Source organism: Vanellus vanellus (genome assembly GCF_965231255.1).
Source record: "Vanellus vanellus genome assembly, chromosome: 4".
NCBI classification, from domain to species: Eukaryota; Metazoa; Chordata; class Aves; order Charadriiformes; family Charadriidae; genus Vanellus; species Vanellus vanellus.
The window spans coordinates 5,400,548-5,522,443 of NC_138909.1; the positions used below are offsets into that span (position 1 = coordinate 5,400,548).

Here is a 121,896-nt window from a genome sequence, read left to right on the forward strand (position 1 = left end):
ATTTAAAACTTCCGCCTTACTCTGTTCCGTTCCCCTTCCTTCCTGTCTTCAGCGGTGAGGATACCAAGTCTGGCTGTGTCCTGCAGGGTCTCGGAGGATTCCTCATTCCTCAGAGTCAAATCTTGCATCTGTCTTGGTGTTTCCATCCACTCCTCCTTACAGCTGTGCTCTGTAGCCCCGGGAGGCACCTGCAATTAGCAGCTAAGGATCAAATGACAGAGATCTTGTTAAAGAAAATACTGGTTTCTGAGCTGGCTCCAGATTTTCTGCTCTATGGAATGGCATTAGGAACTGCGTCCTTGCTGCAAATGTTTCAAGCGCTCCTGCTGCTTCCTTTAGCAGCCCTTGGGTTGCAACCCTTCTGTAACACCTCAGTCAAACAATTCTGTCTATTCAGCCCTTTCTTGCCATGAGCTTAGATCACTAAATTTTTCCTGCTCCAGGCATGATTCTCAGGTTCAGGTGACTGGTCAGGAGCAGAGGCTGGTAAAGAAAGAAACTTCTAAATCACGCTGCTGGGAACTACCTCCCAATAGGACTTTGGTGGTTTCTGTCAGAAGAATAGAGGTATTTTAAGGCGTAGTGCTAAAAGGAGCAAAGAAACATTGTGCTTGTCGGTTGTGTGGTGCTTGACTTTGTGTCATTCAAAGAAGTGATTCCTTGTACTTTTGTCAGCAAGAGCTCTGCTTTGCAGGCTCACGTCTCTTTTCTGTGTAAACCAGGTCTGAGCTCTGTGTGAGGTACGCCAGCCAGGTCTGTGGTTATTGAAGATAAATAGGCGTATGTACGGCTTTTCTACAGAATGCAGTAAACATTAATTGTAGCCACTAAAATTACGAGTTTCTTGGCATTCAGGCAGCTGAATTGGAAATGCAAAATCCTTTGTGTGCGTAATGAAAAATCATTTGTCTGGAAACTTCTCTCTGGTTTTACTCAGGATGGAGCTCCTTCTTTGTCACCTGACTTCTTACCATATTAAATATCTCTTTTCTGCTGTCTAAACTGATATTTTTGAAGCTAATGTGGCAAGGCTCGGACATCTCTACTTAAAAATGTTCTTGGAGTTCTTCTAAAGGTACTTTCAGATTGTCATTCGGTCGTTATGCGTTCTTTAACTTTTCAGATACATGCCCCTAGAAACTGAGAAGCTGAGATTGTGCTGCTTTTGTCTAACACTGATTAATGAGTTTATATGCCTGGGTGAAAGGCAAGTCTCCTGTCTAAAAGCTATGTACAAGTCTTTGTGCAGCAGCAGGTAAGGTTCAAGGCTGCGTGGAATGCCACCCAGAACAGAAAGAGTTAACACACTAGTATTTGTGAGTCAGGGTGAAAGGAGTAGAACATATTCAGAAAGCAGGCTTATCTGGTGAGATGCAGGTTTAAAGGGAATCTTATTTATGAATGAGACAGCTTACGTACGCTTATTCTTGGTGCTTAATTTTGCTGTTTTGATAAACGGGATGCCATGTAGTTTCTCTCTTTCCCCTTATCTCATTTTCCTACTCATTTAGTTTTACTTTCTGCTCATCATGGTACTGGGAGGATCAATCTTTGGGATTTTATTAAAGTTGTAGAAGTCACACGGGTGCTGTTAAGTACATCATATTTTTAACTTTTTTTGAAAACCGGGAGTGAAAGGCCGCCTTATTTACAATGTAGGATGTCTTGTCAAGTGGTTAAGTGGCCCGAGTACATGACATGTTGTTTGGTTTTCGCTGTTGTTTGGTTTGTCATTGCTGGGTTTTTTTACAACTCATTTTTTTTTCCCCTTTATTAATGTGTACTTAATCTTTTCTGTACTTCAATGTCATTTGGCTCAGAAGCTGACCATATTTCTTCTATTATCTGCTCCCTGAAGGTTGTCAGCCATTCTAGGACATTTCTAACAAAAACCCAGTAAACCTCATCAAGTACATAACCTGGAATAGAGCTTGAGATGATGTCATTTGTAGAACCACTGAATGGTGAGAGTTGGAAGGGACCTTGAAGCCCAACCCCCCTGCCACGAGCAGGGACACCTTCCACTAGACCAGGTTGCTCAAAGCCCCATCCAGCCTGGCCTTGAACACCTCCAGGGGTGGGGCATCCACAGCTTCTCTGGACAACCTGTTCCAGTGTCTCACCACCCTCAGAGTGAAAAATGTATTCCTAATACCTAACCTAAATCTCCCCTCTTTCAGTTTGAACCCATTACCGTCTGTCCTATCGCTACACTCCCTGATCAAGGGTCCCTCTCCAGCTCTCCTGTAGGCCCCCTTTAGGTACTAGAAGGGGCTGTAAGGTCTCCCTGGAGCCGTCTCTTCTCCAGGCTGAACAACTCTGAGTCTCTCAGCTTGTCCTCATAGCAGAGGTGTTCCAGCCCTCTGATCATTTTCCTGGCCCTCATCTGGACTCACTACAGCAGGTCTGTCCTTATGCTGGGGGCCCCAGAGCTGGACACAGTACTGCAGGTGGGGTCTCACAAGAGCGGAGCGGAGGGGCAGAATCACCTCCCTCGATCTGGTGGCCATGCTGCTGGTGATGCAGCCCAGGATGCGATTGGCTTTCTGGGCTGTGAGCGCAGATTGTCAGCTCATGTTGAGCTTTTCATCCACTAACACCCCCAAGTCCTCCTCTGAGCTGCTCTCAATCCATTCTCCACCCAGCCTTGTTATCATGATCTTTCAAGAAAAAAATTTATTCTCTCTGCCATTCTGTACAGAAAAGTTCATATTTGAGATTGGTTATACTTCCAGACTTTCTTGGTATTTGCTTTTTAAGACCTACTTTATTTTTTTAAAAAATGAGGATGGAAGGATTAAGCACTTAGTTGGGAAATGACCATGTTAACAGCAAACACATAGCTTATCCTAGTCCCATTTACAAATGGGAATGGATGTGTACTACATCGTGAAGTTACAAGAGCCTGTTCTACATCTTCATACCCTTAATAATTTCCAAAATCTGCTGTCAAGCTTCCTTTATAACTTATGTTACTTAATTATTTTATGCTTGTCACATTGTTCAGTTGTTTTCCTAGAAACTTTTGACAGCAAATGTACTGTTGGCTTGAAAAATTACTGCTTTCCATAGGTACAAGTTAAAGCATAAGTATATCCTTAGGTGATCTGCTTCTTAAGTTAGCTTTTGATTTATTGTTCTCTTTTCTCAAATTTAAGAGCTGGAATATTTTATGCTCTTTTTAATACAAAGAAATACAAAGTGCTTCCAACAATTTGCAAAACAGTACACAGTCCAGTAAAATGCTATTTGTTTACTTCTAATGTTGCAGGAAAAAGTGTAGTTTTGTTTTAAAAATACTCATTTAATACATGTATTATAGAGTATGTCAGTATGTATGTATACAACAGTTAAAATGTGCATGTTTTGTTAAGAACTTCTTGGTTCTTCAAAAATTAATATAAGGCACAATTAATTTAATCATGTAGACTGATGTTCCCCTAGCTTCTTGGGGGTGGAAGGAGGAAGGTTATAAGTTTTCTTCAACGTTTAGGTTGTCAGCAATTGTCTATTTGGAGTTAACTTTTATCTTTGGGTCAAACATTTTCGCATTTTCGGAAAAACGGTAAGTTCTTTGGCACCGTATTTTGTTTGTCAGTGCCTCCTGTATGTACCATCTTTTCCTTGATCCTCTGGGGTAAGGAGCCTGTGAGATGTAGAGACATTCAAATGCACGTGGCAACTAGTGGGAGCAGGAAGAAATAATGCTACAAATGCAAAATCTTAAAAAGAAACTATCAAAGTTTTCAGCGGTTTGTTTCCAAACCTCTGTTTGGCTGTGATTTCTTTGCTTGTTAAAGTGTGATTAAACTTCACAATTGCCTCAATTAAATCTCTGATTTTCTTTTCTTCTAGAGTATACCTTCTGTAAAGCTCTGTGGAAGATAGATGTGTGTGCTGCAATGGTGACATAAATATTTCAGAGGACTGGAACAAGTTGTTGAGAATCTGTGTTTGTTTTTAATGCTGCTGTCGAGAACAATCTAAGGCAAGTAAACAACATGAGTTTTATCATGAAACTTCACAGACATTTTCAAAGAACAGTTATTTTGCTGGCCACTTTTTGTATGGTGAGCATAGTTATTTCTGCGTACTACTTGTATAATGGCTACAAACAGGAAAATGAACTTTCTGAAATCTCTTCGGAAGTGGAATGTGGTGATCTTCAACTGTTGCCATACAAGCTGATGGAGATGAAGACCATGAAGCCTATTGATCCCCTGAGGACAGATCTTGTAGTGCTGGTGTTTGTGGAAAGTCAGTACTCAACATTAGGCCAAGATATAATAACCATTTTAGAATCTAGCAGATTTCAGTTTCACATTGAGATTGCACCTGGGAAAGGTGACCTCCCAGTGCTTATAGACAAAAATAAAGGCAAATATGCTCTCATAGTGTATGAAAATATTCTGAAGTATGTGAATATGGACTCTTGGAACAGAGGCCTTCTAGATAAGTACTGTATAGAATATGGTGTAGGTGTTATTGGATTCCACAAAGGCAATGAGAACAGCTTGCAGAGCTTTCAGTTGAAGGGCTTTCCTTTCCATGTCCACAGCAATCTGGGTGTTAAGGACTGTTGCATTAACCCTCATTCCCCACTGCTCCATGTGACTAAATCTTCTAAGCTTGAGAAAGGTCCCTTGCTTGGAAATGACTGGGCGGTTTTCCAGATTAATCATACAGCTTATCAACCAGTGATATTTGCAAAAGTAAAGACACCAGAAAACCTTTCACCACCTGCTGCTAAAAGTGCTCTCCATGCCACAGTAATTCATGACCTGGGGCTCCACGATGGGATTCAACGAGTCCTTTTCGGCAATAACTTGAATTTTTGGCTGCACAAGCTGATTTTCATAGATGCCATCTCTTTCCTGTCTGGAAAGAAGCTCAGACTGTCCTTGGATAGGTACATTCTGGTTGACATAGACGACATCTTCGTTGGGAAGGAGGGAACAAGAATGAACACCAACGATGTACAGGTAAAGTATGTGCACAAACTAATGGTCGTTACAGCAAAGTGCCATTTTTTTGATCTTAAAGTGAACAGTTATTAATAATAGTTGGAACTCTCGGAGGATGCGGATCAGTAAGGAGCAACGCAGACTGTTTGGGTCTTGAGAGAGAAGCCAAACTGTCTGGCTTTGAGTAGTCACTGGTTCCAGCTGTAGCAGTTCCTTCAGCCTCCAGGCTGGCGGAGAGACTGTGCAATGTCACTTGTACCTGTACTAGAAAACAATGTAAGATAAGAGGACTCACCGGTTACTATCACTTGTTTTCTCTCAAGTGACGCGCAAGTCCCTACTGAGCTGAGTTCTATGAATGGGTTTGTGGACACCTCTGAATTCCGTTCCCCTTACTATATGTGGAAGATAGTCTCCCAAAAGGAAATTAAAGACAACTAGTTCCTAAATAACTGATAAAGAAAAGGTAGTGTTTCCACACACACCGCACCCCACCCAACACGCACAATTCTAAGCGTAATTGCAGTGTTTGACTCTCTGGTCTGATGATAGCTTCTATCTAAGCACATGCTTCCGTGGCATTTGAGAACAGCACAGGATTTCAGGGCTGGACCCAAGAGCTATTCACATGTAATGTGCATGTTGCTCGGCTTACAAGCAGGAGGTAAATGTGGTGAGCAAAAGTAAATGTCAACATAAATGTTGAAGAATAGACTGGATTATTAGTTGTTTGAAATAGGTGTCCGATGTCAGGAGTTGATTGCAACACTTCACCTTTCTTACCTCGGTTTTATGGCTCTTGCTTGCAAGCAAGGTTTGTGTTAATACTGGTCTTCAAGGCTTGTTCTGTCACTAAATAACTTGGCAATTTCCATTTTAACATTTTAAGTTGTACGTTGCCGAAGGTCATTTTTAACTTTCTCTTGTGCTGTTCAAGTGAGGTGATAGTTACGGGTCAGTAGGAGTAGCATCTTAACATTATTTCTTGCTGTATACCTCGCTTGCTTTTTGTGAAGAGTCATTACAAAGTGGGTAGCCAGAGATCATCTTGCAAAACTGCTGCTTGATCTAGATGCTAAAAATCTGTAAGATGCTGATTGTTGCCCTGTTTGTGCTAAAAATAAGCGAATGTTTTGTCAGAACTTTCATAATGGAAAGAGGAACTGGGAAAAGGAAAGGCAACGACTGCACTGCGTGCAATTGATGGTTGTTTTTGTTCCATTTTTCACTAGGTTTTGGGGTTTTTTTCAGTGTTAATGTATTTGTCAAGCTGCAGTAACCCTGCATATATTGCATCCTTAAACAAAAGGTTTGAACTTGTAGTTCACTTCAATTTGCTTTAAAATTGTAACATACACTCTTTTCCAAAACTTTCTCTGCACGTGCAATTATAAACAAGTTATACCTCCTAGATAACTAGATGTTTTCCTTATGCAAACAAATTGCGTGGGAGAGAGCTGGAATATAGGTGAAACTCAATAAATGGAGTTTCTGTGTAGAACATGATGGCAGCATTTGAGTTAGGTGGGTGAGCATGCTTTGAGAATCTCCTAAGTGCAAACTCAAATTGCGGGAAAGAAATAAGGTCTGACCCACATCACTGGTGAAGCTCCTGTTGTTGTGCAAAAGCAGCACTTTCTGGTAACAAAATGTCTAAAATAAAGCCTGAATAAATCTCGCTGTATTTTGCAGTAGCAGTTGGAAACAGTATGTTTTATGTTCTTTCTCTTTCTGAGTGGCACCTCAGGATTGTCATTTTAGGATAAGTTAGGATGATTAATTGCCAGAATCACTTACCAGAAACAGGAGGCTATTGAGACAAATTTGATTAAAGCAGATACAGAAGGATAAGCTGTATTGTTTTGGGAGAATAGTTTGCAATATGTCAGAATGTAATCTTCCCAAAATAAAACTGTCAAATTAAATAGAAATAATATCAAAGTGGAAATAACTTTTAAGTAGGATAATTTCATTTATACGGAACTGTGTTCTGAAACACTGAAATCTGAAGAAGTGTTCCCTTCTGGTTCTTCATCTACTTAAAGTTAAAATGTTCTATTAAACGTGTTGTTAGTGCTGTCAGATGCAATGCATCTTCATTACTATTAATATAAAAGGAGTTATCCTCTGTGGCACAATGACATGGGGAAGGAATGAAGTGAAATCAATTTGTGGCCGGTTGAAAATCTGTTATTGTTAAGTATATTCGTGGATAAATGACATCCTATTAAACAGGAGTGTTTTACTGAGTTCTGCTGCATTGACTGTGACAGAGAATGCACAACTGCAAGTGTGAAAATAGGCTGCTAAATGTAGACTTTGTATCATTTCAGTACTCAAGATTAACTCACTTCTACTAAGCTTATGTTTTAAATACTAGCAATATAGAATTGGTTATAAGGCTTTTTTGTGTTTTAATTTTGTTTGACATGTCTCCTGTTTAATATTTTCTGGATATACTCACGTCTGATAGGACTGTGAGCTTGCTGAGAGTAAGGGGAATGTTTCTACGTGTGCTCTGTTAATGCAAAGTAATCTAAAACACTTCAGAAAGCTCCCAACATCCAGAGAACCTCTAGGGTCGGCTCTGCCCATTCCTCTGGATAGGACAGAGTTCAGAAACTGGAGGGTTAATGCAGAACTGATAGCAAAAATAATCTCATTAAGGATTCATTGTCTAGGGTCTTCTGAGAAAAAGGCTTCTCTCTGCTGAGTGTATGGAGAACCTAGATTTGCTTTAGAAGGACAGATTCTGAGTCCTCGCTCAGTTAGCTGAGCAAGTTGAAAGCTATGTCTGTACTGTTCTTTCTTTGTAAGGCTTAAAATAGAGGGCTGTTGTAGCAAAAGATATCCTATAGGATTGCAGAAGTACAGAGTAGTCGTTACATTGCAATTCATAGAATTGCAGAGTGGCTGAGGCTGGAAGGCACCTCTGGAGGTCATCTGATCCAGCCTCCTGTGTCCAGACGCCTTTTGACTATCTCCAAGATCCTGATTGCATGCAAGATCAGGGATTCAAGGGAGTTTCTTCTTGAGATACATAAAGAGGACTTCAAAGTGGCCAGAATAGTTAATACTTAGACATTAGGCTAAACTGCCCTCTACTTTAAAGTTTGTGAATTGGAGTTGAGTGCTTAGGACAATTGCTCTCATAAGGTTAAGTGGTAATTTTTTATCAGTGTTATTGATTGATCTCGGAAGAGGTCACATCAAAAGCAAACCCTCTAAATGAGTGTCATCTGTACCTCTAAAGAAGAGGCGAAGTGGCGGTACTTGAGCTTGAGTATCTATAGTGTCAGGGACACAAGTGTGAAGAGCCCTTCTGAAAATCTTTTGACATAGTTTATCAACCTAAATCCTGTAAACCTAATACATGGTTTGTTTTATTAAGCAACAGATAAACTTCATCTAGTTTCACCACAACTTCTTCAATTACAGAAAAAAAGATGCGAACAACTCGAAACTGTACTTAAGATTTTCAGGCTACCCGATTGTTACAGATTTGCCTGTCACTGTATAAAATCTGGACTGATAGAACATAGTTCTTCAACATAACATACTGAGTAGCTGTCACTGTGCATCAACAATGACCATCCGTCTTCATGTTTATTTACTTTATTTTCCTCTGGAATAATAGAAATAATGGAAGAGAAAATTTTGATAGTCTAATTGCTTCCCACTTTGAAAATAAGCTTGGTAATGTCATCTCAACGTTCATTTTACAGTAACTTTTTTTCTCTCCTAATGTCTGTCAGGCAGGAGAGACCATTATGCTGTGACAATGTTAGATTTTATTTTCCTTCTGTCTTTTAGAAGACTAAGAGCCTGCACAGTGCAAATAATTCATTTAAATGGACATACAGAGAAAATCTATCTCGATATCCATAGAGTAAGTTTATCTTAATAGACCATGATTGTCCTGGCTGACAGTCTCCTAATTTAATATCTTTTTTTTTTGTTACTGTTACACTTTGTGAAATTTTTATGACTATAAAGCATTGAGATGTCTCCAAGGGAAAAGCAGCTGATAATAGGGGGAAAACGAAAAGTGATTTTTTTTTTTTTTTTTTCCTATTGACAGTTTGTGCAGTGCTGATGGTCTAAGCAGTAAGTTGGTCTACCTTTTCCTTCATTTCCCCAATACACGCACTTTCTGTATTACCTTGAGAGTTGATCACATTTTCAAAATGCAAAATTAGAACACCGTGAAATTATTTTTTTCCAAATAATTAGCTGTGTGATCTCCACTTGACTGTCTTGTCCTTCGTGTGCTTTTCAAGAGACATTTTGAATTGAAGGCGGGATGGGGATCTCTTAGCTTTCTTCATGTAAGCCTAATCTTTTTCTACACTTGTAATTATTATTTTATAGTTGCCAAGGAAAAAGCTTCATATTAACCATATCCATTATTGGGAGGGGGATGAGATGTCTTTTCTTTCTTGTTCTATTTTGTGAGCCATTAGACAACGGGTCTGTTAGTATATGTGCATTGAAACGGGCAGTACAAGCTTGCGTCTGCAATCTTTTGGCATTAGAGTCATTGAAGAATTGGAAAACAAGAGTTGTCCTCTTTGTGTATCATCTGTGCCAAACAGCATTCTGATAACGGAGAGGGTTTAGCCAGAAAGAATAAATTTGTAGCATTTTAGTCTCCATCACTTGCACAGTGTGTCATCTGGCCCAGATTTTGAGATTTATAATGTAGACATCTGTATTGGAGGTAGTCCTCTGACTTTCCATAGTACACAACAGAAAAATAGCTAATCTTTAGGTAGGCACTGGTTAAGTGAATTGCACCTTAAAAGTCTGGATTTGTTTCTGTTGTTCATAAAATGATCCTGGACTGACTGAGATCAAATATAAACATTTGCATTTGGTCAGATCAGTCTTCTTCTGTGTTCCAAAGCCAGTGCTGTCACTTTTTTGTTGTTTCGTTAGTGCATCGGTGGCCTAATCTTTTGTTTAATAGTTTAATATAACATAATTTTGTCTAATAACAGATTTCTCCCCTAACAGCTAATTGTTTATTCACTATTACAAATTCATCCACATTCATCAGCATAGCTTACATTACTACAGTTGTTTAAAACCCATTAAGTTTCTTTTCACCCTGTGTAGATTATGTGGAAAGAAATAAGAACTTCCAGTGGTAAAGCAAACCACTTGGGTATAAATTTAAAAAATACAGTGATACATCTTTTCATTTACTCTTGCATAAGAATGGTCTAAATGTTTGCCTTAGAAGAAAGGCTTAGATATATTTGGTGTTAAGGCAGAATGGCTAAAAGATGCAGAAAGCTTGAACTGTCAAGACACAGGATGGTTCCTGTTACAGGAGGAAGTCTAATTCTGTAAGTTAATTGCTGCTTTATCTATAGGTTCATGTAGAAGGTTATCAGTAAAGAAACGATAGATGTGTCATCAAATGTTTCAGTTGCAGAACCGCTAGAGATACTCGCGTCTCTTTGGTTGCACTGAACTGTAAATCTTTCCTTTGGGGAGATTGAAAAAAATCTTGTTAATCACCTTTTTAAATGACATAAGGAATTAAGTATTAAGAACTTTTCTTCTGCTAAATCATTTTACATTCCCAATCCATTAGCCATAGTGCCTTTATGCTGTTGTTCAATGTGCTTACTGTGTGCGTACATATATTCTTTCTTAATTTGACCTGAAGCTCCTACGGTATTTTATATTGACTTGGCTGAAATAATAAGTAAAAGGTCATTCTGTCCTTAAAAAGAGTCAAAGAAAGGGAATATTATCAACTGTGGTGTGTCTGTAGCTGTCTGATGCCCTTCGAAGACTGATATAACTTCTTGAGTGTGTTGTTTCAGGTGCAGTAGTGTGGAATATTATGTACTGTGAGGCACTAGAGAATTAGAATTAGATCTTAGAACTAAAATATACCTTTAAAACAAGTTACAAACATTGTTTTATATATTTCACGGGCTGCTACCAGCATATAGAATGCTTTAGCAGTCTGTCATCCTAATATTTAACTTCCCAAAGCAATTTGGTTTATGTACCAACTTCTGTGAATTTTAATCTAGTAAGATTGGCATAACTGCTGCTCAGTAGAGCCCAGCTTTTGTTTTTAAAAGAAGCTGGATAAAACTCCTTGGCCAGAGAAGGGTGGCCGCAGAGGGGTGATGGGGACACAGCAGAGTTGGCTCTGTCTCGGCTATGACACTTCTGGGACTGCCAAGGCAACACTGGGAATTCCGCCCATGCTTCCTCCTCCTGTTCTGCACCTACCTAGAGCTAGATACAACCAAAGCCCATGGAATAAGCTTGGCGCCAAGATTAGTTTCACAGCTTATCCAGGAAGACAAAAACCTTGAGGGGTAACTCGCTGTCTAATAATAGCCAAGTTCCTCGTCGTATCTCAGTGGACTGCCAGGCAAACGGAGAGGAGGCTGCCTTTTTTGTGTGTTCAAATGCCCTGGTCTGTGCTTCATACCCGCATACAGTACCTATATGTGTAAAAAAACATGTAGGTATTATACGTGGGAAGGACCAAGGTTCAGACATGTTTGCCCAAACGCTGCCTGCCTCGCTGGAGCTGTGGGGTGAGCATGGCCTTCCGGAGGAAATCTGTAAAGAGAGCATATATGTCAAATAGCAGCGCTGGTGTACTCCTCTGCAACTACACAAGAAGCCATACTTGTGCCAAAATGGTAACTACATTTACCGTTCTTACTAGTTGGCTCAACTATCCACATCGTTCATCTATACAATATTTCTTGGGCACAGCAGCTGTAAAAAGATGCTGTGTATCTAAGCCATCTTGTTCTACATTGAAAACGTGAAAGAAAGTGACACTGATTGACCAGTGGATGTTCTTTCTAGCATAGAGTCGATTCCTGTGAACAGTTTTAAGTGTGAGGATGCGTATCGTGCCAGTGCTGTGTCTGTTATGAGGAAACCAGATTTCACTCTTTGTTCCTGTTAGTTCAGTGTTTTTCTGCATTTGCTGGAATTCATGGCTTGTCTTGTTTGGTTTGTCAAACAAACTGTTTGGTTTGTCAAACAAACTTCTGGCTGACACGCCAGAAGGCTGTGCCGCCATACAGAGAGACCTGGGCAGGCTGGAGAGTTGGGCAGAGAGAAACCTTATGAAATTCAACAAGGGCAAGTGTAGGGTACTGCATCTGGGGAGGAAGAACCCCATACATCAGTACAGGTTGGGGGCTGACCTCCTGGAGGGCAGCTCTGTGGAAAGGGACCTGGGAGTCCTGGTGGACGACAGGATGATGGTGAGCCAGCAATGTGCCCTGGTGGCCAAGAAGGCAAATGGCATCCTGGGGTGCATCAAGAAGAGTGTGGCCAGCAGGTCGAGGGAGGTTATCCTTCCCCTCTGCTCTGCCCTGGTGAGGCCACATCTGGAGTATTGTGTCCAGTTCTGGGCTCCCTGGTTCAAGAAAGACAGGGATCTGCTGGAGAGGGTCCAGCAAAGGGCTACAAAGATGATTAGAGGATTAGAACATCTCTCTTATGAGGAAAGGCTGAGGGACTTGGGTCTTTTTAGTCTAGAGAAAAGAAGACTGAGGAGGGATCTTATTGATGCTTATAAATGCTTAAAGGGAGGGTGCCGGGGGATGGGAACAGTCTTTTTTCAATGGTGCCCGGTGATAGGACAAGAGGTAACGGGCACAAACTTGAACATAGGAAGTTCCATCTTAACATGAGGAGGATCTTCTTTCCTTTGAGGGTGGCAGAGCAGTGGCACAGGCTGCCCCGAGAGGTTGTGGAATCTCCCACTCCGGAGACATTCCAAACCCGCCTGGACGCCATCCTGTGCAACTGCTGTAGGTGCCCCTGCTCAGGCAGGGGGGTTGGACTAGATGATCTCCAGAAGTCCCTTCCAACTCTGACCATTCTGTGATTTTCATGGATGAGATGGAAATGCATGTGATTCTGTAGACTTTGAGTACTGTCAACATAACCTAAGCTCAGCTCTGTTTGGGTTAATCCATCTGGCCGTGAAAGCAAAATCTGCCATTCCAAAATTTATGAAGTAAGTGAAATGTGTGTCAAGACCTACTGAAACTTTAGTGCGCACTGTAAGATGTTCAAATCTACTGGATAATTTGTCTCCACTGAAGAAGTTTTTTCAAAGTTTCAAGATCAGTATTTTAAAAGCCGCCTGTTGTTGTTCAGAGCAAAAGCAAGAAGGAAGTTGACAGAAGGCGCTTGCTGGGCGGAGGTGTTGCAGAGTTAATGCACCCGACCTGGTAATTATGCTTACAAAACACAGTAAAAGAAAAGCAGTCGCTTGCCAATGTGTATCTAATCCCACATCGCATAAAAATGCCCTGTATGTTTCCAGTTCTAGTTCCTTTTTCTGTGTAAACTTCAACACTTGTACAAGGTAGAAGCGTTACTTTCTATCTAAAAATTATGTTTGACAGACCATAAAAAAATTATGACCAATTTAAAAAAATATTTACTGTTTAGGAGATTCCTTCTAATACTTTACAGCCCTGGAGATGGGTTAGTATTGCTCCATAAAATGTAGTTTCATATCTGGAATAAATCATAAATGAAATACCATTTTATATTGCAAAAATTATACTGCAGTACATTTGAAAATACAAATAGTGGAGAGGACAAATAAAAAGCTGGTGACTGCGCAGTAGGGCTCCACAGAATTGTTCAACCCAAGTCAGTAAATTCATGTGACAGAGGCTGTGCCCTGCAGTACAGAGGTAAAGGGTTAGGGCTGGGAACACCAGTTGCATTTTTGTGGAGCTAATAAAGCCACGCAGCTCTACATCAAGCTCCCATTCACTTGCCCTTTCAGTGTTAGCACTCCTGGGAATAACCCAAGTGTCTCTGCTCCCATTCTAAAGTGAACTTGGACTGAAGATAACTCAGAGTTGCCTTTGATAGAACTCTAATGGAACTGGAAAAGAGGCTGAAAAATAATTTTGCATTTATATAAAAGGTGGGGCTTTTTATGGTGCAAAACGTTTCTCTTATCCCTTGTCCTTTCTCACTGCCTTCGTTAAAGGTAATAGAAACGTTGAAAATTATAATCCTGAAAATACCCTAAACCCAAGATGAATACTAAAATACATCTGAGTTTGTAAAGTAAGTTGGTTTGAAATTTAAGCTGACTGTAAGAAGTATCATTTTACATCAGGAAAGTACTTCATCTTACTGAGTGAGGAGGCTTCTAGAATATTGTGCTCAGTTCTGCACCACTTAATCAGAAATATGTAGAGTGCTTAGAGACACCCGAATAACCAGGAAATGTCTGAGTAAAAAATGAAAAAATAAAGGCTTAAGAATTCTGTAAGTAATGATGACCAAAGCAGAAAGCAATAGGCTGCAGATGTCTGCAGGGTATAAGCAGTGAGGATGGATAAAAATATTTAATGTAAGGTTATTTTAATGTAAATTATTAATGTAAGGTTATTAAAGAGGTATTTAAGTGTAGGCTGAATAGCCAATAAAAGTGGCAGAACAGAGGCTAATATCTAAAAGGAAGTAAAAGGATTATGCAAGTCTTTAAAAATTAGATTTGGCAAAAGGGTATGAAATATGCTATTGGAAGGAATTTAATATTGGCAGGGAATTTGTACTAAGATGTATTCTCAATCTCTTACAGTATAATCAAATGCAGAGCTCAGTTTGGATTCCTGTGTGTCGGTCTGAGTCTGCGAGTGTAGGATTTGGCCAGCTGGGATATTTATCTATGTAGATGTAGTTTCTGTAATCTTGTTTTTAGAAAAGCAAACACTCATGCAAAAACGGGAAAGGTGTGTTTTAACACTTCTAACAAATCATCCCCCCCGTGTTTGTCTTACTAATGTCCCGTATTTCACTAAAGTCTTGGGGTTTTCTCTCCTGAATTATATATATCCCTTAGACAGGTGCTATGTAGGAGTCGATGAAACTGTCCGAATTTTTATTAACCTGAAGTTCTTGTCATATCTTTTCTGTGTTGACTACATACAATCATAAGAAATACAGCTTAAGAAAAAAATCGTATCTGTTACTTTATGGAAGCTTGTCTTGCTTGCTTGTTCTTTTTCTCTCATGTCTTTGATACTGGTGCTGATGTAGCAAGGGAATTGCATTCAGCAACTTTAGAACTACTCATAAAGAGAAGAAGAGAAAAAAAATAAATTGTGACCCTGAGCTGGTGAGCAAGCTGAAGGCTGAATTCCCAACTGTTTCTGACATGGACCTTGCAGGCAGAAAGTGAAAATGAAAATCTTTTTGGTCAAAGATTATTTTTTTCTGTCAATAAAGGTGGAGCATAGAGAAAAAAAGCTTTTGGTATGCCTCAGCTCACCCCAAACATAGGGACAAAAGCAATCAGATACGTATTAAGAGAAGCACAGGAATCTTTTGGCATCTATTGGGAAAAAGAACCACAACCAACTAAGAAACATTTGTGAATGGATTGTGTCACTGGTGTGTTGCCCAGCCCGTGGAGCAGTCAGTCAGTCGGTTTATTTAACGGGCCAGTGATGTGGTAACTCTGCTGTGCTTTACTAAACAGGGAGAGCGACCAGCTCTATTGTGGTTTTAACATAAATTAGAGGGTTTGAGTCTTCATTTATTTGCACCTTATTTGTTCTCTAAGTATGTAAAACTAAGCCTTAACACAAATATTGTGCTTGTCTAGAAGCTTTAGTCTTACTAGGGGAGAAAAAAAGTATAAACAAAGTGAACAAACCCCAAAGTGTTTCTCTTTGATTGGTAGCAACATTTTAGACGTAGCTTGTAGTGTCCAGTATTTCTGTCAAGCTACCTAAATAGCAGTTTGTTATACCTTGGTCTGTGGGCGTGAGTTTTCCTGTGATCACATAACAGATATTTATTGTAATTGTAGCCACTGTTACTCAGTGATCTCTTTCTAAATACTGGAAAAAATATTGTAAAAATTTAAATGCTTTGAATTTTGTGTGCCCTGGAAAAACAGATAAATGCCACCCACTATTGAGCTGTGGTCATCTACATAGATGTAGACATAACTCGGAAATCTTGTTTATTTAAAATTCTGCTGAGCAGGAAGCACGGGCTTAGAGGGACGGTGAGTCTAGTTTATCCAGGCTTGGGCATTGAGGTCCAGAGAATACTGGCATCGAAGAAAAAAGAAAGACTGAAGGTTTTTTCGGAAGGCCATATTCACAGACTGTTGCAGTTTGAAGTATACAACAGTGACACTGCATTTTTACTTTCTTTTCCGAAAGAAATCAGGTATTTTTAATGTCCCCATTTGCCTCTGTCAGTCCAGCAGTCATACTGAAAGAGGGTAGATTTAGATTGGACATAAGGAAGGGATTTTTTTATGATGGGGGTGGTGAGACACTGGAACAGGTTGCCGGAGAAGCTGTGGATTCCCCATCATTGGAAGTGTCAAAGCCAGGTTGGACGAGGCTTTGAGCAACCTATCTCGTGAAAGGTGTTCCTGCTTGTGACAGGGGGTTGGACTAGATGATCTTGAAGATCTCTTCCAACCCCAACCGTTCTGTGATTCTATGATCAATCTAATGACGTTTGAACCTACTGGCCAGTTTCAGTCCAATGAGACAGATATGGGCAGTTCTCAAAGTTAAATTCCTGCTGGCGTCCTGGAGTTCAGCGTGGGGTAAGACGTACACAAAGCAGAGGTTTCAGAGTGAGCTCTGCATTTATCCATCGCTTTGACCTGCCCCCACATGCTCTTTCTTAGAGCTAGCGATAGCATGTACTGTCCCTTCTTCGTCTAGACAGGGGGTGTGGGGCAGAGTGGCAATGGAGGGAGGGGAGGTGCTTCGGAGACCTGATGGGGAGGGTAGGTCCCAGGCAGCAGTGTGAAAGGGAGAGCAGGCACTGTTTGCTCCCACAATTTGGGAAACATCTATAGGAAACTAGGTTCCTATTCGATTTCTTGGTATGTATGCAGGCCGTGGGTGTAAAATTAAACCTGAAATCTAAACTGCATCTCTGAAAGCCTTGGCATTTTGGATAGAGTAATGTAGCCACTGAAAAACTGCTCAGAGTGGAGCAGATGTAGTGACCCTGCTGCAGCTTCCTGTGCGTTCAGGTAAGGCCACTGTCGCCTCTGTGGCTGAGAGATTAGGCCTAGAAATTCCTACAGTGTTGAACCTTCTAGATATCTTCAGCATTTGATGGCTGTGGAGAGCCACATGTTGCCAACAGCAGAGTAAATGGGCCCTAAGAGGTGTGTGGTGGGTAAGGGAGCACAGGCTTTGCCGCAGGAGAAGCTCGTGACCAGCCCGTGCAGCGGAGGTCTGCCTTGCTTGGAGCGTAGCCCTTGTCCTCCAGCCAAACTCTGCCTGCTGTGCCTGTTGGCTGTAGTGAAAGCTAAAGCTGGAGCTGGCCTCTGAGGAAGCATTAAATAAGAAGCAAACGTGCTGTTGATGATGAATGTTGGCCTAGGAGCTTGGATAATAATCTCTGTTCTCTCTGAGCTGGATGACTCTAAAATAGATGCACCATTAGACTGAATAGCCATGCCATTTTTTTAACTTCTGTGACAAAATATTCTGCATCCTACCAAACAAGATCTGAGTTTGTGAGGCCTAATGTTTACTGGTAGCTAGGCAAGTGTCTACGTGCATCAGTGAACAACTCCCACAATTTACCCGCTGCCGATGGGATGCAGTGGAGACAAGCCAGACTAAGCGGGCACAGCACTGTGGCCCAAAAGTGAACTGGAACAGGATCTGAACTACTCTGTCACCCTGAGAGGTGGCCTGTCAGGCTCGGAGCTGAGGCAGCCGGTGCGTGACTTTGCAGTACAGCTACCCGAGCGCGTGCCGTGTGGCTAACAAATCTCAGTTTCCCACTGTACTGGCTCATCAACAATCACCAGATCGCATGAACTTAACTGAATAAATATGAAGAGATTTTTAAATGCATTTTAGAGTCCCTTTGGTTTCACGTTGAGTTCTGTTATACTCTGAGAACTTACCTCTTCATACCTGGAGTTTCATAAGCAGATAAAGTGTTCGGCAAAAATGCAAAAACCAACAAGTTTTCTATTGTATCCTGTGTGACCAAAATCCAGGGAAAAATATCATCTGCATCAGTAGGGTGATTATTAGTTCTTTTTCAATTGGCCTGGGGTGGTTTTGACCTTTAATTAAAAGAAATGCAGAATTTTATTTCTGTTAACCGCAGAATAATGAGATCATTTAGCTGCTTAGTAATAGTAACCTCTTTCACCAAAGTACAGTTTAATTAAGAGCTAATAATACAGAATTTCATATAGAATCCTGAAAACAGCATGCTAATTACTTTACTTTATTAAATAGTATGGGCATCAAGTATTTAAAACCTTCAACTTATCTTGCCATAATTAGCTTATTCTCATTAGCTGCTATCTCAGCCTCCAAAAAGAGGGAAGCTGGTGAAGGAAGTTAGAAGTATTTCTTATATCGCTTGATTGTACAAATTATTTACCTAGATGAAAGAGCCTAATTACTTGAAAATAAATTGGACCGTCATCAAGATCATTATTGTACATGATGTAAAAAAACCTCCAAAGGAAGACACAGGAACATTAAAAGTGTGTTGTGATGAAAAAACTTTTGATTGAAATCATTTGAGACATTTTTCAAAGTGGCTACCTATATTTTTAGTATCTTTCAGTGGACCTCAAACTCAGATACCTAGTGACAGCATGTGTGCACATAAAACAAAGTTGTGGCACCTGGATTTTTTGAAAATCAGGTCCAGTGTGTCTTATACACTACAAAACCAAGATGCACATAGCTGGACTTTAGCCTAGTATCTCTTATTGACACTTTGAAGATAAGCCGGGTTACCCAATTAATGGTGGTTATTGAATTTATTGGGAAGACTCACACTGACTTCTTCAACTGCCCAATATGGGCCTTTATATTACAGGAAGTCAGGTAAGATACTCAGGCGAATGGATCTGGCAAACAGTCCAAATTAACGCGAGCAGTCAATGGGAGCTTTGCCAGTCCTGCACATTAAAGAGTCGGGCTCCAAGGCATCCCTGTTTAAAAATTTAAAACCATGATTGCTGCAGGTAGAATCTAGCTGTCAGTAAACTACAATATTTTTTAAGTAACTGAAACCAGGTGCTTTGTTTTGTCTCCAAGGAATTTTTGCACGCATTTTCTGTTTTAAATTCTACCATGTTACATGGCCCTTTGTAAATAGGCATCCCACTGGCACGTGGTACTTTTGAACTGTTACATCTTTTGAAGGACTTAGTAGACTTATCAAAATCCATGTTTTTAATTGAAAGAATAATTTGTTTATTGAAGCTACTGTATCTTATAAACAGGCGTCGTCCCTGTCTCCCCCCCCCCCCCCCCCCTTTTTCATTTTGTTGTACAAAGTAGCAGGAATGGTTGTCTTCAGCTCACATGGAATCTGATGTTATATAAACTTGAACATAGGTATTGTCAGCAGTTTGGCTTTTCCATCCCTGTTTCATCAGTCTTTCTGGTTTTGCTGGATCGTGTCCTCTTGGACTCCTTGCTTCCACCAAGCTGTAAAGCAGTGTCCTTTCCCCATTTGCAGAGTTTAGGGTCTATTTATAATTTATGGTCTTTGCCAGCCTAATACTTTGCTGAAAAAGCTGAATATCTTCTTCATTTTCTTCTCTTGCCCTCTCTGTAGTGTCAGCTCTGTTAAGAGTGTGCACAAAGAAAATTTAAGCATTCTTCTCCTTTTGTCTGAAGGATATTCAAAATATTTTTTCAGATACACACCGTATACCCAAATCAATTATTCTTTCTCCTGCAGAGATTAAATGTTTATGGTAATGGGTGTCAAAATGCTAATCTTGGAAATCCAGAAAGAATAGACATTGAATTTTAATGATGTTCCAAAATACATAATTTATCATGAGGGAAATATTCTTCCTCAGAAGCAAAATAGTCTGTCTAATAAAATAATGATTCCCAGCCATTTGGGATGGACCTTCTGATTGAGGCTGTCTTCTGTTTCTTCTTGTCATGCTGCCTCTCGCTCCCTCCAAACACCCCAAATTCTTGCCCGCTGCCTTCCCATCCCCGATTGCTGCCACAGTTTCGTGAACACCTGCCATCACGATCTCGGCGCCTCTTGCGTTCGGGCCCCTACCACGCTGCGCTGCTGCTGCTGCAGCATTTCTTGTGGCTCCCTGCTGCTCCCTGTCCCTCATCTCTCCCTTCCCTGGGCAGTGGGTCCCCTCTCCTCCCTTTTCTGCCATCAACCTCAGCAGTGCCAGGACAAAGCTGGGACAGATAATGGGGCACAGGTGGTTCGCCTGGCCTCTCTTCTGTGCCACGTATTACCTCGAATGGTGGGCGCTTTGCCAGTGCCTCTTAAGTTTAGGGACTGGTATATAAAACATGATAAAGCAAATCTCAAAATATATCTGGGAAATTTCGAATACTGATTGTTGAACTCTGAAGAGAACCATGGTGCTCTAAAAATCATTCTTGTATGCATCGTAAATGCAAACTCCAGTCATGTATATGTTACGCTCCTCAATTCTCTCTTCCATTTCCTCCCCAAACCCTTTTCTTTTGCTTTCCATTTTTCCCCCCCTTATAAGCAAGTGAATTTGCAGTGTGGATAGAAACTTTAGAAAAGGTCAGGTTCTGCAGAAAGGAAAGTTTGAGGGCGGCAGGTGGTGCACGTATACCTGCGCAGGCAGCTTCAGTTGCAGGACTTTTCTCAGAGCACGGATGTGCTCAGGAAAGGCAAAATGATGTCACAAAAAAGTGCAAAGTAAAAAGGACATCACATCAGTTACAGCTCATTAAACCCCTATATTAAGAACTCCGCTCAGAAGTTAAAATGGCTTTAGTTCTGCTTCTTCCCTCTCTTGCAGGGATTAAACTAAAGAAGAAATATGGTACAGAAAATTAAAGCTACTTCTGCATAAGAGCAGAATAAAGGCCCCGTAAAGGGGCTTCGTGTGCTTAACTCGTGTGCTTTCACATTACACTATTAATTTTTTCTAACTTTTCAGAAGGTCCTTGCCTTTATTAAAGAGCCAGCATGGCATTACAAGTTTTCCTCAAAAGCAAAGTAATTCCTAATTTAACGGCTCCTTTGATAGTATTGTTAGACGGAAAAGTAAAGCAAGCGTTGAGAGATGAGATCTGCTTCCCAAAAAAAGGGGGAGGAGATAGGCTTTTTGGAAAATTATGAAGCTGACCTTTGTTGCTTTTGTTACTGACATGAAAGTGTGCACTGATTTGCAGTTTAAGATATTAATGCTGCAGCATTGTGAGGCTATGTCTGTCTGCTTGCCAAGTTAGTTAAAATCCATGTGATTACAAGTAAAAATAACAGCTTTTTGAACTGTTTTGCTTTTCAAGTGGCTAACTTCTTTAGCAGCTTTTGAGTAGGAAAATAGTCAAATATGTTGGTACAACTACAGAAAGAAGTCATAGTTCCTCTTGGTGAAGCAGAGTTCAGCAAAGCATTCTTGATGTATTTGTTTGATCAGCCAAGATGTTTGGGTCTGAATATTTTTGTTGATGCTGAAGAAATTACTACTGTCTGTTTACCAAAAACAAGTTGACACTTGTGACTTCTCCGTGACAGACTATAAAGTGAAATCATGTAAAGAGGTATTTGAGGACAGGAAGCAGGATGCTTTCCTGCCTAGGGTTATGGAAGCAAGTTTGGCGATAGAGTTTGGCTTTACTGCTGATTTACATGAGCAAGAGCTTTGACAGCCCACGTCATCTGTCTGTGCCTCTGTTTGTCCTGTCTGTAAGATGAGAAAAATAAAACTGTTTCCTTTGTAAACAAAGTTGATATTTCTGAATGAAAAGTGATAAGAAGAGCTAAACATTATGGTTGTCAAGAAAGAAAAAGGTTATCTATACAAAGCCATGAATTTTCATACATTTCCATTGCATGAATATTTCAAGTAAAGAGTAATTCTTGTGGTTCCCTCTGTTCCGTTTGGGATCATAGAGTCCATTTTCTCCTAAATTGTCAGTCAGCTGAGATCCCATTGGCAATTACAGCAGCCTACATCTGCTGATATGTTTTATCATAAATGAAGTAGAAATAAATGGGATGATGATGATTAATCATCTGAGAATCTGGCTTTATTTACAACATACATGATTTCTTATATTCCTTTTATTGTACTGTAATCTTCTCAGATGCGAGGATTGAAAGAACTCTGTTGTTTTGCTGGTGGGATAACTTCTTTCTTCTATTCCTCGGATTGTAATAGGGCCTTTTTCTGAGATTATTTTGGACCGTTGGTTAAGAAGGGGGTCTTTCATCATATATTGAATTCTCACATTTGGTTTCTGGCACGAGGAATTTCCTCAACCTAGCGTATAAGCTTAGGAAAACTTGAAAAGAAAGTACTCCATTGTAGCTATGTACATGAAAGGGATTATGCAGCTAGCAATTTATTTCTTACAGTACCAGTGGAAGTATAACATACGCGCTAAATAATTATTTATAAACATGTGAGGCTTTACTAAACAGTTTTTCAAATATAATCTTTAGTACTACTGTATTTATATAACATCTCATACAGATACTCAGAGGGACTGTTCATAAAGCAATCATAAAATGTACAGAAAATATCACCGGCTTACCTTCAGCATATAAAACAGCACTTAGAAATGAAATTTCAGGCTTTTCCTCCCCCTTCTTTTCTCTTTTTCTGTCTTTCTGATAGAAACTCACAGTAATAGGCCCTGCCATCTGCTGCTATATATTTTTCATGAGTTTTAACATTTTGTTTTTAGAACCTGAAAGATGAGTAAAATGTCAAGTCACCCAGAAAATAATCATAGGCACGACAGCTCAAATGTTATCTCAGCTTGTCTGTACAAGCAGTGGTTCACAGCAGGTCTGTGCCCTCCCTCTGCAGACGGAGCAGGTACACCGTTGGCGTTAGCCGATACCTTTTCAAACACCACCGCAAGGCTTTAGGAGATCTCCTCTTGATTTTAATGAGAGTAATGTGGACCAAAAAACCAACGGCATCCCTTTCCAAATTTGTTCTATGGAAGGTGAACTTCAGATTTCCTTTAGAGTTTCGTGTTATTTATTTGAAGTGTCTTACCGTGACTGCTGGCCTAAATAAAATGGAGCCACCAGGCAGTCATTGAGGTGAGAAGGTGGTAACTACACTAGCAAAATTAATTCCCAGCGAAGAAGTAAACTCTATGTTGCTTTCATAGAAATGTCACAGGCTTTTTGGTACCCTTTTCCCTCCTCCCCTTTGAAAGCCTGGGTTTGCCACTCTCCTGCCAGCCCTGTAGCTGCGGTGTACCGGGGAGGTGCGGCAAAGATCTTCTTCCAGGTCGTGTTCCTCTGGTGTTTCCAGACGCTCTTTGTTTTTCCCATTCTGTTTTCCATCATGCTGGGACTAGACTGGAGCTGCCAAGCTGAGAAGGTGTTGGAAAGGTACCGGATAAGACCTTTAACTCAAAAAATGCTCAGAGTTGTTAACTTAATTTGGAGGGAAAGAACTGTGCAGCGCATTCGTGCCACCTTGCTGTCAAGCTGCACTCAGGATCTCTTTCATTCGACAATGCGTACTGTTAATGTAAGAAGTGCGTAGCCATATCATTTGCCTCCTACATTTTTAACAGTGCAAAGATAAAATTATTTTATTGAATAGGTTCCCAGCAGCTTAAGGATGGTTTTCATAATAAACCCTCTGCAGATTTGCTACCTTTCATTAGAATAAGAAGTCTCCTCGGTGATCTTTACACTCTCAGACTGTGCAAAAGCCCTCGTTACAGTGTTGCAAGATTTTTCTCTTAATATTCCACTTCAGAAGTCTCGAGCTTGTTTTCAATTATATCTATTCTGTGCTTCATTTTACTCGTTCCTTTAGAAAGTCCCTTGTTCGCAAGACATTTTTCAGGCTTACCAGTGAAAGATGATGATCTTTACCTTACTAGTATTCTTCTTTGAAACTGCCTGTGCTGTTGTTGCTGGAGCTACACTGCTGAAGAAGACGGCGGGAGAGGCAAGTTAATTCCACATCTGAGAGGACCTTATGAAATAGGAGGCAGAAAAGTGATGGTTCTTTCACAGATGTAGTTTTGTGGTTAATATATATTTAATAAATATACCTAGGCATAATATTCTGGTACAATGAAATGGTGAACAAGGCAAGTGCTGCGGATGGCTCAGAATTAAAACCACTCATGTTTTGTCAGCCACGTGAGCAAAACTCAAATTTGTAACCCCCAGGAGAGGGACGAGTGACTCTGTGTCCTACTGCTGCAGATCAGCTCCCTTGAGCACCAGCTTTCCTGAGCCAGCTGGAGCTACAAGCTTCGTGAGCTCCCTGAGGCCTGGATGCAGGATAGCAGAGGGCTGGAGAGCGGCTGTGTCGTGGTTCGGGCTAGGCTGGCCACTAAAACCAGGTCGAGACGCACGTTGGGCTAGTAAAATTGCTGAAAAGAACGTTGGTTCTGTTTTACCTCAAACCAGGACAGGCTGTGTTCCCACTTTGCGCGGTGCTGCCATCTCCCAATGGGGCCAGGTGAAAATGCTCAGCTCTGGAAAGGAAGCGTTGGGAAGGGCGAGCACAGATCAGGGACAGATGCACCAGCTGTGGCGTGTGGCCACCTCTTACTGGGAACGGGAGCTCTGCTGGGCCTGCTGCCTTGGGCCTCTCATGAGGTTGGTGCACAGGGGAGCCCCCGCTATTGTTAACCTTTGCCTGATTTTGTCACGGTGATGTTGTAGGTATGACAGTGTAAGGAAACAGGCTTTGACAGAGTTTGCGGATGGAGATTGTACTTTTATTGGAACCGATATAGATGAGCCCTAGAAAAGACCCAAAGAAGAGCTCGTATGCCCACAAGATTCTCTGATAAGGTGGATATCGCCTCCATTTGTAAAATGGGTCATCTTTTAAGGAACTGTAACTTGATTATGCTATGCCTATGTCTGAAGCTGGACTTAACTTTCCTGCTAACATTTTGTTGTCGATGGCATTCTGGTTAAAAAAAATATTTGTAGATGAATTACTCATATAATGAAAACATCCAAAGAAACTGTAATTAAAATTACTGGCTCATATTTTTCAGGGCACCAAATTGTCACTGAATTTCAAGAGTGGGAACCTTTACTACACCTTTAAAACTTTTTAAATCTCCAGTGATTTTAATATTTTTATGCTTTTAAATACATTCTTCTTTCATAACATGCTTAGAGTTACTTTATTAAAATCATTGTGCTGTAATTATATTTACTTGGAAAACTCTTTGATGACCTTTGGCGTATAAATATTTTTCTTTCCTTCAAAGGTAGTGCATGAGCGCTTGTTTCCAAGTGTGTGTGTGCACTGTAGCTGGCTGTACACCTCTGATACGCTGTCTACAGTGTCATAAATCTCTGAATCAGAGTCCAATGTGTTCCTAAGTTACCAAATATCAAGTGCTCAGTTGAAGGCGGGCTGATTGGGGGAATGTGCACTCCAAGTCTCGTTTTGGAGGAGGCTTTTTGCTCTTTGGTTTCTTTCTTAATTTGCAAAGTTTTATTTTGCATTGGAGAGCTAGGTGTCTTTGTTATGCCTGGAACGCTGAAAGAGTGAACAGCAGCAGTGTTAACAGTTTGGGAGATAACTCCTGAAAGTACTATCTTGGAAGTGACAAATCAGGAAGAGCATATTGAAATCAAAGAGTGATGAATAATAGCTTTCCCCTTTCTTCCTGCATGCTGTTTTTTTGTTTGTACTAATTTAGTGGAAGTACATGTATGCTGACAGCTGGTGTGCTAACTGTCTGAGAAATGCTTCAGAATTTGGGGGAATTTAGGATTAAGGTCTTTGGTGTGGAATAGGCTTCATTTAGCTTCTTTGTCTTTCTGGATTTTTTTTTCATTGCCAGTGGTTTTGAAACCTGACTAAAACGCTGTTTATGTATTTGACTTCATCTAGAGAAACATTATTCTAATAGGCACTGTTCACCTCAGTGAATGGAGCAGTGGTCGGGGGACGAGAGATCTGAATGTCATTCCTGGCTGTGTCCCAGGCTTACCAAGTACTAAGCGGAAGGTCTTTTCCCTGGCATGCGCCTTTGTTTTCCTGTGTCATTATCCAGGGAGTAAAATGATATTTAATAGCTGGTCACCTTTAGGAGGAAAACGATGGAGTTTGCATGCTGTCCTTAAATAGTAATAAAAATATCTATGACTTCTTTTTCATATATAAAGAGCTGTTTTTAAATAACAAACCCCCTTGAAAATACATATGCCTGTAGAATATTTATATTGTTATATTAAATTTCTTTGCCGGGTGTCATTTTCTACCAATGTGTTTATATGGTGGGGTGTTCTTTTTATTTCAGGCCCTGCTTGACACTCAGAATCTTTTGAGAGCTCAGATTACAAATTTTACTTTCAACCTGGGATTTTCAGGGAAATTTTATCACACAGGTAAGAATGAAATACTAAAATCACTTTCATTTGATGGTGTTGTTTGTGGTATGAGGAAAATAGGAATGATAGAGACTAAAGGTCTGAGTAGAGAGAAGAGTTTCCTTCATAATAGGATAACTAAAAAATCAAATTGTTCTTTCTTCCAGGTTGCTCTGGGACATATATTTGTGTGATTTGCTGAATCAAATTTTTCTCCTAAAGTTATTATATCAGATTAAGCTTTTGTTTGAGCTGTAAATAACCATGTAGGTAGAGTCTGTAAACACCTCTGCAGCAACATTTCTCTTTTTAAAAAAAAAGCGGGGGGGGGGGGGGGGGAGAACATCTCAGGATGAGGCACCTGTAATTCTAAGCTGCAGTGCCTGCATTAGGTGGTGGTGTGGAACAGATTGAATTCATCCTCCCCTTTTATTAGAATTCAGTTCCTTTCAACCTGTTGTTGATTGGTAAATTCCACCAATGAAATGAAATTTTCTGTTGACTTCATTGAGACATCTGTTGAGCTACCACAGTTTATCCTTTTGGATAGTTTAATTTCTACAGTAGAGATATAGCAATATATATTACCCATAAAAATAATTTTATACTTAAACCACTGTAGAAATAGGGAGAAATAGAAGATAAAGTATTAAATAGGATGGGATATAGAAGAAAGAAGGTGTTCTCTACTGAAAAACAGAAAGAAAAAGACACGCATGTGAAATAGGACTGCCTCAGAGCCTGGAAGAGAGAGGCAAAAGACAACACAAGGTAATGTCATAGTTGAGGGATATTAATATGTAAAGAGGGAAGTGAAGTGACATGTTAGCTGAGACTAGGAACCAAAACCAGATTTGTTCAAAACTAAGGAAAGATATACAGAACTTGAATATGCTCGACTGCCGTGCATGTTACATAGCAGAGGCATGAGCATTCCTCTTCTTACGCTCAGCTGCGCACCTCGGTCAGTATTAGTTGACATATTAAGCAGAGAAGAGGCAGGGAAAGAAGTCCGTTATTTTAAAGCTGAAGAGCTGGAGAGGAAAGCAGCTGGGGCTGCACCGTTCCCCCACAGGTCTCTCTTGGGCTCAGCAGATTTCAGCTACACTTGGAAAAGGTCCTCTGCAATCCAGGTGTCACCTGCACAGTTCAGAGAGACTAGAGATGCCTTAACTTTTTCACATTCGGGACATCACTTGCTCCGTCCATTCCCATCCCATCCTCCCCTTTCTTTTGCCTAGAATAGCCCAGCAAAATGGTCCTGACTGCCAAGTTTGTCACCTGCCAGTGTCTCAGCAGGCAGAGGTACTTTCCAGACCATTTCTTTTGCCTCGGTTGACAGTTCAGATGCTCTGGAGGGAAAATGAGTGTGGGTTTCCTGGGTTTGGCTGAGTAGGATTAGGCAAAGGTATTGCGTGGTTTGTAGTACAAACCAATCCCATTACTAGCTGTAAGCGGCATGAGTTGAGCCTGTCTCTGTTACAGCCCATCCCTTGCTGTGGCTTTCTGCCTTGCTTGATATGGCTTCCCCTCCCCAATCTGGCTGTCTATCGTATGACCTTCAGGCACTCCTGCCAGTTTTTTAGCATGTGAACATCACACAGGGCCCCATGGACTCACATGGAGTCCTAAAATCTAATGATCCTACAAATATTGACACATCATTAGATATGTCTGCTGGTATTTTTCATTCGCTGCTGTAGTTCCCTCAGAGGTAATGAGGAATAAAATCACCACAGTGAAGGTATGTCAGACGAGGTTTGCGGAAGGAGAGAGGAAAAAGTAAAAGGCATATAGGGTTAGTGAGAGTGTGGCCATATTGATGCAGAAAGCATTGGAGCTGAATGTTTGGCTAAAAGACTGGAAAAGGAGAATAGATGTTGCAAAATGTTGAGAGAGAGAAAGGATTCGTCAAGTTGTGTTGGTTGTTGGGAATAGGAACAGCCAGGAAAGCAGGAAGCAGGCACAGCATGAAGACGTGTTAAGCTATAGGATGTCAAAGTTCAGCTCGTACAGTCTTTGTATGGTAGCTTATTAATGGGTTATTTAAATTTGGCTGCCTTTGACAGGACTTTGTCATTAAAAGTGCACTGGGACTAGGATCAATGTGTCTGGGCCTGGGGGGTGGAAGGGGTGTCCCGATTAGACCCTGACACTTGCCGTCCCAGAGGTGCGGTCAGATACCCGGGCTGAATCTCTGCGAGTAGGTTAGCGAGAGCCGAGGCACAGGCCCGAGCACCGAGAGCGGGCCGTCATTGCCCTCGCATTAAGGCAAACGGCCTCAGGAGTGCTGGGGGTCCCAGCCAGCCCCCACTGCTGGCACCCTGGGGAGCAGGGGCCCGGCCCAGGGGGTAGCTGCGGTGCGGCTGCTTCTCTTGCAGGCTGGAGGATTTAGGAGCGTCAAAGTGGCCAGGCGGCTCAGGGTCTGAGGATAGGCCCCGCCACTGGCTTCGTTACCGCTCTGGCTGCAGCTTGAGAGGTGGGGGAGAACAGCAGGGCCGTAGGCTGCTGCCCAAGCGATTCCTCTTCATCAGCGCCGCAGTTAGAATGACTGCGGGGCCTGTTCCCCACACCGCATCCTCAGGAACAGGCAGAAGAGTGTCTGAAGAAACAGGCCTGGGGTCTGAGAAATGTCTTGGTGAGCTCCAGCCACCCTTAAAGTCTCCTCAAAGATTCACATTTCTGGGAACTCCTGAATAGATCATGATCAGAAAGGTAGGAATTAGCAGGGAAGAGAAAATAATTGTATTATGCATAATATCCTGAAACGGCTGCTGGAAAAAATACTTCCACATATCATAGGTAATGAAAGGAAAAGAAGTCAGATTGGGGAGTGAATTTACTTTGGATAAGGAATACCAGAAGAGAGTTGACAACATTTTCATTAATAGTCTGTATTAAACTGTCTTGTATACAATTTCTCTGATTCCATCCCTTAGCTACTGATGTTACTAATATAGCACATGCATGTGCTATGACAGTGTTGCACCATGCTTTCAAAATGCTGTGAAAACAGGGCCCTCAGTCTTTTACTTGGCTATAATTACTTCAGGAAAAGGAATAGGTACTTGGAAACATTTAAAATCCTCAGTACTTTAAATGGTCGCATTTCATTGTGCTTATTTCTTTCTTCTATTTTCAAACATTTGTAAAAAATATAATGAAAGTAGAGGCTTTAATTCAGAGATTTTTTTATTTTTTTTTTCCAGGCACTGAAGAGGAAGATGAAGGCGATGACCTGTTGTTGAGGTCTGTAGATGAGTTTTGGTGGTTTCCCCATATGTGGAGTCACATGCAGCCTCACCTCTTCCACAATGAGTCGTCGCTGGTGGAGCAGATGATCCTCAACAAAAAATTTGCCTTAGTGAGTTATATTTTTGCATTTTATATTGAATTTAGGCCAATTTTCTTGCAAAATCAATCCTTTTAGAATTTATTTTAATCTCAACAAATTGAAAAAAAAAAAAGTTTTGATTAAAAAAAGTGCTTTTTGCAATCACTCTGTTTTGTGCTAGGAAAATCCTGTTTCTCTACAGTTTGGATTTCCTTCTCAATTGAAGTTTGATTTTTTTTGTATTACTTCATGAAAAATTTTGAATGGAAAGTTTCTTTCAGAATGAAGAGTTAATATATTCCCATCTTGGAAAGTCAATATAGATGAAAATTCATCTATTTCAATATTTTCCTAAATAAAATGTTGTCCAAATAGCCCATTGTTAAAATTAGGCAAAAAAAGACAGTTTTCTGAAAGAATAAATACTCCATCAGAACGCGTTAAGTGACTTCATTAATCCTAACATGCAGTGTTTTCATAAAGCATGCCACATTTTCAAAGATGCTTTTCTGCGGTGATACCTAATAACATCTTGTATGTTTCCTTTGGATCAGCTTTGTAAAACCTTGTTTTGAAAAGCATTGCCTTTCCTAATTATTTATTCACAGCAAAGCTCTGAAAAAAAATGTTTCGGTGAGAATATAAGAAAAAACAAAGCCAGATCTTTAGGTCTGAGGATACTAGAGAAACAGACATACCCTTTTCTCTACAGTTACTTTCCTACAATAAAACCCAACCAAACTGCCATACATAGTACATATTTGTCTGAAGAAATGTTCCAAGCAAACCTAACTTGTTTGCTGAAATATATCTACTCTTCCAACAGCCTAATTTTCATTCTCCCTTTTCAAAACACACTGGTGGCTCTTTGGCTAGCAGGTACTGGCTTTGTTCCTTGAAATACCAGTGCAAAAAAGAGTGCGCTGATGGTCATGTGTCAATGAGTGTAGGAGGAAGGTAGAGACCTCGTATATCAAGGAATTAAAAATTGTATTTGAAAACTTTGCTTTTAAGGAAGGTACGTGCTTTCTTTTAAGCAAAGATTTGACCAAGTTTATAGTAAAGTGTAGTAGTACAGAGTACAGGCCAGCTCAGTTCTACTGCTTCCTTTTAAGAAAGCATTTCAGTAGAAGTGAGAACCATGAAAATTTAAAAATTGTGTGTCCAAAATTCCCTTTTTTCTGTGATCCTGTGTACTGTTGCAAGCTCCACTGGAAATTAAATTAGTTCTTGTAGTTCTGGTGTGACCTAAGACATCTGGGATTGGTCTACAGTATGTAATCATTAAAGTACGTTATTAGAATAATTCATATTCAACCCTGTTTTAGGTAAGTTACAACATTTAAATTAATAACAAAGATAAGTATCCTGCTTTTTTGAAAGAGGCTGAACTTGGTGATGCCTCATGCATTATCAAACTGAATGTGTATATTGTGTGTGAAATGCTCAACTTGGGAATTACAGTCACTAAGAAATAATGGAGACACTGATACATTGAAGATGATAGGCTCATAATTAGAATGAAAGATTTTAATTACGTATTTATTACTGCATATTATAAAACTTGAGGAAAAACACTTAAAAGTCAGACGTTTGTTTATAGCTGAATGGAGATTAAATGGGACATTAGAGAATGCAATTTCTTCATGTTCTGTAAAGATTTTTCTTTCTGATGTTTGTGCATGCTTAAGGGAAGTAGAAAAGATAAAATGAAGAGGAATTGAAATATCTGCAATGGTATTAAATAGTGTAAAGCTGTGTCACTGATGGCGTATCCGTTCTTTATCCCCCCATGCAGTCAAACCAACAGGCCAGATCTTACTCATTACTACTTTGGCAGATTACACATGGTGCACCCCAGCTGTAAAGCAGTAGCTGACGCGCTGCCTGGGTGCAGCGGGGTCGCTGATGGGGGGTTTGGATCTTACCCAGGAGCGGTACGGCCTTACAAGAATTCCAAAAGCTGCATCAGGGTGGTAAAATCTTATGCCCCGTTATGTGTGCCATAGGTTGCTAAAGGGAAATAAGAATTTCACCAGTTTTTTAACTATAGATAGTAGGGTTCTCAACTGTGATTAAACCATACCTGTCTGTTACACATGCTATTGCACTAGGTTCAAAGTAGCTCTTTAACGAGGGAAAAAAAAAAAGCTTTTCTCCCTTGCAGGCTTCACACCTTTAATGTCTTATTTCTCGTGTTCTTTCAGAGCAGAAGCAAATGATGCTTTTTGGGAGTTTGCTTTGTTTTGAGCTGTTAGTAAAGTTGTCATATTTAAATTATAACAGATACATCTAATATTGATTCCTGACTATTTAAGCTTTTTAATTCCAGTACGTTAGCTTTCCTGCAGTAGTCCAGTCCTGCTCCAGAAAAGATGAAGAAATATGATTTTGCTAAGGCCACGCACCCATTTTTCTTTAAGATAAGACTTAGAGTTTCTCATATTCCTTAGTAACTAGTTTATTCAAAGGAAGAGACCCAGGTATCAACCAGCTCTTACCTTTGCATGCAAGTATGATTCGAAAATATGGTGAAGATGACCAGACACCATAAAAATGCAAACCATATAAAAAACTCAAACAGAATTCAAAGGTTGTGCAAAGGCAGTTTTCCTAGAGCGTTGCAACACAACAACATCTTACGGACCGTGTATGCTGCTAATCAGTCTACCAAAGAAATACCTGCTATAAACTGTTCTTTGAAAAGTAACCTGAAAGAAAGTAGAAAAGTTGTCAAAATTCATTGGAGTATGTTGGAAACCAGAAACTGGAGAGAAAATATATCGGAAGTCAAGGGAAGTTAATACCAGCAAGGTCGGTGTGTAAGCAAGATAAATGACAGGAGTCTGCAAAAATAGAAGATGTGTTACAAAAGGGGTTAGTCTACAACATCTGCCTATTATCCTTGGAATTTTACATGTCATTATCATTTCTCATTTTTTAAAATGGCGCCACAATGGTTAAGCTGTTTTTTAATATGGTTTTATGTTTCAGCTGGACTAGAGGGGAAATGCAGTGTCTCTGTGAAATTCCACTAACAATCCCGAGTAATTGTGTAGGGACATGTAGTGGAAATCACACTTTTGTTATTTTAACTGCCAAATGCTACCTGTTGTGTTGAATACGTGCCAGTAATTTTCTCTCTGAATTCTTAGTCTGTGAGCAGATTCCTTGCAAGAACTTGAAAGAGTGCAGCTTTCTGTTTAGTGTTGATTGAAGAAATCAACATAAAATACATCTATATCACTCTTCCCTACATACTCATAAAAATATTTATTAAAAAGGCTTTTGTATTAAAATCCTGCGTTTCATCTTCACCATGCTGCCTTCCACCTCCTTTACATATCAGCATATTTTGATATCGCCATTATTTGCATTTCAGACCTGTTCTTGATCTCTCACAAACAAAGGATTTGAAAAACGCCAAAACATCAAGTTTCTTAAATTTTTGAAAGCAGTCATTGTTTTATGTTTTAGGAACATGGTATTCCAACTGATTTGGGCTACGCAGTGGCTCCACACCATTCTGGAGTCTATCCAGTACATGTTCAACTTTATGACGCCTGGAAAAAGGTCTGGAATATCAGAGTTACCAGCACAGAGGAATACCCGCATCTGAAGCCAGCAAGGTATAGACGAGGCTTCATCCACAAAAATATCATGGTGAGTTGTATTTGTGATGTTCATATTGCAACCACTCTACCGTTTTATCAACAGTTTATTTTTAAGCAGAAAAGCACAGTATCCTGAAAGTTCACATTGTGAGAAGCACATATTGCTATGCATAAGTGGCAAGATATATTTGACAGTGTCTTGTTAATTAAAATCAGTCTGCTGCTGGTGATGTTACTGCTGATGAAGGTGGCCTCCAGGCAGCCCGCTGGTAACTGTTCTAGTCCTACTGATGATACTGGTTCAGAGAGCTCAAGGAAGAAGTCAACTTTGCAGCTTTTAACAGGATATTATGGGCTAGATTTCTAGCAGGTTTTTAATTTGCATAGGACCATTAACTGCAAAAGAGTTTTGCCAGTTTATGCCAGCTGAGAATCTGGATCTTGGTGCATAAATACTTTTTTCTTCCATTTGAATGGTGCAGAGTTGCCCTCGTTTTGCTTCCTGCCATACAGGAATGTGAACTGTGCTTTGCGCTGTGGCTTCACCCCACAGCTAGCCTCTGGGCCCAGGCCATCCATCTGGATGCGGGGCAAACACTCGGAAGGTTGGAGGCAAGGCAGACACACACACACCACTTCCCCCGCCAGGCTATGCAACTGCACTGTTGAGGCAGCCACAAGTCAAATCACCCCGTTTTGCTGTATTCCACAATTCACAGCGTTGTTCGCTGACAGCAGTGTTTGCCAAAAGGGGTTATACACAACTGACAGGGAAGGCGTTATGCTAATACCATCTGGTCACTGGGGCGTAGGCTATTTCTGATTCACATATTGTCATTATAATCTGAGAAGTGTTTCAAAACAACTTTCCAAAATACTTGATTTTGGAGCGTGTAGGAGAGCGGTGAATGGGAGAGATCCTAGTGTGTTTACTGTGTTATCCCTCTGGCTACAACAAGCAGTTTTGGAGAGTCAAGTTCCTTAGCATGACTGCCACTTGGCTTAAACAGAATTCTGGTATTGTCCTCGAGTTGCCATGGATACCACTTTTCCAAGCAAAATAATAATATTTAAAAGTTTTGATCTATTTTTGGATGAAGCAAACTAAAATGATCTCCAGACATCCAGGAAAAAAATTGACACCATACAGATTTGAGCTACAGTTTGTTCTCCTCGAAGCGATAGCTGCCTGTAAAATAATGGGGTTGTGCGTATGCTCAGGGGGCGCGAAGCATTTGAGGAAGACTGATTGACGCTCCGAATCTCCAAAAATCTCTTTCATAAATTTTTGTAAAAACATGTCAGTGGCAGACACGTAATGAGATTTAACACAAGGACACTGGGGCCAAAATTCTATTTCCAAGAACAGTTGTATAAAACCACCTGTTTTGGGAGTCTGAAGCTTTCAGTTCTCCAGGGCAAAATGTATTAATATTTTACATCTGCAGGCTTATAGTGATGAATACATTTGGTAATAAAATCGTTGTGTAAGACGTGCCAGAGCATTTCCCATCCAGTACGGCTTCATTCCCTGCCTCTGTGAAGAATTGTTCTCATATTTCATCAGTGAAATCCAAAGGTTTTTAAAAGGCATATGCAAGTTTATAGCAAACGTACAAATTCCATCCATTTTCTGACAACACAGAATTTATGATCTGTGGTCACAGGATTCTCTACATTACAAAAAAGATGTTGAGAAATGAAACTACAAGAAATAAAGAGTATCTATGAAACCACAGTCTGTGTCAAGTAAGGGATTTGTATGCTTTAAAAGTTTAAGCTATCATATAATAAATGCTCTAAATTGGTTTAAAATGTTTGAAAACAATCCCAGTTCAAGAATTATACATGAACATCAATACTCAGCTGTTGATTTTTCATAAAAAAATAGACATAATTGAAATACTCTCCGGCAAATTATTTTCTGAAATTGAACATATTTTGAAGTTCTGCTGGAAAACCTAACTGCGTTTGTTAGTTCTTCCTATTCAAAAGACTTGTTCTTTGCATGTTTTTAAAAATAGTTTCTTTATCCTACTTTTTATTGCAACTGGTCTCACAAAACTAGCATGGTCGAATGAGAAGCAGATCTTTCTTACAGTGTGAGCATTATCAGCAAAATTCATCATGTGACAGTGTAGAATTATTATTGGTGGTCAATATATTGAATATATTGACTTTCAAATTCCAGTTTAAATTTGCAACAAAGACATAGTTCAAATAAAAAGCGGAACTGACTAATACAATATCGACTGATAATATTTCAGATTGTGTTTCAAATTCTTTTAAAATCTTAGAAATCTTTGACCGGACTTCAAATACCTGGTTTTAGGATCAGGTGGTACGGGTAAAATTAGTTTGAGGAGGTTGCTGAGTTGTAACTCAGACTGAGATCAATCTCCAGTTTCAAACAAAATGTGATTAATTTTTGAACACTATGATTTCACTGATAATAAAAATGTTGCTTTCAGTAAGCACTGTTTATTGGTGCGTCAGTGTATTAATTCAACTAGATTATTATTGACTTCTGGCAAAGTTGTGATGCCAAATCTACCCAGCAGATATCACAAAGGAACTTTATCAGTTATGTGTGTGTTACTTGTCAGGCATTTATTATCTCATTAAAAGTATAAACGTTTTTGTTTTGTGAACTTCTCTTAAATTTTTTTTTTTAAAATCTATTTTTTTAAAATAAATTCAGGTGCTTCCTAGGCAAACTTGTGGCTTATTCACCCACACAATTTTCTACAAAGAGTATCCTGGAGGGCCAAAGGAACTAGACAAAAGTATTCAAGGAGGAGAGTTGTTCTTCACAGTGGTTCTCAATCCAGTAAGTACAGTGTAATTTCGAAATGTTTTTTAAAAACTAGCTAAAGGAGAAGTTACTGAATGCTTCTAGGCTACTCAGCTGGGTCTCCCAAAGAGTAGTGATTAGTCACAGTGAGCTCTTCTGCTTTTTCAGTTAATTAATTTAAGAACTAATATTATGTATGTTCTGTTTGTTCTACAAAGATAACGTCTACTTTTTTTTTGACAAGTGTTTTGTTAGTAATGAAGTTAGCATGAAGTAAGATTTTAAGAAAGAATTCAAACACTAAGAACTGATATCACTATGAGACGTGTGCCTCAGGTGAAGTCCATTTTCCTGCTCTGCCAAATTAATAATCAGAAATTAGAGAACACTCATTGGTTTGAGAAAGTTGGAATCAAGGAGTGCTTGCGCTTAGATCTGTTTTGAGAATTTTCAGTTGCTGATTGATAATAGCTTCATTGAAAAGATCCAAGTAAACAAACCACGCAGTTAATACATCTGCTTAACCTTATCTTTAATGGAAGAATTAACGACAAACAAGGCTATGAAACTACAGAATACTGACAGAAGAGAGCAGCATGGCATGGGATTAGGTCATTTGCATCAAACCTGACCTTTTAGACAACCTTTTAGGTGAGTTCTTGATCTGAAGTCCATATGAATTATATGAAGAAAATTCACTTGTTTTATACTAATGTAATCACTAGGACTCATTTTTTTCAGAACACCAAAGGGAATAAAACATTTCCAGTCAAAGCTTTTGGAATAATACCCTGAATATGTTTGTGCCCTTTTAAAATCTTCCACAATTTAGTGGAAGTCCAAAGGAAAAAAGCTTCTGTCAGCTACTTCACCAATTTATATGCAGGTCTGTTTTTTGAGCCTCAAATTCTTTCAGACTATAGTTTTGGTTCTTTGAGAGCCCTTACTGTGTTTTGTTCTCCCTTTTCATGTTCATATAACAGAATTGGGAAATAAAAACTTCACTTCCTCAGCACACATGTGGTCTCCCTTCTAGAGGATGGCAGTAGTCCCAGTCCTGACTTTGATGATATATATCATTTCAGGCACAACACGTTAACAGAGGTGAAAATTCCTTGGATGGGGAGGGTATTGGTACTTAAGGGTATTGGTACTCTGATTTTAACTAAGAGCTACTAGCTTAACAAGTGAGACTTAGAGGAAGACATATAGTAACAACATTTTGAATCAGGACAAACTATAGTCCATATTGAAACGCTGCCACAACTTAGCAAAAAAATATTTTACTGTCTTACAACAGTAGGGAAACAGCAAAATTTATTATGGCTGCTCGAGGCATAAGCCTGTCAAATTAAGAGAATGAAGAGAATGGAGGGGAAGACAAGACAAGCAATGAAACAATCGGGATTATTGGTATTAATCATAGAAGTTTGATCATGCCTGCATTAGAGCCTTGAATGTGAGTACAGTAATGGCTTTTTATATCTTACCAATAGGTCTTTGATCTATGCATCGCAATGTAAACGGTGTGATCACCTAGTTCTGAGAAATAGGATATCCCCAATACAATACATACTAAAAGAACAGAAGTTAAATGCACTGTTTTCTAAATCCAACTGTAAATGAACATTAGGCCAAAATTTGCCCAAGACAAATTCTTGCAATCCTTTTAAGGATTTTCCTTTGAAAAGATGATGTGTCTGGTTTTAAACATCTGTTTATAAATGGTTTCTAAAGTTCTGAGCGTTAGCCTGGCATGTAATCAATTTAAAGATTAGGGTTTGCATCTTTGTGGTTTTTTGAGTATTACATGTGTTTATACCATAATTTGCAAGTCAGAGTTGGGCAAAGATTAGGCATTCCAATGAAAACTAAGTAGCTTTAGGAATTTGTCTAATTATGAAGTGGCATTTCGGACTTCTTAAGCTTTTCTCTGTTTTCATCAAAATTGTTGGGATTTCTTAATGTGAAACACCCAGCTTTTCACAGGATGCAAAATTCCATTATGAGGCATTTTCTCTACATTGTTTTTCACTGATGCAAAACTAAGAAGAAGAAACATTACCTAGGAGTCTTTACAATGGCAGCTAAATAATATTCTCAGTAATGAGTACATAAATATTTAGTTTCCAAGAATGGAAAATGTGCATGTAAATTAAATGTAAATCTTAACAAAGTCCTTCATTCCATTTCCTGGTTTAATTTGGATAATTGATCTTAAGTGAATATAGTTTCTGAGGTGTAAGTTACTAGGCTGAGGCTTTAGAAACTGAGTACCCGAGACTGAAATAAATGCCTCTAAGAATAAAGCCCAAAATTTCTTTGTGGTTTGGCTGTGTAATGGTAGCTATTCACAAGAGAGGCTCTGCTTCCTTATAGTATGCCAGATCAACCACAATCTGTAGAATAAACCACAAAAGAAACCACAGGACCGTATGTGCATCTGTAAGCTTTTGACATGAGAACCAGCATTATTGCCCTGTTCCCAGGGCATTGTGCAGGCAGAAGTCCTGCAGGTAAGAAAAACATCGGGAAATTCTGCTCTGCAAATGATCTCTGCTAGTTATATTTTATATGGGAACTAAGAGTTGGTTTGTTGGAGCAGCTAATCTTGTGGTTGGCAAGCTGTATTTATTGCGTATTCATTTATGCCCCCACACTGCTGGTTTGATTGCGATCTGATGGTGGCTGTAAAGTGATCTTGACAGCTATGCCTGTTGTGTTCATAAGGCATCTAGAATGCTGAAGTGCCACCAAGCCGAAAAAGAGCCTTAGTAGTAATATAACACACTATCTGCTTTTCCAGTAGTATTTTCTATGTCTGTCCTCTGTTAAAGATCTTGCTGGCTTCAGCAGCCCTTAGGCAAGATCATACTGTATGTATCAGGATCTTGCACAAAATGTTTTACAGGGAAAAAGAAAAAAAAAAAAAAAAAAAGCCTTCAGCACCCCTGTAGTATTAGTACACCAGCATTATTTTCCCCACATTACCCGTTGGATAATGAATGGACTTAGAGGGAGGTTGTGTGACTTGGAGTAGTTCAGCCAGGGAATTTTGTAGCAAAGCCACAAGGAACATCTGGATTGTAGAAGTCCTTGGTGATAAGTATCCAATCAGACAGCTCGCTGTTTTATTATTTCGCACTGTTACTTTTTTCCTAGCACAGTACTTTTTAGCAAGTATTTTTCCTGATAAACTTGTTAGACTCTTCAGTTACTGCAGATTTGTCTTCCTCTGTCTGCAATATTCGGTGAGGTTCTTGGATTAATAGAACAAATTTCTCTGAAATGTCTTAGAATGAAATTGTACCGTTCTCCTAAATACGTCCTGTCAATGATGAAGGCAGTGAACAATCAGACCTTGCGTTATACATAATGATGAGGCAGGTATACACGCTGCCATCAATTGTATCATTTCTTGTCAGGTTTGCTAATAAATCTCCATCAATACTGACAGGACTCTCAATACTTCTGAGCCACTCTGGAAATAATTAGACCTAAGAACCAAGCCAAACTAAACATAGCTGAACCGAACATGCTTTTATAAAAACTATTTGAGTGTTTCTTTGTGTGCCACTGTATATTTTCCTCGTCTGCAACTAGGGACGTACATACATATTGCTTCTTTATGGAAATATGTCTGTACTAGTTACCTGTCTGTGCCATAGCCATTGTTTCTGTAGGTAGTCAGTGTGGAACGTGTACAACAAAATATGCTAGGTAAGAACTGAGACCAGAACAGTTCAAAAAGCACTGATAGAATAAAGTCTTCAGAGACTTAAGTTACAAATAAGCTTCTTTTAGCTTGTGCATGTGCTGCAGCGGATTTAAGTACCAAAATTTGATTAACTGAGTAACTAAGGCTGTCTGTTGCAAAATTACTTGATTTATAACAGAACTGTTCAGTCCTTGACAGGAACTTAACAAATCTGACTGTCTTGGTGAATAAGCTATACGTGTTACGATAATACATAAATATAAAGGCTATGCACCCTTCATCTTTCCAGGAACAGTAAAAATTGTGACTGGAGCAGGATTCTGCTAAGGACAGCACGACATATTGCATGCAGCATTTTCTTTAATGATGTGCAGGTTCTCTCATGAGAGTAGCTATTAGAGATGAGCTATTAGAGCAGCTCTTGTCAGATGAACACTTGAAATCCACTCACCTGTCCCACCGGGCTGGTGGAGGCTACAGAGTAAGAGGCAAACATGTTGAGCAGCTCTTGTTCTCATTGAGGCTGCATGGCCAGCAACCTAAGTTGATGCAAATGGTGTGTTAGCTTACTCTGTGCTACAGACAATAGGTAAATGAGTTAACTCTTCTACGAAATAACTTGCTTATAGTTAAGGCAATTTAAAAAGGCATTGTTGTGAACAGCGTGTTATATCCCAGTAACAGAAGAGAAAGGTTCCTGTCTGTGAGTTTGTACATTCGGATTCCGTGGAATGTACATGAATTGATAAGCTTAACATGTGGATCTGCACATTTTGCACAGCTCAGTCAGTGGGATTTTTCCCATTTCCCTTCCCATTGTTGTTCCTCTTAGTGGTATAATATTTAAGTATATCCACGTTCCCTATTTGTTAAGGCATTGATGCACTGTGGAAGGAATAGAGTTAGAAAAAACCGCAGAGAGTTGTATAATGAAGTTGTGGAAATCCATGGTACACGTTCATCCAGAACACTCTGGAGACTCAATCTTATGTGCAAAACCGGAAGCAGTTTACTGAAGAGGACTATGAAGGACTGAGAAAGACTCCAGTTTGAAGAGAAATCAAAATGATCAAGATTGATTATATTTGAAAAGAGATGGAAACAGAAGCAAGTTGGAAATTGCATGAATTACCTAGGCAATGAACACCTGTTACTTGTCTTGAAACAGAAAACCAGAGGATAGCCAATTAAATGAGAATTTAAATGAGAATTGTATCCGGATCTTCCTCCAAGGTAGTGTTTTTGACATCAAGAACTTACCAAGATTTGAAATACAGAATTAAATTTGATTGGATATTCATGCCTGTAGTCATTGTTAAGACATGGATTCCATATAGACTTCCACGCTTTATGTAACCCTTGAAAGCAGGGAAGGCTTTCATAGGGGATTGTTTTTCACACATCTCCCAGCTGTAGAGTGTCCTGTACTTCCCTCATACGTATCTCTGGTGCCATCTGCCTCTGTAGACGGCATGCTGGACAAGATAAACAGGTCAAACGCAGGACAGACCTACTAGTTCTATTTTTTTTTTTTATATATGGAAAAGCTTACTGTTTTTCGAAGTGCAGAGTTTCAATAATAAAAATAAAATTGATGAAGCAGATAAACAATACAAAAAGGAGTATATCTCATCTGCTTTCTACCACTTCTTTAGATTTTCTTCCGAAAGTTTATTTCAATTTGTTTCTGTTCAGTTTAGTTTTCAAATGATGACGTGGAAGGTATATTTTGATTCTAAAATCCAAGTAATCTAGTAAACTCAGTTTTTCTTAATATAAGACTGCAACTTTGATGAGAAACGTGGTCTAATATTGTATGCTTCTCCTTTTCCAGTAGCATAAGTAAAAATTAAGGTGTTTCAGTTTAACTTTGTAGAAGGCACACGTTACCCAGTCCTAAAATATCCTTTGAATGATGGATGATGAAGACTGGGAGCTTTGCTATCCTACAAGATGAATATTTAAGGAAAAACAACAGTTCATTAAAATATTCTATACCTTTTCTGCCCTCAAGAAAAACAAACGGAACAGAATACAGTATTTGCATTACATGCACTTACATGCACTTCCTTCCAAAGTACTATGTGTCTGCAGATCTAAAGAAAAAGGAAAATGCCCTGTGGAGAGGAATTTGGTGAAAGCCTTCAAGTGGTTGACAGCCCAACAATGAAACTAATGTGTAGCCAGCTGTGTGTTCTCCGTATGGTTACAGCAGTGCTGATCGAGAGGGACAACGGTTAATGGTGTAGGCCCTGTGTCTGATTGATCTTAAAATAATTGTAATCTTTGTATGCATTCAGTTGTAAGTATTATTTTCCTCTAATTTTTACCTCTCCCAAGTTACAGTGAGGAGAACTGTTATTAAGCTAATTGACTTGCAGCAAGGGAGAAATTATCTCCTTTAGGACTGAAAATGAGAGGATTTATATGAGCATCAGCAGAACCTACTGTATCTTAATGTGACCCTGAAAAAGATGAATAGTCAGGCTTTGGGACTACAGAGGAAAATACAAAACCAAAGGCATTCAGGCTCAAATCTTTCTGTGTGTCCCACTTTGCACAACCTCATATTTAATTGTATGGAGTGTGAGAGGCAGGAAAGATGACAAATGTGTTGAGAAGCACGCTGATGTGCAGGTACCTCCCTGAGCTCTGATGGGTGGGCTTTATTCTCGGCATCCCATGGTATTGCCACTGGGAGCATAGCCTGGCTTCTCTGGTGGACTGGTTCACTTCGGCAGGCTTGGCCCACTTCGTGGGAGAGTGAGAAAGGCAACAGTTGCATCTCTTCCCTGTCCTCTGATTCCCGTTTTAGGAACTCTTGGGAACTCCAACGATAATTTGGGGAGTTGCCATGAATTGGGGCAGGGGGGAAGTCAGTTTTGCCTAGCATTTTGGGCGACTGCAAAATGCAAGTATTCCTTGCCTTCCTCTCTCTTCTTCACAACCCACCCATAAAAGCCAGAGTCTGGTATTTTGTGGATGGAATAGACAAAATATAAAACCCCTTAAATGAACAGGCAGCATGGAAAGCCTGTGGAACAGACGGGATCAGCTATCTAATTAGAGGTGATTCCTTGTAACGGTGTACAATAAATGCATTGAAATTGTGGGCAATAGGAAAACTTTGCCGTTCTTCAAAATTCTCAAATGGAAAGCCCTGTCCAAGTGGTTTACAGCTATTAGTGAAGCAAGTTGCTTGGACAGTCCTGCCAGTTGGGAAACTGAGTCACAAGGGTAATGAGCAATTTACAGAGAAAGGCAAAAAAAGTTTGTGCAATAGCTGAAAATAAACTCAGGTTTCCTGACTGTCAGATGGCCAATTCAGAACTACACCAAATGCATAATTTTGTTTGATCTTACGATTCTTCCCTGGCTCAGTCGTATTTGTAGTGGAGACACTACAATCAAATTCAGCGAGTTGGCTTGCCGTCTCTGCAAGTGGACAGATCCGTGGCAGCTGTGAAACCAGTGGGACAGCCTCAGAACAAAAAAGGGAGTTGCAAACTGGAATCTCTCCGAGGTGGAATTGAGCACAGCTTTTCTGGTAGCATACAGGTCTAAAAGGAATATCTTTCAACTCTTAAAAATATATATTCAAGCATGAACTGCAATCTAATTCATTATTCTATCGCTTTGTTTGCCTAATGGATAAAAACCAGCTGTTACTGAGTCTCTGAATATGTGAAACAAAACTCTTCTGAGTAACGTGGAGACAATATCAGAACTGCAAACACAGTGTGCGCAATGCCAAATTAATTGGAATATAGGCGTTCTGAGAGTTACACATACTCTTGTGGCCTGTAAACGTTTGTTCAGTAGCTAAAATATCAGCAATATACTAAATTGGCAATGCATCTGCTTCTAGTGCCTAGCAGCGATCACCTAATTAATTGTCAGTCATAATTTAACTTCATTTTAAAGTGTCGTGCTTAACTTCATTGAGTTGGGAGGCTTCAATGCTGCCTTCTAATGTTGTTGCGCAGACTGGAGGGTGACACAGTGCCCATGACAAAAGTACCGTGATGATCGGTTTAATAGCATGAATTTATTCAAGTTGGATTGCCTGCAATAGATTTATATATGGTAACAAAAAGAAAGATATGCCCAGTCCATAAGAAATGGTTATTACCAATTTTTTCTTATAAAAAAATATTGAGTGAGTTGTAAGTGCAACTTATTCATTTGCAAAAGGTTTGTGTAAAATGGAGTTTGAATGTGAAGCAAGGTGCTTTTTGCTTATCAGGATATATGGAAAGGAGTGAGAATATTTGCAGGTTGCCCAACACAAAGATAACCACTCTGCAGTTTTCCATCAGAGCAGCTAGTGTTGCTCACCATACAGCACTTCTGTCCCAATGTAGAGAATACCAGGGAGCTTGGTAAGGAAGGAAAAAAAAAAAAAAGTCTTTCCAGCTATCTTTGAATGGTTCTTCTCATCCCTGTCTTTCCAAAAATAGAGACCCCTTGACTCCAGGGGGAGGAAGCCAGGAACGCAAACATGGCACCAGCCAGCAGCTCGAAGAGGGGCTTCTCAGCGCTTGGGAATGAAAGGCTATTGTCATTCCTTTGGGAGGCAGGCACCTCTGGTTTTGTCAGGAAAACAACAACTGTTATCAAGACTGTAGAAGCTTAGTTAGTAGTATCCTTTTTGTATAATTTTAATAGGTGCAGCATCCTAATACTGTTGATTTTGTAGTGATCATTTTTAAAAAATACCCAGCCTGCTAAAATAACATTCATCACTAGAAGCTGGGTAACTTGTGTTTTTTTCATTTTGTGTAAATTGTTTGTCAAGCATCTATTGTTCTCTCTGTTCGTGATACATAAATTAGGTCATGCTGGTTCATCTTTTCCTGATACATGTGATTTAATAGCAGCAACTCAATCTCGGCCTCAACTCTAATTTGTTGACCTAGAAGCTATTGCCTCTAATTGGGAAATGTTGTAGTAAGGAAATATGCGGCACAGAATGAGCATTCAAAAGATAAAAGCTGTTTCTCCTGAGCGCTTGTCCTCGTTTTCCTACATCTCTGCAGTAGTAGTCAGAATTCCAAATAAAATCGGGTATTGAGAAGGAGAGCAAAACAGAAATAGCCCTTCCATGCTGGGGAAGGAGGAGTGCAGAAATGCAGAGGAGAAGCTGAAAGGAGCGGGTCATACAGCTGCCTATAAGGCTCTGTGAGAAGGCAGAGTAAAGCACCTTTGCTACTCTGATCCAAAGATGGGTGGGAGCAAGAAGGGAGCTGCTGCCCGGAGGCCAGATTTAGTCCCAAACCATCATTTTAAAAATGGTCTGCCTTCCATTTCAGTCCCCTCGTGAAAGATATTAAATCCTGTGGAGAGTGTGCATTGAAGTGCAACCAAGATGATAGTTTGTTTATGAGGAGCAGCTAAAAAGGGTGATCCTTCTTGCGCTGAGATAAAGAAAATGCTTAGATGCCCTGAAAGAAATTATTTTCGAAGAGGGCTGGGAATAATAAAATCAAGTAAGCTCTTTGTAACTGAAAGGGAGGCTAAAATGCTTGTTAGAGTAAATATAAATCCATTCACAGCTGCTTCCCTTTTGAAGAAGGAATAAAGAAATATATGCTCTACTTACGTTTTACAGCATTTCCCAAAGGTGCAAAATTATTGAATAAATAGTGCTATTTACTAGATCTAGTCTTCTGAGATGCCCACAAAGGATTCCTTTCATATCTCCTCATCTGTGGTTTTAAGAGAATAAATCTTTAATAACATGGTATGCTAACTATTAGCGGGCACAGAAAGAGTAATCATTCTCATTAGTTAGAACTTGTTGGAATGAAACAGAATGTGGTATGATACAACAAAGCCAGGAATCATAATGCAATGTGGAAGGCAGAAAGTAATAATTATGTTGTGTCTTGGTATGAGACCGCACACCTGCAAATGGAAGGGTAATGACAGCAGTGTCCGTCCTTCTGCGCAGCTTGGTGGGAAAGCAGGCAAGTGGGTAGCAACACACCACCCCCTGCAGCGGGGCCTGCTCCAAGGTGAAATCCCTCAAAAGGGCACTTGGGTATCATTTGCTCCTTGTAGCCAGGGAGACCGGAGGATGAGCGTCTACATCTCTCCCAGTGCTGTGGCTGCGTAGCTGTTGTTGACAAACTCGCAGGAACGCCCCCAGAGTAGAAGAGCGCGGCTGGTGGGTTGCCGTCACGTACTGTAAGGCGCCTCTCCTAGGGATCCCAGGGGTGCAGAGTGGTCCAAGATCCTTCTCGGAGAAATGGGAATGTGGCCGTTGCGGCATCGTGCTGCTGTTAGTTACACAGGCTGCTAGCTTAGCCTGTGAAGATGTTTGCAGCCGAAAGGAAGAGTAAGTGGTTCTCAGGTCAGATGAGGTGGGTTAGGCCCTGGATCGGCGTATTTCATTATGCTATGAAGCAGAGGACTATAGTTTGCTAATTTTACAAGTAGTGGTAGTGATTTTACTAGGAATTTGTGCAGTATCGACAGGAGGGGAAAAACCTTTGTTCTGATTTTCATGGGAGATCGTCTCAGCTGCTCTGTAATATTTTTGATGCCGTATAAAAGTAAAGGAGACCTTTTCTATAATGTAAGGTTGTATATCAGAGCATGTATTTGGTTACACTAAGCATGGACTTCTTTAGAAGATTTAGTCCTTTATGTTTTAAACCAGCATTTGATCATCTTTCTTTTTGTTGGAAATAATTAACCATAAAGTATTTGACATTAAAAAAGAACTGTAAAATAGGAACTAAGGTCTCTGATATATTTTCCCCCTTCGTTGACACAGTTTCATATGCTGGAAATTATTTATGATTATATGTCCGATCGATTTTTCAGCCTCCACTCTGACATTATTAAAATTACAGTGATATTCCCTTCAGGGAAAGAATAATACATATTTTCCCCAGACTAGCAATCTTTTCAAGTTCTCTTGCTTTTTCTTCCAGTTGCTGGCAGGTGAGGAGTTGCCAGGGGGTGAACTGACATTATAAATGTCAGAGGTCAGCCCACGTGTAGGAAAGAAAGAGGCTGTCAAGAAAACAAGTTAACCTTTTTTATGGAAACCCTCTGATTGTATCTTTGTTGAGAACAACATAGTCCCATGTCTGGTCTATTCCTGCTCTGAGAACGGAAATAAAAGAGGAAACTCGAAAAGGTTATATACATTTGGCAAAATGCTTATTATTTGTTGCGTAAAGGGGGAGGGTGGGTTGGTTGGTTTTTTTTCAATCTCAGTCCTATCTGAAAAGAAAGATTGTATCCTTATGATTTAGCAGTGTATCTTCTGATTTTTCTTGAGTCAGACAAACTGAAGCCCTCGGCTTACTTTATAAGGCAAGAGGTGTCACCAAATGACACTATTGATAAAACACATTTTCTTTGTACTGCAAGTACTCCGTAGTATTACAGTTAGGTGTTCAAAAATAGCAATTCAGTAGCCTTGAAAGTTTTATATCAAAGGAAGGCAGTGTTTTAAATACTCTGAAACAGAAGAACAAAGCTGCAGGTTCAAATTTTTCATTCTTTTCTTCTTCCTTTTTTAAATTGAAGCATTCATTTGCAAAAGATTAATTTCAGTTCCTAACTAGCTTCAGAATTATGGTCATGATAAGCCTTTCTCTTTTTAAAGTGGCTTACATCAAGTTTTACTTTAAATAGAAACTGCCCATTCGTGGCATAAGCAGATTTATTTATAAAAAGTCACGTTTCTAATTTTTTTAATGGAAATTAATCTGGAGAGTTTATCTTGGGAGAGTTCTCCTATTTTAAAAAACACTTCAAAAAAACCCCCACTGCTTAGAGGCAAGGGTTTGCAGATTTTAGCGTAAGAACAGACTGTTTCATCGGTGACAAATTACTTCAAAAATGGATCATTTTGCAAAAAGGGGATTTCGGTCCTCAGCCCGTCCTCAGTCCCTGAGAGACGATCCTTGCTGTCTGTGTATTCCCGCTCCGCTCCTCAGCAGGGTTTATGTGCATCCAAACGTGCCCTTTCCTGTGAGAAACCTTCACGGCAAGCATTGCTTCCATTGGGAGGGTGACAGTGCAGTTGGACCGAGGGATGCAGTGGGGAGGATTTCTCTGAGTAGCAATTCCACAGTAATGGTGTTGGAAGAGCGATATAAAAGCAGCCTTACAACTGATGGCATATTGAGCTTTTCTTATTATTCTTATTGGAGAGCATTTTGTGCACAATTATTTGAAAGTACTCAGTCAGGTTTCAGATTTTTTGTTGTTTGTTTCTGCGTGTGATTTGACTATCTGCCCAGTGCTTGCAGAATAGCTTTGTAGAAGAGATGAGCTACTTATGCTTTAAAACTTACAGGTGGAGCAATGGCATTTAAATCGAAGGACTATAGAGGTCAGCTGTCCTCTTGGTCTTTGACTTCTTTACTCTTCCACAAAATCAGAGTTTATGTTTTTAATGTTGCATTTGTGGTCCACTTGAAGTAAAACTGTGGGTGTTGTTTTTATTGTATTCTTCATTAAGTAAATTTACATAAAGATTATGTAAATATTGTACAAGCCCAGGGTAGGATTGCATATCCTAGTTCACACAGAGCTCATAGTACCTATTCAACGATTATCTTCATTGACTGCGTTGAGTTGACTTGGGAAGGATATAATTGAATGAAGAGCGAGGATAGTAAGATCTACGTGAATGTGATCAAAGTCTTGCAGCGCTAAATAAGAACAAAATGCAAATCAAATTTGTATTATCTGTGGTTACACTGCCATCTAGTGATACAAAGAGTCAATGTCTGCTTTATTTTGTTTTCTGAAGATTAGCATCTTCATGACACATTTGTCTAATTATGGAAACGACCGCCTGGGGTTATACACCTTTGTGAATCTGGCCAACTTTGTTCATACCTGGACAAACCTGAAACTGCAGACTCTTCCTCCGGTTCAGCTGGCTCACAAGTATTTTGAACTATTCCCTGAGCAGAAGGACCCTCTCTGGCAGGTAGGCAGGCTTGATGATGAAGAGATCAGAAAAAAATCGTCTTGGTGTACTTTGTGAAGGTCTTTGTTTCAGTTTCCTGTAGAGAAAAGCAGTAATATTTCTAGATTGACCAGCTGGTTCCATAAAACAGCTTACGGAAGCTTCAGCGTATGGGATTGTTTTCCCCGTTGCTTAAGTCTCCATAGAAAGGTTGTGAAATTAATATGTATTAAGTTGTGTAATTAACATCATCTTTAATTAATTTTATTTGTGACTTTACTTACTTTTAGAAATGTGGGAAGTCCAGGAAAGGCATGCTGCGTTACTTCTTTTTTCCTTTGGAACTAAAAGGAATGAAGTGTTTGACAGATGTATATGCATGTTTTGGCAATTGGCCATTCAACAAATGAACTTTTCTCCAAGTGTGTGAGGAGAAGAGAGCGTCCAAAAAGAGAAAAGAACATTAAGACCATGGCTACCTTAATGCTAAAACTGACTAGCCAAGTAGAAATAGATTAGATAGATTGGAAAGTTATTTACAAACGGCTGAGAACTGCCCAAGCAAGGAGTTCACCAGCACCTAATACGTTGATGTTATCAACTCTGCTGCTTGATTTTCCAACTCTCATAAGCGAGCAAATAGAAACTGTCAGGAATGCGAAGACCTGCCAAGGCTGAAGCCTGCACTGACCTTGAAGTCATTGACAAGTCTTCAGCCCATCACCCAGCGCTAAGAGCACAGTCCCTAAAGACAAACTACCACACCAAGTGGTGAACGCTGCTGTGCGCACACGCTGGTGACGTTCAGCCAATTCAGTGGAATGTCTGAGGGCTGTAGGTGTCCCTACAGTGACAGTATATATCCCAAATATCATCCTTTTGAGGTGACTTGGTAGAAATATTCTAAGGAGCAAGCTTTACTAAATGAACCAAAACTCTATTTAAGCTTGCTTACTCCAGTGTTCTCTAGCACTGGATATTGAATTGCCAACTTAGAATCTGAGTATGAGATTGCGAATTTGGACTTAAATATACGTCTTGAAATTCATGCTGTTATTGAATAAAACATTGAACTAGGGGGGAAAATGTCAAGAATTTTGCATAATGTTAAGAGAGAATGAATTTAAAAAATGGAAAATAGCCTGTAGCCGAATGACTTGAAAAGTTAGAATTACTTAGAAAAGAAATTTGTAAGTAACAGTGATTAACATATACTGAATGTGGTGTCTCTTGTCTATAATGCACGTGAATCCAAATACAGTTACATTTTTTTAAGCCTAGAAGAGTGATAATGCCCGTCATCTCAGTGCAGTACTGACAAACAACGGTCTCAAAAACTGTGTGCAAGTAACGTTTCTGAAACAAATTTAAACTTCTTCAGTTTTAAAGCAGCACATGAATAAACAGGATTCAGTATTATGTACTGATTTGAACTGGAGGATCAGAATATGTATTTCTGAATGGAAATCCTTAAATTATAATTAATTTACTACAGCGTGTATAGGGTGGTAGCTGTTACAGTAATGTAAAAGAAAAACTCAGTAATTAGATAACTCATTAGCAATTTCAAGTCTTCCTAACTTTGGTGTAATTCATCAATTGATTTTGAATTATTTCCACATCTCAAGTATGTGGGATCAGATTTGCCTTTGGTGTAATTCTGCTGAACATACATTTCTTAGGAGAAAAAATCTTGTCCCAAGGTCTGTTGGATAGCTGGGGCAACTATATATATATATATATATATATATATGTAGAATGGAAACCACATTTCGTCAACGTAGTTGTCTCATAAAAAAAAAAAAAAAAAAAAACAAAAAAAAAACAAAAACAAACCAGCAACACTTGAGATACAGTTTCTGGCCTGGTTACGTTGCAGATACCTTTCTGAATCAGTGAAATAGTTCCTTAATTCATAACATGGTTTTCTGTCATAGGGGAAAATAACATTTTCTGGTAGGATTATTTGTACATTGGTGAAAAATTGGTAATTTATATAAAGATAATTTGAGAACCTTATCAGGTGTGATTACCAATGAAATTCTTAGTTGTTGTTCTCCATTTTAGAATCCCTGTGATGACAAACGGCACAGAGATATCTGGTCTAAAGAAAAAACCTGTGATCGATTACCAAAATTCTTGGTTGTAGGACCCCAGAAAACTGGTGAGATATTATTGTATTTCAACAAGATAGGCTATGTGTAAGTTCAAGTAATTATATTGATTAGTCACCTTTTACTCAGACTGCTGTGTAGAGGTCTTGATCATCTAATAGCATTTTTTATTTTCAGATCTCATCCAACTATAGTTTAATAACGTAAGTTAGAAGAATGGGCAGTACACATATTGAAAATGCAGGGTTTGGGAGTGTGTCAGATTTTTTTGGCTTTATTTCAAAATGAATAACGCTTTGATAAAGAGATCAACAAGATAGACAAGATCTTGTCAAAGCGGAAGGAGGAACGCACAGCCGTTTTTCAAATGGTGTAGATTCTTAACTGCAAGTTTTTGTCTGTCCTGCAAGTGTCTGGTTTATAGAAACTTGTTATTTCATGGCATTTCTTTCAAGTCAAGAAGTTCCTAATGGACAGTTTGAATTCCAAGGTTGCAGCAGATTATAAATTAACTTTATGGTTGTGGTGGTTTTTTTTTCTGTAATCAGAAAATTGCATATGTGCTTTCTTGTCATCTTCACCAATCCCCAGTAGTTACTGAGTGCAAGATTTTTAAATTATTTTTGTGACAGTCTTATAAAAACCTATAATTGCTTTTAAAACACAGTTATTAAAAGTGTGTAAACCAGATGGCGTTCCAGTTTCTGTGTTAACTATTTACAATTCTTTAAATGTCTTCAATTTGAAAGCATAGATTCTTAGGTGACGTAAATCAGCATCCCTTCATGAAATGAAGTGAAATGAAATGAAATAAAGCTGGTTTAGTCCATCTGTGGGTATGACCCCCCCCCCCAAATGTGTGTGTGTGTATTTTTTTTTTAATCTTGGACTTTTATCCTATTTGCAGGTACCACAGCCTTGTATTTGTTCCTGATCATGCATCCTTCCATCATTAGTAACTCCCCCAGCCCAAAAACCTTTGAGGAGGTACAGTTCTTTAATAGAAATAACTACCACAGGGGGATTGATTGGTAAGATGGGTTATTAGTATAAATATGAAAGTTTCTATATTGTGAACAATACAAAAATGACATTACTGTTGGTGATGGTAACTGCTTATATATAGAGTGAGATAAAAAATAACCTTCAGCGTCCTTTCGAAATGATAAATAAATGCAAGTGAACAACAATATTACTGCAGAATATCATAAATGCACTAACTTTTGTGAGGATTTCTTGTACATAGCCATATATTAATGTATGCAAAACAGTAACAAAATATGTCTTTCTCGTTACACATGCCTTTGAAGTTGGGACAGTAGTGGTTGTTAGTTGAATATGTGGAGGCAAAAATTATGTTCCTGTCGGAAATCTTATTTCTTAAGAGAAAAAAAGGTAATATCAGGGAGAGGCATTTTTTCCTTTAAATAGGATGTAGACAGAGCAATCAGGTGAAAGAGGGACAAGGAAAGCCTCTGAAAATGTTTTTCAAAGATCAGGTAATTAGGAGAACATGAGTGTCTCTAGTGTTAGTCAGTGTTGCTAAAATGTGTCACTGCTGCCGTGTTCACTATGGCTACCGGGGAATTGCCGGGCATAGCTACACCCAGATTCCTGATTTCTCTTACTTTCAGAAAGTGCTGCAGTATAAGGAACTACAAGATGAAAAGCGGTAACATGCTGTAGTGGCGTGGGAGAACCAGTAAAAGATTATTGATATTTTGTCTTTTTCCTTTTTTCCCCCCAGTTTAAGGGAAAATCGTTTTCTTGCCTTTGACTTTGTGTTCATCCATAAAGTTAACAGGGTGAGCACTGTTACATGGTCTTAGTGCAGACACACCAGATCCAATTTCTTTTTAAGTCACTTAGTTTTTACAGAGTTATAATTGTTGCAGCAGATTCTTCCTACAAAGTGTGGTGAGTCGGCCAGTTATTACCAATACAGAGATGCCAGCTGAATGACTGGAAATTAGAAAGCTGACTCCTTGCTGTGGAGACTTGAAGTCAGAGAAGATGACATGCAAGCAAGATATAGTGGGTCCACGCTGATGGAGACAGCCCAAGTACAGTGAGCCAGATCTTCCAGAAAATCAATATTTTCTTGTTGCTAGAAGACCACTGTGCTGTTTCTGTTATTCTTCTTACCATATCCGCTTCCCTACCATGCAGATACAATTTGTCTGCTAGACCTGTACCAAATTACCTTCAACTTAACACAGCACTGGTGCATAAAGCTCCCAGTGGTCAACCTGTATACAGGTGCATCCTTTTGACAGGTTCTCCCGGTTTTGTACCTCTGCGCTATGTGCCCCGCACAGCCCTGCCAGGTTCTTGCAGTTAAGTCTTGGATACTCAGAACTACCTGTCGATGTAGTTGCTTAACTCTTAGATTTGCATTCTGTCTGCCAAACAAATCTCAGTCTCATAGTGTATTTTAATGCTGGCATGTAATGGGCTTACCAAATGGTAATTAGATACAAGGTCTCTCCTCTTTAGTCTCTTAATTGGCTAGGATTCCTTCAAGGCAAGAGTATTCACAAATAACAATCAGTTCGATTTCTTTTACGGTTGTGGAGGTACAGATTTCTCCCAGAGCTGACTCTGACATAATTTTTGTCCCAGATTACGTTTAGACCAGGGCTAACTACAGAAGCAGGAAAGGGTTCTTTCAGCCCTCAGCAACCTCAATACTGCTGTCTTGGGAGACGTATAGATGTATATTGTAGTCTCCCAGTAAAGATGACAGAACAGTAAGATAAGAACTGATCTTTCTGTTCTTGAAATGGAGAAGTCTAAATAAACCAGTCATGCATTTCTTTACGTGAGCACTGTTACAGATTTCTTAGACAAGTTTCCCTAAAGCCTTCTCAGCTTTGCCTTTGTCGTGTTTAAAAATTGTCTCACAAATGAGGTACTGAGCAAGAGTTCTGCAGTCTGTCTTCAGCAGAAATGCTGAGCCTAAACTTTGTAACTTCTTGATACCCCCCCGGTCTTTACCATTTTTCACCGATTCCATATCAGCTTCTACTTTTTCCAGATTTGCCATGTTATCTAAAGAATCAATTACCTTTTTTTTTTTCCAAAATTCAGTGTAGTGCCATATTTAATGTTAAGTAAACAACTTGTAAAGTTGTAGTCCTCATTGTCTTGTATTTACTCAGTCTACTACCAGGACTTCAGTACAACAGCATAATGATGCCATCCGTGATCTAGAGCAGATGTGCCTGTAGTGCTATTGCCTCTTTCAAAGCTGGCCCTTGTCTTTGCTGTTGATGTTCTGGTAAAACATTCTGAGGTCCCGCAGTCAGGTCGAGTCATTAGTTTCTAATAATTTTATTTGTGAGCAGAAACTAGGATACCCTCATCATTTTTGTCAAATTAGCCCTAATGTTTTGGGGAAGTAGAGTCCGTTGTTCAGTGGAACGGTATCATTCTGAGATATTTGCAGTAGCACTAGGCAGCTGTAAACACTTAATAGACTAGCAGGGCAGTGACAGCTTTTCATTCGGTTCTGTTTGGTTGTCCTCTTATTTCAGCTTTTTTTACATACAGTCCGCACGTGAGACTAGCAATAGCTATGCAGCTTTGTAGCAGAATTTTTGAATGCAGCTTTGAGCATATTATGCAGGGGCCTGCCCATTCATCAGCCCTTTACGTGACATCATGTAGGTCTCTGACACAAGGTAATCTACCGGCTGCTACTCTTTAAGACCTTGGATGAATCCACATGTATTATTCCTCATCTAATACATAGAAAATTGTCATCTGAAGGCCAGCCCACTTCTCCTGCAAGTATCCATTTATGCACCAAAGAAGCACAAAACAATAGCTTGAGAATGTTTGCTTACGTATACATGAAAGTCACTCATGAGAATTAACTTCTCAGAATCGGGTGTCACAGAGTTCAGTTTCTTTAAACCGCTGTAGATTCCTTCCTTTTCTCTAAGTACCTTGTAATCAGTGCTGTGTGCTAATCATCATCTTGTGAGATCCGTGTCCTAAAGAAAACTGCATGTGCACCAGACAGTTCCATCCTACCAAGTCTTCTGGCCTTGACTGCAATGGCCACGTTTTCAAAGCCAACAAGAGCACGTCATTTGTATTAGAAGTAGCTCACTTCTATGAATAGAACAAAGTCTAAGCACTGGAAGAAGTGTTAGTCCTTAAGCATGATCTTCAGAAGAGGTTGTTTTAAATGGCATTTATTTTATGAATACAGAGTTTTACTGAAAAATCAAGATGACCAACATTCCCCATCTATTCTTTTCCCCAACAATAATGAAAAGTGGTGTGAGGGCCATGGACAAAGAAGTCTGAATGTGACATAGGAGGTTGCTGGAAATTAAATGCAACTTCATAATAGATGAGGGAAGTTCACAAAGAAAACTAGAAGGAAAACAACATAGGTTTCCACAAAAATGTGACTCGTAGAACAATAAGTGAAAGATGCTGTCACTGCTTAAAAACCTTTTACTCGATGAAGCTGTGAGGGATTTTTTTCAGTGCATCTTCCGCACATAAACGAGCTCTTTTGCCTTTTGAGTAAAAGCAATTCTGATACTGAACATCCTTTTCTTACAGTATTGCACTGTAATTGATATCAGCAAAAGGCCAAATTTGGAAAACTCATTTTCTGCTTTTGACTTTGGTATGAGTTTGATTTGACTGAAAAGTGAGAATTCACTAATTTTAAGAAGCTACATGAATATTGTAACATTTTCATCCAGTTACCAAAAAAAAGCTGCAATGTCTAGTTACATGTACTGAGAAGAAGAAAGCTAGTACCAAGTAAAATATGATCAGACTATAATGTAAACTTCTGCTTGCTTTTATTTGGCCATTAGGCTATTATTTTAATAGATTATTCTAGAATAAAATACACTTAACAGATTTGTCAACCTTTGTGTGACTTTTAAGTAATTCGGAGAATGATGTTGCTTTCCTAGGTATATGGATTTTTTCCCCACTCCTTCTAATGTCACAACTGACTTCCTCTTTGAGAAAAGTGCCAACTATTTCCATTCTGAGGAAGCTCCTAAGCGAGCTGCTTCCCTCATCCCCAAGGCCAAGATCATCACTATCCTCATTGACCCATCTGATCGGGCGTATTCCTGGTATCAGGTATGCACTTTGAAGAACGCGGGCAGGCACAAATCAAGGTTTCCACCTTGAATTCTCTCTGTATGTCCTTTCAGTATCTATGTATATAAAGGATTTGGATATTACAAGCCTTTGTTCGTCAGCCATGTGTGATCACCCGTGGGCCTGAGGTATCTGTCAGTGTAAACCTGAAAATTTTTCAAGGGTTTAAATACCAGAAACCACCTTTTCAAAAGTCTGCCTGTAATATAAGCATGTAAAATGCTTACTTACTCGATTAATTTATGTAATCAGCACATACAAAAATTAGTTTATAGACACAGTTATCTGTTCATGCTCAAAATACAAGATAGATAACGAATTTTTTGTTTTTCTGGTCTGCAGATTTGAAGAGGAATTTGACAAAATAAAGATATTAAAAAAAAAAAAAGTGTAAAATTCCAAAGATAAAAAAGTTCTTAGAACTTCTGTGACATATTTTATGTTATTTTTTGGTGAGAAGTAATCACAGCCCTTATTCTGATCCCATAGTTTACCCTGCTTTGGACAGGAGGCTTGATTAGAAACCTACTGAGATCCCTTTTGACCTGAATTATCCAATGATCCTTATAAATACTCATGTTCAAATTTGCTTTTCTGAGTATTTACCTTGTGTAAGCTAGAAAAAGAAAATATGAAACTACTAGAAGCAGACCTCCTTAGTATTTGTGTTTATTGTCCCCGATTCATTTGTACAAAACCTGCCATTCGGTTTATTGAAAATAAGCATTTATACCTCCTGGTCTGTTACTGCTATTATCAGTCTAGTTTCTGATTTCTTTTGATACAAACAATATTTATTGATACAAACAATGTTTATCCCAACATTTTCAATTAATTAATACAGGTGAGGACTTCTTAACTTTAAGTAACTTTTAATGTAAATAATCACTCATGGCCAGGTCAGTAAGACCAACCAGTTTTGTCTGATTTTCTCAATTTTGTGGTCCGTAAAGTTCCAGCAATGTAACTTCTTTTGCAGCATCAGCGATCACATGAAGATCCTGCAGCTCTAAAATTCAGCTTCTATCAGGTGATCACAGCTGGACCTCGAGCCCCGTCTGAGCTTAGAGCTCTCCAAAAGAGATGCCTGGCACCTGGATGGTATGCTACCCATATTGAAAGATGGCTAACTTACTTCCCACCTTATCAGGTGAATAAGACTGTAACTTGACATCCTAATCTTATATATATAATATCCTAAAAGATGACCTTTGTAAAAGTTTTGCCTACTGAATACCGATCTGCAAGTATATCGTTGATATACTAGAGCATGTTTTAAAACATTGATTGTGATTCTTCATAGCCATGTTCTAAGTAGTTGGGTGACATTGCTAGGGATGTCATGTCTTAGCACCTTACAGCTGGGAGCTGTTTCTGCAAAACAAATCAGAACAATAATCTGGAAGCTCAAGAAACATCACTGCTGCTCCTTGAACTCTCATGCGCCCTGAACTGCCTTTACCTTACAACTGGTTTTCATTCGCTCATTATTTCATCACTCTGCGTCTGGCTCTTTGTCAGTAATGTTGAGGAAAAGAGAACCAGGCAGGTAGTGCTTTGTGGTCTCTTTAATAATGGATGGTCCATCAGGGTTCCCAAAAGAAAAATTGAAGGAAAATAAAGGGAATCTGCTCGGTAGTGTTTCTGTCTACTCTCAGTGGTAGCAGGTATCAACAAGCATCGAGGGATGTCAGCTGGGGTATAGACCTCCCTACATGGGTTTAGAAGAGTTTTGGTGTCTGAACACTTGGAGGTGTAAAAAGTATCTTTTCCATCTGAAATGGGGATTACCACGTGGAAATGGATGTGATGTAGTGGTTTTGTAACACCTTAATATTTAAATGCATCAGTGTCTTCACCCACTTCTTGGTCCTTTCATGCAGTAGCTTCCCACTGTGTCAACCTCCTTAGGCTGAGATTGTAGTAGTAAATAAACCTGTACTTGTGCAAGAGTTCACACACTGGGCCACTGCTGTCTGTACTGCTTGATTTTTAACACACTTCTGGCACAGTTTGGACCCACAGCAAAAAGCATCTTGCCGAGCAGTTCCAGAGCACAGTTAGGAAGATAACAAGAACCATTACCATTGCGGAGTGTGGACACAACCAATTTGGTTTTGCAGGTGAGAGAGTTTAGCAACATGGATCCAGGTCATGCTGTGTCATTTGACCTCCAGACAAGAAAGCTGTCTCTGATTTGTTTTAGTTAGCAATATAGATAAAAGCCTTTGTGTACAGGAGCATTTGCCATCGCAGGCATCACCGTTTTTTTAGGTGAATTCGTGTTTTGCCTGACATGACTTTTCTGTAACTGTTAAAGCACTGGGTCTCTTTTGCACACTTTGTTTTTGGAAATTCCTCACATGTTACTGCCCGTAACAGCGAATCCACATATCGGAGCCTCTACTGGGACTCATTCATGCACTGAAACAGTTTGGCGTGTTGGTGTTCCTAATCGTCTACATTTGGTATCTGTCACTGACCCTGAATCCTCAATGCATTCGTTGTGTTAAGACCGGTTTCTTTGTGTGTCTTTGAGCCTCAAAGGGTGTGTGTTTATGGACCCACAGGTTTCAGCACAGGTGGCACATCAGCAACCTGAAAACTGGATTTCCCTGCAAGCTTCTGTTGGCTTAGAACATAGAAATCATTAGCCGCCTTTTGGCCCTGTGTAAGATCAAGCCTCAGAGGACACACATCCTAAGCCCTGAACATCATGTGATACACAAAACCAGGCAGACATTATCACATGATCAGTGTCTTCTTGGTAGATTTATTTCTGGAATGGATTTTTCTGACAGTAGCAGTGTGTCTGGCAGTGCTCCCCACCCAGCATTTAAAGATTACTTTAGCTGAGGGAGGTTGGCTGCAATCTGAACCTTCTGTTTATCCAGGACTCGCTTAGCTGAGACAGGTTGGCTGGAGTCTGCACCTTCTGTTTTCCCAGAGTGTGCCAAGGAAGCTCTGATGCATCTAGTCGGTGTTATTCTCCACATATTCTCTTTTTGGCCAACCTTGCAGACTTTGTGAGATACACAATACTGTAATACCATGATACTCGTATGAAATCCGCTTCATTATGTTTTCATTAGCTTTTCTCCAAAAGTAACCCATGAATATTGAACAATATGCATTGCTGTACAGATTTTTGCCAGGTTTCACATCCCACAGCGACAGCGAAGAACCAGCCCTGGTAGCCTTATGTTTTATCTGTAAAAAGCACTAGGGATTAACTTGCATTGCGAAGGCAAGGATACACAGTAGGCCATATCCAAGCTAGTTAGCAAGTTCAAAGAACTGCTGAAGCATAACACAGTCACATAAGGCAGACCTAAAATCAGCTCAGCTTAAAAGTACAGCCTGATGTAAAAAAAGAAGAGCGCCTTCCTTCACCAAAAGAGCTCTCACCCAAATTAGCTAAGGCTAGCTATAATTTTTAAAGCTGTATAAATTTGTGAGTCTCTACGTGTGTGACTGAATTTAAATCTTAATATCCATTATGAAGTCAGTGGTAGAAGTAGCAACAGGAATAGGTAAGGTTCCCCTTTACATTAGAGAAGTGGTAACAGCACGCTTGTCTTACATGGAAAGAATTTGCAAATCTCAGAGTGCTTTTCAAATTTGGGGTACAGACGTTTAGAATTTTGATTTATTTAATTTATTATCTTTTAAGTCATAGAAAAAGTCCTCTTTTGTCTGTCCAGCAAGACAGATCTCTAGAAGTTCAGGCAGCTCATGTCGTTAAGTTAATTTCCTGCCTACAACTCATTGCTTCAATGCAGTCAGAGAGAGGAAAAGAGAACCTAGCATGATGGACTTCCTCGTGAGCCAAAATACATGAAATGCCTTAGATTTTGAGGAATTTCATGAAATGACATCTTCCTGAGATCAGATGTGAATCAATCAATACAAGTAAGGAAAAAGTTTGCCTCAGTTCCTTACAACCTTGTTGAAGGTTGAGAGGGAGCGTTTTTTGTTACCTGCTCCCTGGGAATGTCAGGAATTGGAATGAATTACCACTGGTAAAACTTTTTCTTACAGGTCTTTTTTGGGGTGGCAGAAGTGGGAATGGCACAGATATTTTGCTGTACATGTGTTTTAAATAGTGAAGGAAAAAAGCCTCACTCCTTTTCTTCCAGGTGGAATTATCCCTCATTTGGGATGTTTTTTGACCTCAGTGCTATGAAGCACTTAAGGCCTATTTTCAAAGCTTACGTTTTAGGAAAACAGTGAGTTTATTTTTGGACTCAGGCAGTCATCGTGCATCTGATTGCAAAGACTTCTGGAATGAGCTACTGCTTTCCGAACAGCCTGATACTTCCACTAATCCACATCTCTAAACCTACATGCTACATATGGGTAATTCCAAAGACCGATCTTTCAAAAGAAAAGACATTTTCTCCCATTTGATTATGCTCTGAAACCTCATGGTCTGGCAAACCTTAAGTTTTGTCCAATCCTGGAAGCAATTCATAGATTTTAGCCTCTTTGCTTGCATGGACATGTAAAACCAAGCTTCAGCACAGCTTGCAGAATTATATTGTTGAACCATCTGCAAATCTATTTCCCCTCTCCTTTTCATCCCTAAGCTTGATGGAAAAAGCAGAGGTGTTTCCATGACAGGAAATGAATGCTTGACTAATCTGTTTGGGACCTTGCTTCTCTTCCAGCAGTCACAAAGACCCAAACTTGCTGCACCATCAGTGGGTCATTTGGGCCTGATACCACATTTGATAAAATTCTCAGGTAGGGTCTGTTTCCCTGGAGATTCACCTCCAGGTAGAAGGGTGGCCCTGTCTGAATGACGTAGCCCACAGTGTGCGCGTATATGGTCAAGCGCTTGAAAAGAAGAAAAAGAAATTACCTACCAGTACCTGGCTTTCTTAGAGATGTGTTGCACATTCTGTATCTATCTGCATCCCTGCCTTAAGGTCCTCATAACATCTGCCTTTATTTGTATTCTCAAAGAAGGTTTTTTCCATACAATTATGTATTGTTGTATGGGTTTAGAAGTAATGCATTTCACCTAACATCTACCTACTGGTTTCTGTCTTTCTGGTCTTTTCCAGTGACAAGCTTTTCAACATTATTGTAACGTGTATATGTTTGTGTCTATGAGAATTATAGGTTATTTCTCTAGACATGAATAACTTTTTTTCTTTGCTGGACAGCTCTCACTCAATTTCCTGCCAGTATTTCTTACCTTTCTATATACTTCACTGCTATTTCTCTGTTGTCACAACAGCTTCCAATTTAATATCATTTCAGATTTAACTAGCATGCCATTTACCCTGCTCCTAGGTCATTAATGATGATGACAATTGAAACTGGACCAATTATCATTCTCTGGGGCAGTACTCTCCTTATAATGAATGAGTTTGACAGAGGTGGAATTTTCAGTTTGAAGCTTGAAATAATGAATTTTGAATTAAACTTCCATTTATTTTATTGGTTGTAGTTGCTAATTATTGATGGACAGCAGCTGAGAACTGACCCCTCTACAGTAATGGATGAAGTACAGAAATTTCTGGGAGTCTCTCCTCATTATAATTACTCTGAAGCCCTGACGTGAGTTAATTTAATCATCATTTTCACATGTTCCTGCATTCCTAAAATACCAGTTAGTCTGTAAGGTCACTGCAAAATACAGCCTTTCATACTTCTCCTTCGAGCTGTCAGTAGGATGTATTCTTCAATGTCTGCAAAGAACACAATTCAGGGTTAGATTTTCTGTGAATCATCCACTGAGCCACTCAATGTGGAGCTTGACTGTTACAGAAGTAGGCTTCTGACAAACAGACAAAGTAAATATTGCTTTGTGAGAAATGCATATGAATTTTAGATGAATTGAAATGAATTTTGTTTCCATAAGTGGAATGTGGAATGCTGACGTGCATAAACAGAAAGGAAAAAGAATTAGTTTCTCTTCATTTTTGACATTAGCTGCAAGACAGATTCCATGGTATCAGTCAGGAATGTAACATCCACTCTCTACATCATAAATACATATATACACAAGTCCAAATTCTGATTTGGTTGCCCTTAAGACTGATAACGTTAGGTGTACTCTTTTGAGTCTTCAGTCTAAACTTGGGAGATGCATCCTCCTTGTAGTATCTCACAGCTTTTACACTGCAAATTATTTGTTTCAGGTTCGATTCACATAAAGGATTCTGGTGTCAGCTCCTGGAAGAAGGAAAAACAAAGTGTCTTGGAAAGAGCAAAGGTAGAAAATACCCTCCTATGGATTCCGAGGTAAACCATTATGTTCATTGGCATTATACAGGGATTCAGTTGCCTACCAAGTTATTTGAGTACCTTTCCCTACAAATGAAACATTTAAGATAGATGTGGAGCACATAGACTTTTTCAGTTCTTTATTTCAAATGTGAAAAATTCAAATCGTTAAAAAAAAAACCAATTTTTAAAACTTTGCACCCCTGAAACTCTCTGAAATTCACTTGGAAACCTGTCCCCTTTACCTAAGTGACATAACACCAGAGGCTCCACAGTGCATGTTTTTTTTCTCAGTCATGATCAGACACGTGTATTTGTGTCCAGTCCCTTGTCTTTGAGAGTATGACAGGTAATGCAGACTCTCATGTAATCCAGTTTTAAGAGAGGTTAGGTGCGGATTCTATGAATTTTATAAATACTTTCCCCAGACAAATGTTCAAATGAAGAAATTTCCTTCAGATCAAATGCTGCAGACTGTACCCAAGGGCAGTTTTGTCTCCTATTCTAACTGCAACTTTGATGTTTATTCTGTCCTGCGTTCCCATCTCATTTAGCCTGACTAAGACGCAAATAAAAACTGAACAGCATTAAGTACTAATGTGTCAAGTAAGCCAGGATTTTTTTCTCGTAGTACTTAAATTATAAGTAACTTTACGTCAGTAGAATCATACTGATATAAAATCATTGAGTGAGAAGGCTTTTGGCTAGAGATAAGACAGGACCGTGTTTGTTTATTGTTGTATTTTTCAACCATAAATACTTCTGGAAATTGGGTTACTAATTGATACATGCCTATTTACGAAGATTTTTTAGAAGCTTTGGTTTCAATCTCACTTCAGTAAATTCAAAGTAACCACATCCGCTTCAGTGCAATTCATAATTTACATGACTACCTGAGAGTAGAATCAGATCCTTTGCTTTGAGTTTGGTGTTCATTTTGGACAACCTTTGTTTCTCTTGAAATTACCTTTTACAGTTCAGGTCCTAACTGACGAGCTTAAACTTGCATGCAGTAGATAGCATAAAACAATACAAATTGCATAAGAGAAAGTAAAGTTTTGACATAGGTAAAACAAACTTTGAAATGTAGAATTCATAGCAACTGCAGTACAGCATTTTATTAAATAAAAATATCTCCCTTTGTATCCATCAGTGCAGGGCTTTTCTGTCAAGCTACTACAGAGATCACAATGTGGAACTGTCAAAACTCCTACACAAATTGGGACAACCCCTGCCATCGTGGCTGAGACAGGAGCTACAGAAAGTAAGATAGCATTGAAAAAAGGCTTTTTGAAATCTCTCTTCCACACTTCAGTCATCATACCTAAAGTCTCCAGTATCTCCCAGAAGGTCTTGTAAGATATACCTCTTCAAAAAAGAGTAAAAGATAGAAATGATTTCCATATGCTGGCATGTGGATTGTGAAAATACATGTGTTTCTTAGAGCTCTGGTGGGCCAAATCTTTCTCACAAACATTTCTGGGCCTGTGGACTTGTGGACTACTGTGCACATAATGTGGAAATTATTTGCAGCTGGTTTAAGCTTCAGAGATACATGACCTGTCCAATTTCACGGTAAATATTTACATTTTTATATATCAGTTTAAAACTATTGTGTCTCATGTCGGTTTTGTAGCCCACTGGTAGACCACTGACTGTTTTTCTTACTATTTGATTATTGTCTCGCATAAAATAAGAAAACTTAATGTAGCACAAAATGCTAAGTGTACTTCTGCCTTTGGAATCAGCTTGCTAATACCCAAACTATGTACTAACAAGGGTGAGAAGTACAGTTATCATACATGGTTTAGCTGTGCACGGCAACAAAATACACGGAGCAAACCTGGAATCCACAAGCAAAAATAATGTAGAAAAAAACACACACACAAAAACCCCCACATTACCGGTGATTATAGCTTGTAACAACAAACTCAATGTGGTAAGGGGCCTTTGTCCATAATTACTATGTCTGATTTTGTACTGACTGAAATAGCAAAATACAGAATATAGCCGTTATCTGAACAGAAACTTAATTGGACACGTGAAGCACAAAAGCTGCAGTATAATCCTTATGAGCAGTGTTATACTTCAACAATTGTGAACCAAACCGAAGCAGTGCAATGAACAGGCTTTCACTCCTGGCTTCTATGAGCAGCCAGATGTGGATACTGCACTCTGGGCTTACATTGCTGTGAATCAGGAGTGACTCCACTGAAATGAACGAAAAACTCATAAAGAGCAAAAACAGATTGCCTTCATGTGCACCACTATTTTTTCCTTAATTTATCTGCCTTCAGTCTATGCTTTGTGTATTCCAAGATCCCTCAACCTGATTGAAATAGCAGCATCTTTCAGTAACCTTCAGTTTACATCGGGTACAAAACTCTGTCAGATTTCAAGATTAAAACACTGCTTTTGGTTCCAGCCATTTTAAACATGTTTGGTATTAAATATTAGGAAAAAGCTTTAGGGGGGAAAAAATAAACACAGTGTGTTAACATGGTAAAAAATTACTCTCTAATCATGGAAATCACAAATACCCAGCCTTACATTTCTGTGATACATTTCAATGATTCATCTCACAATGCATCGGTTTAGATGTGAGATAAAGTCTAATTAATAGTACTTGAAAGTTGAGAAAGAAGATCAATGAAAATGTCAGCTGAGTATGGCCTTAATGCTTCTCCACCGAACTTTGGCTCTGAGTGTTTCTAAAGGCATGAAGAGGTAGTGAAAACAAGAGAACTACAGTACTAAATGCAATGCTTTTTACAGTAGCTCTATAATGTTATCATAATTTGTTTTAGAGTGAATAGTTAAAAACATGCATCAAAAGGCAAAAAAACTTTATATGTCTCAGTGTTGGTTTACAACATTTATGTAATCATATAATTTAACTTTCAAGGTAATGGAACGGAAACCAGTCTGTTATTCCCTAAATAGAAAACAGATGTTGAGATCCTTACTGTACCTCTAACTGGTAATCTTTATTATTTATTGATTTTGTCTATGTGGTTTCGATAGGCCTGTAAAGAAAAAAATCTAGACAAATTTGCTGTATATAACAATATTCTTTACGCAGCACATTTTTGCTAAGGGAATATGCATGATTAATGATGAGGACCTACTAGAGTAGACATATTTTAAGATGAACATCTTTATTATTTATTAGACAGAATGAGAATTTTCATTTCACTTTAAATATTCACCGTTTTATAGATTCGTCCCAGAGGCTGACTGGTCTTATAATACTTCTTATTTGCTAAAAGAAACACTCTGGATTCTGAACATCCCTAAAAGCAAATACTGTGCATGCTATGGACAGCTCATGCATCCTGCAAGCATCTATATGGATTTCTTACAGCTCAGTTGAATAACTGGAGAAAATACCTGGGGTTTTCATCCTGGTGTGATTGATTTTACCCTTGATATAACCTGATGTAACATCACTCAAACATTTTAAAAAAATCTGCAGGGATTTCACGAAGCTCCTGTTCGGTGCACTGCTGCCTCAGTTACTCCATGTTCTTCAGTGCAGCAGTTACAAAATAGAAGAAAACAGGAAAAACCTTGGGCACTATCAAGTGCCTGAAGTTTTTGTGGTGAGAGGACCCTCTGTAGACAAATTGAGTGCCTCCTACGTGCAGGAGGAATGGGCTTCAGCCACATTTATAGCTCGTTCTTTTCAAGAACTCCCTTTCTGTCTTCTTTCTCTGGGAAAATCAAGGCCCAACAGAATGAGAATGAGTGGGAAGTCAGGGAGAGAGTAGCGGTGGGGACATGCACGTCAGTCACATTGTCCCTCCAGAAATTTTACAACAGTCAAGGTGACTTGTCTCAGCTCTGTGGACTACTACTGTGAAGTCCTCTCTGAGGTACAGCAAGGAGCCCCCTCCAATTGTTGGTGATCTGGTAAAGCAGCCCAACTGCAGTCACCGTGTAGCACTGGGAGGATAAGCTCCCCACACGTACGGCCTTGGCCTTGGGTGGACTAGGCTTGGGTTGGCAGCTAAACACAAAGCTCGTCCTCCAGGAGGGGCATGGTGACTCTCAAGTCCTGATGAGGAACAGCAGGGTGGAGCTCTTGTATCGTCCCAGTGCCCTTCCTAAGGGAGGGAACTAGGAACAAAATGAATGAGTTCCTAGGGAAACCTTCAGTGGATTCCTGTGGTAACTACCTGAGTCGATACTGCGAACAAAGTAGCTTGACCTGGAACTGTGCATCTGAAAGGGCGTGATCTTGAGTCTGCCTAAGTCCAAGCTCCCATTGAGGTGCAGCTGTTATGCAGTAGCATCTTTAGAAAAGGTGCTGCGGGATTAGCTGCTTGCACACTGGGCAGGCTGGTGTCAGACACCAAAGCGATAGAGAAGTAAAGGCAAACTGCTGGTGCTCTCCGCAGGTCTGGATTTCTGATGTTCACTTATTGCTTGTTTATACAAAGGTGGTATAAAGCCAATTTTTTTTTCTCAAGAACTGTTCTATTTAAATATGTTCTTACGTTTAACAGGAGACTTTAAAAAACAGGGTGGCTTTTAATGTGCAGTCAGCTTGGTGAAGAATGAAGAGCCTGAGCAAAGCAGATGTGTTATTCCCCAAATCACAGGATGCACATGAGTACAGCTGAGTAAGCAAGTCAACAACATGAATTATCTGATAAAGTTTAACCTCTTCTATTCACAGCTTATCTACAATCAGTGTTTGATTTCCAGAAATAGACTGTCAGTGTTAACACTCTTAAAACATACTGATTCATTGCAATGCCTTTATATTTGCTAGTCAAAGTCAGATGTTCTGTTGTGGTTGGTAACACAGCCATGGTTTCTATTCACCTGGTAGATAACTGCACAAGCAATTTCCTTAACAAATGCTTGATTGTGTGGGCTTCACCTTTATTTTCATAAATATGATTCTGAAATTTGCTTTCTGCAGACATCCGTGCCGTTAAAAATCAGTAGGTGATTATGAGCAGAAAGTGACCGTTAGCGGGGGTGTAAACACAGAGCCTGATATGAAATCACTTGTTTGAGCAAACATTCCTGAAAATACTGTGATATTTTCCCAGTTCTACTTGTGCAGAAAAAATTAGTTTCAATGATTTACAGACTATCTTGTACAGAATATCCTTTTTCATTGCTTAAAAATGTGAAACTTCCTCAGGAAGAAATTAAATAGATATTTCAATGTTTATAGATGTAATACTCTTGTCATTCACATTGAATGAAAATTGCTGGAAACATTTTTCTCAAAGTTTTTTAAAATAAAAAATAGATATTATTCTGATAGTGGCATGGTATCTGAAGTGCAACAATAAACTCTGGTAAGAAAATGTAGTGCTGTGTGGAAGTGATTTTTATGTTCACAAAAGTTGTCCTTTTCCAGGTTTGTTAGCAGCTATTGCAGCTTGACGTTGAGCTACAACACAATCCAGGAGCACGGGAGCAGCATGAAATGTTTTCAGAAATGAAAAATATTGCTTATTCTCTCTGTGAGTGAATATTACCGCTTTATGCAGCTGCTCGTTTTACTGCTTTTGCTTCCTGCTTACTTTTTTATTTCTTGTGCCAGAAAATGCTAATGGGCTATAGAAACACTTCCAGAGCTTGCTATTTTTAAGATAACAAGCAGACTTTATTCAAATTATTTGCCTTGGGGATTCAGTAGTTGTGCCAATGCATCAGCCCACACAGACACAAGAAAACCTTTCTTAGGAGAAACCTCTAAAGCTGATATCGATGCCCAAAGAAAAAAATCACCAATTCAGAACAGAATAGAAAAGTGTACTATCTAGCTGGGCAAAAGTTGCTTCATACCTTCGTAAAGCTGTAGAAAACAGGAAACATGTTAACAAATATTCTGTTCATTACGGAGAAATGATGCAGCCTATATTTAGAAGTCTAAGCTTCTTTTATAATAGTCATCTCTATAACCTCTAAGAATAACAAAAGCGGAACAGTGAAGTAATAACAGAAAGGCATTAAGCAAAGGGAAAAGATCCTTGCTACAAATAACACCTGCCTGACCTCTATCTCCAATTTACCTGCTTTCATTTAATGTTTCTTTTCAGTTCTTCCGATCCCAAAATTAATAGAGCTCAAAGGCAAAAGACACTTTTTTGTCTCTCTGGACTACATGGATGAAGCAAGCACAACAGTCAGCATCAAAGGACAAATCACAGGAACAGGAAAGTAATTAATAGCTGAAACCAAGGGCTAGGGAAATCTGAATGGAGGAGGAATTTAGATAAATTAAGGGCGATAGATTTGAAAAGCATATAGTGAGCTTGACTCTCACCAGTCTGTTTTCTGTCAGGTTACTTCTTTCTTTTTTAATACAGAATTTTCTTTCTTCACTTCCCTTTTTCTGTTCTGATCCTTTCTTGAGAAATTCAGATAGGAAATAAGGCTCATGTACTTTTAATTGCTCAGATGTCTATCTGCCTAGGAGAGCCGTCAATCTGATAGTGCGAGGTCACTATCTGATCTTGTCCAAAAGGTATGACATGGAAATGGCCTAGTTCAGCCATGATATGGGGGTTTGGTTCAGGATTACTACTTCAAATCCTATAACCTGTGTTATTCAGGAGATCAGAGAAATGGGCTCTTGTCCAAAAAGTAATACCACTATTGTCTCATTATCTCATCGAGACTCTGTGTCCTATTATGTCTCCCCGTAAAGCTCCTTTCTTTGGTTAAATTCTGAACAGAGGTATTCCTGTAGAAAAAAAAAAAAAAAAAAAAAAAAAAAAAACAGAAAATATTTTTTTGCATAACTTTGTATACAAACACAGTACATACATTTTAGTTATAGAACTTGGTCTGGAAGGACATTATGAGCTAGGGGCAGCATCCAGTTCTTTTATGCACGTGATGGAGTGGAAATAAAATTCCTGAACAGAAATGGTGCAAGGTCAGAACTGCTGAGGCTTATCTTATGGCACAGGTAGGAGTGTAGGGCATGGCAGGGCATTGCCTCTGCACTTTTGTACAATCCTTGCAGCAGTTTCATTATTCTACAACACTGCCCGATAGTCATATATTTGAAGCAGCAGCATCGTTGTCTGAAAATTATGAAAACCACCTAATGTGACAGAAATGCCTTAAGTAATCTCCTCTCTCTTCCATGGAAAATAAAGGTAAGAAATGTGGATACTAAAATAGGAGGCAGAAGGCAGCTTCCTGCACTGCACCAGTCATCACTGCCAGCCTCTTCTTCAACATCTCCCTAGCCATTCAAGTACAAAGTCATCCCGCTGGAGCTGATTGAGCCAGAGTTACAGTCCCCTGGCTGTGTCTGTTCACTGGCATCCGGCTGCAAAAGCCAAAATCACCTGCCTCGTCTTTCCAGTGCGCCCACGCACAGAATACAAACTCGCCTTTGAGGTGCTGCCTTCGCCAGAGAGCGGCTTTTGCAGCCTGTGCCCGGCCTTTAAAAAACTGCCCCTCCCCGCACTGAGGGTGAATTAAGATGCTGTGGTGTAAAAGGTATGGGAATTAGGGGAGGTTTAGGCTTGACATGAGGAAGCATTTCTTTACCCAGAGGGTGGTCAAACCCTGGAAGAGGCTTCCCGGAGAGGTGGTCGCTGCCCCGAGCCTGGCACTGTTCAGGTGGCATTTGTACAAGGCCCTTAACAACTTGCTTTAACTTGTGGTCAGCCCTGAAGTGGTCAGGCAGTTGGACCAGGTGATCCTTGTAGGTCCCTGCCAACTGAAGTAGTCTAGTCCTGTTCTGTCCTGTCCTAGCCTATCTCACATCCTATCCTATATCCTATCCTAATCAAAATTGAGGATGGGGGAATTTGGCCAGCATTAACCACATATAGTTGCTTATCTGGACTGGAAAGCGAAAATCTCCCGTCTTCACCTAAAGGGACGACTTCATTTTTCTAGCACATCTTTCACCACCTCGTCTTTCTTCTGAGTCCATGCTTATCAAGTAACAAATAGTAGTGGCTTAGCATTTAAGGTCCATCTCATGACGGGTCCGAGCACACATACACATATAGACATAACTGGACGTACCTCCATCCGCGTATAGAAAGCGGCATCGATGCCCCCGACCAGCTGAAACGTTTAGCCCCCAAGCCGCGGAGGCGGGGCCGCTGCCCCACGCTCCACCCCCATGCGCGCGCAGGGGACGGCTCCGCCCCCCCCGCGTGGGTGGAGCGTCCCATTTCCCCGCCTCGGCAGCGTCCAATTTCCGGCGGTGCGCGTGGTGGCAGTGTCGGGGTGAGAGTCCTTCGAGCTGCTGGCGGCTTTGGCGGGCGCGCGGGGCGGCCGTTAGTGAGGAGCCGGGGGGGGGGGGGGCGCGGGGCGGCCGTTAGTGAGGAGCCGGGGGGGGGGGGCGCGGGGCGGCCGTTAGTGAGGAGCCGGGGGGGGGGGGGGCGCGGGGCGGCCGTTAGTGAGGAGCCGGGGGGGGGGGGCGCGGGGCGGCCGTTAGTGAGGAGCCGGGGGGGGGGGGGGGGGCGCGGGGCGGCCGTTAGTGAGGAGCCGGGGGGCGGGGCGCGCGGGGCGGCCGTTAGTGAGGAGCCGGGGGGGGGGGGCGCGCGGGGCGGCCGTTAGTGAGGAGCCGGCGGGCGCGCGGGGCGGCCGTTAGTGAGGAGCCGGCGGGCCGGGGAGGCGTGAGGCAACGTGGTGCGGTCCTCTTCCCAGGCGCGGTTGGTAGGGCCTGAGTCGAGCGGCCGCGACGGAGGAGCGGAAGGAGCAACAGGTAGGCAGTGAGGTGAGGGACGGGCGGGAGGGAGGCGTTAGGCGGCGGCGGGGGCTGGGCCGGGGTGAGGGATGGAAAATGGCGGCCGCCACGTGGCGGGGCTGGGGGGGGGGGGGTGATCCATGACTCCATGGGGGCTGCCGCCTGTGGCTGTCTCCCTTCCTAGGCATGGAAGAGCAGTTCCTTGCTAATTGGCAAAACTTTTACCCTCTTGTGGGCATTAGTCATTGACTGTGGCAAGTAACAGGCCGAGTCGGCCGAGGTGTGCGGCGCCGCGGGATTGGCCGCCTTCCCCCTGTTGTGTTCTTTTTTGTCTGTTTTTCTCCCGTTTTTTCCCCTCAATAAATGATTAGAGCCCAGTTATTAAACATTTTCTTTTTTTTTTTTTTTTTTCTCGGGAGCGTAGGAGCTGGAAGTCCGGAGTCGCATCTGCTGCCATTGAAGATTCTTTGCTCCAAAAAGTATGTGACTAGGTATGTGTTATGTAACTCTTAGAAGCGAGGTTTTGGGCGTGAATAATACGCATTTGATAACTTACGTTTAGCGACGAAACTGCTAATACGTGTCTGTTGCACTCAAGGTATAGGCTGGGGTGTTTTGTTCTAAAGCATTCTCTGTATGTTCGTTTTATTAATAGAAAAATATAACTAAGCGCGTAAGTGAGTGTGACTAGGAAGAATTGGGCTTGGGTATAGATGTCTTAGGCTAAGAATGCTGGATTGTGATAAAATGTATGTTACTGGTAGTTTTGCCTGCCAAACTGGAGGTAACTGGATGCACAGATTTCTCAGGGATGTCTGTCTTAATACATGTTTCTGATCTAACAAAGTGAGCCGTAAGCATAATCTGCAACTGCAGGAGCAGAAGAAAGTGTCAAGTTGATACTAATATCTTTGTTTCAGAGCAGTTTATAACTCCTAGGAGGGCATCATACTGTTCAGTGATCTTTGCTGTCTTGTATGTGTTTCCGGTAGCAATATTAAACTGCCTCAAACTTGTTTTTACAGGGGAAAAACATTCTTGAGTTGTGATGACAGAAGAAGATGGGGCTAAATTCCACATGTGAATTCTATGAGTAGCTATGACTAAACTTCTAATTTGTACTTAGGGTAGGGTGGATCTGTCTCCTGGAACTGACACCTTTTGTGAGCAGTAGTGTTTCTGGTTATCAAGCAGAGCTAGCAAAAGCTAATTTTAGGCTAGATCTTAATCTTGCTTTACACTTAACACAAATGAGCTTTTTTTTTAATTAAGTTCAGACTTGGAGCCTAAATGAGATGTTGCAGTCCATCTCTCATCTTTACAAAGAGGGGCTGGAATGTAGCTTACTGTGCCTAAAATTAGCCTTGACTGCTTCTATACAAGTACAGTTAGGATGACCAGCTCATTTTGTGCTGCTTTCCCAGATCTGCTGCTTCTATCTTTGGGCTGTTGCCAAATCTTAAGCAATTACAATAATGCTCTTGGTACTTTAGTGGCTGTGCTGCACTTTGTCAAGTTGCTGACCATACTGCAATATTACTAAATCCAATGATGTACACCTTCAGCAGCAGCTCTTCTGCTGTTAAAGTGTGTTAGAAAGGTTGTTCCAAGGAGTGTATGTGTACTGCATAAGCTGAAGGTAAGTTTATGAAGTCTCAAAAAGGAATGTGAAATACACAATCATAATTTTGATATATATGCCAATGTAAAGCATTCAAATGTATGAATAAGTCAATAAAGAGACATCAATTTTCACTGCAAGTGTCGCTTCTTCCTTTCAAGACTACTGATAACCAAGACTAGACCTGCACACGTTCTTTGGAATTTCTGATACATGCCAAATTGCCTGTTGTTGAGATACAGCTTTAGGTAGCTGGGCCTTATATTTGTGACTGAATGGTTTCAGGGCAAAGCAGTGACCGTGGCTGATGTATTGCGTGGGAGCTGTTCAGAAGTCATATGACTTAAATCAGAGGTTACTGCTGCAGGGGAGAAAAGGTGACTTTGAATGTAGTTGTTTTTTCAGTTTTGGTTGCTGAGAGAGCAATTTAATCTATATCCAAGAAAAGAGTATATGGAGCTTCATTAGATGGTGAATCATTTCAGAATCTCAAAAGATACATATAAGTAAATTTACTATATTACCTAATACTATCTGTGCTGGCACATTCTCTTGTGGAATATCTTTCAGTTAATAAGGATTTTTTTTTATGCAAATCATTGCAAACTGAAAAGTTAAGGGGGAAGGGGCCTTTCAAAGGACTGGGAAACAAAATCTGTGAAGCTAAGAGTGAGATCAGTAGGCAGTGCAATTACTGCTAAGTACTTGGCAACTGAAGGGGGGGGATTCCTATTTGAAGTGGATGGGGGTGGAATTGTGGACTTGTAATTACAACACGGGTTAGATCTGAGGAAGTTACTTCCGATGGTCCTGGTAGTCACACTTTGGAATAGACTGATAGGAGCTGTCACGCTTTTTTTAAGGGTGTAATTTTCCTGCCATTGCCAGAGTGTAACACTGTATATTCTGTGTGGAGCTATTATAAGTGATACTACACCTGTTTAATTGGTGGTGTGTGATTGCTCTTCTGTTTTAAACAGCTCTGTGTACAACCCTATCATATGACTTTTTAACTGCTTAGGATTCCAAGTTCATGGCTGCCAGGCCTGGTAGCTAACAGTCATGAATGTGTACTTGTGAATTTCCTTTTCTCTGTGGGTAGGCTTCTGTAGTAACTGTAGCACTTTCAGAAAATAAGTTCACACATCTATTCTACAAGGGCAATTTTTTGCTTCTCTTACATGAGAAAAGGCTAGGCAGATTGTGGCCAGGAGAGAGCTGCTGCTATCCCAGGGAAAAGGTGTGGGTGGGAGAGTGCTAGCACTGTAGGCAAGTGTGGTTGCTGTTCTGACAGGTACCCCGACGCAAAATGGCTTCTTTAGTTTTTAGGGTTGGTTTTTTTTTTTTGTGACTGGCTTTGATCCCATGAAGAAAATCAGGTATAGGCACAAATAGGAAGAAGCAGGAGTAGAGTTTGGGATCTGTTTCTCCAGGGATCTGGAATGCATTAAAACAGTATTAACACAGAGTACAAAACTCAAGAATATGACATGAAGGTCTGGAGAATAGCGTTTTTCTTTTGTAGTCACTGCAACAATACTGAAAATTTTAGGCTTTCTGGTGTTGGCTTTTGGCTACTGTGTGGCATTGCACTGATGTGGTTGTCTGGTGTGTTACCCCAATTCCCTTGTATTTTAACCTTTGCTTTTATCAGACAGCAGCTGCCTTTTTAACAACTTCAGTGTGTAACTGAATTGTCTTTTTTTTTTTTTTTTGTACAAGTTGCCGTTTGAAAACTGACTGTCCTGTCTCTGCCTCCTTTAACAGAGGATCCTTTTGTGTGAAACTATCTCTACCTTAGAGGAGGACCATGTAGCTGTCCTGCTAGTCCATTGTGTGAGCCAAGTGATGAGGTCACTGGTATTTCCACCTGAGTGGTCATGAGTTCCATGATCTGTGGAGGAGTTAGCTTTATGCTTCTTGGGAACAGGTGGTGCCAAGTGTGTCACAGGCTGAATAAATTGGCCTGGTGGTTTGATAGGGCCTGCAGGTTTGATTTGTGAACATTCAATTTTGAGCTCTTCATCAAATATTTAGAACTTGCAAAGATAAAAGTGGGTGTGAATCAAGAGAAGGAAAAACTAATTTTCAAGATTATGGTCAAATAAAAAATACGAGCTATGTTTACTATGGGTATCTCTTACTAGTTTTCAGTGCTTAGTGAGCCTTTCCTATGACTGAAGCTTTCCATGAGCATCTAGTCACATGCAGAGAGGGTAGTGGCATCTGCTCTCCTTCATGACTTGAGTATAGTAGAGGTAGTCTTACAAGATGTCTCTTTCATTTCCATGTGGCTCCCAAATCCCAAACAGCTGTTTTCCTCTCTTTCCAATGTATTCCTGTTGCACCTTAGCCCCTTACCTTTATATTTTTCTGTATTTTTCTGCACCCTGTTCCATCTGCAGTTACATCCAGTGTCTTACACCTCTCCAACTTTCACTCAACCCAGTCTTTTTTTCTTTTTCCCTTTACATCACTACAAAGGTAAATACTTTTTTCCAAACTTTTAAGTCATCTTTTGCCTGTTTGTGTTTGCTTGGTGTTGCATTTGCAGGAATGTACGTGGTCAGTTTCTGTGTTCCATGCTAACTAAATGGAATAGGAACTGCTGCATGTGAGCAGGTAGCTAATGTGTATGAATGAGGTAGGTCTGGTCTCTACTACCTCACCCAGCAGCTTGGAGCACAGAAAAAAAAAAACATTTTTCTTTCCTGATGCCACAAACAACTTGTTTTCTGGGTGATATCTGCTACTTGAGCCTAATTGTTTTAGCCTTCTTGTATGATGATCTGCAATTGCCATCTTAAAATCATAACAGCATTAAAATCTTCTTGAGTATAAATATTCCAGTACTTCTAAAGGGTGGGTTGAAGAAGGATGGAGCCAGGCTCTTTTCATTGGTTCCAAGAGACAGGACGAGGGGCAATGGGCACAAGTTAGAACACAGGAAGTTCCGTTCAAATACACGGAAACAGTTCTTTACGGTGAGGGTGACAGAGCACTGGAACAGGCTGCCCAGGGAGGTTGTGGAGTCCCCTTCCCTGGAGATTTTCAAGACCCGCCTGGATGCAGTCCTGAGTAATGTGCTCTGGGCAGTCCTGCTTTAGCAGGGGAGTTGGACTAGATGATCTCTAGAGGTCCCTTCCAACTCTGATAATTCTGTGATTCTGTGAAAGTGTGAAGTAGTTGCAGTAACATTGAAAATGATGGAGAATATTGATTCAGGACTGACTTAAATATATGTAAATTATTATAGTGCTGTGAATTTTTCTGGAAATAAGGCAGCTGAGGTTATATATATTCTGCATAAATGATCATAAAATGGGATCTTGGTTTATCTGTGGTTTACAGATAGGCGCCCCTTTGGGAAGTTTTTCAGGGTTGAGATAAATGCATGTTAAATAGGCATTGCTTGTCAGTTGCAGTAATGTTCCTGCTCTTTGTTTATCTTATTTGCTGTATATTCTCTGGAAAATGGACATAAACTTGGGAACTGCAAGGGGGACTGCATCTAATTATGAATCTTCACAATGTTCACCTGGATAGATTACACATCGGTGTTTAAGATGGTCGTCCAATCTGGAAATAGAAGCTCTGAGTTGTTGTCTTAGTTTATGCCATTTTTAACACTGTGACCAACCTGCTTAATACAAAAAAATACACCTTAGCATAGGCTGAAGAGCAGGTTTTTCTACAACCTTTATGTATTAAAAATGTTGAACAAAGGGGAGAGCAGCAAGGGACAAAAAAAAATTCTTAAACAATTTTAAGACTGCAGGATAAACTAATTTATGACAACCTAACTGGTCTCAGTTAAAGCTCACAAAGAACTAGGAATTCCATCATACAGAGCAAACTTCCATCTCTGAGAAAATGGTCCCAAGGCTTATGCTTTGAAGAAACTATTTTCAAGAGCACCCTTTTCCACTTAAAAAGCTCTCATGAAGTTTACACAGCTGATGTTCCTGCAGCATCTGCTTGTACATTATCCACAGGATTAATGTATAAAAGTTTTAGTCAGTGTGGCAGTTTTTATTGTATACATTTACATCATCAGGCTCATTGAACAAAAATTAGAATGGTGTAACAGAAAGAATTTCTTTTTATGTTAGAAACTCAAAAGGCATGCTCTCTGCATGAAAATGGTAGTCTAACATTTTAAAATCTAATAAAGCATCCTATTAAAAGAGCAAAACTACTGTACTAACTCGAAACGTTTACTACATTTAGTATGCTGACTTTTTTTTTTTTCCCCCCTAAGTACCATATTTCTGTGGCACAACTTCTAAGAAAATTATTTCCCCTGTACACAATGCCTGTATTGCACTTTATAGCCTACTTCACCACAAGTCTCAGAATAATGGGTCTTGTATAGCAAAGCTTTGATGGTACAAGAAGATATATTTTGACAGATTTACTTCCCTTTCAGTTAAAAGGACTATGTATGATAAGTAAAAACGTAAATTATTTTAGTTCATTAGCGGAGTGTTTCACATAGTTCTAAAAGTAGGTGGTCACAGTACTATGATTTTTGACATGTTTTTAAATAAAATATTTCACACTATTTCAAATAGCGTGGAATTACAGAAAACAAAAATATATTAAAGCACCTCATGTACTAGTTTAGCACCAGTTCCAACGAGATATTTAAACTAGTCATGACCCATGAAAACTAAGTTTGAGGTCAGGGAGAAATTAAGAGCAAAGTCTTCAGTCACACGGGCTTCTTGCAATATGATCACTTTTGTATGCAAATTGAGTTGTCTTGGATATTTGTTACAACACCAGAGACACATAGAACCATGCAGAAATGAATGATTGCCCACTTACAACATGAATACAACCATCCCACTTTGTTCACGAAAGGCCACACAACAGTGTTGTAGCCGGAGTGTTTGGGGATAGGAAACATGGGACAACAATCACTGGTAGACACAGTTTGCACAGTCACTATGTGGTGAGACACATCTGCCACACTTGTCACACTGGAGTGTTCCATGGCCCACAGAACTTTCGTTTCTTCTTTTTAAGAAACATCTTTGTTCATGTGATATATAGATCATGCTTACAGATAGTCGGAATGGCCCTCGACAGGGGTAGTAGAGGTAGCACTGAACTTTCCTGTCTCCCTCTTGACTGTAGTCTCAGATGTTTTCAAGCCCAAAACCTTTTAGAGTTGCTCTGAGGTGGCGATTACTCCCTGTGTTCTGGGTGGTAAGTTCAGCGGGGTGGCCCTTTCTAAAAGGACAGCAAATTGGTTTGTATTTGTCTTGTACATCAAGAGTAACTTTTTATCAGTGCATCTTTATAATAAACCGTTAAGGTTTTATAGTGTGGGGAACAGTATCTGTAAAAGGAATTAAATGGAATCTAATATGTCAATACTTTAGAAGTCACTGAAAACTAACTAACTCTCACCTTTCTTGTAAAATCAGCTTGAACCAGTGTTGCAGCTAAGCAGGAGAGAGTTGTCTAAACATTATCTTGTAGAAAATAGTAGTTTTAAGACTTTATAGATCTTTTCAGACAGGTTTTGGCTCAACATCTCCAGTATTTGCATTGCATGGACTTAAAACTCTCTCTTGAAAGACCGACAGAAGTTCTTAACGTTACTTGAGCAAAGCCCCTCCAAAACCAGCAATGAGAGAACTGGGATGTTTGTCTGATGCTGTACTGACAGCTAGTGGCAAATAGGAAGAGTAAATTCTCTGAAATGTGGTATGTACTAAAAATGATGAGTTTCAGAAAGAAGACATATTTATCTCGAGGAAAGAAAATAAGTTATTTGTTTTTGATCTAGCTCTTGCAGCTGTGGAGGATGTTTACAGGGAAACTAACTTCCAGTGTACTGCCTATTTTACTTGGGAATGTACTTTATGCATACTAAGCTGTAAGAAGGTTTGTCGGAATAGCTGGGGATCTGATTATTGACAATTATTTTCCTTCTGATGTTTAATACATACTTGGAATTACTTACCAAAATCAACCTGCTAATGGTCTCATTAGCTAATGAAACGAGTCAAAATTAGAGGGCTGAGTGTAAGATCATAGAAATAATAGAAGAACAGTCAAGAACTGATTAAATAAACTAGACTGAGATCTGTAATTAATTCTAGAGAAGCTTGGAGCATAAATAGCTTGGAGCTCCTGCAGTCTTCATGTAGACAGTGAATCTTGTGCTGAACCCTCCAGCTGTCCTGCTCCAATGTTACTCTAAGATAGCTATCACTTTTTTCCTAGTCTTAGATACATGATAACTTGTTTGTGCAATATATAAACTTCCTTAACACAGAGGGGTTTTGTTTGGATAGTAATTCCTAACTGGAAAGGTTGCGTGTATATAGCTTGGAGGTAACAAAAAGAAAAACACACGAATCAGGAAAATGTGCCTGTTTCCACCCACTGTGGGCCCCAGCTGTGCACTGTCTGTGCTGTTCAAGTACAACTTGAACTGCCTCAAACTTTGTTAATGAAGTTTGGTTTTCATTATGAACATTCATAGTTTGGTCACACTTTTTATCCAGGGTACAAAAGATGATACTTTTGTGTAGACACCTGGAGAATCTTTCACTCCACAGCCGTAGCCCCAGGAGGTCACACCATACACAACCCAGCTTTCCCCTGGACGTTCACACATCAGTGGTCCACCACTGTCTCCTTGACAACTATCAACACGTTTCTGTTCCTGGATGTTTCCAGCACAGAGCATTCTTCCTGTGAATCTTCTTTTGTAACGCTCTTCACATAACCTCTTGGGAAGTAAGGGGATGGCAGCCTGTTGTAATGTTCTTGAATAAGCCCTTCCTGAAAAGAGGACTCAAATTATTGTCTCATTATGATTCTTGGTCTTGAAAACGTAAATAATATTTAAACCAACTTTTGCTGTCCTTCCTTCACGTTCTTTGACATTAAATAAAATGACCAAAACTAAATACTGAAAAATCTACCGTCCATTAAATATAATAATAAAATACTATGTAGTTGTTGTAAATATCTTTAGATGCTTTTTTTTTAAAAAAAAAAAAAAAGTTGAAGATGTAACTTTAGTTCTTGTGTTCACTGGACCTTTCCAAGGCTGGAATTTGTTTTGTTCCAAACACACTTTCTGAATCTTCTACAAGAATATATGCCTTAATACTTAAATGAGGAAGCTATTTTTAGGAATCTTGAGCAGTGGAGACTAAAGCTGTAGAAATACTTCATTTCTAGGTCACCAGTTCAAATCTAGTCTAGCTCAGCTTGACAGGTTCTCTGTTGGCTCCCAAGCAGAGCATCCAGCCAGCCATCATGCTTACACCCTGGAAATATATGTGAGCTTGCTTGCCACCTCACCTGAGGAGCTGACGTTATTGAGCCTGAGTGTACTCTGGTAGAGATCAGCAGTATCATTTGAGTCTTATAATCCTGCTAACTTCCGTGTACCAGGCTACTAACGGGACTCGTGACCAAAAGGAATCTTCATTTTAGGGGGGGACACCAGAACCTGTCCTGTGGTTTTCTTTATCCATAGTGAATCCTGTGTTGTATAAGCAGTGCTCTGCTTATAAAAATGTCAAGGTTTAAATAATTTGGCTTTTTTTTTTTTTCTGTAGCTTGCACCTCTTTTTCAGTTGGAAACCTGGGAAATTAAAGCCACCAGTGTTGGTGTTTTTTTTTTTAAGTAAAATCTTAATACTTGTAATTATGATTCATATAGTAAGTGTGAAACTTCAACTGAAGTACTGTAATGATGTAATTTCTTGCTGTAATTAAAGCCAATTATTGCAGTGGTTAATATTTCCTTAAATAGATGTCTAAAGTTAACAGTATTGCAGAACTTTCAGTGAATTGTGTAAAAAGCTAGACAGAGCTAGGCAATCAATTAGCAATTGTTTTTAGCAAAAAGCCCCACCTTACAAGCCTATCTCCTTTAGTGTAGTGCAGTGACCCAGACATCTGTGCACACAGATTAAAGCACGTAAAGATGAAGAACTGATATTTGGCTTTGCTGCCTTGTCTCCTTGCCAGTTTGAATGAGTCAGTGGAACAAAGGCTCAAGTGTGGTTGCTGTCTTGCACTGTATTCAGCACCATAAAAACATGAGTAAAACATGGTTATAATTTTGTAAAACATTTAAAGGGCAAAGACCTTTGAAGAGGAAGAATCTGACTGACTGATTGCATTGACTCTCATAAATTTTGGCAAGATGTTCTTTTATTTAAATTTAACTGCTGATTGAAAATGTCAGTAGTAACAGGGGAGACTGAAACTGTTATTTAAAATTCTATTATGTGTATATTTTCTATCCATTTTTTTATTGAAGTAGTGTAATTTAAATAGCCTTTCTAAAATATTCATTGTACTTGCCTTAAAAACCTTAAATATATTAGAGCTGTTATGTTCTGGGGCAGGGGGTGATAAGCTGCTGCGCAGGGTGTACCTGGCAACAAATAAGCTTTTCATTGATGCTTGTCAATCTTAATGAGGCCATTTTATTGACTCTTTCTGTGATTTAGAGTGACATGGTTAATCACCACTTTTCAAACACAAAATAAATTCAGTAAACAAAGTGGTGTCATTCCAGTTTATGGATCAGGTGAGAAAATATTCCCCTATATAAAAAGAGTAAAAATGTTCCATTTTGAGCATTTTCTTATTTTAAGTAACTGAGGGGTTTGCTTTGTTTTGTTTTGTTTTTTAAATAAGCAGCCTCAGGTAACAAGATTGGTGGGAGGCAATCATTACAACATTTTTACCTGTGTCACCCCATCCGGTGATATAACAGTTGGGAGCAGTTTTCTGTGGTCTCTCTCTCCTTAATGGCAAACAAGCAGGTAAGACGTGGGTACTGAATCTGGCACACTGTTCCTCTGGCCCCTGTAGCCTCACCAATGCAATGTCATAGTCACTGCTGTCAGGCCTGTACTCTTTATGCATTACAATCTGTTGGACTCCAATTTCTTCCTCGTACTCTTCTGGTACCAGTGTGTGATAGTCTCCAACTCGAACAGCATAGCTCCGGGTGTTGTTGCCATACCTAAGATGGAGGTGAAAACAAATAGGGCTGGTTCATGCAAAGTCAGATCCGAAGCATGCAAACAGATTCGATCGGGATCTTTATTACTCATATAAATAATGAAGTGTTTTTTTAAAGAGCAAAAATGCTTTCTTGTATGTTTAGAGTGACATTCAAGTGTATCCTAAAGAATATCAAAAAACCTTTCTATTCAGGCTGGGCTATGTTCCTTTTTGTATATTCTCACAGGCAAGGTTTCTTATTTCAAAGGTGCAAGCAAGCAGTACATTATAAATGTATTTAGTTAGGGTAATACAAACTGCCAGTAATTATAATGAAAACCTGAGTACTGTCGTCATTGTGATACTCCAGATAATTACTGAAATGAAAACAGTGTTCAACCTTGCTTTCTAGGTTGGTTGAGAAATTCCAGAGGCTTAAATAACTTGATAAAAATCTCTTACATTAACTGAAGTTATAATGAGGAAAACAAAGCATATGTGCATCACAAGCACCTGTTGTCAAAGTGACAGAAGGCCTGTACATCTTAGACTTGCTTTGCATCTAATATGACCCCAATTTCTTTCACATCATAGACTAAATGGTAAATACCTTAGAGATAATTACTGTGGCTGAAATAACAATTTTGTGTGTGTGCTGTTGGAGATTTTTGAATTACAGGCGACACAGCCCTTCTCAGCAAAATGTAAACAAGGGAGAACTGTTGGGTACATTTATTTATTTTAAAATCTGTCTAAGCTAACCCAAATATTTTTATTTCACTTCTCCCTTTCCCTCATAGCCTTCACCAGGAAATTTGTAATACATGTGCAGAAAATACCCTACAGTGTCACCTTCTAACCTGTACTTGTTCTTTTTATACCCTCCAGCAATGTGCTGATCTCCATAGCTTACTGAAGCTTGCTTGAGGAGCAGCAGACAAAGTAGGTACATTACAATTTTTTTTTCTGAACAATATATAGCCCTACCACTGAATATTTTAATTGTGGGTTGCATTCCTGGTTGCCTGCAAAGCTTTCTTTGTCAAGTTCTGCATATCTCCTTCAGGTCTTCTGTGAGCAAAATTTCACTTCTAGGCTTGTAAGGAGAGAGAGTTGCAAGGTATGACAAAACATCTGTTCATCTGAAGATGCCCTTCTATATAGGAAAAATGAAGTAACTTGTCTACCACAAAACTTTTTCCAGGTCCTCCTCCACAGTAGTCTGTGTGAAATACTCTCCAGATACTGTATTTTCCTTGTGGTTGGAAATGAAAATTCTATAGCAGTTGCAAGTGAGGAGATGCAACTGATGCAGACTTTTTAAAGTTTACAGAGGTGTTAAAAAAAGAATTCATGCTGATTTTAGTCTCAGAGGGAGAACTGTGAAAAACTGAATCGTGTATTTTACCAAATACATTACTTCATAGTTCAAGATCTCTTTTAATTTGTGGATCAGTATGTTTATCTCAAAGATACTTAAGAAAAAACCTCTATATGTATGTGTCACATTACTAATCTTTCTGATTTGACCACAAAAGTGCTAGTATTTTATAACTTATCATTGACTCAATTTTCCTTAGGAATTTTCTATTAAGAAAAGCATGAATAGGAAAAGAACATCAGAAAAGGCAGAAGCATGAATCCTGGCTCTCCGGGTGTTTTGACTCCAGTCCCTTGAAGTTTCTAGAATACAGGTATTTCTTCATTAGCTTTTAAAAAAAAAAGAAATACTTGAATCTCTCTTTCTACTGCACTAGATCTCACGTTCTTATTTCTAGATTATCTTGTGTGTTTTTTACAGTTTTAAAAGCACACTAAGACTTCACAGTTGATTCTTTTCCCAATAAAAAAAAAATTCTGCTCTGACATTGATGAATCCCCTCCTGGGTCACTGTTGCCACACATCTACATCAGAAAAAGCTAGTCTTACCATACTTTGCTGAGATGTGCAGTACACTATTACAATTCTAAACTTTTCTTAATGGTACTCTGAGCTATGATGTGGGAGTAAAAGTGTAATCTGGCATTGGCTAGAAAAGAGTAGGGTTCTTTACAGCAGTGTTTGATCTGATCTGTGACCATGGGTGAGTTTCTTTTTTATTTTTTCTTCTGCCATCTATTTGGCTTTCCTTAATACAGCAAAGTGTAAGGCTACAGGCATTTTCAGTATGTTAAAATACTATATAGTACAGCCATTACTTAACACAGCTTTCTTCTAGTATTATTTCTGTGAAAGTGACCTTTTTATGAATAAGTTGTGCATCTTTACAATAAAATGCTTGGTGTATTTCAGTGCCATTTTATACTGAACAGATTTTACATGTTTGCTCACTATTGTTTCTGGCAATTTTTAGAAACGGTAATTGAGTTTAATTTAGCATGTTTACATATAGATAGACTTGAAAGCAAATTTTCCTGGGCCACGTGCAAAGATTTCCAGTAATGCTTTGGCAAAACCATAGCGTTTGAAGTTAGAAACATATTTTTATATGTTAATTATATTATTGTGTTATGTATACAAATTAGGGGGGAAAGTATGTTTTATTCCTCTAGTTATGAAAAATATTGGTAGGGAAATTAATCGGATTTCTTAGTTTAATCTGAAAAAAAATCTGCAGAAAGTTGCATCTGCAGTTCAGTATTTATATATGTATTAAATGGTCATTTGTCTCTTCACATGGAAGCTGTATAATCTCATAGGTAGTGTATTTCCTAGAACTACAGCTTAAAAGATTTCTGAATTGGTTGCAGCAAGAGAACTACTAAATCAAGGGCAAGTGTATTGATCTTTTTCATGGTAGTACCCATGATGTTGATTGTTTGACAGAAAATATGCTGCTGTGGTATATGAAGCAGCTTGCATACACTATGAAAACCAAACTGACAGACCTCGGTAGCTCATTTTATTGTGTAAACTAATCAATACCTTGGTCCTCTGTGAAACTTGTAAAACAGCCAAATAAAACACCCAATTATAGAATGTTTTCCACACTGACAGTGCAACTCCTGTGCCCCTCTCCAGAGCAGACAAGGTCAGTGTAGAGGCAGGTAGCGGAATGGTCAGGGTGTGCAATATCAAACGCTTTCACTTTTACAAAATCTATTTAGAGAACTGATGTCATGCTCAGAACATAAGGAGTGCAGTAAGACTGGGATGAGTTATACAGCCAGTGAAGTACTTCTCCGATGTCTTGCCCAGTCTTAGATTACCAACAATCCTGGCTAATGCACAAGCCAACTTTGTAGGATCTATTTTCCCCAGAGTAAATTTGAAAAGGAAGCTGATACAGAAAGTACTTTTACTATTGCAGTAAAATGGCTTTATTATTTTAATTTGAATTACGCTAACTTACATGCCAAACCCCCACTAAAGTAAATGGAAGAGTTGGTTTCATTACTGACATCTCAGGTATATTTTTCTGCCCAAATTTCATAACTGCATGATGATGTTCCACTTAGGAATCTAAATGATACAGCAGCTGAGCCCAATAAGTAAAAATTATGCTGTTTCCTTTGCCAGTTAAGCAATATTAAATAGTTTAATAATTTCTGCTACAGCGATTGTTTGTAACTGTTGATCTCATTGCCTTTAAAAGCTATCTTAAAAAGGATTCTGTATCCTAGGATGTATTACTAGATACAATCTTTGAATGTTTGAAAGTAATATTTTAACAATTTTTAGTACACATCTGAGTGTTGTATTGGAATACAAATGTACAAGGTCATTAGCATTAAATATATATTTCCCTGACATAATCTGCCAAAAACATTTCCAAAAAGTCACTGAAAATACTTTCTCATAATTTATAGATAGACTTTTGGCTCTGTGCAGCAAACCACATATTAGTGCTATGCGGATAGTTTCTGGACTATGAAAGCTCTTTTACCATCAATAAACATTTGCCCATCTAAGTTAACCATTGTGTACACTGACATATAGGTTTTGTATACATAAACAAACACAATCACAGTACTTTGAAGATGTGTATTATCAGTGGTGCAATGAAAATCTTGCTCTCAAATAGAGAAAGATAATTTTACATGGTATAGATCTTTCTTTTTTATTTTCTTTTTAAATGTAATGGTGGGTGCCTCTGCATTTTAGTTTATAGGCCTTATCCACGACATCGATTACAGGATTTACCGTATACTCTATCTGTTATCTTTAATGCAACTTGAAGGGGGGGAAGGGGTTGTGTGGGTGTGGGTTTTTTGGTTTGGGAGTTTTTTTGTTGGTTTTTTTTTTTTAAATCAAAGAAGTCAGAGTACTAGAGAGTCACAAATGCATTAAGTTTTTGTAGTTTAGATGAGAAATGAACACACTTCCTTCCTAAACTGATTTAATAATGAAAGGATCTTGATTTTTAATTATTTATTGTTACGCGTAAGCCTAAGCATGAAGGAAAGTTGTTTATGACTAGTGATAACGCGTGCTCTCCTGTCAGCCATATATCAGATAGTATAGTAGAAAACTTGCTGCTTCTATTTAATATTACATCCTTGATTTTGACAAAAGGAATGCTGTTCCCTTTAATAGGTTCCTGCTGGTATTCTGTTTAATGGATGATGATCATTTATAGCAGAAAAATGAAGAAAGGAGATCCAGGAAAGCTTATCTTAATTAAAAGTACTGATTTTAAACATTCAATAGAATGAGAAGTGCTGCTTCTCATGCAAATGTATGACACTTTAATAGCTACAAGGCTTCTTGTGAGAAGCTTAATGAGCAATCTTTGCACAGATTTACCATATTTTTGTGCAGATTCACACACATAAGGCTTTTATAAACTGATTTTTTCATCTGTATACAATTATATTTCTTCCCCTGTAGTAGGTGGTATTTGCCAAATGTGGAAATATTGTAATAAATCATCAGTACATGAAAAAGGCAATGTAGTCTAGCTCAAGGGTGTCCAGTCTTCCTCACCTAAAAGTCACCTATGAAATGGCAGAGAGCCACCACACACGCCTCACATTTGAAGAGTGGAGGCAGAGGAGTAGTTTGGGAGTGCTTCATGGGTGGAAAATTATGTTGCTTTAAGGGTGTTACCCCTCTGTTGGATGGCTGGGCATGCCTTTAAGCTCTAGTGCAGCCTGCCAATGTTGACCTTTAGCATCTCCTAGATTTCCCAGCAAACTGGAGGATGGATTAGCAGTCAGCCACCATGCTAATATCATCCTGCTGCCAGTTAAGTAATTCAGGCACACCTGAATTCATCTCGCCAGTCATGCTAAATTTGAGAAAACTGAAGTTTAATTCTGGTGTCTTACTAGGTATTTGGTTCCACTGTGCCTCAGGCTCTGTAGTTCTCAAAAAAAATTTACCAGGACCATGTTGAGGTATACATGGACATTCTGGAATGCCTAAAGAAGCACTTAAATAAGAGTTATATTATTAGAACAGTACAATGTTCAAGCAACACAGCATTTCCTAAAATTACACCATGGTAATTAGAATTTCCTTTTTTTCTATGCCTCAGATTTCTGATTATCCAAAGTTAGTATTTTTTATGTATAGACCGTCAAATTCCCTATAGTTGTCAGAACCACTCAGGACAAAACTCGCTAATAAGATGGGTGGGTTATGAAAGGAAAATAGCTTCAGTTTTTGATCTTAAATTATGTGTCTATGAAATTACAGAAACCAGTAATGCTGCTATATTACTGGCTAATAATTCTAATCATTGTGCATGAAATTGTATTTAATTTTCATTCATTACAGATGAGCCCACTTATTTATTATTTAAGCAGCGTTCCAATTTCCGGGATATGAGGGATGGTATACTGGCCTTTCTCTTGTCTGTCTGTGGAAAATATGTGAAGAAGGTGCTTGATCTATAGATAGCTCTTGGAAACCTAGCCCCTTAAAATCACTCTGAGATCATTAGGAAGTTCAGCCCAGTCTGTCCAGTGTCAACTTAGAACTAAAGGTGCCTTCTCTCTTTCACAGTAAACAGTAGTGCGTCCACAGGCTGCTGGAGTTGTATGCTTAGATTAAGGTTGCACAAGGTTTTCATGATTTTCATGAAACATGTAAAAGACAAGATTTGCATCTGGCACTAAGCAAAGGTAACACTTTGCATTTTAGTAAAAGTGTATCTGACTCTTCTTTTTAGTTATTAATGTACAGAAGGAAAGGCTCAAAGTCCAAAGTTAAAACATTCACAGCCCACTTCAGCAAATTCTAGCAAATATCCTCAAAACGACAATGCCATTCTTCTATGCTTTTATTTGAGCCCATACTGCAAACTTTTGTAAGGATTCCAATGAGCTAATTGCTGTTGGAAGCTTAAAATACTAGACCAGCTTCTTTGCTGTGCAAGTTGATGCTTTTATACTACGCTAACTTCATCAGCAGTGAGTTCCTGATGTCATAGTTGCTGAAGAGGGGATATCATAAAACTGCATAGAAGAATTATCGGTAACGGAATATCTGTTTCTGCAGAAACGTAAAAAGACATTTTAAAAAGCCAGATAATAGCTTAATACTGAGAATTGCAGAAGTTAGACCAACTAGATCGAATGTGATTTACAAGGAAGTGTAAGTTGCAAATGAGTTGCTAAACAGATGGAAAGGAGCTGAATTTGGCATAGTTTTATTAGATGCCAGAGTCAGAGAATTATACCAGTATAACCGCTTAGACAATTATTTCTTTTTTAAAGGGGATGGGACCTCTGTTTAGATGGCTGCAAAAGACAATCTTTCTGTACAGAACAAGGCAGTTGCTCCAGCCAATTTGTGAAGAATAAGCAAAACAGCTTGGTCTTGCTAGGATCCAGTGTACAGATTTACTTTCCTGTTAGACACGGCAAAATAAATAATAGTGCTTTACTCTAAAAGGGGTTTGCAGGGAGTAGTTCCTCTAGTCGCTGCAGCGATACAGTAAAAATGTCTATCACTGCCAATATCTATCATTACCAAAAATAATCTGAAATATTACAGTCCCTGTGTTTAATGTTTGCTCAGTTGTCTTCACTATAACCTGAAAGCTGTAAACTGCAGTTTTGTTGGAAGAGAAAGCTGAGTTAAAATGTCAGAAGTATTGTCTGCATTTTTTCATGGAAATGCTGAAGTTGTGAATATAAATCTCGTGAATGATGACACCCAGAATAATTTCAATGTATTAGGTTTTGCTGCTTGTTTTTATTTGGAGGGAAAGGAGGTTGGTTGGTACAGTTTTTTTAAATCAAAGGCCAACTCATTAGGACAGTTTTCAGTGGGGTTGAACTGGAATGGTTTTGCCTGTACCCAGAACAACAAAATAGTTTGAAAATACATTTCATTATTGAAGAGACACATACCTTTTAAAGCAATGTGCAGCAGTAAGGACCCAGCAGCTGCTGATGAGAGTAGCACCACACAAGAGTCTTCCATCACCATGAGAAGATTTCAGTCGGAGTGCAACCTGCCATGGCCAGCCACCCCTACAGAGGACATATGATACTGCATTTGGGGTACAGCAATGGAAAAGTAAGGTAGCTTGTCAGTTACCGTGAATGTAAATCCTGTTTACTTTCTTTGACTGACATAGCTTGCAAACCATGTTATTTATTGAGTAACAGTTGAGAATACCTTTATATTCCTTCAGGATTCAGAAATCCATTTAACAGTGGTCAGGATTACTTTACAGATTTTTTTGGGCATCCAGCACTCTTGAGCGCTTCCTCCCACTGTCAATTATTTTAATTTTCCCTTCTCAGATTGCATTCATTGTGCCAAAAATACATTCTGTGGGTTCCTTGCCAAATACCTTCCAAGTCAATAAACAGTTGAAATTTCCTGTCCACTGGAGAGGGGAAAGAAGGGAATTTCTTGAAAAGCTTAACCCATCATCCTTTCCTGTCTGTGTTAATATCTTTGTCGGTTCTGAGCTGTGTGAAAAGGGAAGGTGGCAAACCAGTACATCTAAAGCAACTGTAGAAACCACAAGTAATAGATTAGCACCTTCTTTCAGCTTGTGATCATCTATTTTGTATGGTAGATCTGGGATACATATTTGCAGGCCTGTGAAGACAGGATGGATTATTTTTTGCCGATTTACTAGATTAGCAAAATATGGAATCGGAGAGAAAGGAGAGGGAGAGATGCACCTGTGAGCAACAGCAACATCCAAGAATAAGCAAATGGTAGGTTTAGGTGTTTTCCAACTACCGTCAAGTTGAATAGGTATGGTGGAGTACAGGAGCTGCCCGGGATCATCTAGTCCAGCATCCTATCTCAGAGTTGCCAGTGCCAAATGTTTTAAAGTAAGGTGAAGGAATTTAATTCCCATAAAGCATAAAACAATTTAGACATTTTTTAGTTTTCGAAGATGGGATTAAATATGTCTTTCCAAAAATGGGGTAATTTGGACAGCTTTGGATTTCCTGGTATGTATGTAAGTATCCAGTTCCTTTTCAAGCTTTGTCAAGTTCTTTGTCTTAATGACTTCTTGTGATAGTGAGTCCTTTTCTGAATTGTTCATGTGTTCTTTTTCTTTTTTTTGAAGCATTTTGAAGCATTTCTAAGTGCACTATTGGATTTCGCTCACTGTTTTGCTTCATCTAATGTGCCCATGCTTATTTATTATGAGATCAGGTTTCTTTCTTTGACTTAATTGTGCAATCCATTATTTGTCACCATTTCATGTGTCCTTTGTACACATATTCTGAGACAATAATTCTCGATCTTCTTTATCTGTACAATGTATTATTTATTGTTCTCATTTGTCTCGTTACTAAGGTAAGTAATCCTACTTTGCTCTGACTGCATTTAAATGTTTTTCTGGGCTCCATCTTGTTACTGTTCTTTGAAGCTCTTCCACTTAGGCAGTGTCTTTTTTGAAATGGATTGATTGATGCTGTGCATGTACTTTGAAATAGGTTGCACAATGGAAAGTAATGCTACTGTAAGTGTATTTTTTTACAATCCCTTTTGTAAGATTCTGTGAATACATATTTTTTGCGGTTACTCACAACTGTTAAGAAAACAAAGCCTATACTTCCTATCATAGCATTTAGTAGTAGTATTCAGTTAATCTGTTTATATTAACTAGATGGAAACATGTCATTAAAAGCTAAGAACAAAGTGTTAACTAAAAGCCTGGGTTTACAGCTGGGTCATCATCAAGGCTTATTTTGGCTTATTTTGTGGAGGAAAATCAGGACTTAGGCAGTGAGTCATACCCAGGCCTTTTTTTTGGTGTGAGCAGCATTTAAAACCGTGTACTGTATTCATAACACTCTTCATGTAGAGATATCATCCTGATATCAAGATATCCTTTGAAAAAAAGTAAAATGGCTATTTTGAAAGTAAGAACTTTAAACCCAATCAAGGACTAAACCCATAAGGCTCTGCAGGTTTTCAATTAATGCTGCAATTATTTAGCAATGAATATTTTTTTATTTTCCTACAAAATTTGCTCTCAGTATATTTGTGCTTGTACCTCATGACAAGTCAAAAGAAAAACAAACAACAAACCTACAACAAAACCATAAACTAGGCAAACCGCTTATGGCAAATACATGTCTTAGAAGCTTTATATTAAAAATTACTTTACCAAATATTTACCGTAAAGAGTTTTTCCCACCAATTATTCGCTTTTGTCGACGATGTAGTAACCTCAGTCCACAAACAGAAGCAAGAGAATCTAAACCAAAAAAGGGAGATGTACACAGCATTAAACTCAAAATGAAAAGTAGCCAATCTTCAGTGAGAGTCAACTAAAACAAACAAGCAAACAACAGCAAAAAAACCCACCCCAAAACACAAAGGCTGAAGTTATTCTGTGTTTCTAACCAAATTTTGCTTGGGGAAAATACACTGAATTCTCTCAGACTTAGAAATTCTTTTTAGCTTAGATCTTTTGACTGTGTTCTCAGAGCAATTTACACATTTGTGCATTGCTTCTCAAGTGTAGGATTTTTTTATAGGATTCTTCCTTAGTTCATGTAAGTGGAAGGAGAACTTGGCATACCACATAGGTCTCAGTCCTCAGATGAAGATAACCTATACCTTGAAAAGTTGAAAGTATCTATCTAGGTTTTTGCATTTTCATGTCCCACGTACAACTTGAGAAACATGGCTGTGTAAACTATGGTAGACAAAGACCCCGGTATCGTTTGAATAGTCTTTATGATTCCTTTGCGCAGCTGGCACAGCAGTAAGATCACACAGTGTATAAGCAGAGAGGACTTCCCACCACTTTTGTTTCTGTAGTTCTTTTGATATAACCCCTTCCTCTGTGAGGTGGGATTGTTTACGCCCATCTCTTCCTACCATGACAGTTCCCCATCCCGACCAGTTGGTCTCCCATTCACAATGGGGCTTCACCTTTATTGCTGTTCCCGAAGGCCTTCTTGCTTAGGTGGTCACAGATCACCCCTGCGTCCTCGCTGTGACGGCAGTTGTGCATCCCAATGTCCTGCTTAATGCAGTCCGCCAAGGATCTCTCGTTTCCTGTACATTTCACATTATCCACATGGATCGGGCCTTTACCCTCCCCAAAATATGCCATTGTTCTTGCTCTAGCCGGCCCTCTGGAAACAGAGTGTATTTTTTGTTATTAAACATTTTACTCAACTGAAATATTTCAGAGTAAGTGGTGAAAGACAGAGGTTTCATTCAAAGTCACGTCACTCTTGCATGACAACTTCTCATTGCCTCTGTTACTCTGCTAAGTAGAAAAAAAAAGTGTAACAAAATTGCTACAGCTCATTAATGTTTAAAAAGTGCTTTTATGTATCTAGTTAGAAAGCGCTATGCAAAGTATTTTACATCCTAACGGCATTACAAATACCTATAAAGCAAAATATGTGAAAGCTGCTTTTTCATAATCTCTTTAATCCTCGTATAAAATCAGCATCTGTGAATACTAAAAATAATTTGTTCTGGTCTGATTCCCTCAGAAAGATAGACCAGTTAGATACAGTATATTTGCAGTGTAGTAGGAGCTATGATTTACAGATCTATTAGTTGTTAGTGGTTATTAACATGTTTCGTTATCATGCCATTTTTAAAGTGCACTGCACAGTTGAGCTCTAAAACTGTAATGTTAATTGGAGGACTGAAGCCAGTTCAGTTTGTGCTTATGTGGCGTTGTCGTACATAGGCTTCAAAGCACTTTACAAAGAAGGTCAGTATGATAATCCTATGCTTGTATAAAGATAAGTATCATACCTAAGTATTTAAATGTCAGACTTAGAACATTTTATTAGGGTTTGAGGTCCTGATCCTTATAGCTTGTCTGTAATGCCGTGTGGCTTCAGCAATGACCACAGTTGTTAGTTGTGTGAAGGATCTCTTTTGAATGGTGAACTTTTTTCCCAAATGAGGGAGTGGATGAACAAATGCAATGAAAATCCAACATGAGTTGTGCATGCAAGCATCTCATTTGGTAACTTTGTGATAGATTTTTACTTTTAATTACTTAGGATAATGCTTCTTAATATATAGATAGATGTTTTGTTGTGTGTGGTTTAAAAGTCAGAAAGAGTTGTGAGTTGGAGACCACCCAACCGCTATACAGAAAAGTAGGGCAGGAAGCCACAGCTATTTCTAGGTGTGTCTGAACTACAAGTTTATGAATCAGTTAAGAGCAATTTATGGATATTTTATTGTGATAAGAATATACTGAATTTTAGATAACTAAAATGTTGCACTGTATCGTAGGTTTCCATTTTAAAGGTTATGTTATAATGGCGTATTGTAAAGGATAGTACTATGTGTACAAAAGAGTAACTGCATATACAAAGAAATGCTGGAGGAGAGAAAGAATTTAACAATGAAAATGTATTAGGCAAGAAAGAATTTCCCTCCCTTTACGCCTCTTTTTATACCTCACAATATTTGCAGTTCTGGGGAAGATAGGTGAGAATGGCATAAGGAGTTTAAGTCCCTTCATCAGCTAGGGATTGTCTGTTGGGGGTTGGGGTTTTCTGCACACAGAAAGCCTTGCCTGTCTGGATGTTTTTTACCATGTACTGAAGGGTAGACAACAGGCTTTCTAAGTGAGGAATGTTGGTTAGAATGCATGAAATGTAAAAAGCCAGGAAGGAGAAGAGTGTAAAACATCTGACAGAGATGGTACCACGAGGTCAACTTGTCCTTATGCATTTTTAATTTCTATGGCTAGTATGTATTTACCAGATAATCCAAAGCCTTAAATGACTTTGGAACCAGTATAAGACAATCTTTGCCTAATGAGTTTAGTACGATTTAACTTGTCAGTCACAAGCAATGTGTCTCTTCTTGCTTCAAATATTTTTCTTTTGTGCGTGACTCTCTGATTACAGACAACTACAAAAAATTTCCAACTGTCTGATACCTGTGGGCAGCTAATGTGTCCCTGTGTGCTATTATGAAATAGTGAGACAGTACGGGCACTCATTGCAAAATCTTACCTGTTTTTGGTATCTATGTCAAAAAACAAGTTTCTGCTTTAGGGCATTGCTGTAAAGTTCCTCAGGATAATGAAGACTACTTTGTGGTGAATCACTACAATATTCTTAACCTTTCCCAGAGAAGTATTTATTGCAGTTTAGCATAGAATTGTCTCTGCAGGCTTTTACCAGCTACTTAATAAGGGCATAGTCTCCGTTGGCTTACCAGATACATGTCAAAGAATACTCTGACATCTATGAGGTCACATATGGAAATATTTTAGGTGAAAAGAGATGTAAAGAGACAAAGACGAAGGAGGGAACTTAGTGTGTATGGATTGCAATCATGCATTGACATGAACTGAATCATGGGACTTGGACTGCAGAGACCCTTCATACCTTTATATGAAAGCTATCTGTCTCTTGCTGTGCATCAGTAATCTCTCGGTTTTCTGGTAATTGCTGTGAAGGGTGTGTCCATGCCCACTCTTAACAGAAGAAACCCACTATTTAAATAGAACAACTACCAGGAAAGTAATGTAAAAATCATGATATTCTAGAGAGAGGAGTGCAGCTTAGTAGATAAAATTATTTCATGTAATTGGGAGATCTCTAAATGTAGAAGTGTTGAGTCTTCTGTGTTTGGTACACGTTGGAATGTACTCTCACAACTGGTTTTAGTCCACCTGTAATGAAGGTGTATGTGTCCCTTAATTGCTGCTTTCCAGGTCAGCTGTTTATCTACAAATGACTGTCAGAGGAACAACCTTTTTGCTTGCTCAGATCTGTCCCTAGAGAGAAGGGCGGCTTCAGGTCTTATGCCCTAGCTTTTCTCAGACACAAGGCCATACACAATAACATGCTGAGCTCTTCAGATTCAGTATTACCATTATTCATAATACTGTTAATCAGGAAATCCAGTTGATTAGTATAGATGGCCAACTACCTTAGAATGTTTTTTTTTCCTGTAGTAGATAATTTTTGGAGCACTAATGGCAGGATATTTGTTCATTTGAGGGGGGAAAGGGGGTAAGGGGACTCCTTCCTTTAAGCCTGTCTTAAATGAAATGGGATCCAATTTTGCTGGGCCACTTAATTCACTAAAATACAAGAGCTTCTAAACCCATCATTGGCTCTTTACTCATTCTATCAAAATAGTTTTATATGTTAAACCCAATCACATAGTAGATAGTATTTCAGAAAAGGTGTGTGTTCTCTTCGTGTTTACGTTGCTACAAATAGACTTTGATTAGGATGCTATACAAATAGACTTTGATTAGGATGCTATTGATTACTTTCATGTTTTCATGACTGGTTTTAGGCAATTAGTAGAGCTGTTTTCTAATGTTCTTTGTATTATGTTTTTCTAACATTAACCATGGATTTGACAAAGCGGCTCAATGAGACATCTTTAAAACTAGTATTGCTTTGAACCTAGTGATTTTGCCACCTCAGGGTTTTTTTTATTTCAGTCTCAGAATGAACCCTAGTAAATGGCTGAGGATGTTCCAAAGCAGGATTTCATAAAATAAATATACAGATAAGCATTGACGTGTGAATAATATATGCAGGAAAAAGCTTGTTTTCTGTGTTTATCCTTTACTTACACAAGTCTTCCTTTTCAAGGCAGTCTTTTCTCCCATTTGTAATAATACATGTGTGATTTTTATCTTTTTTCCCAAGGAATGTAATTCCCCAGTAGGAAAGGCTTGAGAATTAAACATAGCATTGTAAAGGGAGTTGAATGATCCTGTTTAGTTCTGTGATCAGTCTTAATGAAAACTGATGTCAACTTCAGTATTAGTTTTTTTTTTTTAAATTCCACCCAGGAAAAGGTCATAATGGTGTTTATTGCTAAAGAAACAACAGTCGTCAACCCTCAAGCTCGGGTGCATGAACCCAGAAGCTTTGGAACAGTCAAGTCACCACTGAATATAATTTGAACTTCAGCAAAAAGATCTGTGCATGAACTCCTAGGCCCAGAAGCAATTCCAGCTCATCAGTGCACATAACAGCATAGTCAGGTTTATGGAATGCAACTGTCTAGACATAGGGTCACCAAGATCCAGCATTTCCGACAAGCTCTCTCAATTTCTGGAACCTAATTTTAGATTTCTAAAATGTTTCTGTCCCTAATCCTTCAGGAGGCATGTGCTCTGTTGTATCCTATAATCTTAGCCCCCATTCAGATATGACACAAATTGAGAATCCAGACAACTGCCTGTCCTTGCAGAGATTTAAAAACAGAAGGTGGGGATAAGTGGTTGAATTTGATCATTTGAGGGAGATATATAAACGGCCAGAGAGGCTGAGGATGAAGCAGACTAAATGAGTGACTCAGTGGGAGATAATACAAGCAAGTTTTGTAGTTTTGAAGCCGTGGTCTACTGGTGCTTATAAATATGCTTTACTAAATGAATAAGGTATGTAAAAGGTATATATTATGTGTTCAGACATAATTTGATGATACTTGGTTGCACAAACTTCACATTGTTAGATACAGCAAACGGATAACATGATTAGTATTTCTTAAGCTCAGATTTCTTTACAGGTACACTCAGAGAAGACATTTCACTAGTTTCCTGTTGTATTTCACTAGTGTTCTGGATATTTTTCAGCTCATATTAGTTCTGCTATTTATATGTCTGCCCTATAGTTGTTAGATCTTTACTGCACGTAGGTATCCAGAAAAAAATTGCTTATAAATGATGTAGGCCTGATTAAGCAACTTCGTTCAAAAGTGACACATACATATTGTGGTGTTTTTTTAATGAGAAGGTGATTTTGTCCTGTCAGGTCTACTCCTATATTAAATGAAGCTTATTCCAATTACTGCCATGCAGGCCAAAGCCATAATCCTTTGTATAACAGTTTTATCAACTCTCCAAGCTACATCAAGTCAAGCCAGATGAGTAAATGAAGGAAAAAACCCCATGAAACTAGGAATTCAGTAGCTGGTGTGCCTACATCTGAATCTGCAGATATCATATCCACACTTGTGACAGCAAACACTGAGCTGTTGCTATATTTCATTTAAAAATTTAACAGTTATGTTAGAACCTATAAGGATTTCAAAGTCATCACTAAGGTTCACAAAAGATAAGTATTAGCAATATGCAAAATTATACCTTTCAATGAAAACAGATCAGTATCTTTTTGAAACAATACAACCATTACCTCTGAAATTTTATTTTCTTTGTATACTGTTACATCAAATCACTAACGCACTAGAATGTAGGTTCCTTAAGTTTTTCTGTGTTGACTAAAGATGACTCAATATAAAAAATGTGATATGAATGAAAATTTTCACTTAGGTATAGTAAAACAGAGCTTTTGCAGAAAATCAAACACAAAACAGAGAATCTACATGGTTCACAGAATATGTAATCATCTGTGCTATTCTAGATGTTAATATTAGATTCCCTCATTTTTTCCAAATCAGAAATTTCACTCGAACTTTTAAAAAACGTTTAGAAATCTGAAAACCAAAGGTGAAAGAAGTAAATTAAGAACAGTTCCAGTGGCAAAGAGAACAGAGCAGATACGCTAGATCAAATTGTCAGTTACATTAGTGCAACCAAGTGTAAAAAAAGTAAAATAAAAATGTGTTTAATATGTTTATATCATATAGACATGCAGCACCATAAATAACAAATAAAATATAGCATTTAGTCAATAGCTTAATAATTTGGAATATTTAACTTCTAAAAAATTATTTAATAATTAGCATTAACTTGCATTTCAGTTGCCAGACTGTGATATGCCTTTAAATACTAAAATTCTTTTTCCCAGTTATGCTAGTTAATGAATACTCCTTTTGAAGACATAGCCATACTACTTCTTATACGAATAGTGTAAATACGCTTTTCTAAAAGAATGCAGACAAGTTTTAAAAGGCATATATTATCTTATCCGACATATGTTGGTGATATTTGGTTGCAGAAACTTAACATTTTTAGATGCAGCAAACAGATAACTTGAGAAGCAGCTTAATGAGTTTTCTTACTTGTAGCCAAGCTGTCGACAGACTACAGCTGCATCCTTATCAGACCATCCATCATCACAAATTGTGCCCCACTGGCCATTGATAAAAATCTCTACACGTCCTTCCTTCTTATTCTCACCATCCATCAGCCTGATGGGAGGACCTGGGAATAAATTACTGCTGTCAACTCACAACAACAGAAGCAAGAACTAGTACTTCAAGTCATTTTCATCACGTTCAGTATATAGGGTCAACTGATGTTTATGTTCAACGTGCCTAATAATCAGCTGTTAAAAGTAGCGATATTTTTCCTAGCTGGCAAAAGGAAACAGTTTGTACAAATTACAAGACAAATGTGAAATACTACTGTATTTTGAGTTCATCTGGTTCCTTCCTTTCATACAAATATATGATGTAGTTTAGAGTTTAACCACAATGGGCACAGAACAGTTCTCCCCCTAAAGGCAGAAGACACCCAAGATATCTTTAATATGATACGCATACAAGCTGGACACGCTTTCCTTGCAGAAACTTTATGGGTGAATTTAACTATATCTCAATTCATAAATCCATTCTCAAACTGGTCGCTACCACTCCTCTTATCCACTATCTCAGCAAAAAAGTGCAGCTTTGTGTTGAACTTCATTTATTACTTAGCTTTATGCATGCTGTTCTGTATTTTGTGTGATAGCATAGTGTTCTACAGCAAGTTATTCTAGACTAATGCATGATTATTTTTCTAGCAATTTAAATTGATTGCTTATTCAGATATTTTCATAATACAAAATTCTCACTTATGTAGATTAGTCAGACTTAATTAATCACAGTTCGTCTGGTGCTTGGCCTGTGGTTAAATTTTGAATCATTAGGCAAAGTACATATTTGATTCTTGCTTATATTAAAACTGCTTTATAGCATGCAAGCAATGCAAGTAGCCTTAAAACAGTTAAGAATTCTTCTAAGGCCCCCTTATAATATTTAAATGAGAATCATCTTCTATCTTTTAGTATGCTATACTTTATAATCCTTAATACGCTAATGAGAGTTTCTTTTTAGAATAATTGGAAAGACTGTTCCTCATTCATCTACTCTGTTCCTAATCTTTTCCAAATCTATAAGGATGAGAAATTACTTAATTGTGCTCTTAAATAAAGCAGTATTTTGAGACATTTGAATTTGATATTTAATTCAGATTAATTTAGGGTGTGAATGACTTTTTGTATACCAAACCTTACTGTGGATCAGAGCTAGTTAAATGTGGCCTAATTCATTAATTAAAAAAGGAAAGATTTGAAAACAAGATTAAAGTTTGTTTGCTTCAAATGGCATTTAAAGCATATGGTTTATACTGGAGTTTGTACTGTCTGGACAGTTACATGAATTGACTTCAGTGACTTTCTGTTTAGCTACATTGTCATGATCTTACATACTAAACAAATGTAGTTGTAGTTATTGTAGTGTATTCTGTCTCATTTTTAGTGTTTCTTAATGTCTGTATTTCCTCAAGCCATATCATCTACTAATTTCTCATATTTTTCATCCGTAGAGGGAGAAAAAAGGCTTTTTCAAATGCTGGGAAGTAAATAGTAACAATAGAGTCTTTGTCTACTTTGCAATCAGAAATCTCGAAGGAAATATCAGATACACTGTCTTCATTTTCATGTTGAAATGATGTGTTATTCTGCAAGAATTGATATAGGTGAAAATTATATTACCCAGTTAGAGGCATGGGATGTTAAAGTATATTAAAGTCTAGTTATTTTATTGCTATCTCGTCTTCTTGTGTTTTAGGAAAAAAAAAATTATGAGCGCAAAATTTATATAACTTTCTGGTAATGGGGGATGTGAGAATGTTGCCATATGGATGCATTTAACTGAACCAGATCTTCTTCAGCTAAGATTATATTTTATAGGAATTTGAGCAAAGCAACACAGATGGTTTGCATCTGTAAAGACAGCAGTCATGATTTGAATTCCTGTTATTTTTGGTCTGAGAAAATGCTTTCTACCAAATATTATTTGACATCATCTACACATAGTGGAACTGTACTGCAACACAAAACATTCATTGGATTGTGAGAGATCAAAAGATCTATAAAGAAATAGACTATAAAGAGGGAGAGACTAGAAAAGTACATGTGGAATTGCTGATTGTTGTTATAACAGGTAGCGATGTCATGCAGTAAATCCATGTCTTAGTTTGCAGGATAGACCTTCAGTTTGTAATTTCCAGAGAACTTCAGGCACCCAGGCTTGCATATCCATTACATTTCAGTAAAGCTGTGAAACTAACTCCACTAGATAATTTTTTTTTAATTCTGATTTCAAAAATGACTAAAATATACTTAGGTAAACTAAAGAATATTGGCAACAATTTTGTAGAAGGCTACCTACTGACAAGCTGCAAACTTTGTATGTAACAAATTTTAAAAATGAAACTTTTTCAGAATTGCTGAGCGACCCATTGTTTCCCTGTAATCTTTACTGTGCATATCTGATAGCCAGAATTCTTGTTTAATTATCTACATGTGGATTTCGGAATCTTTGGAATTCATTTGTATATATTTTGTTCTACAGTGGCACTGTGTAGTTAGTATTTTTCTCTTATTTCTTTTCTTACCTGTCTTTTTATTATTTTTTTCAGACAAGTTTGTAGGCTTTTTGACATTGGAACTGGCTCTTAGATCTGTGTTTGTAGTATCATTCTGTCCTGTTCAGCAAGTTGGGCCCATTCACCCAGGCAGAATCTAAATGATAGGCAGTAGTAATACGGAAATAATTTTATGCTTCTCACCCTTTTTGCTATCTCTGAACTTCTCCTCTTTCTCCGTATATCCTTTTTTCTGGGATAGTCTGTATGTGGGGCCATAGGAGAATATATTATTGATTTATATTCCTCAGTGCTTGGGTACATCTCCACTTTTGATAGTATGATAGCAGTTACTTAGAACTTGGAGAGTACTGGTTGAAATGCAGTGTACCATTAGGAAGTGCTGAATAGGTCTAAAATCTGGTGAAGATTGAGAGAACAGGATCTCTGGAATCTGACTTTGTTACCTTATAAATTTATGTTGGTCTTTAATGTTCTGGCTGTTTATGCTCCTTTAACCAAAGCTTAATTACTTCCTGTAATCTTCAGGAGAAAAGTGAGCTTTTTTCCCTTCCCATTCCTTCTTTGCACACATCTGCCAAATATTAAGATTTTGAGCATCCTTAAGTATGCTCTGCTCGGATCTGCAACCACCACAATACTCAAACTGTGACTTTACCAAAGAGATGCCTTACCAAGTGAGAGTTTATGGCTGTTGCTATCTGGATGGCAAATGAGTCTGACATCCTCCTGATGGTTGCAGTCGTGCTTTCCCCAGTCTCTCCTTGAGCACTGCAGAAGGTTTGTCTCCTTCCCGGAGCAGCTGACATCATCCAACCAGATGGGCCCAGAGGTTCCTTCTGAGTAGCTCTCAGGTGCGCTTTTTCCATACCTGCATAACATGTATACATAACATTTTGGTCCACCGTGGTCAGAGGCCATGTGATACTTAAGCACTAGAAAGGAAATAAATTATTTCTAAAGAATTGTCTCTAGTAGTAACAGTAAATAGTGTTAACCATGTCAGAGCAGGTTCAGTTAGCATTAAATTCAATGAGAGCACCACATGCTGCTTCTTGTTAAATGTTTGTTTTTTTTTTAAGGAGTTACTGTTTCATTAATAAAAACTTGAGAATGTAATACCTTTGATTAAGGCCTCCCTTCAACCAGGCATATGGCTACCTCACTGAATTGAGACTTAAAGCATGTTCTTAGTATTATATATACATTAAAATGTGACAGTCTGGGGAAAAAGGAGACAAAATTATTTTTTTTTTCGATGTGACCTGTTATAATCTGAAGGCAAGACAGCGATCACCTAGTGAGAGGGTGTCTTTGTTGCCACAGTCAGTAGGAAAAGTAGTGAAGAGTGAACACATGAAGCTGTAATGGGATTTTTTCTAAAATGCGCTTTTCAATACATAACAGTGTTCCAGGGCCAGACTGTGGGTTTTTCTGAGCTAGATCCAGAAGGCTTGAAATGTGAAAATATACCTTGAAAATGTGATTTTAATGACTGTTCAGGAGCAAAGATTTTGAAGGATCAAACTTTTATAGGCAAATAGAATACAACAAATCCGTTTTTCTCTATAGTGTATGTATTAATTGATCTCAGCCAAAAAGAAGATTGGAAGAAACTCAGTGAATAATAGCTGCTGAGTCACAACCTCAGTTGAAGCTTTTTCTTCTACCTAAACTGAGGCCATAAATATCCCTTCGAGACTGAGGGAAGCAGGCTTTAATGGATTTTAACTCAGTATTTTCTATGAAGCACTCAGCTAATATTAAAAAACCAGACTCATATAATATAGGGTTCATGTAAATTTTGTCATCATTGTCAAGTCAGAGAGTCAGATATCTAATATCAAGTGATCTTACTTAAATCCCAGCTGCCGGCAAACCACCTGTGTATTCAGCTCTGTCCACCCATCATCGCAGATTGTGCCCCACTGCCCAGTATAATAGACCTCCAGGCGTCCCTCATGACTGCCTTTCCCACTTGTTAGTCTTAATGCACCATCTGTGTCATTAACAAGTAAGGAAAAACAAAAACAAGAATCAGTTTTTCTTAGGTCCAATTATTGTTCTAAAACAAAATTAGTAACATTGTGTTTACTGCATCTGGTCGGAATATTAGACTACTAAATCTAGTGCTGAGCACTAGGTGTCATTTAATGAGAAGATGAAAGAAATGCCTTAATGCACCTGGTCAGCTGTGAAGTGTTGTATAACGCAATAGCTTAAGTGCAAGAGAAATGGCACAAGATATCGATCCCCCAAGCCCTCATTAGATACCAAGTCTGCAGACTCCATGGACTCTGATTACATGATTTCACTGTATATACACCTTATCTTTTTCTTCATATATTGTTATTTCCCATTGCTTTTATACTGAAATGCTTACTGCCATTAATAGATGTGATAGTTAAGGCAATGCCCCACATAGTAAGTGGCAGTTAGCAGGTTACTGAGGAACCAGGGCTTTGTGTTGAATAAGGAGAATTCTGTACCGGTAAAATTTCCAGAGCCAATAGCTGGTTTGGTTTGATACTGCCAGAACACTTTGTTACTGTGGGGTTTTGTACATCTGCAGACTTTGAAAACTCTCTTTCCGGAGCTGTGAACTCTGCATTTGTCACTGTTGTCCTGTGTGATTATTGGTAACTGAAGTACCTGTCAGAGGTGTGCAGGAAACACCAGCATCTTCTTTGTGGCCGCAGTTGTGTTCTCGCCAGGAGCTTTTTGGACACTGTTCTATCGATAGTTCATTTCCTGTGCACCGCACTTCATCCAACAGCACGGGGCCTGAGCCTTCCCCAAAGTGAGCCTGGCTCCACGCCTTGGCAACACCCCTGTTGAAATGTAACCAACACCCAGTCAGGAACAAGCAAGCTGAGGAGTCTGGGACGCACTGGGAAGAGCTAAAATATTGCATATCCAGCTTCTAAAAGAGCATATGGGATTGCCTAAATAGCCACTGCACTGGTAACTGACAGTGCAGCCCGCATTAGGTCATATAATGGGCTGTGGTTCCACAGTCAACTTCAGTCTCAGCTGAGGCTATGGACAAACTTAAACATACCGTTTCCACACCTCCACGATTTGAACATCTTTAGAACATCAGTTTCTGTTGGTTTGTATCTATGAGATTTTTCTTTTCTGTCCCTTTTGATTTTTAAGTATAACTTTCCTAGAAGAGATTACAGAGGTACAGCTTGGGTATGAGGATTCTAATTTTAATTTTCAGTTAATGTTTATATGTAGTAAAAATAATCCCGTATATATTTCTACAGTGACTTCTATCTGTTGTTGTCAAAGCACATGAATCAAATCTCAAAGACCCAGATGAGGCACGTAAAAGTGATTGTTCCCCCTTTAGATGCATAAAAACCATGGCAAAGAGGTCTTAAGTGACTTGGAAATGTCATACCACCAATCGGTGGTAGAAATAAGAACAGAAAGCAGACCAATGATTGACCTTGTGTGTGTTACACTCTTTATGTCAGCACAGAGGATTTTGAGCACAAAACCCTACATAAATTGAAAACATTCAGTTGTTTCACGATTACAGAAATTATGCAGTGTTTAACACTTGATGATCTATCAGGATTTTTCCAATTCTATTTAAGATACTGTGTCTTTCATATGTAAACACTTCTGATGGTTTGGCTTCTTTCCGCTCAATAGTTTCTCTGTTCATGTATCCAGTCTAGTTTTCATAGGATTATTGTCAGTATCTATCGTCTTTTTCAACTTGTGAGATTGAAATGCCTATCTAAATTTTTTACTATAATGAATTACCTGTCTAAAGAATTAGTTTAAATTAATTAACATGTAGTTTGGATGCAGGGTTCTATACTACTTATTAATTTGCTTTAAGAGAGTTTTCCACTACCAGCCATATATTGTCACATAACACCTAAGAGGAATGGCATGTTCAGCTTATACTGAAATCATGACAAGTCTTGACTATTTTGTTTCAGTATGTAATCATTCAGACTCTTAACTGGCTTTTGCGACTGTGTCAGAATAGTACATTGCTGTGATTTATTTTTTTTTTTAAAAAGTAAGTTGCAGTAATTCATGTTTTTAAGACACTGACTCATTAATCCATGTATGCATTTAGATAGATGTGGATTTTATTTCTAGTGCATTGTATAAATATGTAACAATCCGCTCTCTCCTTTTATTAAAAGGCAACCTACTAAATTTACAATTAGCAATCATACAAATTCTTGATAAACAGTAAAGGGTTATAGGAAAAATAACAGCAGTAAGAGGCTTATAAAAATTAAATTAGGATCAGAAAAATGTTCTATAAGAAGGAAGGATGTGGAAATTCATGACACTGTAGATGGTAGTGTTCATTAAATAAAAGCACACACAAGAAAGGTAAATTAATGTGTGTTTTGCATTTTCATTTTGTTTAAAATCAGTTTGTTTTTCATATTTTCGAGCTAATGTGCTTCCTTAATCTTGAAAAAGCACTGTTAATTTTCAGGCTGATTCTTTGATGACCAGATGCCTTCTTCAAGTGGTGGTAAACATGGAAAATATCACAAAGCAGATCGATCTTACTCAGTAGGGAGAAGTTATAATCTGTGATTGCTTCAATGAAGCAGGTAAGTAAACCAAAAATATCCTCAAACACTAAGCAGGCAACATTTTAGCAAAGCACATAGCTTCAGTCTGAAGTTAATACCTTGTTTTTGAGATATTTTTAATTAGACATTACCTTTTCTTCCAAATGAACTTGCTAATTCCAAATATCATATTAACAGATGTCTTGCTCTAATTTTTTTCCTTTACCAATGCCAAGAAGAATTTTAATAGATTGAAAATTGTATTTTCCCTGAGGTTTGCAAACATTTCCTGATTGCCCTCACTATATTTTCATTTAGTTTGTTAAGTAACCATGCATTTTTATATAGCATTAATTTACTGAACACTTGTATTTTGCAGTGCTGGTATTGGGGGAAGAGTGCCAAATACTCTCTCTCTTGTACTTCATAAAGAGCTGCTTTTCAAACTGGTTGAAATTGTGAATGACTATATAGTAAACTAAGAAAATATAATCCATAGCGTACACTAAGGGTAATACTTATTTCAAATCTAGGTATCCCATTTATATTTAAGCATCTAAATAAACAAAAATGTATTGGTTTTCCAGTGTATCTTTCTGAGGTACCAAGATAGGCTCTGTGAGTTCTCAGCACTTCACGCTATTTTTGTAGAATTGAATAAATATGGACTGAAGAGCCTACTTTCAGGATACCAATTTTTATCAATATTACCCTAAATAAATTATAGGCTTATTACAGAAAACCTGATTTACTAGTAGTTTTTAAGATGATTGTACTTTGGAACATTTATATGTATAAGATAAATTACCTTCATTTAAGTTTATTGAGTAGTATTTGCATATGTACAAACTTTACACAAAACCAAAATTCTCATACGTAGCTTCTGTTTCTTGTATTTTTTTAGTTTTGATGCTGGTACAAATGTATGGAAAGTGTTAGGAAAAAAAAACCTTATTCATTGAGAAGCTGGCTGCAATCAAAGAGATAATGCTTGACTACTCTGAATGTTGAAAACAAATTATACCATATCTAGTAAGATTCTCTCAAGGTCCAGTAAAGCAGAGACGGCACATTCCATTGCTATAACAAGACCAATTTGTATCAAGCAAAAAGTATTTATGATACCAAATAATAAAATAAATTATCATTATTTTTCGCCTATTAATGGTAGATTAATATTCTGAAGTTTTGTAGGAGTGCTACAGAAAAGTTGAAAGGGTGTGGGAAGCTACTTACTGAGATGCTTTGTTTTACAATTTGTGGCAGGTTTCCAGATGGATTAACAGTATTCAAATTAAGATTATTTTTATTACTTCATAACTGATCTACTGCCACTGTTGGTAAAATTTTACTTCACAGTAATAAGTGTATTTGTTAAGACATCTTGATTACTTGAGAAATTCTGTAAATCTCTAGACATACTTCAAAAAGATTTAGCACCCTATTAATACAATTTGTTTACTCAGAAAAACGCATTAAATTAGAAGCATCTCAGAACTGCAGTTCTGAACATTAAATATAAATCATCAAATGTTTTATTGTAATCAGTAAGGAGGCAGGTTAAGAGCACGACATTTGTCCCTGGTATACAGAAATGTAAAGCATAGCTTAGTAACTCCCCAAACTTATTAATAGTGGCCCAATTCAAAAGCAGAAAAAGCCTGTAAGAAGTTAGGCATTCTATTAGGTATTCCCAATTGAAAATGTACAGGAATATAGAAATATAAACTAAACTGTGGAAAAATGAAAATGTGTTGTCAGAGGAGCACGTTGATTCCCACATGGCTCACCAGGAGATCTAGAAGCTTTATAAGTACTGCACAGTTCTCATCCTTTTGAGCTAATTTGTGGGGCACCAGCAGTCCAAGGCCTCAGTTTCACATTATAAAACAAGTACATTCCAGGAGCCACCCATTAATGCCACAGAGCTTGCTACCTTCAATGCCACTGCTTTTAATTCATCATAATCCCAGCAGGGTTGCACAGGCGTCTGCTCCAGTCTCGTCTGCACTGACCTGCTTAGTTCTCATCCAGTCTGTCTCAGACATAATCCCCTTCTCCTCCTTGAGTTTACATCTTCTCTGCATCTTGCTCCTAGTTCCTTCCTTCTTCAACCCATCTGGTGTTTCATCCCTATTGTCCCCATCTCCTTCCTCTCTGATCCAGCAGTTCTCCTCTTTGCCTCCCACTTCTGCTGCATCTTTCCTCAGATACTGAATACTTATCTTGTGTGTTGTATCAAAATCACCCCCGGCTGTTCAGAAGAGTTGCAGGAAAATCCTGTTCTGCTGCTGTGACTATATTATGGACCATGCTTAGTTCAGACAAAATCGTTGACAAGCTTAACTGTCAAAACTTCAAACAGATCTCCACTCAGTATATGCACACTGACAATCTTCAGAGACTTGTGACTTAAACAAATCTTGAGAGATTCTCACAGGCATGCCAAAAAACATATCCTTCCTGACAAAGCAGTGCTCTTACTCCAAACAAGGAGGCTGTTAGACTTGTCGGTAAAGTGGATGTAAGGATTTTAACAGTCAAAGCACTGTTAAAGTCCTTTAGACTGTAAAGTCAAAAACTTCCTTTTCTTCACCTACAGTTTTTGATTGAAACTTTACTGAAATTGTAGTGAGTTTTCCCTAAAAAGTCAGCATTTATTCTGAGACACATACTTTGTCTGTCCTACAGACAAAATTGCCCCTATCACATGACACTGAAAACTGGATCCTACAAATCCAAGTTCCAGGGAATTGAAAGTAATGGTGCTGTACCTGAACCTTCTATAAATAAACTTAGTTACTGCTTCAAAGTATTAGTGCGATTTTAAAGGAGACAACTCCAAGCTGTGCATCTGGTTAACTCTCCCACTTTGTTGCTGTAGTAGAAAATATGTAGAAAAACAAACCCAAGGCCAAGCTGCCGACAGACAACTTCAGCATCGGCATCATCCCACTGATCATCACAGACAGTCCCCCACTGGCCAGCATGGTAGACTTCTACTCTTCCTTCATGAGTGTTCTTCCCACCAGTCAGCCGGATAGGAGTAAAGACAGGGGCTGTGATGAAACATAGAATATAGGAAAAGGTCATTTCTTTCCCAGAATGTTATCTTGATAGTAAAGGAAAAAGAAGATGGCTTAATGGTTTCTCTGACATCGCTCAAGAACCACACTTTTTTCTAGTTAGATGGAAAACCTGAAATTAAACTTTAGAAATTCGTTCTCCTAAGCTCCACTCTCAGTAGTTGAAGAATATTATACAGACAAGTAACCATACTGATCTTGAGTTACTTAAGTGTCAAAGCGTTCACGGGTACTTAGGGCTGTAAGGCCAAATACTACAATCAGTCAGTAGAGCTGCATTTCTAACATAAGAGCAAAATTAGCTCTTTCATTGCCACAGAAGTAGAAATTCATCCTCATGTTTTCTCATTACACTGCTCCAGTCAGTATTGTTCCCTTCTCTTTCTGAGATACAGTTTGATTTTTGGCCTTTTCAAATCATTAGCCCTTTTGTGGTCCAGTAAGAAATTGTCTTGAAAGCATTGCTTCTGCATGAAGCTATAATAATGGAAACAGCTTAAATCATCTATACAAAAATAATCGCTGTAGTATTTAAAAGGTTATTTTAAAGTTTCACCATGTCTAGCATCTGAATGATTTGAAACGTGATTAATTTTTGTGTAGGCCTTCCAACCAATTAATGCTACTATTTAATCTAATTCTTGGCTTAAAAAAAAGAAAACTGAGGGCATTTCTCCCGATTTCATCTTACTATTTCACAGGTATGAAATCTGATTTTTTGTAATTTAAAAAAACTAGTTGCAGTAGAACCTGCAAAACATGAAGGCTTCATCTAGTCTGCTGAAACTCAGGATCAATTTAATTTATTTCAGATATCCTGGACTCTGAATTACTGATGAATTTCCTTTCAGTGTTATTGAAAAATAAAACAGTCCTTTAATAAATTGATCTAAGCAAAACAAGGTTTTCTGGTGAAAATGTCCGTAAACAGAAGGAAAACCTTATGATCTAAAAGTATAATTTGCAAATTTATAGTTTTCCATTTCTTTAGGCAAAACTATTTCTCTTCCTTTGGTCTGTCAACTTGTCTCCTAGCTTACAAAGATTCTCTATGCTATAGCTTTCTAAATTAAGACCAAAATGATTTTTTAAAAGTCATTTACCAAGATATTCCTCACGAACAGTGGAGCTTTAGGACAAAAATATATCTGCCTTTGGACAGGAATGTAAGTAGGAGAGGAAAGGCAACACAGAGCTGGCTGCAGCCGTACATGTTTTAGTTACAACTGAAGAGATTACCATTACCAGCTCATCAGTACTGCCAACCTAGCCTTCCTCAAAGTCAGCAATATCTTATATCTGATGGTATAATAGCCCATTTAGTTGCCATTTATCATGTTTATTAAAATAATCTGAAATACCTTAAAAACATTAATAATATTTTTTTCCTAACATCATTTTGACTTGTGTGAGTGATATGGGAGGTAGCACATCTTCAGCTGGGAAGTCTTGGACCTGTTTTAAATGTATGCAGAATAGGGCAAAACCTTTTCAGTTCTTGTGCGATGTCATCCATGTTCACAGTAAGAAATGTCATCCCAACACTGCTGTACCAAAGAAGGCATAGCCTGCTTGTGAAATTGCTGCTCCTCCCTGCTGTTCAAGAAAAGCTAACAGACATGTAGCATATGTAGCTAGGAAAGTCAACCTCTGAGTAGACAAATAAAATAATAAATAAATAATTTTAAATAAAATGTTTAAAAGAAATGTGGGGGGACAACAATCCTACTTTTACAGCCAGAGATTCTCGCTGCTTCGCCCTTCCTCACAACCTACATCTCAAAGCAATAATTTGCTTGTTGATTATGGGAAGGTAAAAAGTGGTCCAGCTAATTGCTGTTTGCACAGCATAGAGGGATTTGAAACAGTTAATGATGTGATGATTCAATCTGTTTAATTTCCTGTTCCAAGACGTCGTAGTATTTTTTTTCTAATTTAATAATGAGTAATTATTACTACGTCTATTTAAATAAGGTAAGGAGTTAGCCAAACCATATGTATTTTTTTTACCCAGGGAAGAGCTACATGTGACAGCAGCTGCCATTTTTTGAGGACATGTTCCATCCTGCCAGATGTCTTTTTCACATAACAGTATATTTTCTTCATCACCACGACAACGCACTTCACTCCAGTAAACAGGAATAAGGCCCAGTCCAGAAAACGGTATGTGTTTTGCTGTACCTTTTTCACTGTAAGAAGAATAATTGGGATAGGACATTAGAGTGGGAGAGGAGGGGAAGTGGAACGTTTTCTCATATATAAATCTTGGAGTACAAAACAAAGGGCTTTCTTCAGCAGTGTAAATTCATCACATTTTCATACAGTTCAGCATTGTCTTCTGCACAAAGTAACAGATGTGACCCAGTTCTCACCATTTTGTTGTGGGATATTTTTGTACAGTGGCCTCTATTGCTGCAGGGCCAGTTACATTCCTGTTCTCCTGGTTCTTAACTACAAAAATCAATGGAGTCCACCGTCCATAGGTGAATCTACAGTACCATCCCACTGAAGTTATACTTCCAGGAGAGGTACTGCTAGCCGGCCTTTCACCCTTATCCTCTCCTTTACTCCATTAAAACATACCAGTGCTCTGCCCATACACATCATATAATATGGTTGTCACCATGGGGCGGTGAAAACACCTCATATTCCATTAGATCAGGCCCGTGTCCATTATTCTCTATTCAGCCATTACCATCCATCCAGAATATTTGTAAACAGCTTCCTTTCCTTCCCATACTGAATCTGCAGCAACAATTATTGAGCCATCTTTTCTTCCATATAATGCCCAGCAAAATTAAATTAAAAACAAAGCCCAAATATTGTGAAATAAAAGGAACAGATAGATGGAAACACCTGAAGAGCACCAACAATACCTAGTGAGTTCACCGTGTGATATATAGATCCAAATTTCTGCCAAACACTCACGATAACAGAAACTTTCAACTACTGTTTGCTTGGGGCTTTTTGGCGTAGATTCAGATTTAAGCTATTTCTGTTGAAAAGACCAAACCATTCACCCGTACCACTGAACTACTTTTGCTAATAGCAGTCTCGTTCAACTGAAATGTTTAGGATATGGAAAGCAAAAAGAACTTTGATGAAAACGAGGAAAGGAGACATTGCACGTAGACAGCTGAAGTCATAAGCAAAATCATGGCCTCCAGATGGCTGAACTCTTATCTCATCTAATCCTCATATTTTTATAAGTTGGCATGGTGTGTCCAGATTAGTATTGAACATTATAAAACAGCTTAGATTTAGTTCTGGCTACCAGTCTTAAAAAGTGGAATAATCATTAGGAATGTCACAGTGCAAGTAAGCTATAAAAGCCCTTATTGCTTGTAGCAAACAAAATCACTACTTTGGTATGTGACTGAAAGAACTGGTAGAAAGGCAATAAAGCCAGCCATACTTGGTGGCTTATTGAGAAAGTGTAAACTGAATGGGGTGCTAAGGGGGGGATGTTCAAGTAATTTGGTTGCTAACTTGAACAGCATTGATTTTTTAGAAGCTGAAATTGCATTTCATTTTTGAAACTCCCTTTTGGTATATGCATTTTCTTCTTTACCTCCGTTTCATCTTACAATTGCAATTGCAGTATCACTATAGGCATTAGCTAGAGTTTAATAACCAAATTATGTTAAAGGGTCCTGTTGATTAACTCCATTCTGATAGCAGTGGGAAGTAGTGGTCAATGAGGACAATGCAGGGACTTTGAACCTGTCCAATATTACTATAACTCAGTAAAATGTTTCCATGAAAATGTAAAGCTGCAAAACTTGTCTTTTGGTGTTTGTTATCAGTGTGCAACTCTGAAAGTAAACCATATGAGCTATCTAGCTAGATGAAGATGTGCACAACAAAAATACAGTATGTTCCAAAAACCTAGGATGAGTCCCAGACGTTTTTTGGCAGGATAGAATGGACAATTACCAGGGTAACCCCATGCTCCTGAGAAACTGGAATTTTCCTATGATTAGGAGCCCAAGTAGAGTCTAATTCCAGCCACATTTACATTTTTATAGATTCAGTAACCTCACTGGAGCTGTTCTTCGTTGATACTTATGTAAGTGAGATCAGGATCAGACCTTATATTTCTGCCCTTGTGGACATCTCCTGGATGTCTAGTAAAGCAGTTTTTCTTTGCCCTAAGCTTTTCTGACCTGTTCACACTTTTTACTTTGAAAGCCAAGAGTATCTACGCTGGTGTGCTCCCCCCCATATCCCATATGCAGCTTTCACATGAAATACTGATTCTCACAGCAACATCTTTGAACTACAGTGCAATTGAAGGAAGCAAAGAATTCTAGGAAGAACAACTTCAACATTCAACAACTTTCAAACAGAAAAAAACAATCATCAAACACAAAAAGCCCTCAGGATTTGCAAAATAGGTTGTCCTTTATACTGAAACATCATTAAAATAAGTTGACCGATTTTTACTCAGACTGAAACTTACCCAAGTGCCAGCTGTCGACATACGACTGTTGCATCATTATTGTCCCAATGGCTCCCACAGATTGTTCCCCAGAGTCCATTCAAATAAACCTGCACTGTGCCTTCAAACTCATTCTTGCCACCCTGGAGTCTCACTGACCCTAGTTAAAAAAATAAAAACATTAAGCCTCCAAGATATTCCATTGCTCAATTAATGTATTACATACAAAAGACGTGATTTTCCCACTGCAGAGGGAGTTCCTGTTTCATGTATTACCATCTCTGTCCCCTTTGGGTGAGCTGCTTCTAAGAAGCACTCTGGCACATCTGACATTATTATACAGTGATACACAAAAGGAGATAACCTTATTTTAACCGTTTTGCTTCTTATACTGAAATTACATCGCATTTCTGATCCTTCTTATGCTACAACTTAGTAAAAGATCTAACAAAAGAAAAGTATGTATAGACTACACATAATTATTTAAATGCAGTAACCTCTACCTAAGTGAGCAAAAAGTATATGTGTATATATATGAGTGCTATACTTCCACACAATTCTATCCAACTCAAGGGAATCAGAAAACAACCACATAGATTGCATAGCTTTTGCTCTGACCCATGTAACATTATGCATGTCATGGATGTCAGCAGTTTATTTTAGCTAAAGAATGCCTTTGTTCATACTTGTTCTCAGACAGAAAAACATTAATTCATGAGAGGTCTTTACCAAATTCTGAGACAAGACAAGCTAAACACATGAGGGATCATCTAAAAGAAGTGGAAAAAGGAGTCTGCTTCTTGAGAGCTACAGAACACAGATATCCAAGAAAATTAACAGATTTTGCATTTTTTATTACAATAGTTTTGCTTGAGATGCCAGATGCATCTTCTGTTGAAGGTCACCAAGTGCCTTGGGAACTAAAGGTCATAGGTATAATTCCACAGAACTCTACAGAAGCAGAACAAAGAGTCATAACAGAACAGTAATTCAACAAGAAAGAATACATTTCTGTTAAATTATCAAACATAACCTAATCGTATGCATTAGCGTTGCCTGAAATCTCAGTTAATCCCTCTGTCTCTCTCCTGTGATCTACTTAAAATCAGAAGCTACGCCATCATCCAGTTTGCAGGGTTTTTAGCAAGGGGAGAAAACTGTTTGTGCCTGCATTTAATTGTGTATGTGTTCATGTATGTGTAAAAAAATAAAATAGTAATAGGTAGATCCAGTTTTTCGTGCACCTTTCACTCATATTGTGTCCCGGTTTTAATTTAGTTCAGTATAGTTTATAAAACCACGAAGTCAAATGACTGCCAAATAACTCGAGGAATTAATTAACCTCAAACTTGGTTTTGTGTGTTCCTATTTGCCTCCTATTTACTTTCTCAGCAGTAACTTACTGTGCAGTAACTTACAAACAAAACTTACTCAAATTGTGTTAGAGTGAGCTATCATTCCAAATAGAGGATTATTAGTGAGATAATTGTAACAATACTGTAGATAAGTTGCACATTATTTATCTGTCTTTATAATTTTTCTCTTTTTGTTTTTCTGTCACATACAGAGAGAGTCTGGAATTATGTTTATTTCTGCTCTTTAGGAGACTTTTGTATAGACTATTCTTTTCACTTGAAACATCAACCAGTCATACCAAAGTGATTCCTGACATACCAGAAAGCAATTTTGAAGATGTCATCTCCAAAAATAAGTTTATTTTCATACATGATTGTTTACAGTCCTGCATGACACCTACTGAAACCAATACAGTGTTTCCTGAGTACACATTACACCATATTTCTCTTCAAATATGTGAGTAATGGAGTACTTGAAGAATAAAATTCTCTTCTAAGGTCTCCATGGCAGAATTTGGCTCACTCCTCTTTCTGTATTTACAGAATTCCCAACGACAACCGTGGAAGAATTTATTCACATACACAGAACAAAAGATAGCACAAGAGATAACTTTTGCACGTAAGAAACTAATTTCCCAACAATTAAAAATGAAAGAAATCTGAAATCCATTGCATCTCTGGTAGAAGCCTCAGGAAAGAAGTTTGAAAAGCACAGAGTTCTTGCTGTGGACACATACCACTAAACAAAGAAAACAGCCTTTCCCTCACCACCCACTCCCCTAAAGAACCCCGGGTGACATCTGGTCCCTGTTGAAGTGGGAAAACACACTACTGATATCAGTTGGTAAGGAAGGGAAAATGACTGGAAGGGACAGTGCCTCATTTCCATGTGCCTGTGGGAAAAGACATAGATTAAAACAATAAATGAGGGATTTTTTTTTTAATTCATCTAACAGCTCAACAAAATATTTTGGTTTGCCTTTTTCCTGTAGATTTACAGCTGTTTATAGGAACACCAATGTTTTATGAAGGGTAGTAGCATTCATGACAGACCTTTGTTCATCTCACAAGAAAATGCAACAGAGAACCAGCTTCTGTCATACAGAAGAGAAAACACACAAGGTGATTGTTAAAGGTAATTTTGTAAATTAAAATATTCTTGATTTTCACTTGATAAGTTAATTTAGAAATAAATAAAAAGAAAGCCTATTTTTACATGCAACTAATATTAAACCTTTTATTATGCCTACTGTTTAATAGAGTTAACTGAATATATGGTATAATAATTCTAACATGCTGGTTGCATTGACTTACTACTCTTCTCGTAGAACAGTATTGATATCTACAGCTATGATTAACCTAAACTATCCAGGGCAAAATCTTCTCTCCTCAAGCAAAACAATAAGTAAAACCATTTTTTTTAAAAAAAGAATTGAAAACCCTTTCAAAGGTTAATATCGGTAACATATTTTTCTAAGTCTAGTCTAAATGTTTGTAGCTCAGTATTTCAGCACTGTATCCATCAAGAGTAAAATGATACAGTATTTTTTTTATATGCACTTGGATGTATCAACCTATATCATATGACGAGTCATAATTATGTAGCAAACAAATCAAAGAGCACACTAATGAGAAAATTATTTCTCTGTTGTTTACTCAAAATGTTGAGATATTCAGACCCCTGGTAGTTATTTTACTGGATCAAAAGATACATTAGTTACAGTAACATGGATACCTCATAAAACAGAACTTTAAAATACTGACTTTCAGTAGCTTATTTTTTCTTTCCAGTTGATAAAACTCTGCCTTGATAATCTGTGTTTTATGTATAAATTGATAATAGGGAATTGCAAGATGACCAACATGACCTGCAGTCATACGTGTTTATGCTGTATTACCAAGTATTTATTTAGTACTGATGATTCAGTCTTTGTTGTTAAGACTGTTAAGATCTTAATTGCAAGATAATCAGTGTTTGCATTGTTAAAATGACCAGGAAATACTCTTTCACTTCATAGGTAGCAAGAAATCTAATATTTAACGTGATTAAAAGGATACTGGTTAATTCTTAATTTCACTGGTTAAGTCTTCTGCTGTTAGATTTTAACACCCTAAGCCCATACTGCACCTATACACATCTGCCCAACGGGCTTCCTGTTGTGCTCCCCGTAGGGCACAAGAAGTTCTGCAGAAGAGCATTTGAATTACTTCTTAGAAAATAGGTCTGGCTTAAGTGTATGCATCAGAGGCTCCAGTTTTCTGGACTCATAGATATGGTAGCGTCTCAACTTTTTAAGTTTTCAGCTCTTTTAGTTGCTGAAGCAAACTAAACATGTTGGGAGTAGAGATAATACAGTAATATCTACTCTGGCTTTTATGCAGTACTCTGAGAAACTCACACTCTCTCCCCTCTCCGCCAAGCCTCTGCTTAAAGGGCTTATCAGACCTTCACTGCCTCAATACGGAGTTCAACAAGAGGGAACATGAGTACAGGGATCCCACCCATGGCTCTCAGCGCCCTCCTCAGCGCTGGTCAGGAAGAGGAAGGATGAGGAGAGGTGAACTGACCCCATGAGAGTTAGAAACAAGGGCATAGGACCACAACGCAGGCCTGCTAGGCGGCTCTAGGACACATACTGTGGTCTTAAGACAGACTTAAATTCAACCTTATATTGAAGAATACAAATCTACCGTCTTGACAGAAACTCCTTCATTTATATACACTCAAAAAATATGTATGCGTTTCTTCTAATTATGTTCTAGCTGAGGTTACTGACGGTCAATTCATGCTGTTTACATACAGTCTGGTAATTTTAGTTGCCCTGGTATCTGCCCAAGTCAGAGTCTTTCCTCTCTGCTATCACTGTTTAAAAGAGATTAAGTTGTACTTGCAAATGCAAGGAAGTAAGGGTATCCAGTGGGTGCTGCTGAGACTTGCTCCGCAACACCTGCCGTATAGGCTCAAGATGAGACACACAGGAAAAAAGGGAGAGGAAAACCTCTCAGCCAACTTTTAATTAACGCCAAAAAGCAGAAGAGCTTCAAAGGAATTGTGCTGTTGTGCTTGGCCTCTTTTCATATACCATTCTCACATCCAGAGATGCTGGGTAACTCAAACCCTATTTTATTTTCTACATCTCACTGAGAACTAGCATTGGTACTGTGTGTGGCTGAATTGCAAATAGAATGGGAATCACTTCCACTTCTGCTGTATGTGTAAGTGCTGCAGCAGTGGCGTTTATGGTGTTGGCTAAAAGTGTGCCAGCAGTTTCTTCATAAACACCTGTGTCCAAAGGTTTGTAATTTGGCTGTAAATGCGGTTTTGGAAAAGAGGGATCAGAAGTAGAAGTTGCCTGTGCCTTTCACCTTGGTGCTGGGTGCTCTGAAATTGCAGATTTAAAGCAAAGCAAAAGAAGTATTTTGAATTTTGGAAATCTGTAAAAACAACAAATATTTTTATTTCTGCTTTCATTTCCAAGGTGTTTGAACATGGGATAGTGTCACAGCAAGGCCCTGCACTTATAATTCATCTCTCTTGCCTTGGAGTCAGTTAGGTAAGTCCAAATTGACATAAAGTGTGAGGGTTTCCCATTGAGGTATGCTGTATATCCCATGTAACCGCATTATAACTCGTAGTATTTCAGAACACTAGTGGATGACTCCTAATACATATAAAAGAGTTTATTCCAGTTTTAGAATGAAACTAATTTGTTGGTTTGCATGAGGTACTTGTAAGAAGCTACCTGTAGTATAGGTCAAATCTAATACCAGTTCAAATCAATGAAAAATTTTCTTCTCTGCCAGGATCAGGCCTAGCTAAAATCAAGTAAATTAGTCTTGATGACTTCAGCAAAACTATGGATGACACTCACTGCTATCAATGAATGCTGTTGTCCATCACCTTCCTAAGCACTGCTCTTAGTCTAAAATTATAACTATTTTCTCCTGCTATTTTAACCTTGAAAAAAGCATGCATCCATCAGAACTACTTTTTTAAGAACTATCTTGAGAACTTTAGCAGATAGCAGTATTGCATACTCAAGGATTCTTATATCAGAAGTTTCATAAATATTGTATATATTGAGTGTGTAATGTGCTGAATTGGTTCCTCAGCAGCAGTGGGATTCATCATGTCAATGATCAATGGTGATTGATCGTAATAACATAAAACATAAACTGAAGTGTTAGGAATGTAACAGGCTCTAAAGGACTCTGTGCTACAGAGTTGCAGAAATGAGGGGGTCTCATGCTGTGCAGCTGAAATAAGAACTATTCCAGAAGAGCTGCTTCTTAGAAGGAAAATACAAACATCAATGTTTAATTTTTAATCATATTTTTTTCTTTAACTCTATGCTATTAAGAAAACTAAAACCCCCAAAGACCTTCCATCAACTACCTGGACTATAGTATAACAGGTAGAGAGAATAATCCAGTGTTTAGACTGTGAGCCTGAGGCTCGATTTTTCTCTCGCAAAAGTTTAGGAAAGCATTATTTGGTTGGCATTAGTGGAATTACTATGTCATAAAAGCAATTTAAATGGAAAGACTCTAAATCTGGCCGTTCTGGAAATGTGTATTTTATCTCCAGTTTTACCATTGATTGGTAGTGTGACCTCTGGCAAAGACACTTACCCTCTCTTGCATTGTTTCCCCTTTGTAAAATAAAGAAAAATAGTTAACCCGCTTTACTTAAAGTGCTTTAAATTAGATATGTAACAACATTGCATGAACGTGCCATGCGGAATACTGTAACTGTATGTCACATACACAATGTGTGGCAGCAGTTGCTTCTACTGACTGAGGTAGGCCTCCTTTTTGAAGCATGAGTACATCCCAGGTAAGTTCTTACTAGCAGTAACTAAAATAGTAAATTCTGCTGGATTTATGCTGGCTCCATGTACAGAGTACTTTCGTACTTACTTCTTTTCCTCTATGATTTCCTTGGTTAATTATGATAATTTATATATATTTGTATTTGGTTTACTTTCTTTCAAGGCATGAATAAATAATATTACCCAGATGTCTCTCATTTTAGAAGGAAGGAAATGAAACACCAAAATCTATTATTTTAATCTATAAAACTGATTTTAGACTGGTACACGTAGTATAATTGCAAAGTTGTGGGTTTTTTTTACTTTTTCATTGTTAATGCTTAAATATAAAGCATTTTAATATATACACATGCACAAAGTTTAGCGAATTAACTTTGCAGATAAGTCTTAATATTTAAGCTAGAAAAGCCAGGAGACTGAAGGCTTTGAACATGGTATTATATTTAGTTATTGTAGGTGCCTTATAACTGAGTATGGGCTTCTGTAAGCACATGATGCAGTGAGTTTATCTCTGAATAGTCTGTCCTTCTGTAGCTATAAACTGCATCATAACATTGCCTTACTTGCATTTCTTTGTTTCTTTTAAGAAAGGAACATACTTCAGGACCAATGTTATAATAATGTTTCTTTCTGGGCAAATGGCTTGATTTATTTCCATGTTCCACCTTAAGCTGTCTCACACACTCTCTAATTCTTTTGTATCGCCTCCACAAATGCTTTTGGACAGGCGTTTGCCCTGTTGATCTCACTGAGAGTTTACATTGAGTCCAACAGATGCAGATGACCTTTCAATTAGAAAGTATTGACTATTCAGTAGCTATGTCCTCCCTCTTCATGGGGGCTAACCTGGATTTCCGTTTTCTGGGGAAAAAAAACAAACTCAGCATTCTGAAAAGACTGAAGAAACACAGCTAAACCCAAAATATGTACTATTTTTGGTGGTTTTTTTTACTTAAATCACATTCATGATGAACTTACAGGGGATTCTGGAATTTACTTTAATCAGTGCAGGATTGGGTTCTTAACAATAAAATGCCATGTTCTTCTTCACTGTAACATACTAGACCAAGTCCTCACAAAGTATTTTGGAAACCAGACTGAAGAATTCTGAAAAAAGCTCTAAATATGATGGGCTAAATCAAAGAAGCAACTGTGGGACCCTTTCCCAAACTGAGACCAGTTCAAGGGCGTGAAGTCTTGTGTATTTTTTTTTCATCTGTGTCTAGTTATCTGTTTTCTCCTCTGTGGCATCAGCTGCCTGGTATTCTTTCCAGGGAAACATCTGTAATGCATAACATCATTCTGTCTTCTTGAAGGAGTACAATATTTGGCTTGGAACTCAGCTTTGGAAGCTCCATTTTTTTATATGCTTTAATGATCAGTGTGGACCTTGGTGCCTCCATATGCTTTTCATGTGATATTTTATACCAATATGTGTAATTATCACATTGCTGAAATTATCATCTTTTTTTCACACACCTTCTAGGGTGTTGGAAGAGAAAAATAACAATCCTCTTCAGAGATCTTAAAGTAAATGAATAAAAAAAAACACAACAATTTCCACAAGAACAAAATTATTATTAATAATAATGAAGTTCCTTGCTGACCTTGTGATACTATAAAATATTTAAAAGGAAAGGCAACAAAGAAGGGAATTTTTATTTTCATTGCAACAATTATGCTTGATCATTTTTAGTATAGATAGGACATAATTCTTATTTAGGTAGGAGATAATACCAGAGCGATGGAGGAGAAAATGTGAAGTCATTCAAAACCAGACTGGACATAAGTATATTTAACCCTGTGGAGGGGTGCCAACACTGATGAAATGTAAAGCTGATCAACTGCTCAGGGGCTGAATGCTGAAATTGCTGTTCAGTCCTTACGCACTGAAAACTTCCATGGAAGCCATTGAGGGTTTCGCTAGAGCAGGAGAGGAGCACAGGTCTCAGGTTCACAGATGTCCTAAGGCACCAGTGCTAACTTGGAGACCCCGTTATCCCAAGATTGGGGAAAAAACAGAAAGAAGAGATACTGTGCAAGCAGTTCGCGTTTAGAGTGAGGCATCCTTTTGCTTTTCCTTCTGCCACTTCATTTCTGTGAACCAAGTGCTTCCCAGAGAAGTGCGCCTGATTACAAAAGCCAGGGCTGGCTAACCGAGCATACTCAATGCTTACAGCACGGCTTCTTAACGCAATTCACCTAGTATTAAAATAACACAACCAGGTAGGACCTCCGTCTTTTCAATGCATCTGCTGATGCAGAAGTTTAAACTCTCCTCTCAGAAAAGCCCTCGCTGTCACTTTGGCAGAGGGTCTCTGTCCCCCCGTTCCCTGCTCCCTTCCGCGACGGGGAGCCGGCTCCGGGATGAGGAGGACTCCCGCCCGGCTAAGGGACCCAAGTCCCGCGGAGCCACCGCGCACCCTCCCGCAGCGCCCGGCGCCCCGGTCCCGCTCACCTCGCTCGCAGTCGGCGCGGCCCCGCTCCGCCCGGCCCCGGCCGCCCCCGGCAGCGCACCCGTGCCGCCCGCCGCCGGGCAGAGCGCAGGAGCTGCGGCGGCCCCGCGGCGCCCGGTCGGCCGTCCCCCGCCGCGGGAGGGCGGCCGCCGCCGGTGGCCAGGGGCGCCGGACCGCGGGGAAGCCCCCGGCGGGGCAGCCGGCGGGGGGCGGCGGCGAAGCCGGGGCGGGGGGCTGCGGTTGACGGGCGGCCGGGAGGCTGGCGGAGACCTGCCCCAGCCCGCGGGCTCCGGGGATCGTCCCGATCACCAGCGCCACCACGAAGCCGGCGAATGTCATGGTGCCAGTCCCGCCGGCTCGGGTCCATCTCCCCCTCTCATCGCGCCCGGGATGCGAAGGGGGAAGGCGGAGCTGCGGCGTCCCACTAATCCCCCACGCCGCACACCCCTGCCGCCCTCCCTCCCGCTCCCCCGCCAGCCCCGGGTGCTGCCGCCGCCGTCCCCGGCCCTCCCCGGCAGCCCCTCGGGTTCATCCCTGCCCGCGGTCCCGCCGCAGCCCCCCCGCAGGCTCCCCCACGCCCCGCTTCTCCCCTACCAGCCACCTTCTTCTCCACCCTTGCCCCGCGGCTGCGGCTACCGCGGCCCTTTCGCCAGCCTCACAAAGAGAGGAGCCCGGGCAAAGCCGGG

General features: G+C 38.9%; 2 protein-coding genes and 1 long non-coding RNA gene across 4 annotated transcripts; 2 read left to right on the plus strand and 1 right to left on the minus strand.

Moving 5' to 3' along the window:
* Positions 1–4,001: 4,001 nt before the first annotated feature.
* Positions 4,002–63,488, plus strand: LOC309671390 (bifunctional heparan sulfate N-deacetylase/N-sulfotransferase 3; the record flags this gene model as incomplete). The annotated part of the gene is made up of 13 exons (XM_082482616.1): positions 4,002–4,982; positions 26,252–26,339; positions 29,531–29,685; positions 33,133–33,318; positions 35,971–36,099; positions 48,561–48,743; positions 50,790–50,886; positions 51,744–51,867; positions 55,783–55,957; positions 56,958–57,128; positions 61,437–61,546; positions 62,131–62,233; positions 63,369–63,488. 13 exons carry the CDS (start codon positions 4,002–4,004, stop codon positions 63,486–63,488), a joined length of 2,622 nt encoding a protein of 873 aa, XP_082338742.1.
* Positions 63,489–70,783: 7,295 nt separating this feature from the next.
* On the plus strand, positions 70,784–72,659 carry LOC309671705. 2 transcript variants are annotated; one of them, XR_014269175.1, is made up of 3 exons: positions 70,784–70,922; positions 71,329–71,395; positions 71,930–72,659. It is a non-coding gene; the product is annotated as an uncharacterized lncRNA (long non-coding RNA). The 2 variants fall into 2 exon arrangements; XR_014269174.1 differs by having other exon boundaries at positions 71,329–72,659.
* A 6,362-nt stretch (positions 72,660–79,021) lies between these two features.
* Positions 79,022–121,549, minus strand: PRSS12 (serine protease 12; the record flags this gene model as incomplete). Its single annotated transcript, XM_082482004.1, has 13 exons — positions 79,022–79,329; positions 81,261–81,541; positions 88,825–88,947; positions 91,073–91,151; positions 91,835–92,040; positions 97,889–98,030; positions 101,153–101,349; positions 102,336–102,477; positions 103,131–103,309; positions 107,949–108,099; positions 110,137–110,315; positions 112,589–112,727; positions 121,213–121,549. 13 exons carry the CDS (start codon positions 121,547–121,549, stop codon positions 79,022–79,024), a joined length of 2,463 nt encoding a protein of 820 aa, XP_082338130.1.
* Between the last annotated feature and the right edge of the window lie 347 nt (positions 121,550–121,896).